The 144,179-nt window shown below is 41.2% G+C and overlaps 2 protein-coding genes across 4 annotated transcripts; one reads left to right on the top strand and one right to left on the bottom strand.

Moving 5' to 3' along the window:
- Positions 1–51,281: 51,281 nt before the first annotated feature.
- On the bottom strand, positions 51,282–62,532 carry Triml1 (tripartite motif family like 1). Of its 3 annotated transcripts, XM_085680576.2 has the most exons (7): positions 62,146–62,532; positions 60,657–60,749; positions 59,045–59,140; positions 57,174–57,407; positions 55,538–55,560; positions 55,262–55,359; positions 51,282–52,157 (listed from the first exon to the last, which is right to left on the bottom strand). In XM_085680576.2, exons 3-7 carry the CDS (start codon positions 59,054–59,056, stop codon positions 51,619–51,621), a joined length of 906 nt encoding a protein of 301 aa, XP_085536702.1. In that variant the 5' UTR covers positions 59,057–59,140; positions 60,657–60,749; positions 62,146–62,532; the 3' UTR covers positions 51,282–51,618. The 3 variants fall into 3 exon arrangements, with proteins under 3 accessions (XP_085536702.1, XP_048297634.2, XP_048297635.2); XM_048441677.3 differs by lacking the exons at positions 60,657–60,749; positions 62,146–62,532 and adding an exon at positions 59,456–59,984; XM_048441678.3 differs by lacking the exons at positions 60,657–60,749; positions 62,146–62,532 and adding an exon at positions 59,456–59,984 and having other exon boundaries at positions 57,174–57,404.
- A 31,238-nt stretch (positions 62,533–93,770) lies between these two features.
- Positions 93,771–103,758, top strand: Triml2 (tripartite motif family like 2). The gene is made up of 7 exons (XM_087901005.1): positions 93,771–94,007; positions 94,469–94,564; positions 95,131–95,325; positions 97,063–97,203; positions 100,312–100,334; positions 100,492–100,592; positions 103,098–103,758. Exons 1-7 carry the CDS (start codon positions 93,828–93,830, stop codon positions 103,643–103,645), a joined length of 1,284 nt encoding a protein of 427 aa, XP_087757131.1. The 5' UTR covers positions 93,771–93,827; the 3' UTR covers positions 103,646–103,758.
- Positions 103,759–144,179: the final 40,421 nt, after the last annotated feature.

The raw sequence follows: 144,179 nt of genomic DNA, 5'->3' as shown, positions 1-144,179 counted from the left end.
AAGCATTTTATCCCACTTTATTTGTAGAAAAGGAGATTTAAAATTAGGTGCGATAACTTGCTATAGAAAGTTCTGGTAAAGCTCTAAGACGATTAGAAGAGGTATAGCTAGCTATATTGTGTCTCTAGAAATGAGGGTAGACTTCCAGGCTTGGTTCAGTATACCGTCTAACCAGGAAAGGTCTATAAAAAGGGTACACAATATGCATGCATAGGTTCTTTGTGCCCTGATGTGAGGTGTATGCGCCTGTATTTGGTTTGGATCAGGAGACACAGTATAAGCAGAGATATTTGGTTTTTGGATGTGGTGTCAGTGAGCCTGACTCAAAGGATGGAAGAACCGGATACCTGGGAAGAAAACATCAATCTGAGATTAAATCTTTCTTGATGCTGCCCTGAGTAACCTTTTCTGTCCTCTGAAGAGTCAGATGATTTGGAGCAAACTGGCAGGTACCTGAGTTCTTAAAAAAATCTGCTCCTGTGGCTCAAATTTATGCATTTCCAAGTATTCTTTCTGACGTTTGGGAACACAAACCCATGGCTGATGATGACTCTGCAGCATCATTTCCCCAGAAATGTGTGTCTGGGCACTTAATCGTTCCTTTGTATTTCTATATGGCATTCAAAATTATTTATTCTTATAACCTTCCAATATTACAGGTGTGAGGGGGCAAATGATGAAACAGTGAAGTCACAAGCCAGTGTCAAATATTGGACCAAATGAATGGCTTATGATTAACAAGCAAGGAGGATCGTGAAAGTTGTTTTCTAAACGGGTAACCCTTTAAATCAAAGAATTAGTGTCTTAAGATTTCTCTGGCTATGATGAAACATCATGACCAAAAAGCAAGTGGGGGAGACAAGGGTTTATTGGCTTACACTTCCATATCACTATTCATTACCAAAGGAAGTCAGCACAGGAACTCAAGTATAGCTGGAACCTGGAGGCCAGAGCTGATGCAGAGGCCTTAGAGGGAAGCTTATTGATTTACATGCAAATATGCGCGGGCATAAATTCTTCAAGACTTTCATATGCACAACAATGTATTTTAATTTATATTTAACTCTTCCCAGATCTACCCCTCCCCACTTCATGTCCTCTCTTCCTTTTAAGTCCCAGAACTCAGTAGGCAGAGGCAGTTGGATCTCTGAGTTTGAGGCCAGCCTGGTCTACAGAGAGAGCTCCAGGACAGCCAAGGAAACATGTAGAGACCCTATTTCAAACAACAACAAAAGAAATCACTTAATCCAAATTGTGCTATATACTCATTAATGTTGGGCAATCCCTGGGAGCATACTTAACCTACCAAGGGCTACACTTAAAGATAGCTAACTCAGAAACCATTACCTGTCGGTAGCCTCCCAGGCAGAGCTGAGGACCCATGGTCCCCTGGCCTCCATGCTAGAATGATAACTATGATCATTGACCAAAGCAGTTGTGAGTTTATGAGCACAATAGTCATGCTGTGTCCAAAAGACATTCTTTCACTCTGGTCTGTCCCAACCATTACTCTTACAACCATTCCATCCTCATCCCTGAGTCTTGGTGCGATGGACGCGATATAGATATTCCATTGATGATCGAACACTCCACAGACATTTTATTTTCCTCTCCAGTTTAATAAGCTGTTTCTCTTTTAACCACCATCCTTTCAAGGCAGAAATTGCTAAATTTAACCTTTCCTTTCATCATCCGACTTCTTGCTTTAGCAAAATGAGTGTGTTCTGGATGCCAATTTGGAGCTAGGAGTCTAACTCAATGCCAGACTGCTTGTTTGGCATGCCTGAGGTCCTGGGTTTCATCTCCAGCATCCAAAATATTTTTAAGATCCATTTTCTATAAAATAAACATCTTTGTTCATTTATTCACTGCCTCTCAACAGATTCAAAAGAGCAAAGTCATTTTTAAAAGATTTATTTGATGAAATGAATGAATAATGAATCAATAAATACAGACCAGAAAATATGTCAAGTAAAGAAGGTGAAGGTAGTACAAGCTTGCTAAGAGGTCACATAGGCAAGTCTTCCAAATTGTAAGACAGAAGTGAGAGTTTCTGGATGCTGCTAATGTCAATTATTTTTTAAATTCCTGAGTAAAAATGTGTCAAAGCAAGTTGCTATAAAGATGAAAAATATATACATGCACACATTTTCACATGCAGATATATAGAATATTCATATATATCAACATTGTGTTATGCTACACATGAATACACATGCTTATAGATTATGTATACACCTTCTTATTAAGAGATATCATAGTTTTATTCTTTAGTATACTTTTATGACTTTAACCACTCTCACAACATGGAGAATTGAAGAATTACCTCAATTACATTGTGAAAATCAAGAAACAAGACTCTAAAAAGAAAACTGAGAAAAAAGGGAAAATAAACAAAATAAAACAAATTTAACTAAACAAGTAAATGGATAAACTCACGTTTTTTAAAAGCACAGGAAAGATTGGTTCACATTACTTATTTCAAAAAACTGTAGCTAAAGTATTTCGTCTAAGAAAATTGACTAAGCAGAATCATATATAAAAGAATACAGTAACATATCCAGACAATTAAGCATAAAATAAGTAGTAATTCAGACAGATATTAATATCAGACTACATTAGATAAAAAGCAAAATAAAGGAGAAGATAAGCAGTTTATAATTCTAAAGATATTAATTCACAGTAGAGAATATAAGTCTAATGAATCTTTATATTTTAATCTCAGGCACTCAGCAAAAACTGCAGGAATCAATGGAAATAAAATTGTAATAAAAGATATTAACACACTCCTCCAGCCAATAATAGATCAAAAAGACCAGAAATAATGGATACAACTGATTGAGTATCATTATGAAAACAATTTTGTTTATGGGTGTCAAGTTTTAGGGTGAGAAGAAATATTTAAAACATATTTCATACTAAAAAAAAGAAAAGAAAGAAACATGGCTTCAGTAATTCCCCCAAATGAAAGGATACTACATACTTCTTTCAAATTAAAAAAACAAATTAGAAGTATTATTCTCATGAACTGAAACACAAATATCTTTAAAATCCACTCTTAAAAATGCTCTCAATCAAAGAGGAAATCAAAACTAAATTTGAAAAATGACTATAAAGTAGCAATGACAAAACCTGCTAAAACTGGTGAGTTTTACATATAGAGGCAAATGATTTTTTCAAAACTATAATTAATAGACTAGGAAAAGTGAGTAAAAATAATTTTGTGTTCAAAAGAACAGTGTTAATTGGGTGTGGTGGCTCATGCCTTTAATCCCAGGACTTGGGAGTCTTTTATCCCAGTGCTCAGGGAGGCAGAGGTAATTAGATCTCTGTGAGTTTCACAGCAGTCTAGTCTACATAGAAAGTTTCAGGGCTACACAGGGAGAACAAGTCTCAAAAAAACTTTAAGAGAAACAAAATGAAAAGAACCCTACAAAAAGTAAAAATTTATAAAAGGTAAAAATTGGCAAATATGTAAAAGTAATAGTTAGTATATTAATAACCCTTAAATTGTATCTGTGTTTCAGTCCTTCCTTTAGTCAGTAAAATGAGTTAAATAGCGAAGCTACTCAGTAACTAATTATTTTTTGAATTCTCCCTTTTCTAGTTAAATGGTTTCTTTTTTTATTCTATATGACTTCTGTATTTGAATCATTTTTACCCCACCTCTCTCCCTTCCAAACCTTCCCATGTACCTTACACTTCCAGTAAAATTCATTATCTCTTCGCCTTTAATTGTCTCTTTGTATGCACACACACACACACAAACACACACACACACACACACACACACACACACAAATATCCTACTGAGTCCATTTAATGTACAGTTTCAGACTGAACACTTAGACTAAACAACTTATCAGGAGGCTCATTCATGGGGATCAATGATTCCCCCTCTCTCAGCAGCCATTGGGGTAATGCACTTAATGAAACCCTTCCCTGTTAGCTGGTATGCTCGTTATGCTGGTCCTGATTAGGCAATCATATTTTTTGAGCTTTCGTGGCCACAGCACCACTGTCAAGTTCAGGAAAAAGATACCATCTCACAATGGACATCGTGGTCTTCAGACTTTTACAGTCCTCCTACCTCCTTTTCTGTGATTTTCCTGAGCCTCAGGTGTAGGAGTTTCATTGTAGGTGTATGAAATGGTGTTGAATAGCCATGGTCGCTTATTCTTTCATTGTGACCAGTTATTGATACCTGAAATAGTCCCCTGGGCTTCAGTAAGAAACTTTTTTGATAAGAAGAGAGAACTTAATCAATAAGTTTGGATAAGGATACGTATTTAGAACTGAGTTAGAAAATCTACTGCTTTCAGAAAATGGCAATTACTCAGTTCTCCTCTAGGGTCGACAACTTCTGCCATCATGTGCAATTACGTAGAATTATAGCACCAGTCATGAATTTTCTCTCATTGAGCAGGCCTTTAGTCCAATTAGACAGCTATTGTTTCACCCCCAAGTTAAAAGTGGCAATATTGAACAACTAGGGAGATATACAGCCAGGTTGGTCTTTGTTGTTGTTCATAGGCCTTACCTTTGGGTAAGAAGATTGATCACTTTTCTTTCTTGGTGTCTTGTAGAGCACCTTATGATACTAAGGGAGCTAATCTTTAGGGAAAATGCTTTCAGAACAGTTGCACCCTAATTGCCCCAACTCCTGTTATATGAAGTATACTATTTCCTTTGTTACTAAGCATGCTTGGTTCTTGAAAGATGCTGAATGCTACAGAGAGGCTGTTCATTCTCACTTGGAATATCTTCTCAATATCATACATAGAAATGTACACCACATGAATCTACTTTTTCTTTTTTAATATTTATTTATTTATTGTGCATATACTGTCCTGCCTGCATGTATGCCTGCAGGCCAAAAGAAGGGCACAAGATCGCATTACAGATGGCTGCGAACCACCTTGTGGTCGCTGGGAATTGAACTCAGAACCTCTAGAAGAGCTGCCAGTGCTCTTAATTGCTGAACCCTTTCTCCAGCTACGAATCTTGTTTTTCTTAATGTAACTGAAATTCCATGAGATAAAGAAGGGGACAAGGAGCAGAAGGATGAAGACAAGGATGGGAAGGAGGAAAAGGAGCAAAGAAGAGGAGGAGAAGCAGGAAAACAAGGAAGAGGAGAAAGAAGAGCAATAGGGAGGAAGAGGAAAAGGAGAAAGGAGGGAAGAATACACTGAAAGCATGTCTGTAACTCCTTGGCTCAAAGTAAAGTCTTACAAAGCAGAATTTTTCAAGAGAAGATGAGAAGCAAGAAGCCTGTTAGGACTGAACTGCAAAAATTAGCTCATCACCTTATTAGGTTATATGATCTAAAATGGATTCTCTACAAGTATTCATTTTGATTTCTTTGCTTTATGTGTCATTCTGCAGAGGACAAAGTAAACTGGGTAATTTTTGTTTTGTTTTTGTTTTGTTTTGATTTGCTTGAGATAAGGTTCTGTTATACAGCTCAGGCAGGCCTTGAATTCATGGCCATTCTCTAACTTCAGCCTCCTGAATGCTGGAATTGCCAGCAGTCCAAGAAATGACCAAGAGAATTTTAATACAATTCCTTAATTCAAGTAGGGTAGAATAACCATCTTTTAGTACTGCTGGAATTAATATGATGGTAGAAGAAACGATACCCCATATTAGCCTGGTGATTATTATAGGTACATACATGCAAGGGTCCCTCCTCTCAGAGTCAAAATTCTGCTCTGATAAGGATACCATCTGGTCTTCTTCCCTCTTCTTTCTCTTGTCTCCCTTCCCTCCTTCCCCTTCCTTCAATTCCTATCATTGAAGTGCATTTTATACATATATTAATACATAATAATAAAGCCTATTACTTTGTATAAATAACATATGGCAGCTAAACAATTAGCATGGGAATAGAGATATGGCTCACCCATTAAGAGCAATTATTGCTCATACAGAGGACCGGATTTCAGTTCCCCCATCAAAATGGCTGCCAGTAGGAAAGCAAACAACAAAATGTTGGTGGAGACATGTTAAAAACAAAGTCTTACACTATTGGCAGTAATGCAAATTGGTGACATCACTACAGAAATCAGGATGGAGATTCTTCAAAATGCTTAAAATTGAGCTACCATATGACCCAGCTACACCACTCCCAAATGCATCCCCAAAAGGATCAGAGATAACGACATGGCTCTATTCATCAAGGTGTTCTTCACAATAGTCAAATAATGGATTCAACCTAGGGGTTGATGAATAGACTAAATGGTGTAAGGGCACATTGGAATTGTTAGTTTGCCACAACAAGCAAAATCATGCATCTGATGAACAAATAGATTTAAATGACTAGCACAAAAAAAAGGAAAGGAAAAGATGTGTCCACAAGATGGTGTAGCAGGAAAGGGTGCTTGCTGCCAAGATAGGGGACCTGAGTTTGATTCATGGAACCCAATGGCAGAAGAAGAGAACTGTCTCTTGAAATTCATTCTCTGACTTCCACATGCCTGATGCTTGGCAAACACACACATACTAAAATAAATAAAGTGCAATTTTAAAAATCTACTAAAAGGAAAGAAGACAAAATATAACTTCTTGCTGAGTCATGTTAACCTGTGACTATAATCTCAGCACTCCTGAGGCTGAGGCAGGAGGATCTCAAGATCAAGGCCAACCTGAGCTACATAGTGAAAGCAAACCTCAAAAGAAAGAAAGAAGAAATGGAGGGAGGAAGTGGATGTGATTAAGGAGGGAGAAACAAAGGAAAAAACAAGAGATGAAGGAAGGGAAAGAAGGTAGAAGTTAGGAGGGGAAGAAGGAAGGAAAGAATAAAAAAGAACATGGAGTGCAAAATTTGTAAACTTCATGAATGTTAAGATCATTTTAGTTGACGGCAGCAAACTTTGTTGTGAAGAAAGTGAGACTGTTTTTCAAGCCGAGATTAACTAGTAGAAGAATCCCAGGAGCATGTTGGTGATGGTGTGGAGGGAAATTGGCATGTACTTGGCTGGAGGCAGTGAGCCTTCCCAGGAACCAAGCTTCATATACAAATACATATTAAAGGGGTTGTTTTGAAATTTTCCATGTCAAGGAGAGTAAACCAGGCCACCTGAAGAATTCCAGACAAAACACAGTACAAAACAAACACAGATTACAACTCTAACTTTGATTCGATCCAAGAGGTAGAAAAAAATTCTGAATCTGAACTCACACAAGTTCACGAGACACTGGAACACTGTGTTGGGGGAGATAAGTAGAGCATCTGGGGATGAGAAGACTGAGGGAACAGAGAAGGGCGCGGATCCTGACAGGTGACCATTAAGAGTAGGAATAGTCTCCATGGAAGCAGACAGAAGCCCAGTTGTTCAAGCTGATGCGATGGTTCGGGTATAAAACGTCCCCAAAGGCTGAGTCAAGACCTAGGGGTGCTAGTGAGAAGATACTGAGTCACAAGGTTGCTAATGTCACCCATGAATTCCACTGCTGTTTCCTAGCTGAACAGACTCTTAAGAAGCTTGACTTCAGGCTGGACAGATGACTCCAGGAGTCAAGAGCACTTCCTGCTCCTGCAGAGGACCTGGGCTTGGTTCCCAGCATCAGCATGGTGAGTCACAAGCATCTGATATGCCAGCTCTAGGAGATCTAATGCTTTCTTCTGACGTCTGTGGACATAAGACACACATTGCTGCATATACAGGCATGTAGACACTCATATACACAACATAAAACAATTGTTAGCGAGGTAGGGCTTAGGAGGAGGAAGTGGATCACTAGAGGAATTCTTTGGAAGTTATGTCTTGTAACAAGACCCATATTCCCTGCTTTTCAATGCTGAGCAGTTTCTTATGTTCCACATTCCAATCAAACAGAGTGATCTCTATTGCCCAAAGCAATGGGGCCGATTGACTGCGGACTGTGGTGTCTAGAACTGTGAGCCAAATCCCCCCTTTCCTACTTTACGTTGTGTTCACGGGTGTTTTAGCAAAATGCTGCCTCACAAGTTGTCCAGCCCTAGCATATTTCTAAAGGGTACGCAGTGACTCGGTGTCCTTTACCACGGTCACAGGCTTTGCTCTATCACATTCCCTCATCGTTCTGCTTTTGAACCACTGTAAGAGAAAACCATAGGCAGGAGGAAAAAGAAGGTAATATTCACAAGCAAGCACAACTTGAAAGTGTCCATGACAGTATCAGTAAGAAGTGAATCCCAGATCAGCCTTTGCCAGAGAGCTTCCCTGCAGATGAGGTGCCCAGAAAGTCTCCTAATTCACTCTCCTCAGGTTTTCCAGAGCCTCAGATTTCCTCTGCATTAAGCCAGAACTCCAGCATCATCTGAAAGAGTAATTAAGGCAGGGATCTTCTCTTTTGACTTAGGGCAGTTATCTTCTCTCGGCTTCCAGTTTTTATCTGTAAAACAGATTTGTGTGAAAGTACCCAGATCCAAAGCAGCCAGTGCAGGTGAAACAAGGCATGCATTCAGAAAATGGTGCCTGTAATTATTGCTTCTGAATAATGTGCTGGCCTCTACTGCATGGAAAGTCTTCAGAAACCATACTCTTCACTTCTAGCTGAAAGAACGGGTCTAATTTTAGACGAGGTGTCTTGTGGTCTTGATTTAATTTTCCTGGTAACAAGCCAATCCCCTTTTCTTTGCCTGCTGTCTGCCTTTAAAAATTCGGTCCAAAGGTTTTTGGACTCAAACATAGGAAATTATAATTCTTAATTCCAGGGAAGAACCACACAGTACTACATTTAATTTTTTAAGAATTATAGGAAAGCCTGGTCCAGAGCCAGAGTTAGAGACCACTGCAAATGACTGACTGGTCTAGAATCCTGAATCTTCTTCAGTGCAATCATGAAGCGAAAACAATATCTGCAGGATGTAGAATAGACAGTAACTCCAATATTTTAGTACTAAATAAGGAGAGGTTTTCCAACGATCTCTAAAATATTTGATGGTTAGCAATCGTTAGTACCCGTGTGGAGTCCAGAGAGCAGGCCTGTTCTGTGCCTTAGCTACAGATCATTTCACACAGTAAAAGGCCTGTACCCTTAGAAGCAATTCTACTGTCATATTCACACCCCAGCAACTCTACTGCTATTTCTTTGCTTTTCTTTCCCAAAATTAAAAAAAAAACCAAAACATTCCTTTTAAAACAGACAATGGATGAACACAGAATTCAAAGATTCCAAAATGCATGCAAATTGAGTTTCTCCTTTCTGCATCTCAACATTCCAATTCCCCCATGTAGAGGCAGATCCTCTTAGGGTTTTAAAAGATATGTTTTCCACTATTTGTAATAGCTAGAACCTGGAAACAACCTAGGTGCCCCTCAATAGAAGGATGGTTAAAGAAGGTGTGGAACATATATACATTAGAGTTTTACTCAGCGGTAAAAAAACAATGACATCTTGAATTTTGCATGCAAATGGATGGAAATAGAAAACGCTTTACTGAGTGAGGTAACTCAGACCCAAAAAGAGGAATATGGTATGTACTCACTCATAAGTGGATTCTAGCCATAATTAAAGGTCTTTGAGCCTAATTCGTGATCCTAGAGAAGCTAAATTAGAAGGTGAACCTGAAGAAAATCATATAGTTATCCTCCTGGATATTGGAAGTAGACAAGATTGCCAGGCAAACTTGGGTGCACAGGGTGGGGGGTGGAAGTAAGGGGAGATGGTTAGAGAGAAGGGAGAAGGGAAGGATTGGGGATAGCTTGGGGGAATGAGTTGGGGGGGAGGGAGGAAGGACGGATATGGGAGCAGGGAAGTATATATCTCAACTAAGGGAGCCATTTTAGGGTTTGCAAGAGACTTGATTCTAGAGGGGTTTCCAGGTCCAAGGAGAGGTCCTCAGATTGTTCCCTGGGCAGCAGAGGAGAGGGTGCCTGAACTGGCCTTGGCCCATAACCATACTGATGAATATTTTGCATATCACCATAGAACCTTCATCTGGCGATGGATGGAGATAGAGACAGAGACCCACATTGGAGCACTTAACTGAGCCCCCAAGGTTCAAATGAGGAGCAGAAGGAAGGAGAACATGAACAAGGAAGTCAGGACCGCGAGGGGTGCGTTCACCCACTGATACAAGGGGACTGATCTAATGAGAGCTCACCAAGGCCAGCTAGACTGGGACTGAACAAGCATGTGATCAAACCGGATTCTCTGAATGTGGCTGACATGGGGGCTGACTGAGAAGCCATTGATAATGGCACTGGGACTTGCTTCGTCTGCATGTACTGGCTTTTTGGGATCCTGGTCTGTTTAGATGTTCACCTTCCTAAACCTGGAGGGAGGTGAACTTCCCACAGGGCAGGAAATATTGACTGCCCTTAGGACTGGAAAGGGAGGAGGAGAGGGAGTGGGGGGAGTGGGAGGGTATTGGGAGGAGGGGAGGAAGTGGGAATTTTTTTAAAAAAATAAATAAGTAAATTTTAAAAAAAAGATATGCTTTCACAAATACCCAGATATATGTGAACATATTTCCTTAGTTTTGAGTATGTATATCTCTTCATATGATGATGTATGTTGAAGACTTTTCCGTTCCCTTGTATATAAGTATGCTTTGTTCTTTATGATGGCTACATATGCTCTACTGTTTGGAACAACATTTTATATAGTCATTTTCCTTGTTCAAAAAAAATCATTTTTAAGTGAGATGTAATAACCTATGTCTACTTGAAGTGATGAAGCAGGAAGATTGTCATAAGCGCAAAGCCGTCTTAAGCTGCATTGTTAGAGATACAGCCTGGGATACATAGAGTTCAAAGCTGAATAAAAAATAAGTATAACCAGTGCTGGCACAATGGCTCAACAGCTAAGAGTGCATTCTCTTATTATAGAGGATCCGGATTTAGTTCCCAGCAACCATACCAGGCAGCTCCCAACCACCTGTAACTTCAGTTCCAGGAGATCTTATGCTCATTTCTGGTCACAAGAGGCACTGCACATACATGGTGCACATACAGACAAGTTGGCATGCACACATGCACACACACACACACACACACACACACACACACACAATTTTGAAAATCTTGGATTAACATCTAAAATCAACCACATTGTATATTGAAGAATATAATATAATTCCCCTAGATGGTGTTATGTATATACTGAAGGAATTCAAATAGCTACCTAAACTCTAGTCCTTCCCATTATGAAAGACTTTTTATTTTTATGTCCTCAGCTTATAAAATTTATTTTATATGAAACATTTTGAGTCTGTCCATATTGATCCTTCAGCATCTGGCTCTTAAATTTTGAGCTATATAAACTGAAGACAAATGATGAGACCCAGATACTTTACTCCTTAACAGCACAAGGAGAAAGGGATGGTTCTTGTGATTAGAATCTGAAACATCCTACAGAATCATATGTTCCACAATTGATTCCTAACTGTCTGAGTCAGGTTTTCAATGACCGTGAGAACTTTTATAAAGGAAAACATCTCATTGGGGCAGGCCTACAGTTTCAAAGGTTTAGTCCATTGTCATCGTGGCATGAAGCATAGCAGTGTGCAGGCAAACATGGGGCTGGAAAGGTAGTTGAGAGGTCTACATCTTGATCCACAGGCAACAGGAAGTGAACTGTGTCCCACATGGGATGGTGTGAGCATATGAGTCCTCAAAGACTGCCTTCACAGTGATACACTTCCTCCAACAAAGCCACACCTCTTAATAGTGCCATTCCCTACAGGCCAAGCATTCAGACACATGAATCTATGGGACCAAACCTTTTCAAACCACCACACCAATTGATGCTGCTCTCTGAAGAGGCTGTAGAAATTTTAGATTGGGACTAGCTGGTAGAAGTGGGTCACTGGGGATGTGTTTTTAAAGGTTGTTTCTTGTCCTTCCATGTTTCTAATGTCTACTGCTGCCTGACCCCTGTGAGGTAAAAAGAAATAAAAATTCACTTCTTCGTCATAATGATACACTTCTGTCATCCTTATGTCCTACTTAAGTGTGTGAGACATGAACCCTCTGAAGTTATGAGTTCCCCCCAAAAAAATCCTCCTCTCTTACTTTGTTTATATCAGGCATCATGCAATAGTGATATATAACAGCAAAGCAGAAAGACCGTGAATGAAACAGAAGAAGGCACGTGAAATGTCAGAACTGAAGTCTAAATCCTCTGTTTAAAGAACTATTAAGGACCCATGAAATGCTTTTTTGTTTCCTTGTTTTAAGGAGTGGTAATGGTGGTCCATTCTGTAGTCCCAGGATTCATGAAACTGAGAGAAATTGCTGGGAATTCGAGGTCATTCTGAGCTACAAAGCAAGTACAAGAAAGAGAAACAAATGGGGAGAAAAGGACAGGTGGGAAGTGGGAAAGAAAGAGAGAAGGGAGTGCAAAAGGATGGGGAAGAGGATGGATGGATAGATAGATAGATAGATAGATAGATAGATAGATAGATAGATAGATAGATAGATAGATGGTAGAAAAATGAAAACAAAAGACACAATTAAAACACTAAAAATGCAATAATCTGCATACGCTATGGTGAGAGTATATAAATACAGGAATGAAATAGAAACAAATACAATGGGACAACAATTTCTGCTGAGAAATCTGAGATGCAAGTTTAGAAATGACAGTTCACTGACTCTATGACACAGAAAACCTCGTCTAAGGAATATACATTTTCTCCATTTCAGTCCCTCTACTATTGTGCAAGAAATAAAATGTTTTTTCTTTATTTTTTCTTTTTATCTTTTTTAATTAATTAATTAATTTGTTTGTCTGTTTATAAAAATTTCCACTTCCTCCCCTCCTCCCCATACCCTCCCATTCCCCCCACTCCCTCTCCTCCTCCCCCCTACTCCCTCTCCTCCTCCCTCTCCAGTCCAAAGAGCAGTCAGGGTTTCCTGCCCTGTGGGAAGTTCAAGTTCCTCCCCCCTCCCTCCAGGTCTAGGAAGGTGAGCATCCAAACAGACTAGGATCCCAAACAGCCAGTACATGCAGACGAAACAAGACCTAGTGTCATTGTAAATGGCTTCTCAGTCAGCCCCCATGTCAGCCACATTCAGAGAATCCGGTTTGATCACATGCTTGTTCAGTCCCAGTCTAGTTGGCCTTGGTGAGCTCTCATTAGATCAGTCCCCTTGTATCAGTGGGTGAACTCACCCCTCGTGGTCCTGATTTCCTTTTTCATATTCTCCCTCCTTCTGCTCCTCATTTGGACCTTGGGGGGCTCAGTCCAGTGTTCCAATCTTGATATTTATTGAGCTCTATATTTTTCTGTGCTCCCCTCCCTGCCTCTCCCCTCCCCTCTTTAATCCTCCCCCAAGGTCCCCATGCTCCCAATTTACTCAGATCTTGTCTTTTTCTACTTTCCATGTAGATTAGATCTATGTAAGTCTCTCTTAGTGTCCTCATTGTTGTCTAAGTTCTCTGGGATTGTGGTTTGTAGACTGGTTTTCTTTATTTATGTTTTAAAACCACCTATGACTGAGTACATGTAATAATTGTCTTTCTGTGTCTGGGTTACCTCACTCAAAATAATGTTTTCTAGCTCTATCCATTTTCCTGCAGAATTCAATCTGTCATTCTTTTCTACTGTGTAGTACTCCATTGTGTAAATGTACCACATTTTCCTTATTCACTCTTTGGTCGAGGGGATAAAATGGGGTTTTATTCACAATGCAAAAAGTATTTTTTAAAAGAGAAAATCCCCTAAGAACAAAGCACCAAAATTCTGAAAGCAGAAAGGGAAGTGCTATGTAATTGCGCAAACCACCAAAAAAGACTAATGTAGAGGTGGAGGAAGGCAAAAAGAAATCAGTTTGCAATGCAGAAATGCAGAATCTTGATCTGTCAGTGCAACTCAGTCAGCAGAATTAAGCATGTGTGGAGCTGCCCCCTTGAAGCCTCAGAAAACACTGAGGAAGAGAGAGCAGAAAGAGTGTAAGAGCCAGAAGGTGTGGAGGAGTGGTGTGAAATGCTGGCCTCTGGACAGAACACAGCTATTGCAAACATGAATTCATAGTAGCTGTGGTTACCTGAAATAAATCAAACCAATAAAAAAATTCAGCTATGGGTGGAGGATCCATCCAAACATAAGACCCCACCCTTTACCTGAAGAGTTATTGTCAGTTGATGGATGCCTACCAATAACCAAAAAAAGTGATTATCCCTTCCTCAGCAACCATCAACTGTCATTAGGTCCTCAGCTAGGAGTGAAGTATCCAGAGCATCCTTCTCCATACTAGAATTTTTCAATGTCTTGGTCTTGTGTAGGCAGTCACAGCTAGTATGGGGTCATCCACTGGGACATGGACAACTCCCAATACCAACTGCCTCCCTCAGCTGCCATGAACTGCTAATAGCCCTTCAGTTAAGATTGGAGCATCAGGACCACATCTAACTACAATGCTGAGAAAAGAGATGTGTTGGACAGAACCTGGAGAAAATTGGAGAGAGAAAGTGGAGCGTGAATATGGCCAAGATATTTTGCATTAAATTTTCAAAGGATAAAATATAATGATATTTCTTTTCTTAAAAAAAATCAAGATTTGTTTCTAAGAAGCTCAAGCTGTCTAAGCAATAACTTCACCTTCATTAGAAGTTTAGAATTATTTGCTGTAGAAAGTAAAATAGAAGATCACTAACAGTTACTGGGATGCTGCACTGATAAAACAGATCATGTTAAAAAAACCTGCATCAAGAGTCTCACATGACAAATCTTCTTCCAGCAATCTTATATCCGAAGCTTTGTCTTCCAAGCAGATCAAGTCCATTTTTCTGAGAAACTGGACTCATCCAAGAAAGAAAACTTTGGACTTACTTAATTGATACTCTGTTAAATCAGTCCAACGAAATCACTGTGGTTAAGACTATCATTAAACCAGGTCAATCAGCTCTCCACATCCCAAGCTTAAATACAAATAAGCAACCAATCATATCCAGATTAGGGGAGAGCCACTGATCTAAAGAATGAAACAAAATTCAATAAGTAACAAGGATAAGTTTGAGATTTTGCAAAGCGATAAAACTCTTTAAAACTATCAATAACCACTGAGAAATAAGTGTATATGCTATATCAATGACAAAGGGATAAAAAGGAAAGTGACCCAAAGAAGAGGGAAAAGGAGGGAAAGGAGTGTTTGGTTGCTATTTTTAAAGCAATCCCATTTATAGTTGCTAAAAAATGAAATATAAATGGAGCAAGATGTGTAGCATACTTAGATGACGAATGTTAGAGAATGCCAATATAGGTATATGGAGAAGTATGCAATTTCATGGATTATAAAACTCAACACATCATTCAAAGTTGATGTCTATATTTTACAAAGCTAGTATTAAAACACAGGAAGGATTATCAATTTTATAAATATAGGCAAGATTATGTATTGAATTGCACAGAAATACAAAGGTTCTGTAGTATCTATAACAATTTATGGGAAGAAAAAAAGGAAGACTAAATATTTGTATTAAATTTTGTGATATTATTAAGTGGTCAGTTACATTGATCGATAGAACAGAATAGAAAAGCTTAACATTGACCTACATGTAAATATTTCCAGCTGATTTGGGGGGGAATGAAAAGTCATTCAAGTGGAGGGGGCAATTATTTCAGCAGAAAATCCAGACTTTTCAACAAGTGGCAATGAAGCAATGTGGGCATCCATGGACAGAAATAATTAACTAAATAAATAAATCTAAGCTCTCATATAATATCTTGTGTAATATTAGCCCAAAACTGATTAGAGATATACACAATAATATCAAATTATTTTCAGAAAAATAAGAGCAAGTTTTTAGTGTTTAGCAATAAGCAAGAAATTCTTTTTTAAGAAAGGATTATTTTTAACAGAAAAATGGAAACAATTGGGAATTTCAAGGGAAGACTAATGGAAAATTACATTTAGATTTTCCAAAAAGTTGTACAATAATATAAATGCATTATAGAAGATAGTTTTAAAAGTTGGAAACTCAATTGATAAAGAATTGGAGTCCAAAAATAAAATGGAGGGATAGACATAATTTTAAAAACCCCTCAAGAAGAGCTGATTGGATGGCTCAGGATAATCACCTGAGCAGTGAAACCAGCTGTTTCCATTGGTGGGTCAGTTTTGTTGTCCCCATCAATGCTGCCGCGTCTAACTATACTCCTGTGCTGGGTTATCACACAGCTCACATAGCACACGAGTTTACTGAGCCTAAAGTCAAGATTGATTCCCATTCTTGTAAAAAGTTGGAAGATGGTCCTAAATTCTTGACGTCTGGTGATACAGCCATTGCAGACATGTTCCCTGGCAAGCCCAAGTGTGTTGAAAGCTTCTCTAACTGTCCTCCACTGCGTTGTTTTGCTTTTTGTGACATGAGGCAGATGTTTGCCATGAACGTCATCAAAGCTGTGGACAAGGAGACTGCTGGAGCTGGTAAAGTCACCAAGTCTCAGAAAGCTAAATGAATATTGTGCCAAACGCTTCCCACCCCAATCTTGGGTAGAAGAACGGACTCAGAACTGTTTCTCTCCATGGATTATTTAAGTTTAATAAGAAAAGATTGGCTAAAGATGGAAGCATCATAAAATCTTCAGAAGAAAAGAGGAAGGTTTGTGAACCATTTTTGTGTATGACAGTTTTAAGTTAGTAGTTTTCAAAATCAGAATGTTTTAAAGGAAATAACTTGATGAAAGATTGGTCATAGAATTTTGAGATCCATTAAAACAAATGTAATGAGCAAAAACAGAAAAAGAAAAAGAAAAAACATATAATTGAAGGTTGTGAGTTCTAGATCAAACTGTACATGATAGCTAAAAGGAAGACTCAGTGGTTAAGAACACTTCCTGTTCTTGCAGAGGACCCAGGTTCCAAGAACTCCAAAACCCTCTACTGACCTCTGTGTGTAGTAGGTACACATGTGGTGTACATACATACATACAGACTAATGTCCATAGCATACGATAATAATAATAAGTATCTTGAAAAGCACACACTGGTGCCCAATCCAGTGAAAAATACAGAATCACGATCAAAAAAAACATTTAATTTCTGTGAACTAAAAGCAAATTCTAAATATTTATCGAGAGAAACATCATGTAAATTTTATATTATGTGAATGACAAATTAATCATTTATTTAAATGCTACATAGCAAAGAAGTATGATTTCTGTATGTTCCCTGCTGTCTTTTATCTTTTGTACTCCCAGGTTCTATCTAAACAATCCAAACACAGGAAAACAAAGAATTCTGCTTTTAGAAATAAAACAAAGCAAGGTCTTGGTCGTCGTAGCAACTACATTTCAATTTAGAGTTAATTACCAAAATAAATAAGAATATAATTCTCTTGTCAATGTTTTCTGTATAGAAATTTGAATATTATCGGTTAAAGTTATTCCAGTATGAAGCTGGAGAGGTGGCTCAGCATTTCAGAGTATTTACTGCTCTCGCAGAAGACTCAAGTTTGGCTCTCAGCACCCACATTAAGCAGTTCCCAACCGTCTGTAATTCCAATTCCTGGAGATCTGTCACCTTTTTCTTGCCTCTTGTGACACTGCATGCAAAGGTTGTATATACAAATATTCAGGGACGCCTATATACACAAAAATAAATTTAAATATTTTAAAAGATAGCCCAATGCATATCCAAAATATATGTATGTGTTGTTAAATATAAAATTTGAGCATTTGAAAACATACCTTAGAATATCATAAGTTCAAAAGCTGTTTATCTGAGGAACTAGTCTACATAGTAAGTGAGGACCACAAACTTAGAACTATTTCCAAATATACTTACCAAATAACTTATATCCAGAATATGAAAACAACTACAAGTATTTAAAAAAACAGAATAATATAAACAGACTATTTAGATTTCACAAAGAAAATATGGGCGGTCAGCACATACATGATAAGCTTTGAAATCATCAGGCACTAGAAAAACAAAAATTAACATAGTAATGAAATGCCACTACAAAGCCACAGGAGTACTGAAATTAAATATACTGGCAATACCAAGTATTGATCAAGATGTAAAAGAAGTGTCAAAAGAAATTTTTAAAAAAGATAGAAGGTTTAGCAGCTTTGTGAGATTGGATTCTGAATAATGTTCTGTGAATACATTTCACACACAACAATATTCACAGACCATTGTTCACAATCTAATTTTCTTTTGATGGCTCTTTATACGCATCCATGGGGTTCTTAGCAGCTTTTACTAGATTTACCTCCTGACTGGGTGGGAGTGGTTATAATCATATGTATATGTGCTGCTGTAACAAATTTATGTTTTTCTGGTTGTATTCTCCAAAATCTTCCTTGCTAATGCACAGAAAGGCAGATTTGTATACACATATTCAGAATCTGTCTTCAATGAATCCTTCCAATAACTCTGGCACGTATTTTCATGTGTGTATTTGGGGAGGGTAGAGATTTCTACATGGGCAATTGCACTTTGTATGGATACTTTTACTTCTTTCTCTAAAATCTTGATTCTGGAAGGTTTGAACTGCTGTTATAATGGAAATTAGAAGCCATGGTAACAGAAAATCTTGTCTTGCTGGGACATCAAACAGAATAATTCCATACCATCTCCACATTCAAGGAAATGTTGGCCTTAAGTTTTATATATGTGGGTTTTAGCAACTTAGAGAACCTCTCTCCTTCTTCTGACACATGAAACATTTTAACAAGAATAATGATGAATTTTCTTTAATGCTTTTACAGTTTCTATTGTGATGCTCATAGGTTTTTCTTCTTTAAACTTTTAACCTGATAAATGCATTAATGAATTTTATAATATTAAAACACTGTATTATTAAAATAAAGCCAAAATGGTCATGATAGATTAATTGTTATATTCTGTGGAGCTTATATGCTAATATTGTGAAAAAATATTTCCACTTAGGCTCATGAACCAAATTGGTTTTCTTAGACTTTTTTATTGTGATTTGTTCTGGTCAAGTGTGACTGTACATTCCTTTAGTCCCGAAATTTGGGAGGCAGAGGCAGGTGAGTATCTATCAGCTCAAGGTCAATATGGTCCATATACAGCAAGTTCCAGGCCAGCCAGGACTACACAGTAAAACAAGTTTTCTCTAGAGCATTCGTTCTACTCTGTGCATAATTTCACATAAGACAAACATTTTTTCTTATAGTCTCTGTCTAGTAACATGTTCATCTATTGATCTAAGGATTATAAGTCAATGAAGTTGTTTGTTCTTGTCATTCTAAAAGTTATATGGATATATTTTAATCAGTCTGTTTCTTTTTTAATTTGTTAACCTAAAGTTATCATTTTCTTTTTTGGAAACAGTGTTCAATCAAGACTTCTGGGTAAGACAGTGGAGGAGATGCTGCCTCCACATGACACAGCTAAGAAGAAAATTTAGAATAAGAAAGAATAACTTGGAGGGAAAGAAAAAAGAGGAAAGAATAACCTAAACTGGGTGTGATGGCACAAGTTTATAATCCCAGCACTTTGGAAGCTGAGACAGGAGGAATGTCACAAGTTCAAAACTAGCCTTGTCTAAAGAGTGTACTCCTGTCTGTAAAAGGGGGGGCTGCTTGTTTGTTGGGGTTTTCTGTCCTCCCCAGCCCCCCAGCTATTTAGTCCCAAAGAAAATAACACAGGAGATCTCTATAAGTTATAATGCTGATTGGCCCATTAACTCTAGTTTCTTATTAGCTAACTCTCACATCTTGATTAACCCATTTTTCTGATCTATTTTAGCCATGTGGCTCAGTACCTTTTTCAGTGGGGCAGCTCACATCCTGCTGCTTCGGTGATCTGGGCAGGAGTGGGAGGAATCAACTTCCTCCTCTCCAGAATTCTCCTGCTCTCCTTGCATCATTTCCACTTCCTGTCTGACTTTCCTGCCTACACCTCCTGCCTGGCCAATCAGCGTTTATTTAAAACATGATTGACAGAATACAGACAATTCTCCCCCACCACCTGCCTATCTAGTGCTACTCTGCTTCAGAGGAGCGAGATGATGATATTGGTAGTGGTAGTGGTGAGGACGGTGACGAATCAATGAGTTAATTAACTATTCTCAAGAGAGAAAGGAGAAAAAGTTTGGAAATTCAGAAAGGACTAGGACAGTGGCAAAGTATGAGAGGAGAGGTAGTACACAGAGAGACAGCTGAGCGGAGCACAGCTCCTGTACTGTTGGGTTCCCACAGGGTGGAAGGAAGGAGATGCTTCCTCTCAAACGTAAGCCAGTTGGTCCCATCTTCAACACTATTAGCAGATATATAACTCATTTTATTAATTGTTTCCTGTATCTAGCCTACTGTTTCAACCTTTCTGTCCCTTCTACTCTATGATTTGTATTTCTACTACTAGGGATATTAGGTATGGAGGGACACAGCTCAGTGGTTAGGAACACTGGCTGCTCTTTCCAGAGGTCACTGGCTAGATTCCCAGCAACTTTATGAAGGCTCACAATTGTCAGCAATTCCAGTTCCAGAGGATCTGATGCTCCCTTCTGGTTTCTCTGGGCAATGAGCAGAGACATGATACACAAATATACATGCAGATAAAAGACTCATAAACATAAAAAATTAATTTATTTTTATGAGCATGCATTGCTCTTAAAAAGTACCTTAGTTTAGTCTCCAGCAATCACATGGAGTGGCCCTTACAGTTCTAGTATTTTCTTCAAGCCTGTTTTGCTAACTGCTACCTCCTTATTCAAAGATTTCATGTCTTCTTTTAGTCATTTAAGGATATTAAACATGCCCATTTTAATAAAGTCTGTATTAGCAATTCTTACATCTAGTTTAGGAAAAGTTTGTTTCTGTTGGCAATTGCCCATGACAACTTATATATTTATGACCTATTTTTATTAGTTCATAGTTGCTGCTGCACTCTTTGTGAGGCGACTCTTAAGCCTTGTTTGAGCATTTAGTTTTCCAAGAAGCACTGCCATTTGTTTCTCTTAGATACCAGAGGGCACTATAGACACCACACATTAAATTTAAATTCTCTGCTTTCAGGCTTCCAAGCATAAAAACAATAGAAATTCACACTCCAATCCAGGTGGGAGCTGGCAAGAGGATGCTGGTTAAACTCCACTGAAGCCAGCATTGAAGGAAAGAGTGTTCCTTTCTGCTTTCCTCAGGCTGTAGCAAAATGATTTTCGTCCAACATCCCTGCCAGAAGGAGCAGAGCCTTCCCACTCAGCCTCTGCAAGGCAAACATGAGTCCCATGATGTCAGGTGCCTTTGGGTTCTGCCCTGGACTCTCTCTGCTTTGTACCTGGTTCATCTGATTTCTCTGCTTTGCGGCTGAGGGTTTTAACATCATTGGCTCATCACAGTGGCAAAAAAGGGAACCTGGAATATTTAGCTCTCAGTGTATGCTCTTGTAAGGAAATATTGAATCCGAGCCATCTGAGCTGTTTTCCTGAATTGCATACTGCAGATAAAAACATTTAAATGGAATTTAAATACCTGTTCTGGAGGGCCTGGTGATTTTAGATTTAGTGCTGGTGGTTATGAGGTTGATTTAACAATATTGCTTTAGCTTGATCTCATGAGTTCAATGAAAATCACTTTCACCCTAAAAACAAAGAGAAAAAAAGAAAACAGAAAAGTTAGTAATTCAGTTTATCCAAACAGAATGATTCCTGTGTTTTGCATTTTTAAAAGAAATTGAAGTAAGGTTTCATACTGTATTATGCCGTATTGAATAAACAGAACCTACAGTTTATCAATGTTGATGAAGATTTCTAGAGAATAAGTTAAATCAGTTGTAATCTCTACTAGAGATGATGATAGAGTGTTTAACATCATTGATTTTATATATATAATATATTAAAATATACTTTAAAATACATATAAATATATTTACATAATCAATTTTAAATAGATAGATAGATATAGCCTCCCTGTAATACAAATTTTCCTCCAAAACTATGACAGATGGGGATGTGTTGTGGGAACTCCTTCAGCCAATAGCCTTTAAGATACCAGCCCACTTGGGTGTGGTCTCTTGTACTTTAAATGAAAACATAAAGCTTGCACAGCCTCTCTCGCTCAGCTGTTGGATTCAGTTCCTATTCCCTGCTCATGCAGACGACTGTTGATCTGTGGGTCTACCCCTACATAAAAAAACCTTTATTATACTCAATTCTGAGCTAGTGTGGGACTACTTTATTGTGTCTATCTACACGGATGTTGTCAATTCTTTATGGATCTTGGCCGTGCGTGTTCCATGCAACTCTCCTCCCTCAACATCTGCCTGTCATACCTCTCCCTTTGGAGCAATCTCTAGTCTTCGTATGTTTTAGGATTTATGTCTGTGTTGCTCCAAGCTTGCTATTTTCTCTCTTCATTGTTGTTTTGTTGTTGTTTGTTGGTTGGTTTGTTTGTTTGAGACAGGATTTCTCTGTAGCTCTGGAGCCTGTCCTGGAATTCACTCTGTAAACCAGGCTGGCCTCGACTCAGAAAGATCTGCCTGTCTCTACTTGTGAGTGCTGGGACTAACGGAGTGTGCCACCACTGCCACTCAGTCAAACTGCTATTTTCACGACTATATCATCAGTATTTCTATGGGACTTTGTCTTTCCTTCCAATGTACTCCGTGACTCTGGAAACGGTGTTACAATTCCTACCTTTTGTCATTTGAACTCTCTAGTCTCCGGGGGCAGTGGCGGCTCTCTTCTCTGTTGTGTTATCTGTTATTGTAGCAAGCACTGGCCATTAATATCTCTTGTCTGTTGTGTTACTTGTTATTGGCACTACTTATACATCACCCCACCACTAGGATATATCTCAAAAACTTCTCTCAATCTAGTTTGGGGTGGCCAAGTTAGGTTACAAAAATACTTAGTATGTTAAGGCATGTTAGATAACTCACTGCGTTACTAACACACTATTAACACACTCATAGTTCTCAAGACACCACTTCTGTGTTTCACAGTTCTCCATCCCAAGCATCACAGTGTACTGGTGAGCACTAAGGGACAGCAGGCTAAAGCCCAGAACATGGCCAGAACTCGAAGTCTCGGTTTTGACTGCCATTATCTATTTCTTTGTGTTGATATTTACTTTCGCTTGATTTGTTTTTAAATGTAGGGAATGTCCCTTCCTGTTCCTGTGGTCACACAGTCCTCATTCCCATTTCTAACCAATAGTGCTTTCATTTATCTAGCATGAGCCCTGGCTTCTTTCTAAAGTTATAACCTGAGCTCTGCTCTGCTCTGCCTGCCACACACACACACACACACACACACACACACACACACACACAATTAAGGAATTTTAACAGAATTTTTAAAAAAAGAGTGTTTTAATCTTTATTTCTTTTTATGATGTTTTGCCTGTATATATGTCCGTGTGAGGGTGTCTCTGTAATTTACAGAGAGTTGTGAGCTGCCCTGTGAATGATGGGAATTGAACCAGGGTCCTCCAGAGGAGCAGCGAGTGCTCTTAACCACTCAGCCATCTCTTCATCCCTTATGTATCACTTTATTCATTTATCTATAATTTTGTTCTTCCCTCCCCCATTGTATATGTGTTGGGGGGCGGGTGTGATCACTGTGCCCTGATGAAGACCAAAGGAGAGCATACAGCTCCCTGCCCTTTCTCTCTTTGTCATATCCTCTTAAAATGGTGTTTCTCATTACACCTGGAGCTACACTGGCAGCCAGCAGGTACCAGCAATCCTCCTGTCTGTATACCTCCAGCGATAATGTCTGGCTTTTTGTCTGCAGATATTGAGGACTTGAACTCAGATCCTCATGTTTGCACAGCAAGTGTTCTTAACCCGTGCACTGTCTCTAGCTTCATTATTTAGGTGCTGTTTGAAACAAGACCTTATATGTTGCTCAGACTGGCTGGAAACTCAGCTTGTAGAACGTTCCACTCTAAACCCTCTTACTGCAGACTCCTGGGCTCTAGAATCATAACTGTGTGCCACCACACCTAACTGAAGTCTCCTCACTTTCTTACAACACACGCACACTCTCACACAAACACATACACACAGCTTTAAGAAGCCCTTCTAGCACCTTCCTGATACTCACTGGTATTCTTCAAGATATGTCTCCTTTGCTGTGGATGACTAGATCTTATTCTATTGTGGGCTGTTCTTAGGGGCCTCTTAAAGTATTGCTCTCATTCAGTCGCTCCATTATGAATATGGTAGAGGATTCCCATAACTCACCAAAGAAGCAAAGATGCCTTTAAAATTTATTGTTTCCTTTGAGGCAGTTTTCTCATCTCAAAAGAGCATCATTTGGTTGAGACTTGGAGCCTGCTTTATTGAGAATTATGCTAAACAGTATTGGAGTAGCAAGAGTTAAGTCTTCTCTCACTCACCCCTTCTAGAGCTACTGTAACATTGACGGACTATTATAGAAAGTCAAGTACATTATCAATATTCATTTCTGCTAATTCCACTCAGACTTTCCTCTGCATACCCCTCAGCTCTGCCAGAGGTAAAAGGTTATATTCCAATACATCTCCCCACGTGGTGAAGCTGGATGCATGAGAATTTCTCGTGGAACGAGATCATTTTCAATGTTGAATATTAGCCAAAATCTCATTACAACTTTCACCAATTCATGGAGTAACCTTCATCCTAACGCTGTTTTCATACTTGTCATTCGGAGCCAGTCCCCCTCACGGCAATGTTAATATTGTTTGAAAAGCACAAATGAAGATTTCCTAGCTGCAGAATTCCCTTCCCACTAGACTACTGCTGGAGAGAGAAAGAAATGATCATTTACCGAGTTTTCTCCAAACGTGCGCATAAAGATTCACTCATTTAATCCCCACAGCAAGCCAGAAGATGGGGACTGTTCAAGGTTCCACACACAACTCGTCTAAGGGTGCCATTTTTTCTGGGCATACGAGACTGTTTTTATCTGTTACGCCTTCAGTGTAGGTCAATAGTAGACCCACTGTGAGACTCCAGAAAAGGTCAGTTGAATAAATGAGGCTTGAAAAGGTTAAGAAAACTGCTTGAGGTAAAAAATTTCCCAAGAAGCAAAGTAAAGATCGAAACCCCATTCTGAGTCTAATTCTTAATGTTTATTAAAAATACTAAGTTTTACCTCTTGTCAAAAAAGCCACTGTGGAAATCAGGACAGGGATTTCTCAAACACTAAAAATAGACCTACCATACAAAGATAAATAATGCTGCTGGGTATATAGACGAAGGGTGTGGCCAACATATCACAGAAATGCTGTAATAAATTTGCGTGTGCAAATTCTCAATAGCTAAGATTTGAAAATGGCCTGTATTTATAAACAGTAGAATGAATCAAGAAAGCATGGGATGAATACAGAATGGGATTTTTATCTATAAATAAAGGTAAAATCATGAAATGTCAGGAAAGATGTGTGAAATTGGAAATAATGTTAAGTGAAATAAGTTATATACAAAAGACAAATTACATTATTTACTCACACATAGAGAGCATACATCTACATTTCTCTCTCTCTCTCTCTCTCTCTCTCTCTGTGTGTGTGTGTGTGTGTGTGTGTTTGTGTGTGTAGCATTTGTATAGAAAGTGGATCACGAAAAATGATGAGGATACATTTAGGAATAGAAATAGAACCAGCAAGAAGAGGGGCAGAAATGAGGGAGGGCAATAAATTAAAACAAAGTATAATGGCACACATATATGAAAATAAAATAAATGGCTTAGCACATACTAACTTTAAAAGAAATAGATTAAATAATATACACAAACACAACACTTGATAGAGATTGTGCAGTTTAATAGCTAAGATTGCATAATGGTATACTTACAAATTTGGTAAAGAAGAGAAATTTACAACTGCTATCTCACTTTTAAAGGGTTCAACTTTCTTTGTTCTATCCTTTCTTTTATACCTACTTATTCTCTTAATCCTTACTAGTATTCTGTTGTTTATTACAGAAAGTCAGATGACTTAAAACACTGTATTCATTAGAGTTCCTGTTGCTGTTATAAAACACCATAGCCAAAAGCAACTTGAAGAGGAGAGGGTTTATTTCTGCTTATCGCTTGTCTATCATCCAGGGAAATAAGAGCAGGAACCCAAAAACAGGAACTAATGCAGAGGCCATAGAGGAGTATGGCTTTCTGGCTTGCTTTCCAGGGCTTACTCAGCTTGCTTTCAAGTAGCACTCAGGATCACAAGCCCAGGAGTGGTACTGCTCACAGCATGTTGGACCCTCCCACCTCAATCCTTAAACAGGAAAATGTGACACAGGCTTTCACACGGGCTGAGCTGGTAGATGTGTTTTCCCAAGGGAGGTTCCCCTTCTCAAATGACTCCAGATTGTGTGAAGTTGACATCAAACTAGCCAGCACAGGCACCAAGTTCTTATCTAGAAGTCTAAAATCATGTTTACTCCAGTAAACTCAAACTGTAGGAAAGCCTTCATTCCCTATGACTGAGCTAAGTATTGTAGACATTTGTATTAGACCATTGGTTACTGTAACGAAAGAGCTGAAGCCGGGTGTGTTATAAGAAAGATATTCAACACACACTTCTGGAGCTGTTGGTGCTGCTCCTTGCTGCTGCTCGGCTCTGCTAAGGGTCTCCTGATATTTGGTGTCACAATGGCATGGCAGTGCTGGGAATGCAGGCAGAAAAGACAGCATGGCGAGACGGAAAGCCACAGACAAAATGAGGGTCATCTTACTATTTTTATAAGCGACTTTCTGGGAATGCAGCTTGATGTTTGAAACCATGGATCACGCAAGAGACTGGGAGTTTGATTTTTAGCACAGCTAAGAAAGAAAAGCACTCATCACTTTTCATTTAATCCTTACCACTCTACCAGAAACTCAGACCAATCATGGGTAATGAACCACATCTGTACCATGGAAGTTTCCAGCACTTTAGCCCATACCTAGAAAACCATAGGCATGCAGTAACATTAGCTCATTAATTCATCAATATTAATATGCTCTTTTCTCAGTCAAAGAGAATTTTGGTCATTTATTTTTCTATTCCCATCAAAACAAAGACGTTTTTCACTCCAATGCTGTCTTCGTTCTTCTCTTCTTCCCTTGGTTCTGTATCAAGATGCTCTGAAATTATGTTTGGAAAACTAAAATGGCCTGGTGATGGTGGGTGGTGATAATATGTTATGAAAGGCAAAGCAAAGCAACAAAAAAATTATTTTATGTTTAGAATATGCCAGACCTTGGTCAGGCAGATAGAAGGTGAAATGTTTGTACTGCAGCCAACTGCACCCAACTTCTCCAAGCGGAGATCAGGCGGGCCTTGAACTCACAGAAATCCACTTGCCAACTGGCTCCTAATCCTGGCATCTAAGGTGTTGTTCCGTAATGTACTAGCACGGAAATCTTCCAGCAATGCTCCATATGCCTAACACAATGCCCTGCTCCAGAATCAGAAGGATGCTACCCAAACCAGAGTGCATAAAATTGATCCCAATCCTAATGAGTCCTTAGGAGTTTATTGAAAATCTTTTATGCTCTCAACTTTGCTTGTAAACAACTCCATTTGCTCTGCAGACTACAAGTGACTGTGCCAGGAGGTAACGCACTATGTCATCAGTACTTAGCGGGTTCGCCTGGAGGAACTGTGGCTCTTCAGATTGGTCTCGGTGCTGGGAGATGCTTTTGCCCTGGTCCTGAACAACGTCATCCACAACCACTGGAACTAAACTGGTAATCAGTGTACAAATGTGATTGATTCTAGTTTCAAATAATTCAGTCTTCTTCATACTATTTTCTTCTGCTCAGTTACTATAGTTCATATTTATGTTCTTTCGTTATAAAAATGACTATACAATACGAATTTGCTGTTTTGGAGGTGAGAAGTCTAAAATCACATTTGGAGGCCAAACTCAAGTGCAAATGGGCCTGCCTGTAACATGAGGGTCCGGCTTTTTGGGGCTTCTGTCCTGCCCAGTACCCCACAGCCGGCAAGCCCCAAAGAAAATCACACACAGGACTCCATAAGATTATAAACTGATTGGCCCATTAGCTCAGGCTTCTTGTTAACTCTTATAGTTTATATTAACCCATTATTCTGATCTATGTTAGCCATATGGCTTTGTACCTATTTCAGTTGTCAGCTCACAAGTTGCTTCTTTGGTGGTCTGGGTAGGAATGGTGGAGGGAGCTTCCTGCTTCCCAGAATTCTCCTATTCTCATTGCATCACCTCTACTTCCTGTCTGGTTTTCCTGCCTATACTTCCTGCCTGGTCAATCAGCATTTATTTAAAATATGATTGACAGATTACAGACAATTCTCTTGCACTACCTGCCTTTTATTAAGGAAGAATCAGCACGCTTGGCTTTACCAAACTCTAGCGGGCACCCGCGTTCCCTCACTAGGGACCTGATGGTGAGTCAAGGAGAATCACATTTTCTTTTCCTCTCTATCTCTCACTCAAGCCTACTGATCATCTCTGTTTTTCCTCATGCCTCGTGGCAACTTTCTGAATGGTCATTTCAAGCTGTGTGACAAACATACATAGTTCCGTGCTCTGAGTGTGTATATTCAGCAGGGCTGGTGGCACTTTTTTTTTCAGACACAAGGTTTACCACTCCAGTGTGTGGCAAGAGATGGTATAGGCACACTACCTGTCTCAGTGGCCCTATATCCCTCTTATTAGGAGGGAGAACAAAGGAAACTCCACCTTCTCCTGCAGAGGAGCCATAAAGGGGATCCTGCTGTGATGCTATTTCCAAAGAAAGTGTCTAAGAAAAAAATGTATACAAAAAAATTAACAAATCTACATGTAGGGGCTCATGCCTGTAAAAAATCCCATATAATCCCAAGGGCTGAGAGGTTGGGGCAAGGGAATTGAAATGAGTTTCAGGCCATTCCGAACTAGAGTGAGACTCTATCTCAACTAAAACAAATAAATAAATAAACATGATGATATCAAATAAATTTAAGAATTTATTTGTACATTAAAGGATTTGTGGAGTGGGACGGGCAGGGAGCAGTCAGTTGCAGATGTTCAGAAACTTGAACTTCAGCATCATCTGAAGAGGGCTTCTGGAGGTTAAGTATGACAACAGAGACAGGAATGTACCTGACTCTGTACTGCTAAGTACTTACCTCTTTTGCTTTGCTTTGGTTATGTAGCTAATGACTAGCTTGGCTTATTGTGACCTGTAGCAGCACCCTAATAAAGTTGACTATAATTGGCTGGTTTGGTTTAGTGTTCTCTGACACCCCTCCCCTCCTTTAAATCATTAATTTGTAAGGAATACTTCAGAATCCTTTCAACTTGCTTGTGTATAGATTTCAGGAAGAGAAACAACCCCAAGCTAATGGCTTCTGTTATCATTTGTAAAACGGGGAGACACGAGGCCTCGGTTGGTCCCCTTGCAGGTGGGAGACCACAACGGGTGAGAGACAGACAAATAAGCCATGCAGAGAGAGCTTGGGTATTGAATTTATTTAATGGGTATTGAGAATGATAATAGAATAAGAGGTTATGGAGGACAGGGGAAAAGGGGAGAGAGAGAAGAGAAGGAAAGAGGAAAAAGAGAGGGGAGAGAGAAGAAAGAAGGGGAAGGGGAAATGGTAGAGAGGCAGTAGTTACTTTTAGAAGAGGGCAGGAAAGAGAGAGAGTGGGCTAGGGAGGAGGCAGGAGATTAGGGTGGGAAGGGGGAGGTAGGGAGTGGGCGGTCCAGGGGACCCAGTGACAGGCCAGACCAGAAGAATTCAACAGCTTCCTGTTTGTTTTGTTTCAAGTTTTCTTTTTTTAAAAAAAAATTTATTTGTTTTTATATATGTATTGTCTGCTTGTGTGTCTGTGTGAAGGTGACCTCAGGTCCTCTGGAGCTGGAGTTACAGACAGTTGTGAGCTGCCATGTGGGTGCTAGGAATTGGACCTGGGTCCTATTGTAGAATAGTCAGTGCTCTTAACCCCTGAGCCATCTCTCCAGTACCTGTTTCAAGTTTTCTGTTTCCAAATAAACATTCATTTTGTTTTTGCCTTTGGGTCTTTTGAGACAGGGCCTGGCAATGTTACCCAGTGGGACCCCAAGGTCACAACTCCTAAAATTACAATCATGAGTCAAACAGGCAACAGCAGTGCATATACCCTATAAGCAGCACTCAGGAGGCAGAGGCAGGTGGATCTCTGAGTTCAGGGCCAACCCGGTCTACAGAGCAAGTTCCAGGACAGCCAAGGTGACACAAAAATCCTGTCTCGAGAAACAAACAAACAAAACATAATTTGTCGTATCCACACACTGCTAAATATTCATCTTCTTCTGTGTCAACCTTGGTTGGCCTAAAACAAGCTTTAGAAAGGATTAAGCAACCTAAGGAAAAGTGAGGAAGCTGGCTCACTAATGACCTTGGACCTCAGTGCCACTGTAGAAGTGAGGAGCTAATTCTCTCACACGGGCAGTTTTCTTTAGACTGTTCCTTTGTGTTTCTAAAAAATATCTGTAATGCGGAAATCAGTGCAATAAATACTGCACTATTTAATTCTTCTCTGAGCGTGGCTAGAAACCTGGCTGATCTTTTTAAAAAGAAGAATGTAACCAATACACTAAGGCAGTTTTACACTTTTGGTGTGTAGCAGTGACTTTAGAATTGAAACAGTCCATGCTGGAGGGAAGCTGTAATGATTAGGAAAGTTTTAAAAGTAAGACTCAAGAAATAAACAACTCAGAAGTCTGAGGATTTCCCTGAAGCATACCAAATTCACATGTTCCTTCCTCCCTGAGGTTATTCAAAGCAGTAAAGACAGTCAAGGAGTCTCTCTGACCAGGAGTTCCTGGTAAGTTGTGATGCCTTTCTATTGTCCACGTTCCTGAGTAAGTCTTCACTGCAGTCATGTAAGTAATCCCAAGAAACTCATTGGTTCACCAAATTGGACATTTTTACTTGGGCCTGTAGTCGGTTCCTACCTGAGTTGAATAGATTTGTCTTCACATCAATGGTGTCACACAGCAATATTTTAAAATGCTAAAAATGCAGGTGTACTAAAATAATTATAACACTTCTTCTCAGAAAAGATCTGGGTTTTTTTGTAGATGGGACTGTAGAAAGGACTGCAGCTTGTGACTCGAGTAAAGCAATGACAGGAGAGGAAGGGAAGAAAAGATGTCAGACAGATGCTTTTAATGCTCAAAGTGAGCATGTGTGGTGCTTAGTACATGCAGAGAACAGCCAGCAAGGGTGTGTGTTTGTGTGTGTGTGTGTGTGTGTGTGTGTGTGTTGCATTCTAGGGTGATTGGATTCATCTATGTTCTGTTTTCTCTTCAAACATACTGTTTCTCATGGATGAAACCATGCATAAACAAACATGAAATTCACATTATATTTGAATTATTCTCTGATACATCAGTTGTATTGAAACAAATTTGCATTTTCAAAACAAGCATACTGGAAGAACAGAATATGTTTTCATCTGAGTGATGTGATCAGATCTCCCTCGGGGAGATCTGTCATCAGATCACAGGCTGCTGAGTTATTAGAAGGTGTTTGCTGGTGTCAGGCATCTTTGAGTATTATGTACCACTAATAAGAACTGGGAATTACTGATGTACCATTAGATGCAAAATGGAGAAGGGTACAGATGTCTTACAAATAAGCCAAGGAAAATGCAGTTAGGAAGCAGTCTACGCTAGTTCAATGGAAAAGTCTACTAAATTCTTGATTGCAAGAATTGGAGATACATGTTGAATGATTCCAACAACAGAACATTCTAACAAAGTCAAAATCACAGAGCATGTAAAAGAATCAAAGTGTATTGGTGTTTACTGGGGAGAGAATGGTGAATGAACAAAGAACAGAGACTTAAGGCAACAGAATTTTATTCTTTGTGATATCCATGTAGACACATGTCATTAAACATTAGTTAAAACTTGAATGTGTGCTAAGAATGAGCTTTAATGTAAGCCATGGGCTTTAAATTATAATGATATGTCAGTATAGCTTCATTGTTTCTAAGAAGCATGGTGGAAAACCGTGAAGTTGGAGAGATTTGTGCCCCATGTTGGTAAGATTTATGAGGATATCTCTGCACGTTCATCTCGATTTGTTTCCCACCTGAAACTATCTGCAAACTCTTCAAGTCTTTCTCAACTGACGTTACTCCTTAGATGGAAATTGTCTAACCTCAACTCCATTGTGGTGTCCTGAAGTGAGGCTGAAGAAAGTTAGAGCATGGGTAGCAAATTCCCACTGCAACACTGATCAAATCTTTTCTGAAACAGTTTGATTTTAATGTTTGTCTTTGTTGAAGAAGAAAAGGGGACATTCCTACTTCCTGCGTAACATGTACTGCAGATAGGCAAATGAATTCCCATGTAAGAATTCGGGGGTAATTATTCATGTGCCCTATTGAAACTATGTGCATCTCTGAGTTTCTCATCAAAAAAAAGGGGGGGGAAGAAAGCTCAGGGCTGTACTCAGAGACCAATGCCTAGTTGCATTCTAACCAAATGAGGGAAGATCCTACAGCCATGCTGAGGGAGAGCTGGACAAAAATGTGGTGTGGGAGAATTGCCTGTATTCTGTCAATCATGTTTTAAATAAATGCTGATTGGCCAGGCAGGAAATATAGGCAGGAAAACCAGACAGGAAGTAGGGAAGTAGAAATGATGCAATGAGAACAGGAGAATTCTAGGAAGGAGGAAGCTGATTCCTCCCACTCTTGCCCAGACCACCAAAGCAGGAGGATGTGATCTGCCCCACTGAAAAAGGTACTGAGCCACATGGATAAAATAGATCAGAATAATGGGTTAATATAAGTTACAAGAGCTAATGTGTAGTCTGAGAATGGACCTATCAGTTTTATAACTTATAGAGATCTCTGTGTGATTTTCTTTGGGGCTTGCCAGCTTGATGGGGAACTGGGCAGGACAAAAACCCCAACAAGTCAGACCCCCTCATGTTACAAAAATGAAAGAGCTAAAGGTTTTTTGAGTAGATTTTTTTTCATACTGTCTCCTATTATATTCATGTGACTTCATCTAATGTCTTTTCATTATTATTGCAACTAGACAGTGCCAATAAATTGTTAGTCAAATTTCTATTACTATAGCAAAGAACCTGAGGTCAACTTATGAAGAAGAAAGGATTCTTCTGATTCACAGTCTTTGAGTTTCTAGTTCATGATAGACTGGCACCGTCACTTTGTGGTGAGGCAACACATTGTAGCAGGAGTGTGAGGTGAAGGACAACCTCTCAGTCTGTACAGGGGGTGCTAAAGAGAGAAAGAAGAGGAGGCAGGGTTGCCCTACTACCTTCAGGGCATGCTCTCAATGACCTTGAGACATTCCTGTAGGCTTTACCTCTTAAAGGGTCACTTTTCAATACCACTGGGGACCAAGCATATAGCACACAGGTCTTTGAGGAGGTATTTAAAACCAAAGCCATAGCATTGGAATTTTAACAGGGTGAGCTTTAGAAATTTTACCCAGAGGACAAAGAGGCTTTCCTCCTTCCTGCTCTATTGGGCTGTTACCAGCATCCCTAACATTGGTGCTGCTGAATGTTACCTTACTGTGCTCACTTATTCTAGACTTCCAAGCCAGTCTCTCTTTCTCTCTCTCTCTCTCTCTCTCTCTCTCTCTCTCTCTCTCTCTCTCCCTCTCTCTCTCTCTCTCTCTCTCTCTCTCTCTCTCTCTCTCTCTCTCACACACACACACACACACACACATTCATGTATACATAATTTTAAAAGATATACTGTAAATATAATAACAACTTTCTGGCCTCACATCTTTACAATTGCATTAACTTCCAATTGCACAAACATCATAAAACTTCATGACCTACCTGTGATTAATGAACAAACTTTAAAGTGTTTGCCTCCGTCTTTTGCAAGCTTATTTGGATGTCAAGTCTGCCCTGAACTGACAGAAGCGCTTCATGTGTTAGTGTGAATAGTCTTCCATTTCACCGCAGAAATGCCCATGGATTTGCTTACAAAGTGCCACTCCAGACCCAACCAGAAAGTCACAATGAATACCTTTGTTTAAGCAAAAATGTGCTTACTCATAAACCATGTTTGACCTGTGGATATTAAGGAGCTGAAAACCCATATGATCTTCACCCTGTCCCTTTCAGCCTAGCAGCACACCAGGTTCCAGCAGAGTTGCCAATGGGACTGCTAACTGTCCCTGCATGCATTTTCTTTGGAGCCCTTGACTGCAAATAATTCCTCACACTCCTCGGGGGTCTATGCAAGCAGATCACCAGTGAAGATGTGATGAGTGCTTCTGTGTCAAAAGTTTAAATGTAAAGTTTTTGGTCTGGGCTTATAGAGTATAAGGACTCTCCCTTGTCCCCCTCATTCTAATTAGTTGGCAAATGGTCCCTAATGAAGTCTTAACACTGGAAAAGTCAGAGACAAGTTAAATCAGCAAAATATATTTGAGATAAGTTTTCTAGGACTCAGTTGCATTTCAGAGCAAAGGTTCGTCAGGAAGCCCCCCTACACACACACACACACACACACACACATACACACACTCATCACTGGATCTAGTTGCCACATAGCCTGAGAAAAGAAATAATATGCTCCAACAGCCTGGTTGGCCAGCTTTGGTGTTTGTTCTCCATGAGCAGGGTGTGCTGGTCCATCTTCCTTATGCAGACACAGTTTGAACAGTTGGCATCCCATGACTGGATAATACTCATGTATTATCCATGTATGTTGTAGTTCACTGACATTTCGTTTTCTTGACTACAACAGTGTACTGGGTTGGGTTACACTGATTCTGTCGTCTGATTACAAGTGTGTCCTTGGTTAGGTCACACTGATTCTGTTGCTTGATTACAGGTGTGTACTGGCTTAGTTCACACAGATTCTGTTGCTTGATGACAAGTGTGTACTGGGTTAGGTTACACTGATTCTGTCGTCTGATTACAAGTGTGTAGTGGGTTAGTGTGTACAAGTGTGCACTGCATTTGTTCACTTGATACAGAAGCCACTTCCGTCCATGTTTTAACTCACAAGTTTGAAGAGAGGATTGTTGGGTCCAGGAAGTCACACAAAGATGGGGACAAACCACCAAAGTCTAATAAACCAGAAGCAAACATTAATCCAGAAATCAGAATCCAGGAAAAAATTAAAATAAAAAGTCTCCATGGGGGGCACATAAAGCTTATCAGCTAGCTGATACCACAGTCAGAGATGGGTTTTTTTTGTAAGGCTGTGGCAGAGGCTGGTTTCTGAACTCACCTTTTTATAGTAGGGACACCAAGTGTTAGGTCTGAAAAACGGAATTTTTACAATCTCAAGGTAAAACTCAGATACAAATGGCCTTACTTTACAATCTCCATTCACAGAGTTTCTCAGTTAAACCAGTGTCTGTTCTTAATCTATTGTCTCTTTTGGTACTTTCAGGTAACGTTTTCTGAAGCCCTGTGATTTTCTCTTTGATGCTGCCAGTTTCACATAGCAGGGATAATGCATAACCCAGAGTTCATATACTATTTCCTAAAAGTTGACTCAGCTCATATCTGTAGGCTAGCTCTCAGTTTGCAGAGAGATGCTTTGGCCTTGTAAATAGAGCTATGGGTTGTAAAGCAGAGTAACCCACTGTTAATAGTTAATCCTCAAGCTGCTGATGGCCTGTTCTCATTCCTTAGGCATACAACTTTTTTTTTTTTATTTTTACGTTCCTATTTTTGGAATCTGTATTTTTATATTCTTATTCTTGGACCCTTCAAGGATTATCTTGATTTAACTCAGTTTCCCAAAACTGTATTCTGGGCTGACAGGCATAATACTCCTCCAGCCTCGGTCCCTTTGTGACTGTGTGGAGCAAAGATCACTTGTTCACCATTGCTTGTTATCTCAGAAAGAGACAGTTGTCTGCTAGTCCAGGCCTGGCGTCTGGCTTACCCTACTACCATAGCTGCATGTGGCTGTGAGGTGGCTAGCTCGCAGTGGGAGTGGTGATGCCTACGGGTTCGCTGTTCCTATTACAAAGAAAAATATTGTTCTCAAACTCTTGAGTAGGCTTCTTAGATTAAAGGAGCTACCCTTTTAGCTTTATTGACTTTTTCCTCCTCATTGAGTCTCAATTAGCATGCAAAGCAATTTGCTGGTCAGCATTGGCCTAAATTGACTAAATTATTTTCTTTTTCTTTGCTTCATGTTACTTAACTACAAACTTTGCAAATAACAGACTTTTCTTGAGGGAGATGTTGTCATCATAATACCCTAAAGGTTGCCTTTGGGGAGATTTCAGTACAAAGCAAAAAATAATGTTGATGCTATTTGGTTTTCTTTCTTTCTTTCTTTCTTTCTTTTCTTTCTTTCTTTCTTTCTTTCTTTCTTTCTTTCTTTCTTTCTTTCTTTCTTTCTTAATCTTCCTTTTGTTTTTACAACTCCAGACATGTAGACAATATATTTTCATCATATCCACCTCTATCTCCACTCTTCCACAACCCCACATGTACCCCCTTCCCACCTTCATGACCCTCCCCCACCTTTTTTTCTCCTTTATTGTAACAGACTGAGACCTGTTAGTGCGGCCAGCTGGAATACTGACTGGTCTGTTTTCCTGATCATGTTCGGGTCTCATGCTGTTAACTGTACCTGTGGTGGGTTCATGAAAACACTGGCCAGGCAGTGTCCAGAAACAGCATTTCTCAGCCCTTCTCCCCATCTTCCTGCTCTTACGTTCTTTTCATCCTCTTCCACGATGTTCCCCAAATGTTGGGAGGAGGTTTTCTGGTTGCTTTGAGTTGTTTAACTTTTTCAAAAAAGGGTCTTACACTATCTAACATCTGGGCTGCCCTGAAGTGTAGCCTAGAGTAGCTTAAAGTTCATGGTAGTCTGCCAGCTTTGGCCTCCAAAGTGCTGAGATTCTGTTCATGAGCCAACATGCCCAGCAGTCTTGAGTTTTTCTTAAAACCTACATTATTAAAGTGCTAAAATGGTAAACACATCTAGAATATATATGTAGGAGCTATAGGAATTCTCTAACAATTTACTTTATTCCATCCCAAGGTCTGATAAGTTTGTACCTGATCTATCATCCTGTTCTAAATTGATTCTTTTATGTTTTGAGATTCTAATATAATTACTTCATTTTCTTTCCTTTCTTCCCTGTAAGCCTTCTCATATATCTCTCTTGCTCTATTTCAAATTCATGATCTCTTTATGCATTAATTGTTGTTATATGCCTCTATAATATAAATGATAGATAGATGATAGATAGATAGATAGATAGATAGATAGATAGATAGATAGATAGATAATTACTTAATGTATAAATGCAACCTTGTCAGTCTGCATAATGACATTGTTTTCAGGGCTGACAGTTTGGTATTCGGTAATCACTTGGTGTGCTCTTTTCTGGGGAAGATGTTTTCCCCACTCTCGGCATTCCTCGTTGCCTGTAGCTCTTCATGGAGAGTTGAGGCTTTGCTGTCTTTCCCCATCTGTGTTAGCATGCCCACTGCTATTGTCCTTGTTCAACTCATGTTTAGGCAATAATGTCGGTGAGAATCTGTGGGTGTAGGTAGCCTCTGCAGCAGGTTTTGCTGTGGTTGTCCTTTTATTTGTTGGATTTTCTGCAGCCTAGTTTTATGTCACCTTGCTACAACCTGGAGTTATTTGAGAAGAGGGAACTTCAGTTGAATAAATGCTCCCACCAGACTGACTTGTGGGCAAGCTTGCAGTTCATTTTCTTAAGAGATGATTGATGTGGGTCATGCCACCGCTGGGTTGGTGGTCCTGGGTACTATGAGAAAACAGGCTGAGAAAGCCATTAGAAGCAAACAAGTAAGCAGCACCCATCCATGGCCACTGTGTCAGCCCCTGACACGACTTCTCTTGATGACAGACTACCAGGCTTAAGGAGAAATAAACCTTTTCCTCTCCAAGTTGCTTTTGGTCATGGTGTTTTAACACAGAAATAGAAATCCTTCCTAAGATGGCTGTGCAAAAAAAATACTTTTTCATATTATAGATTTGACTATATTCTTTCTCTCTCAACTTCTCCCAGATGTTCCCCACTTCCTACCAAATCTAGCCCCGTGTTCTCTCTCTCTCTCCAAATAGCAAAAACAACCGCAGAAAAAAAATACCAAACAAAAACAGATTTAAATAAAAAAGCAAACACAAAAATCACAGCATCTGTTTTGGGTTGGCTAACTACTCTGGAGCACGGAGCATGTCCTACACTGTGAGCGACACACTCAGTGTCACTCCGTGGGAGAAAACTGACTCTCCCCTCACAGCAGGCACCCTTTGCAAATAGTTACAAATGTTCAAAACAGGTTCAAAAACTCAAGTACTCGCTCTGTACAAGGTGCTCAAAGTCTGTTTACACCAGGTTGCCAGGAACATTCTGATGGACATCTCAGCCTGGCAATCATAAAATCTGTAGACATATTGAGAAAGCTGCAAGTACTCCTGACCCAGAGAGCTACTATTTATTCTGAAGTACCAAGAGCACCCTCTGGTTACTTAACTAAGAATGTGAGACTTCATCTCTATTGATCCTCTGTTTTAAAAATGAACTCGACTGGAATTTTAGGGTCCAACCCTTTTTTTTTGACAGAAAAAGTAGAAAAGGTAAATGGAGCTTTTGATTTTCTTATTTTTACTCTTTAAGGATGAATCTGAGGGTTGAGGATATAGATCAGTTTGGTAGAGTGCTTCTTGGGAATGCATGAGACCGTAGATTGAATCTCAGGCATACTGACAAATTCTGTAATCTCAGACCTCTGAAAAGTAGAAGCAGTAGGAACAGAATCGCAGCCATCTTTGGCTGTCCAGTGAATTCAAGGCCAACCTCTGCTATACAAGGTTTTGCCTCAAAAAAAAAAAAAGGACTTGATATCACTAACATACCATAGTTCCCCCTTAGTCACACACACACACACACACACACACACACACACACACACACACTACTTTTCACACACATACCACTGAAGAAGTGAAACTGTAAGTTAGGCACAGCCCAAGATTAACAACAATAGCTAATAATAAAATGAAATTTATAACAATATACTGAAATGGAGGTTTCATGAACGCAGGCCCTCTCTGTCAGAGAACCTTATTCAGGATTTGTATTTGTACTTAAGAGACAAATATTATGGCTTTTCTTCATAATGTCTGAAACAATAGCAATACTACCCTTGTACTTTAAGGCTGTTATTTAGTAAAATAAGGTTTACTTGCTTACAAGCACTGGAATGTTGCAACAGTTGGTGTAACAAAATAGGCTTACTGACTGAGAACAGATGGGGACTAGGTGAGTACACTGTGCAAGAGAATTCACACTACAGGACATGAAAGCAATGCTTTTCTCACTGGACTGAAGATACACAGTTTCCATTTAGAGAACTGTGCATTTCCCAAATTTCTCAATGAGTATCTTCTCTTTTAAAATGTTATTATTGTGTGTGTGTGTGTGTGTGTGTGTGTGTGTGTGCATGCATGCGTGTGTGTGTGTGTGTGTGTGTGTGTGTGTGTGTGTGTGTGTGGTATTTGGGTACTTTGATGCCACAATATAAAGGCACCACAGGGAACATCAAGTGTGTTAATCAGAGAACAACTTGTTGGAGTTGGCTCTTTCCTTCCACCCTGTGGAGTCAGGAGATCAAACAGGTCGGACTCGAGGCAAACAGGTTACTTACTGAGCTGTCTCACCGACACTCCTGCTATTGGCTGTATGTAACTAAATCCATGGGTAATGGAAGGAAGACTAAGACAAGAGGGCTGTGTTCTTCCAGGGGCTACCACTTTGATCTGTGTCCACAAGCAGCCTTCAGCTCTCTTGGCCCGCAGTCTTGTCCTTCCTCCAAACATCACAAAAGTGAAGATTTCTCCTAAAAATATGCCCATCTTCCCTAAAATAAAATGACGCCACCACTCAATTTCAGCTACTACCGATATACTGTTTGTTTGAAATTGTTTCTTCATCTCCAATCTGTCAGTCAAGTAGATTCCCTGTTCCCAAAAGCCCAGGGATTAACTGTTCTCTCCTTGTCTGTGCACCATAACCTCCCTCAAATTTAAATGTTTAATCAAACTGACTCCTTTAACTAATTCTTACTGAAGAATAATGTGACCCAGGACCTCTACATGGTGGTACGTACCTGGAATCCTAGTGCTCAGTGGATAAAGGCACGAATACCTGAATTCAGCACCAGCTTGAGGTACGTAGGGAGTTTTAGGTCATTCTCAGCTACATAGTAAGACACTGTCTCAAAGAAAATAATGATATGCCTCAAATAAAGAAAAATACTAGCAACACAGCCCGGTGACAAAAAGGAGGCTCCAGAGTTAGTCAGTCGAGATAGCTACACAGTTCTTCCACTTGGTGAAAGGCAGCTTTCCTAATAATAATAAATATTATACACAGTACCTAGCCTGTGATAATGGTTAGTATATATTGGGAAGTATTGTTTATCTGGGATATATTACTAAAAGATTATAATCCTACTAAAGAAAAATTGCATGCAGGGAAATTTTTGTTTCCGGGGTATTCTTGCTGCTTTGATATCATAAACACTAAGGTACCAAGACCGTAGCTCAGAGAACTCGGCAGCTGTCAAACACCTTTCTTTATTCCCAGAACTTGGGAGGCAGAGGTGAGAAGATTTCCATGAATTCGGGGCCAGCCTGGTCTACACCGTGAGTTCCAGCCAGCCAGAAAAATGAGACCTTATCTCAAAAACAAAGAAGGAGGAGCAGAAGTTAGAGGAAGAAGGAAGAAGGAGGATGAGAAGAAAAGGGAGGACTGCCACTCAGCATAACTCACTGGGCTATGAAACTTAGCATTGGGCTGTAGCAATAAGCCAGCTGGGTGGCAAAGTCCTGGGCTTTCAGAGAAGAACACAAACCTGAATTCCAACACAGAGTCAAGATATTGTCCATGAACTGAAAACAAGAAGTTGTAAAGATGAATAGAGACAATGTGTAGCAGACAAATACATTATTAAATAGATCATGCATCGATCATCAACTCCTTTCCAAGGTTACTCCCAATCTTTTCTTTACAGCAGGTAAAAAGAAGCAGCTCTCGCTGTGGATTCAGTTCTTGGGCTAATAATGACGGTTTTCTGCATTTAATATGTAATGAATATTTTATTCTGCAACCACAATGGTTTAAAAGGCTTAGAGCCAGACCCAGCTGCATTCAAATGCTGCCTGTCCTGGTTCTTAGTTCTGTGAATATGGGCAGATCCTACAGCCTCTCTGTGCCTCCTTTCCTCAGTCAGAAACCCTAGATAATAGTGATCTCTTAGGTTGTTGTGCAGATGAAATGAGTTAATGCGCCCCAGCATTTAGAACATTTAGGTCCGAGCAAGGAATAAATAGCATTTGCATAGCATTTGCTCTCATTATTATTACTATTACCACTGCATTTCCAACCCATTCCTTTTCTCAGAGGGATTGTCCTGCGAATGACAGCAGAAAGCAATTTAAATGGCAGTAATAGAGTCAGCAACAATGCCTTGCTTGATGCGAGTCTTTGTCTCAGAAGCCTGGAACTTGGACTGTGTCTGCATCAGCTGTGCAGACACATGTTTGAGGATGGAATCTCAAAGGGAGGAAAGATTAAACTCGTCAAGGTGGTGTCTGTAACCAAATTCCACCTCATATATTTTCTCTACAAATTGATGGGGAACTTCAGCCAATCACATTCTGCTTAGGGTGTATCCTCCCGGGGCCACACAAAACAAATAAAAGATCCAGATGCACTTGCCTCTTCCTCTTTGCCCCCTGCATTCCTGGATCGCTGGAACCCTGGTTTTGTAAGTTTTCCTTTCTTCTGTTTATTAAGGCTAAACCTTTTATATTAAGCTAGTCTGGTTAATTTTTAACTACCGATCGACCACGCCCATCAACAAATTAGTGTATGAATTATATCATGCAAAAAAACCTTTAAGCTGCATTAATTAATAGCCTTCAGTACCTGTTGCAAAGTCCTCCCCCTATTGACAGAGGACAGTCTGCCGCAACAAGGTAAGGTGGGGATCCTAATAATTAAACATGGTTCTACTCTTGCACAGGGGAAAAATTTGTATTGGCCTGGGTGAGTTTCATTTCTGCAGTCATCCCCATGGCGCAAGTAATGCATGTCCTGTGCAACAGGGAGAGGCAGCCAGTGCGATCAAGGTTGCCAGCTGGCCTTAAGTAGAGCCCAACCCGATGCTGCGAAACTGTGCTATGACCAGCAGGGAGAAATGTGTGGGAGTGGGAAGGGGGTGTCTGTAGTATTCTAATGGAAGATCAATTTAAATGCATAATTAGACATTTCAAACATGATTAGGTTATCTTCTTAAATGTCACGGAAAGGATAATGTAGGCCCCTTTCATTATTTTTTTTTTTTTTTGAGAAGTAGAGGAAACTTTATTTTCAGGGTTCCCTGCAGAGTAACTTGCAAATCTGAAGCATGCTCCCCAAGAAATGAAGGCAATAAGGGAAATGGAGAAACAGAACACACTCCAGAATGCTTTCTTGTTAGTTCTGAGACGGGGGTAGGGGGTGGGGGTGACCTGGAGTATCCTCCTGTGGGATAACGCTCTTTGTAAAGGCTAGTTAATAATAAACATGAACTAATAGGCCAGTTTATAATTAACATAACCCTCTATGTGTTTCTTTGGGACTGAATGACTGCAGGACTGGGTGGGAAAGAAACTTATTTACACAAATGGTGCCCAAACGTTTGACAAGAATTTCCACATCAAGCCTGAAAAGGGTTATAAAAAGGATTCTAGACAGACAAGAACAGCGTCAATGGCAGCTTCTTGGTGATCATCTTTATTCTGGTAGGCTCTGCTTACTAGCAGGGAGCAGTGACATGAGGTTTCCTGACTCAGAGATGGTGGTAAAAACCTTGCAGCTCCTTTAAGAAACTCTACCACCAAACATTTAAACCATGTTTATGAGCAGCCAGCATCAGGCTTCTTGGTGGTGGCACAGACCTAGAAACTCCACAGAGCTGTGGCAATAAATGTGGCTTCTGCTAGTACCTCCACCATGATGAAACTAGACTTTGAAAAAGCTAAGGAATAGGGTTGAAATTGAAGAAGATGCCAGAAAATAGAAAGATCTCCCATGCTCTTGGGTAGGAAGAATTAGCATAGCAAAAATGGCAATCTTACCAAAAGCAATCTACCAATTCAATGCAATGCCTGTCAAAATCCCAACAAAATTCTTTACAGAACTCGAAAGAACAATACTCAACTCCATATGGAAAAGTGAACAACTCAGGATAGCCAAAACAATCCTGCACAATAAAGAAACTTCAGGAGGCATCACAATCCCTGACTTCAAACTCTACTTCAGAGCTACAGTAGCGAAAAGAGCCTGTTATTGCTATAAAAACAGGTAGGAGGACCAATGGAACTGAATCGAAGATATGAATATCAATCCACACACCCATGAACATCTGATTTTTGATAAAGAAGCAAAAAATATAAAATAGAAAAATGAAGTTATATACAACAATTGGTGCTGGCTTAGCTGGGTATCATCATGTAGAAGAATGAAAATAGATCCATATCTATTGCTATGCACAAAACTCAAGACCAAATGGATCAAAGACCTCAATATAAAACCAACCACACTGAACCTCACAGAAGAGAAAGTAGGAAGTACACTTGAGCACAGTGGCACAGAAGACCACTTCTAAATATAACCCTAGCAGCACAGACACTGAGAGAAACAGTTAATAAATGGGACCTCCTGAAACAAAGAAGCTTCTGTAAAACAAATGACTCAGTAAACACAACAAAATGGCAGCATACAGAATGGGAAAAGATCTTCACCAATTCCACATCAGACAATCACCAAAATATACAAAGAACTCAAGAAATTGGTCATCATAAAAAAAAAAAACAAATAATCCAATTTTTAAAAAATGGAGTATAGACCTAAACAGAGAACTCTCAACAGAGGAATCTAAAATGGCCAAAAAACACTTAAGGAAATCTTCCACATTCTTAGCCATCAGAGAAATGCAAATCAAAACAACTCTGAGATTCCATCTTACACCTGTAAGAATGGCCAAGATCAAAAACCCTGCTGACAGCTTATGATGGAGAGGATGTGGGGTAAAGGGAACACTCCTCCATTGCTGGTGGGAGTAAAAACTGGTACAGCTGCTTTGGATATCAGTATGGCGATTTCTCAGAAAATTAGGAAACAACCTTCCTCAAGATCCAGGAATCCCACCTTTGGGTATATACCCAAAGAATGCTCAATCATACTACAAGGACATGTGCTCAACTATGTTCATAGCAGCATTGTTTATCATAGCCAGAACCTGGGCACAACCTAAATGCTCCTCAACTGAAGAATGGATATGCTTTGGCAACTGGCTCCACCCCATTCCTTAGCTTAGGCAAAAAAAAAAAAAAAAAAAAAAAATCACAGCTAGTTCAAGGCCATCCTGGTCTACCTGATCATACCTTGACTCAAAAAAAAAGCCAAAGTAGTGAGGCAAATGCCGAGAAAATCAGACAGAGGCAAACGTCGAGGGTAGATGAGATGACTCCCTCAGTAAAGCACTTGTAAGCTTAATTACCTGAGTTCCTTAAAGACCACACCAAAATGCTGGGCATGGTAGCCTACACCTGTAATTCCTGTGCTGAGGAGGTGGAAACAGAAGGATTCCTGGGGTGCACTGGCTACCTACACTAGCGTAAATGATTAGCATGAGAGACCCTGCTTCGAAGGCAGCCAGAAGTATCCCTAAACAATCGCAAGGTTGTTCTACGGCCTGTACCTGATTACCCATATGCTGACACCCCTCTACTCCCTCCCACACATTTATAAATAAATAAAAGCGCATGGTAAAATTAAATGTACATAAATGTAATTTGAAGAGACGACCCCTAGCTTACATTTCTGTGGGCAGAACTAGGTGATTCAAATTGTTTTAAAACAGTGCTGGTTTACCTGTAATCCCAGCATGTGGGAAGGCAAGGCAAGAGGATTGCCAGAAGTTTGAGGCCAGCCTAGTCTATGTAGTGAATGCCAGAGGAGTTAAGGTGTTCTGTGAACTCGTACTGAGGAAACATGAACAGGTGTCTTCTCACCAGTAGAGGCACACACACACACACACACAAAAAAAATTCCACCTGAGTTTGATGGCCCAGTGAGTTTTATTGTGGTTACTTATGAGCAGCTACACCCCTGAAGGAAGTGCCTCAGCAGCTAATACCTGACTCGTAAGTCCTTGAGGAGCAGTGGAGCCTCAGGAGCCTCCATTTGCCTCCAAGATGGTGAGTTAATAAATAGGCCCACTTGTGCGAGTTGCCTGCAGGTAAGCACAGCTGCTAACAGTTCAAAAGGACAACGGCCGTGTCATCGCCAGAGTACAGCATTCTACAACAGAGGGACCCAAAGCCAGATTATGCCTCACAAACAAAACAAACAAAACAGAAACCCGGTAAGCGCAAGTTGAACACCGACTGGTTGGCTTAAAGAACTAACCTACATGGTTCCTGAAATAAATTACTAAAAAGGCCAGTGGAGTAGAGATTTAGCTCAGCTGGTAGGCAAAAAAAATCACAGCTAGTCCAAGACCAGCCTGGTCTACCTGTTCATACCTTGTCTCAAAAAAAAAGCCAAAGTAGTGAGGCAAATGCCGAGAAAATCAGACAGAGGCAAACGTTGAGGGTAGATGAGATGGTCGATGAGGATGGCTGCTAGCGTGCACGAAGCCCGGAGTTAGATGTCCAGTGTTGCCTAAAACCATCATGGAGGAGCAAGTCTATGATCCTAGGATGTGACAGATGGATATATGGGGATCAGAAACTCAAGTGCCTGGACTATATAGCAAGGCTGAGACCAAGCTAGATTCTATGAAACTCTGACTAAAACGAAACAAAACAACAACAAAGCCAGAAAGGTCAACAGATTTTAGACTTCAGACTTCTTTCTTTAAGTCTTCCATGGCTGCGGTGTAGGCCAGGATGCCTCTCCCACATTTCCTATCAGCGAGACCTGGTTGTGCCCTTTTCTGAACATGTCCTGTGTATATAGACATGGCCACAGTGTCAGGTGTGGCACTTAAAAGATTGAGCCAACTCCTTCCAGCTTCAGAGGACCTTAGTTTAACGTTGGTTCTCAACCTGTGGGTTGAAACCCCTCTGGGGGTCAAATGACCTTTCCACGGGGGTCACCGAAGACCTTCAGAAAATACGGATATCTACAGTATGGTTCATAGCAGTAGCAAAGCGACAGCTATAAAGTAGCAATGGAGACAGTTTTACAGTTGAGGATCCCCACAACACGAGGAAGGATGGCAGCATTAGGAAGGCTGAGAACCCCTAGGAAGGAACATTTTAGCTCCTGGGTGACCCCTGTGTGTGGTCCAGGCAGCCTATCTCTAGACCTCCTCTTTCCACTTACTCTCTCCAAACAGACCTGTTTTCCTCCCGGATTTCAAAGACTGTGGTCTTTGGGTCCCTCTTTTTTAAAAAATTTTAAAAAAAAAAAGAAAAAGAAATTAAATAACCTGTCTTCTACACTCCCTCTCGGTATGTTGCACAGGGACTCAAACTATGCTGGAAGACAGCCATGGGTTTTGGTTTTGGGGTTTCAGGTTCTTGTTTTTGTCTTTTTAATTTTTACCAAGGCACAATTTCCATACAGAAACTGAGCATTTGGATTTCCAGCCCATTGGCTTTTTCCAGCCTGAACAACAGACGCAAGCCGTGCCAGATAAAAACAGCATTCCCAACACCTCTGAGGAGACAGCACATTTAACAATTACTCTCTAAAATACCTCATAAAATTTTAACTGAGTCCAGCAGTTCTTCAGATCTATTGAAAAGAAAGACAGACTCTTACATCGCTAGCTCCAGAGTCTTGAGCTCAAGGAAATAAAGCAATTTCAATCTTTAGGACACAGTGTGTGGCATGGCTCTCGGTGTTTACATTACTTAACTGGTTTTTGATGATGTTCATTAATTTGCAAGAACGCATTATAAAAATAACTGCATGGATGTAAGAGTAGCATGAATCCCTCTAGATTAGCCAGGAGGATCTCCTGGTTTCTCCAGGAGGAAAATAGACTTGTGTTGGGATAATATCTCAAAGCATCAGGCTGAGGGCTCCCTGTGAGCTTCCTGAAGCTCTTCTCTGAGAGTTTACTTCAAGGACATTGGTGTCCTGGAGTGACAGAAACTAAGAACCCTGAAAAACCAAATAAGACTCTCTTCTGTAAACAGGACTTGAAAAACGAGCAACTAAATCCAGGAAGACAGCGAGGGTTGGGACAAGAAGAAGGAAAATTTGAAGGAGAGGGACACAAATGGAAGGGAAAAGGAGGGGAGCCAAGAACTCCTATAAAGATTCTCTCCCTACAACAGGCCCCTCACCACACATGTATGCATACCCCTAACACACACACACACACACAGAGAGAGAGAGAGAGAGAGAGAGAGAGAGCACACTACCCTGGCACTACTCAGACTCTTGTCTCTGCAGAGCACACTATGATTGACTTTCCATACTGATGGAGGACAGGGAAATGAGAGCCATTGCAAAGAGCTATCCTGAAAGCAAACACAGAACTCTTTAGTGAGAGGAAGGAGACAAGGGAAGAGTGGTCAGAGGAAAATAAGGTCTGACGTGAGCAAAGCCTAATTGTCCACACGAGTAAACATGTCATAATGAAACCGGCTGGTTTGTATACTAATCAAAAACTTAATATATTTTTAAAGGTGCATTTATTTAATGTGCTTTGCTTGTGTGTATATATGTGAACTACCTGTGTTCTCGATGCCCAGGGAAATCAGAAGAGGGTACTGGATCTCCTGGAACTGGAGTTACAGGTGGTTGTGAGCCACCGTGTGGCTGCTGGAAACTGAACGCTGGTCCTCTGCAAGAGCAGCAAGTACTCTTAACCTCTGAGCCGTTACTCTAACCCTGAATATAATTTTGAGAGAAAGAGAAGGGTGGCGCTCCTCACCAAAACAAAGTACGGTAGAGCAGAATTTCCATTTAAACTAAGACTTGTGAGTACTTCGTGTCTGTTGAAAACACAGTAAAGCCAGGGAATAGCAGCAATCACGCTATTTGAACTGGAAGGAAAAGAATGAAGGGACAACATAAAAAGGAACAGCTAAAATGTCTAAGAATTTTCCAGAAATTTTCCTAATGTACAAGAAGGAAGAATTACAATCAGGCCTGGTGTGGCAACTCATATGTGTAGCCTCTGCACTGGAAAGCTGAGGAAGAGGACTGTCGAAACTAGAGGTCAGCCTGGGTTCTAGAAAATGAGTCTGCCTCAGAATAAGAAAATAATTTCAACATTAGAATCACGAACTCAAAACAAGTTCTCAAATGTCATGGTCTAGGTCTGTTGTCTAGGAGGGTTTCGGGGACTGGCAGCCTGAGGACTGTGGGGGAAGGGGAAAGAGTCAAGGCAGGCGATCAAGGAGCCTGGGATGCCTGTGTCAGCACTGTGAGGTACAGGCAGCCGCCTGGCTGCTGGGGATGACAAAGCAAAGTAGGGAAGGATGAATGATTGACAGTTCCTGAGTTAAGGAGGTGATGCTCTCCGCACAAGAGCAGTTGTTTGATGGTTGCCTTTGAGGCAGACATTTCAAGCTCATTTTTACTGAGGAGACTGAGGCACAGGGAGATAGAGAAATCAGCCTGGGGTGGTAGAGGAAGTGGGCAGAGAGCTGCAGCTGGAGCTAGGGTGGCTTGCTGCCGGGCCTCTCTACCTCGTTTTTGTACCTGGCTAACCAGAAAAGGATGTACACAAAGGGAATGAAGTCTAAGCGTCAGGCCACTCATTTGCTAGAGATTCTGACCCTGTTTTATTAGTAGTAATTTTTTTATTCTTAATCTTGTAAATAACTTCATTTGCATGAGCTTCGGGCCTCGTAAAACCTTGCTTCATACTGGAAGCCAATTAAAATCTATTATAGGGCATCCTAGACATCCTAGACGGGGGGCGGGGGGGTGAGAATCGTCCTCCCCCCGCCCCCCATTCCTCACCTCCTTCCTTCACAACTTCTAAGTGCTGAGATTGCAGTTGTGTGCCAGTATGCCTGCTTGGTCAAAAGGACTTCTGTAAAATATGAGAAACTAACTCACAAGGTTTTTTTTTTTTCTCTCTTTTTCTGACTTTTACAGGTTTCCTTCTTGTATATATGCTAAATGATTTGATGCCATTTTTCATATTTCATGAATATCCTGTGCTTTTCCTGAGCCCTTTCTGAAAACAGTTTTTGAAGTAATCACTTGCAGGGCCGAGGAGAACCAACAACGTAGGTACTTCTCACCTTTCAGAGGAGCAAATCACTCTGTGAGAGTCAAAATGCTTTGTGATGAATCATACTCCAAGTTTTTTCACTAAACCTTCTGATTTTGTCTTGTCTTGTCTTGGGTTATACATATGCTTTCCCAGACATGCTTTCTCTATGTAGCCCCGGCTGTCCTAAAACTCTCTGTAGACCAGGCTGGCCTTGAACTCACAGAAATCCACCTGCCTCTGCCTCCTGAGTGCTGGGATAAAGGCATGCATCACCACGTCAGGCAGTACTTCCTGGAAGACGGAACAGAGAGCATACTCTCACCCTTGCATAAGATCTGTGTTTTCTGCTCCGTTAACACACCGATGAGTAAAATCCTTGGGACTACCTAAGCCTGTGTGGAGCATCTATACAGGGCCATGGGGTCTGCCAGGCATTGTTCAGCTTGCAGGAAACACACCTGGGGATCATTAGACACACTCAAATGCTTGTATACAGTCGGGACAGCTACAAATAGAGCAATTCTAAATATTCACATAAGGAAGTGACCATAGAAGTTGGAGCACCATCTCTGGGGTGTAATCAGTTAGTGCATTGGGCTGTTAACCTAAAGGTTGGTGGTTTGAGTCCACCCAGGGATGACCTGAGATTTGAGGGTAACAATCTGGGGCTGGAGAAATGACTGTCTTCCTGTGGTCCTGAGTTCAATTCCCAGCAACCATATGGTGGCTCACAAGCATCTATAATGAGATCTGGTGCCCGCTTCTGGTGTGCATGCGTACATGCAGGCAGAATACTGTATACAGAAATTGGAAAGTGGCCAGACATGGGCCTGCTCACCTTTTATCCCAGCAGAGGCAGAGAGGCAGAGAGGCAGAAGCAGGCAGCAGAAGGATCTCTGAATTCAAGAACAGTCTGGTCTACAGAGCAAGTTCCAGGATAGCCAGGGGTACACGAAGAAACCCTGTCTCAAAAAAAATAAAAAGAACTATTTATTTTGATAGTAAATGAGAAAGAAATTACTGTCACTAAATGATGGTGCAAACCCATTCATCGATTGGAACTATGTATCGTGACAGAATGAAAATGCAAATATGAACACAGAGAAGAGAGTGTTTTCTGGCATCTAAAGCTGGTTCTCCATATCTGTTCCCTCCCTTTCTGGGGCACAAAGTTGAAATGAATCACAGTAAAAGAAAAAGTAGATTTAGGTCAAGGAAGGGGATGCTCGTGACCCATAACACAAACCCGTTACTGACTTCACGTCGGTCTTGCATGCTGAATAAATAGAGTTTGTTTTGTTGATGTCGTTGTTGGAAAAAAGGCCCCATGAAGCCTAGGCTGGCCTCAGACTCACTGTGTAATCAAAACTGATTTTGAATTCCTGATCCTGCTGCTGCCTCCATTCACACTGTGATTACAGTGATTACAGGTATGCACCACCATGCCTGGCTCAAGATTAACTCTCTCTCTCTCTCTCTCTCTCACCTAGTTTCTATTTTAGACAAAACCTATGACATTTTCCCCCTGAAAACCTTTAATTAGGCAGCTGTGTGGTAGTCAAGACCTATCAGTTGGCTTGTCTTTTCTGTGACATTATGATTGGTGACATTCTTCAATGTAAGGTAGATTTCTATTTTTAAAAAGAGGGACAGAAAAATGCCAAAGGTAGAGACCACAAAAGTGGGATGCATTTCCAGCAGGCGGTATGACCACTCAAAGGAGTCCCACCTGAACTCGCTGCCATCCCCCCAGGCCCTGGCATTCTGAGATGGCAAAGGCTAACATCCATCTTCCAGGGACTAAAAGACTTCTGCTCTCAGAAAGTTATCAAGTGTAGCCAACGTCCGCAGCTAAAACCCCAAGCCATTCGGCATCCGTTGCCTTAATAGGTTTATTGACCAGACCTTTATCAGCAATAAACTATAGAAAATTCTAGGCTCTTAAGATAATAGTAACACTAATCGTCTGATGATGACCATAGCGAATCTAAACAGCATCTAAACTTGTAAGCCTTCCTGGGGATGAGCAGTCCAAGCCTCGTGGGGAAAAGTAGTTTTCTAGAGGAGGTTGAATCCTAAGTCTCCACCACCCACTCTAGATGGAGGAACTCACTCTTGAGGTGACCGTGCAGCCAAGCATGTTATTTATATGTGTCTGATAAAAGCACAAGACGCACAATGCTAGAAAAGCAAATGAAAAAAAAATGATGTGTATTTGTAAACCTGGTCTATGACAGACCAACAGGTCAAAGAGGACAGTATGTATGTTGAGTGGCCAGCACACACAGGGTAGCTCAGTTAACAGACTGGGTTAAGGCAGGGTATCGGCTTTTAGTTCTTGGTGTTGAATAGATTTTTAATTGACTCTTCATCGCAGTACTGGGTTTGTGGGAAGTCTTTGGGGAGGAAGGATTTCTTTTTCTTCTTTTCTTTTCCTTTTCAGATTATCTGAGGTGTGAAGGTTTTGAATGCACTAACCATCTCAAGGATTCGGCTGGTCCTTGCTCTGTCTTCAAAGGTTCAGGACACATCCCTCAGATATGACAGATGATAAGAGGGTCTGTATTTGTCCCTTCATTTGGAAGACAAGGGGAGAAGATGGGTCTGAGAGCTTCATGGAAAGAGGTTGATGGGAAGCTGTAAATGAGGGACTCATCCGTCACGTTGTAGAATGCTATATGTCCGGACTCATAGTCCAAGAACACCCCGACCTTATGCACAGGCTCTCGGACGTGCTGACCTTTCAAAGGCGATGAAACCCAGAGACTGTAATCATCACCGATCTTTAAGCCTATGAGTGAGAAGAGGTCCCCAGGGGGTTTGGGGAGATTCCCCTTTCTGATCACAGAGTCCTTGCAGATGCCCACTTCCCACTCAGTCTTCTTTCCCACTTCCACCTCCCAGTAGTGCCTCCCACAGGTGAAGACCTGAGCTCCCAGCACAGTTGCAGACTGATCGAATCTTTCTGGGTTGTCAGGCAATTGCTGTCTGGTTCCTCCATATTTCACACTTTTCAGATCATCCGACAAAACTAGGTAGGCATTGGCTGTGGCTGGGTCTAGAGTTACATCTGCTGCAAGAAGAGAAAAGAATGAATTGTTGGACATCCTTGGAACCCTCTCATATATGTTAATATTAAACTAAATCATTAATAGCTTGTCCTATTATTATCTATTTGTTTTTGAGATAGGACATAATTAAGCAACCCAGGCTGGGTTCTCTTCTGTGTTAGCATCTTCGCTGCTGGGACTTAGGCATAACTACCAAGTCCAGCAAAATCTATTCTTTAAATATAATCTGGGTTTTAGCCAGGCAAGCAATTCTAGCACTTATAAACTTAAAACAAGAGTGTATGAGTTCAAATCCAGCCTGGACTACAAGGTAGATTAAAGGATATCCTGGGCTACACAGCAATATCTGGTTTCAGAACCAAGATTGAAGCCAAACTGCTCTATGTAATGAGTTCAAGAGCAGCCTGGTTTATAGTGTAAGACACTATTTCAAAATAAACAAAAAGGTTTTTAAATGTAATTTCAGTGGATCTGTTTAGATGGCCTTCTTTAGAAAACAGTCTACCCTAGTGGTAGTGGCACATGCCTTTAATCCCAGCATTTGGGAGGCACGGGCAAGACCTCTGTGAGTTCCAAAACACCCTGGTCTACAAAGTAAGTTCCAGGACAGTCAGGGTTGCACAAAGAAAAAGAAAGGAAGAAAGAACAGAAAAAAAAAAGTTCATCTCTAGTTAGACTTGTGTCTTATGTCAGTAATCCCAATATTTAGGAAGTTTAGTCAGGAGGACTGTCATGGTATGTAATGAGACCATGTCTGTCCCCAGGAACAGAGAGTGAAGCTATCAGAAGAGATAGAATAATCACATGCTGAGACTCTGCACACTCGCCAGGGTGAGAGGAACCTGGAAGTGTAAGGCAAGTGGTTTCCTAGAGAGGAATTTAGGTTATCTGTCCATACAAAGATGTGCTTGCTTGTTAGCCATAGCAGTTTCTGCAGTTTGGAAAGGAGAGAGACATTAACATTTGCTAATTAACTTTTTAAATTTGTTCATTAACATTTATTGAACTCTTTCTAAATTCAAATCCTGCATTTCTATGTATTATTGCATTTCATCATTGTGGCAATCATAATTTTTCATATATATGAAATATATAATATATATGAATATATATACTGGCTAGGTGTGGTGGCCTGTATGGTATATACCTATATTCTGTGCACTCAGGAGATGGAGGCAAGAGAAGCAGAAGTTTAAGGTCATCTTCAGTTACATAGTGAATTGGAGGCCATCGTGGGCTCTATGAGACCTTGTCTCAATTATTACAATTAGTAATTATTTAATTTCTAAAGAAATAACTATAGAGATATAATTCAGGGACAGAGTACTTGCCTAGCATCCACAATGCCCTGGGTACAATCCCCAATGCTATGATAATAGTTGTGATGATAATAAAAATTTAAGTTAACCCAGACAAAATGGCACAGGCCTGTGATCCCAATACTCAAAAGGCTGCAACAGAAAGATTGCGTAACTTTGAGAACAGTCTGGGCTACATAGCAAGACTCTGTCATATAATAAATAAATAAATAACAAGGGCTAGCGAGATGGCTCTATGGTTAAAAGTACATGACGCTCTTCCAGAGGTCCTGAATTATATCCCCAGCACTCCTGTCTGGTGGCTCACAGCTTCCTGAAAAGCCATCTCTAGGGGCCCTAACAGCTCTGTCCTCCTCAGGTACCTGAATTCATGTGCACCCCCCACACAGGCCCACATAAATACTAATAGCTAATAACAAATATTTAAAAGGAAAAAAAGAAAATCAATTTGAAAGGAGGCCTTGGGGCATTGCATTGTTAGTGGAATGCCTGCCTAATGTGCACGAAACCCTGACTTCAAACCCCAGCACTGCACAACACCCGGTGTGATTAAACAAACCTGTGGTCACCACACTCGGGAAGTAGAATCAGGAAGACCAGAAATTCAAGGTCACACTTGACTCCACAGAGTGTTCTAGGCCAGCCTGGGATGTATGAGACCTTGTCTAATAAATGCATAACAATTACATAAAAATAAATTTAAAAGAAAAATAGAATCCTTAGAGATTAACTTTACTAAGATTACAAAATCACTGCTTATTATAGCAGCAAATTTCTAATTCCTATTTTTCAGCACACCATGGTCAAATGCAGCTTTGTGTGAGTTAGTACCATGGAGACAATGTCATAACGCATATGTGAGCTACTGGGAGCACTTCACCTCCACCCACCTGTGAGGAAGTCCACGAGAGGCCTCAAAATTTCACTAACTCCAGATGGGATCATTTGCCCTCATTGAAGCAGGCACACAGGCAGGCAGGTTTGGGACCCCATTTGGTTTTGAGTTGTTCCCATATAGACCCTCCTGTAATAATGTACTTGATATTCTAGTTCCTTCATGCGTGCACTGTGTACACACACCCCTCTCCAATCAATGCACCTAGCAATCTCAGGACCCCTCCCATCCCAATATGAATCAGGTTAAACATACCTCCATCATTGAACAATAGTATTAGTTTCCCATAACAGATAACAATCCAACTTAGACAACTTCTAGTCAAATATATTCCCAGAGCATCTGGGAGTGACAAATAGAAGGACCTGCCTCAAACAAAGAGTCAGAGACTTACCCCAAGGTTGTCCTGTGACCTCTATATCCATTGAATAGCACATAAACCCGTGCAAACACACACACACACACACACACACACACACACACACACACAATCACTCCCTGCCTGCACACAAAGATTAAAACAAAAACATTTAAACCAGCTTTTATCCTAACAGGAAGAGAGCTCACAAAGGAAGATCCTCTCCGTGAGGATTATTGTGTGTGGTGTGTGTGGGGTGTGCATATCACAGAACAAGGTGACAAAAGCAGGACCGAAGACCTAGTGACAGCAAGCAGAGCCTCACAGAACAGCAAACAAGCTCTCTGCCTCTTGGCTCAAGCACAGGCAGTATTTGTAACTTGGTGCTCAGCACTAGTTCAGGGATACTGGACCTGGGAGCCTCGTATCAGAATATTTTATGCCAGAAGAAGCTACCCAGGAGCTCAGTGGTGCCCAAAACATGTGCTGAACTTAACTATGGAAATCTCTGGACATGTGACGAGGTGAACTTACTGCTGAATTTCCTCAGCATCTCCCTCATTCCAGTGATACGGCACAGGCTCAGCTCCGTGATGGTGGTCTCTGGACACTGAAGCAACAGTGACTCACACCTTCCAAGAGAAAAGAGAGCCTCATTCTCTCCTTGATGCATGCTACATGACCTGGTCCAACCTCGTGCTCCTTATCATCTCTCCCCAACAACATCCACATCCTCATCCCCACATCAACACTCTCTCATCAGTACCAGATTCCTATGTGCCACACGCTGGAGACGTGATGGAAACCTACCGTTCCATGGCTCCTCTGACTTCCTAAGGATAGAAAGGAAAAAAGGTTACTAGCCATTCATGTCAATCACTAGCAAGCACCAAATCCATTTTCTTCACGGTCTTTTGGTAGTTTCTCAGAATTTGCTTCCCTGGTCCTACCTAGCACAGCACACCGTGAGAGGGTGTGACAGACAGGACAGAAGAGTATAAAGCCATGGCTTCTCCCAAGGATGGGTTTTGATGAACATGAGGTATTTCTCACACTGACCAGAAAATCGTCTGTTCTTTTTTCACATCCATGCTTTTGATTTACAAAAAAAAAAAAAAAAATAGCATCTTATTTGTATATAGGGAAGGTTCTTTGCCACAGCACAAATATGGAGGTGAGAAGACAGCTAATGGAGTCTGTCCTTGTACCACACGGATCCCAGCCATGGACAGAATTCAGGTGGTCAGCCTTGGCAGCAGTCACTTTACCCACTAAGCAATCTCTTGTCTCTTAAAAAGTCTTTGTTAAAATGTGTTTTAACATTATTCACGTAAATTCCTTATGCATAATAATGGATTGCATTCTGACACGTTCACACATGGACATAATATATTTTGATGTATACATATGTGTAAATGAGGGATTTTTATCTGTCCTCTTATTTATCCCCTTCCCAGTGTGTGGGTAATTCTACTCACATTACTTGTTTGTTTGTTTATGACCCAATGAGTTTAGTTAGGGATATTTATGGGGGCATGGGTTAGAGATTATGTACAAAACATGGGCATCTTACTAGTGACTACATCACTGAAAACATGCCTCTCCCACCCCTATGCAACCATAACAGCCAATATATTCTCAAAGAAAGCTGGAACTCCTAAGCCCCCTTCCCTCATTCATTATGAAGCCAACTAATAACGTCATGTCCCAGAACCGGAGATGATTCAGTGAGACTCCGATGACTCAGAAAAATGACTCAGTGAGAGCTGAGACCAAGTCCATGCTCTGGTTTTTGATGTTGTTTAGTCATTCAGAAGACACAAAATTAGACAGCGCTCTGTAGACTCTGAGCATCAGTGAAAGTGAAGCTGAGGTGGGTCTCATGGCTTATGGCTGGGATGATGCTAATGAGTGCCATACCTTAGGGAGGCAATAAGCAAAGATGGAACAGTGGGCTTGGCACAAGGAACACATGGGCTCTGTCCCCTCTTAGCTGTAGGACCAACAGATATCCTTAACTGCCATGAGTCTTAGTAGTAAATATTTGCTACCCCAGGTCCTTGTTGTAGATGACAATCACCTCTAGGCTATATGACACTATTGCTCACCCTCCCCAGATCATTGAAGAGACTAAATTGACCATACACACTAGCTTACAAACAAATAATGAATTTCTAGACAAAGCTGAGTTTGCACAGACAGCTCCAGAAGAAACTACAATCATCTCTGGGCTTGGCTTTTTCCCCCCTTGTTTGAGTTCTCCTCCTTTTGAAGAATATTTCATACCCAGAAAAATCAGTTCCTTAGGAAAACTACTTTTCAGGCAGAACTTAATTTTTCAGATGAATACTGGAAAATATAATTCCTATGGATTGAAGTGCTGCGGGTCACTATGCTTTTTTTTTTCCATCCATTTTCCCTGACATCCTCCTGAATTTTGCCTCACCTCAAAAGACTCTAAGGTCAAATTGTGACAGGTGGACTCCATCCGTCCAATCATCTTGCTGAGGCGTCTGACTTGCTGGGTCAGGTGGATCTCATTGTCCCTCAGTTTCTTCACGTTCTCCTTCTCTTCCTTGTCGAGAAGCTGCAGCTGCAGCTGCTCCTCCTCCTTCAGGAACTGGTGCATCTTCATATATTCCGACACGACGACCTGCTTACACGTCTTCGTCTCCTCCTGCTATCGCATGTGCACATCAATGCTCCAGCACGCTCGTGCGCGCGTGCCCAAGCATGCGTGCACACATGCACACACAATGTTAGCAATGGAAACACTCCTAGAACGTCTACCTTTTATTGACTCGATGGATGAAGAGTAGAGTTTTGAAAGATGTGTACGTCCATAGTAATCAACACTATCAGATTTTCTAATCTAAGAACTGTCTTTTCTACTGTAAGACACGAAAAAAAAAAGAGAATCCAAAAGTATAACATGTAGTAATCAGCACTGTTCAAAAATAAAATGAAAAAGTTTTGTCTTTTGTTTTTTGTTTGTTTTTAGAATCATGGCCTGACTATGTAACTCATAGTTACATAGTCCTGAAACTCACTACGCAGACCAGGCTAGCCTTGAACTCTCAAAGGTCCACTTGCCTCTGCCCCCAGAGTGTTAGGATTAAAGGTGAGTGCCACTATACCCGGAAAAAATAAAATGAAATTCAAAAGAGGAAAAAAATTGAGAAAAAAATTAAAATTAAAAGGAGAAACATATTAAAATAAATAAAACTTAAAAAGAAAAAATTATGAAAGATGTATGTGTACGTTACTAGACATTTATTGATTTTAAAAACAAACTTGGCATCAGATAACAAGCAAGAAATACATCACAAAAAGTTGCCATTAAGTTCTAGATCTATGATGACATGGTGGCACATGAATGTAAAACCAACACTCAGAAGGCAGAGGCAGGAGGATAGAAGCAAAATTTAAGATCAGCCTGTTCATCTACACAGTGAGTTCCTGGCCAGCCAGGATCATGCAGCAAGACTGTGTCTTCCAAAACAAGATAAAAGAACTCAGAGTATGCCATGAATTGTGGTACAGCACACCTGAAATCCCAGTGCTTAGAGGGCTAAGACAAAGATAAATCAGGAGTTCGAATCTAGCCTGGGCTACTCGGGGAGAGGATGCCTCAAATCAACAAACTTCCTCAGAGTCTTTGGGAAATTCAAATATTCACTTCAAATGCACAAGGAAGTGTGTGCGTGTGTGTGTGTGTGTGTGTCTATGTGTATGTGCTCACGGCATGTGCGTGCCTCCCACAGAGATTACAAATACTTGTCCTTCTGGCTTTTATGTGGGTTCTGTATATCCAAACTCAGGTCATGAGACTTGCATGGCAAGGGCTTTTTTTTAACCCACTGAACCACCTCCCCAGCCCTAATATCTACACTGTGCCATATTAAACATTTAATTCTTCGCTTTAACAGCTAGGCAATTGAAATCCAAATCTGTGACTAACCTTAGGCATTTGTTCCAGTATGATTCAATCTGCTATTATGCCATTATTGTCCCTTCCGCTTTACTTGCTTTTAATTTGCATACAATTTTTCCCTAAGCATTTGAGAGACTCGTTTTTAAAACCAGCTTCCATCCTGTCTTGCAAATCTGTTGTTTGTATTTTAAATAATATTAATCAGATTCATCACAGCAGCTAGCCAAGGAAGATAAAGAAGAGAGAAGTTGAGCAGAACTGTGATGTCCCCAGGCGAACACAGGAAGCCAGGCAGCCCCAAAGCAGGACTCACAGTGGTCCTCTCTCCCTGGTGTTTCACCAGGCATCTCACACACAAGCCCAAACATCAGACAGACACTGACCTTACACAGCATCACTCGCTCCTTTTCGTGGTTCAGTATGGACTGAGCTTCCTTCTTCTTTTTCCGTAAAAGGTTAATGATGTCCTGGAGTTTTTCCTGCAATAGAAACAAACCTCTTGGCAGAGTACCCGAGGGTGAAAAGATCAGGAAAACTCGTCAATAGATGCTGTGCTCTTGTACACTGTAAAGATTTGTCACTTGTATTCGTTTAACATGTTGATTGGCCAGTAGCCAACAACTAGAAGATGACTGATATTCTCAAAGAAACGGTGGAAGAAGGATCCAAGCCAGTGTGTGGTGTACTACCCTGAAGATATATGCCCATGGCTATCACCAACAAAGACCATTATGAGAATTAAGGGTTAGGACCAGTTCTGCGCTCTGAGGTTGACACTGAGCAACCCAGCTTACTTTGTGTTGTTCCTCGGTCTCGTTGGAGAAATATGCTCTGTTCATGCCATGACTTGGTGTTGAGAAATTAACTACACTCTGTTCATCATCAGAGAACACCCTGCTGGCTCCTGGTGTTCTCCCACAACTGCTTTGCTCATCCTCGCTCTGCAGGACCTGGGATCTCAACTGCCTGCCAATGCTAGCCAGTCTCCCCAGGCGCTCGTTGGCTTGAAAATGAGGGGCTCCCAAAGTCCTCCAGCACTCAGGACAAGATAAAGGTGTGCTATGCTCCTCCCAGCTCTTGAGGAGACACATCAGGCAAAAGCTGTGCCCACACTCGGTGGTCACTGGACTGTTAAAATAGTCCAAACAGATGAAACAGGTGAGCTCTTCCCGAAGGCTCTCCATCAAATCTGCTGTGGATATCTTCTCTTGGATGGACATCATGACAAGTCAACACTTCTAGTCTGGGATCACAGAAGTCCTCTTCGGTCACAACTGGGTGATCGGGTGCTGTGTTGTTGTTACGAGAAACTCTAGCTCTCCACTGGGCCTGATTACACCAAATGATAGGCGTTCTCCAGCACAAAGCCAATTGTGACTTAATGTGGAACCCCTGTGCACCGACTCATCACCAGCCCCAAACTTAGATTGAATCACTTCTGTGTACGCCACACGCTGGATGCTGGGCATCCAATAAGTTGGGATTTTGTAGTTACTTCCTGTATATAAGCACTATGAAGCAATTCAAACGTATAGCTTTGGGGCACAGAGGATTAACTAGTTAGTGTAAACCAGAACAAAGACTGTGGCAGCCTCTGCTTCCTGAATAGAAAGTCTGCTTTAAAACCTTCAGGAGACCACACTCAAGAAAATGAATAGGAAAGAAGACATTGCAATATATATTCCTTTTTATCAGTAAACACTTTTCTCTCCTTGAAAAAAAAGCTTAAGTTTTCGGCACTCAGTACATTTGTTTGACTATATTCATCCTAACAAAGGAAGAACTATACCACTGATCTGTTCCTTGGTCTTCGGCGAACAATGAATTAACTGTTAGACTTACCTCTCAGCCCTGAAAGCCTACATGCTCACTTATCCCTCTGCCATCCAATAGTAGTTCAATTGATATTCTTAAACGTTACCTCAAGAGACCTTTGCACTATGGGATGGATAGAAATAACTATATCTTGGCATAATTTTGTTTACTTGTTTTTACCTTCCAGTGATGTTCAAACTAGTCACAAGCCACCTTATTCTCTTTCATTTCTTACTTGGCAGGAATCATGTGGGCAGACGCTTTTCTTTCAGTCTATGAAAAAGTAAATGCAAAATTCAAGATGTCATTGTTTTTTACCGCTGAGTAAAACTCTAGTGTATATATGTTCCACACCTTCTTTAACCATTCTTCTATTGAGGGACACCTAGGTTGTTTCCAGGATCTGGCTATTACAAATAGTGCTGCTATGAACATAGTTGAACAAATGCTTTTGTGGTATGATAGGGCATCTCTTGGGTATATTCCCAAGAGTGGAATTGCTGGGTCTTGAGGGAGGTTGACTCCCAGTTTCCTGAGAAACCGCCACACTGATTTCCACAGTGGCTGCACAAGTTTGCATTCCCACCAACAATGGATGAGAGTTCCCCTCTCTCCACATCCTCTCCAGCATAGGCTATCATTGGTGTTTTTGACTTTAGCTAATCTGACCGGTGTAAAATGGTATCTCATAGTTGTTTTGATTTGCATTTCCCTGATCGCTAAGGATGTTGAGCATGACCTTAAGTGTCTTTTGGCCATTCGAAGTTCATCTGTTGAGAATTCTCTGTTCAGATCAGCACCCCATTTTTTAATTGGGTTAATTAGAGTTTTATTGTCTAGTTTCTTGAGTTCTTTGTATATTTTGGAGATCAGGCCTTTATCTGATGAGGGATTGGTGAAGATCTCCCAGTCAGAAGGTAGCCTTTTTCAGCGAGGGGTGCGATCACCCACTGATACAAGGGGACTGATCTAATGAGAGTTCACCAAGGCCAGTTGGACTGGGACTGAACGAGCACGTGATCCAACCAGATTTTCTGAATGTGGCCGGATTCTCTGAATGGCCCAGAGCCTTTCTGAAAAGCCATTGACAATGACACTGGGACTTGTTTCCTCTGCATATGCTGGATTTTTGGGATCCAGTCTGTTTGGATACTCACCTTCCTGGACCTGGAGGGAAGGGGGAGGAACTTGAACTTCCCACAGGGCTGGAAGCCCTGACAGCTCTTAGGGATGGAGAGGGAGGAGGAGGGGGAGGGGGGAGTGAGAGGGTGTTGGGAGGAGGGGTGGAAATGGAAACTTTCATAATTTAATAAACTTTGAAAAAAAAGAAAAAGTAAATGTATAGCATTCTGTACAGTGACCTCTATGATTAGTGCCAAGTGCTGTATAAACTCACAGTGTCCTATGCTCATGAGTCCTTTTTGTCCTGCCCTTCTTTCACATGCTATTTGCCAGAAAGTGTTTCATAAGCTCCACTAGGTTCACCAGACTCTGTTTATATTCTTGACCCATTGCTCTCTGGCTTGGCAACCTTCTGCAGGTCTATATTATCAAAGTTATCCCATTAACCTCGTGCTCTGACTTTTAAGAATTGATCCTCTTTTCCCATTCACTTCCAACAGGATTTTAGGTGTTGTCTTATTTTCAACTGTGACTAACCAAAACTCACCTGTCCAAAGTCATTGGTTCATTACTTCTTGGCCTGGTGGTGGAGATCTAGGGTGAAGACATTGATTCAAATGTTTTAAACATATGTCATTTAGACACCGTTTTCAAAAATTAGGTTTTAACCAAACCATCACAGAGTTGTGTTATCATCCCCAGCATTTGAGGTGTCATCAGTGAGGCACTATAAAAGCATTATGGCTGAGGTGATTTTCAAGCTGCTACATGAACCCAGCTTTCACACTGTTAGGAATTACTCACAAGCCAGAGTCTTCCAAAAATAAATAAGCAATAACTCTAAATTAAATACCATTCTAGAAAAAAGGATTTAAGAAATGCTGCCAGCATTCAATGTATTCACACCCCACCCTAGGAGGATTCATTAGGACTAGTCTCACAAGTGAGTTGGAGTGCATCATAGAGCCCACATTCCAATTTGGAATTAGAAGACTGGCATGATCTACCTTCAATTCACACTACTATTCCATTGCACAGCATAAACACCTGTCTTTTATGAGCTTCATAAGATAATACCTGTGCCTTCTTCATTTATGACCAGGAGAATTTTTTCCCATATGTTCAGAAATCAACATAAGGAAGTTTTTCAATGAAGCATGATGAACAATGCCTATAATTCTAGCACTCAGGGGACTGAACAATGATGATTGCTTTTTCTAGGCCAGCCTGGACTACAGGGCAAGGTCCAGGTCAGACGAGCCTGAAGTACAGCGAGACTCTCTCTCTGAAAACATTAAAAGAATGTTTGAAATGAACAACTAGGAGGAGTCACATCACTACACGGTCGCAGTCTTCTACTCTACTGAAAGTAGAACAACCTTACACCCAATAACTTTCCATAGGTGAAGGTACAAACCAATGCTCAAATGAGTCAAGCCTGACCTGTATGCTTACTTAGGTTAGATCAAAATAAGAAACATGAATCTACTCCTCCTACCAAAGAGGTCCTTCTCTTTGGTCAGCACACTATACTACGTCTTGCTGTTGACTTTAACACAAAAAAATTCCAATGATCTCAAATAAATGAATTATCTCTGATGGAATCAGAAGTAAATTGGACAACTGTCAATGAGGCATGAGGGGTACACCCACTGGTGATGTGGGATTTCCTCTGTATGTTATGAATAACATTGGTTAATAAAGGAACTGCTCTGTTCCCCTGAACAGAGCTAGGTGGGGAAAACTAAACTGAATGCTGGGAGAAAGGAGGTGGAGTCAGAGAGAGAAGCCATGGAGTCGCTGCCAGAGACAGGCATGCTGAAAATTTGCTGGTAGGCCACAACCTTGTAGTGATGCACAGATTAATGGAGATGGGTTAAATTAAAATGTAAGAGTTAGCCAATAAAAAGCTAGAGTTAATTGGCCAAGCAGTGATTTAAATAATACAGTTTCTGCGTGATCATTTCAGGGCTAACTGGCCAGGAATTAACTAGCGGCCTCCTCCAACGCACTGGTACAACTCTACCTTGTAAATTGCAGACTTTATTACTTCTCTAAACATACTGGGTAGGTAGGCTATGTTCAGAAATGTGCCAAATTCAGAGTGGTTCAGCTCTCCTAAAATGTCCTCCACAAACCCTCAAGGCACTGTGTCATGACTCCTGAGACCAGCACCTCAAGCATCATCTTTGCAGTCTCATGTCTGTGATGAGGTAATGCTGGAGATATCCCATGGTGACAACTGCCACCCAGATTTGACTAAGGTTGGAAGTGTAGGGGAAAATAAATAGAACTTCAAAAATATAATAAGTCCTTGCATACTGGGGGGCATAGTGGGTTAGATTGAGCTTATTTGGAAAATACCTTGTATGAAAGCCTAGTTTTAAAAATATAACTGTCATTTCACATCAGTGTGGAAAAGATAGATTATTCAGCAGATGATTTAGGACAAGTGAGTATAGCCATCTGGAAAAGTAAAGTTGAATCTCTATAGCAACTTCCCCAATATGTATTTCACATGAAACCCTGTGTGAGTGTGTGTGTGCACACGCGCATGCACGCACACTCCTCCAAATTATGAATTTCAGCTCACTTTGCTTTGCATTGCTTTGTCACCGTGTTGACTTATCTTTCTATTTTATTTTATATGTGTCTATATTATCTACCAGGGCTGCTTTTTTCTACTTTGCCACACTGTTTCACCCTAGAAATTTGTAGGACCCTGGGAAAATAGATTTATAAAATAAGTATGCAAATTCAAATATTTAGTAATGATAAATCATAACAAAAAGTGTTTAAGCAACTCTTTACCATACATACAATTATGCCATTTATGAAAGATGAAAACAAATTTTCATATTAATTAAATGGATGTGCTTGTTTATTTTTACATAAGGAATAAATCTTAAGTAGATAGTTGGTAATGCAGGGTTAGAGTATGTTCGATGTTTTTCAGAGTTTAACCATTTATGTATTTATTTATTCTGGTTTTTGCTTTGTTTCTGTTTTATTTTGTTTTGTGTTTTAGAAGCTCATATGGTCCAAGATGTCTTCTAACTTGCTATGTAGCTTAGGCTCGCCTTGAACTCCTGACCCTCCTGCCTCACCACTCAAGTTCTAGGATTATAAATGTGCATATCTATTCCAAGTCTGATCAATATTTTGATTTTATAATCATCAATTTTGAGAATTCCACTTTGCACAAATATTACAAAATTTGTATTATAGAATTGCTTAGGGACATTTCGGAAACTGTTGAAAATTCTGCCCTAATCCCACTTAACCACTAAGAAATGGATGCCCCTGAGGAGCTGTGACACCAGGACCATAAGCCACGTTACTGTGACTTGGAAACTCAAAGAAGTTAAAAGAAGGATGCAACATGTTTGTGGAAGTGCAACCAGAAGACTGTAATCCTTATCCAGGTACTGTGGCACACTCATGTAACTCCAACATCAGAAGGCAGAGGTAGGGTGATCACTCCAAGTTACAGTCTAAGCCGGGCTATGTGATGAGTTCCAAAGAACCTTGTCTTCAAAAAAAAAAAAAAACAAAAAACAAAAAAAAAACAAAACAAAACAAAAAAAAACTTATTGAGATTTAAAGCATGTTTCGTGTTCACAGTCTGGATGTAAAGTTCATGCTAACTATAGCTTCCCATTGTAGACTACATGCCTGCATGTTACATCTGGACACACCATCATTCTCCCTTCAGTGTTAACTCTCACAGTGCAGTAACTTCCCATCTTAACTCCAACTATGAGTCCCATTGGAAGGGAAAGGAGCAGAGGGAGAGAGAACTCCTATACTTTGTTTTTCACTCTTTATTCTTTCATCTTTAGGGGCTGAGATGGGTACACCACCACCAAGCTCCCAAATAAATTAGATATGGAGTCTTAATTCTTATAAATACCCAGCCTTAGCTTGGCTTTTTTTAAAAGCCAGCTTTTGTTTAATTTTCCCACTGCCTTTTGCCTCTGGGCTTTCTCCTTTTCTTGCTTCTGTATATCTTCCTTTCACTCTTACTCTGGGACTGGCTGGGTGACTGGCCCCTTCTTTTCTCACTTCTTGATCTCTCTCCTCCCAGATTTTTTCTCATCCTTTTTCTCTCTGCCTAACAGCCCCACCTATCCTTTCTCCTGCCTTGCCTTTGGCCATTCAGCTCAGGTGTCTTAGACAGACAAAGTATCACAGTTACATAGAGTCAAGCAAATGTAACATAAAAGAACACAGCACATATTTGCATCATGAAAAGAGATGTTCCACAGCATAAATAAATGTAACACATCTTGAAATAATATTTTACAGCAGAGAACAGAATTGGTGTGGAGGGCTCAGTTAGTGGTGCTCAATGTGGTCTGAAGTTCACTGGAAACAAACACTTAGACCAACTCTCAACCTAAGTGAATCACTAAGTTTGCAATAGGGACCCATCACTCTAGCTTTAACCGGACCTCTGCTGATTCTGGTGGACCGTAAAGTTTGGAAGCTGAAAATTTAGGTAACACAATTGATAAAAATCACTCTCTGGGTGATTCTAACACTCGAAGAAATCTTTGGATCAAGTCTGCAACTCTTAAAATGACTGATCGATCACTGAAGGCTGGGTTGTTAGGTATGTGGAGGATAGCCTTCTGCCTAACCTTCTTGCTTCTCTCTTATTACAGAGTTCTCAGCATGCAAGGCCTAAAATAGAGGGTTTAATACCTCAGACAACTTCTCTATAAGATATGTACCTGAAGATGAAACATGTACTATCTCAAGAGCTGGCAAATGTCTGATGTTAAAAGACAGGTGCAGGTCGGGCACTGTGGTAACCCTGTACTTGGAAAGCTAAGGCAGAAGATGTGTAACAGTAAAAACTCAGAAGACAGCATCATTTTAATTTAATAATCATTTTGTCATTTTATTTAAATTGTTTCCATACACTATATTGACTATATTCTCCTTTTCCCCAACACCTCCTAAATCCTCCCTACTTCCTACCCATCCAACTTCATGCTCTCTCTCTCTCTCTCTCTCTCTCTCTCAAAAAAATCACTTTTTCAATCCTAATCAGCTCTGAAGAAAGGACGGCAGCAAAGCCACAATTGTGGTTCACAAAACTACAAGTGAAAGTGATTTAGCATCCTTGTATGAACTTGACCTTTGATCATCCTGCTTCTCCCCTCAAATTCTGCTATTAAAGATGTGTACTACCACGTCCACTTTGATGAATTTTTTTGATTTACAATTGTCATTTCCTAGAATGCCACTTTGTATTATTTGATTTTGTTATTGTAATGAGAAACCTAAGGCAGATTGTTAGGAAGAGAGGTGGAGGTATAAGGAAAGAGGGCAGAGGAGAAGGAGGGGGAGGAAGAGAGACCCCAAAATTAAAAGGATGAGGAGCTAGCAGTATAGTGCAGCTTGCTAAGCATGTTCAATTTCCTATGTTCAAGTTCAATCTCCAGCACTGCCAAGGAGGAGGAGGAAGAGAAGAAGGATAAAGCAAGGAAGACGAGGGAGAGAGCAATGTTGGGAGAAGGACAGGGTGGGTGACAGGAGGGGGAGAGGAAGGGGAAAAGAGGTAGGGGGTGAAGAGTGAAAAGAAGAAAAGTAATCTCCTAAATTCCTGCTTTTAGAGGCTGAAAACAGGATTGATGAGCTCGTTGGTTGAGCCTTTGGGTGAAAGCCTGGGAGCAGAAAGCATGGTGCCTATTGCTGGCACTTGGTTCTTGATTATCTTCCCAAAGGTTCATGTTGAAAAGCTCATTCCCCAACTTTAGGATGTAGAGAGCTGGCAAATTCTTCTTTACGAAGTGTGGCCTATGGGCTAGGGAGACAGCAGATAGAGTAAGAGTACTGTGCTGGCGGACCTGAATTCAAATCCTCAACAGCCACACGCCAAGCCAGACATGGCAATGGACACCTGTAAACCTGGAACTGTGGGATTAGGTGGAAACAGGAAACTCACTGGATGTTGATGACTGTCATCCTAGATTTGGTAGCACACCTGATTGGAGGAAAAAGGAGGGAAATGATAAAGCTGGGCACCAGGTGTCTTCTTTTGGCTTCCACATGCCATACGTCTCTCACATGTGCACACACATCACACTCACACCTACACAGACAGTTTTATAAAAGAAATGGGGTTGGAAAATTGACTCTGGAGTTAAGAGTGCTGGCTGCTCTTGCAGAGGACCAGAGTTTGATTCCCAGCATCCACAGTCATTTGTAATTCCAGCTTCAGGGGCTCTGACAACCTCTTCTGGATTCCATCAGGCACTCACACTCATGGGCTTACACATGATGTTGTGAGGGTGGCGGGGGGAGATGCACACCTTTAATCCCAGCACTTGGGAGGCAGAGGCAGGTGATCTCTGAGTTTGAGGCCAGCTTCGTCTACACAGTAAGTGTCAGGACATCCAGGACTACATGGAGAAACCCTGTCTTGAAAAACAAGACCAGAAACCATAAAATTAAAAGTATATGTCTATTTTTTAAAAAATAGAAGTGCAACCTTCTGGGGTGGCATCTGAGGTTTGGGGAGTGTGCCTGTGAGGCCAATTGTGAGGTCTTGGTTCTTTCCATTTTTGCTTCCCAGCCATGAGGTGAATTGGTTTAATTCTGCACTTGCTTCCACCATGCACTACCTTGCCCCAGACTCAAAAGCAAGGCCAACTGATGGCAGACCGGAATAGACAAACCTAAATAACCATCTGAGTTGTCTCTCGTATTTGCTAAAGGTGTTGGATGGGAAGCTAACTGATGTCTGCTGTGTGTGTAGTGGCAAAACATGGTATGGTCAGCCAGAAATGCAGATAGTGGTATGGTGTCAGACTCCAGTTAGGACAGCCCTCCTTGTGAGAACTGGAGAAGACATCTCTGGAGAAAGGCTTGATTTCCCCTTGAGGACAGCATGCACAGACAGAAGGACTTCCCACAGGGCCCCACCTCCTAAAGGTCCAACCACCTTTCATTCTAAGAACAAACTTCCAACACTTGAGCTCTTGGGGAGCAAACTGCATCCAAACCATCACATTCTATTAAGACAACTTATGTGGTCTGGGTGGGAAAAGAGGCATGGCTTTGCAAATATGACAGAATTTTATTTCATTCTCGAGTAAGTTCATTTTCGCAGACTGGTATGATCAGAGGTTAATGACTGTGAGGATTGGGTTCAAAATAATTAAAACTGTCACACAACTTGACAGTTGGTTGCAGTTCTCAGTTAAAAGCTAAAGTGGGGAGAGAGGAGTGGGAACAGAAAGGAATGAACTTCCCTAATGAAATTTAAAGTAGACTAGAAGTGCTAGCCCTTGGTTACCTAGAGAATTGTCAAGGGGATAGTCACTTACGGTCAACAGCAAGATTCTTGCTTAACTGCAAGGATGTTTTTGGTTGGCATAGACAGAAGATAGCATATTTTTATATTCATAGACATAAAATATGGGCACAGAGGCTTTGCGATATATGCATATATCCGAATAGAGATTTCTAGTCAGTATATATATATTTTAAGTCTAATGATCAGCTGAAATATCTAATTTTTTAAAAAGATTTATCTATTTACTATGTGTACAATATTCTGCATGCATGTATGCCTGCAGGCCAGAAGACGGCACCAGATCTCATTACAAATGGTTGTCAGGCACCATGTGGTTGCTGGGAATTGAACTCAGGACTTTTGGAAGAGCAGTCAGTGCTCTTAATTGCTGAGCCATCTTTCCAGTCCTGAAATATCTAAAATTTATATAAAGGCTTTGTATCAAGAAGGCAACTGAGGAGCCAGCAAGATGGCTCAGCAGGTAAGGGCACTTGCCACCAAGTCTGGACAACCTGAGTTTTTAATCCCCAAGCTCACAAAGTGAATGAAAGAATCCAATCCCCACAGTTGTTCTTTTACCTAAACAAGTACAACATGGTAAGGCAAGCATACAGTGCACACACACACACACACACACACACATACATACATACATGCATACATGAATGTTCAAAAAGAAGGCAATTGAGACCCTTTTCCTCTTACTGGTTTGCCTTGTCTGGTCTTGATATGAGGGTCTGTTCCTAGTCCTATTGCATCTTTTTATGTCATGCTTGATTGGTAGCCCTGGGAGGTCTGCTCTCTTTCAAAGGGAAATCAAAGAGGGAGTGGAGGTTGTAGTCAGGATGTCTTGAATGGTAGAAGAATTTAAAAAAAGAAAAGAAAAGAAAAAAAAGCAATTGAAAACCACAGACTAGATAACTATCCCTAGAAATCATGTAGAATGTATTGTTCTTTTTAAAAATAATATGATGTTGGGATGCCCTGGGTGGCTTGTGAACCAGCTTCTAGTCTCCAGGGTGGCAGCGCCATATGGCCGGGGGAGTCAGGTGGGCGGTTACGGCGGATAAAAGGCTCACAGGACATAGTATTATTTAAAAAAAAAAAAAGGGGAGACATTTATTGCTTAAAGAAGAGGAAAACAGAGAGACATAGGAAAAACGTAGAGAGAACAAAGACACACGTACACACCACACAACACAAGACAAACACATCAGAGAGAGAGAGAGAGAAGATGGCGACGAGGGGGAGGTCAAAAGTGTTTGGGGTAGGCGTGGTTAGTTCTTAAAGTGTCCCAAAGTAATAACAGAATGAAAGGTCCAGGATAGAATTTGTTGTTGTTGCTATTGTTGGTATTTTGTTTTGTTTTTCAAGTTTTTGTAGCTTTGGAACCTGTCCTGGAACTCGCGCTCAAGACCAGGCTGGCCTCGAACTCATGAAGATCCACCTGCTGCTACCTCTAGAGTGCTGGGATTAAAGGCACATGCCACCACCACCTGGGAGCTTTTGTTGTTTGAAATAGAGCCTTGGGTAGAGCTTGAAGCCATTAAATAATCAAAGATGACCTTGAACTCCTTATGTTCCAGTATCTACTGGAGAGGTGAATTATAGATATATGACATCATCATAGCTTTAAATTTTTATTTATTTTTGCAGTGCTAGGGATCAAACCCAAGACCTACTACACGGAAAGCAAACATCCCACCAACTGAGCTACCTCTAAAGCAAGCACTGTGCCAGCCAAGCTACAGGCCCAGTCTGAAGAGTCCATCAGAGAAGGCAGGTGAAATTCAAAGTTCAGTGACCTAGAGAACACACTTGAGGGGACAGCCCCCCTGGAGTGAGAAGTCAACTGACAGGCTGGAACAGCACACAGCACACAAAATACAGGGTGTTTCACCTGAAAATCCTATTGGTTTAAACCAGATCTCCCCACCCCCACCCGCTTGCTCGCTGGAATTTGTTTCCAAGTAAAGTCAGGTAAGCAATGCACCTGCATCAGCCAAACACTCAGTGCACCGATGAGGGGATCTGTTTCCACACTGATCAGCAGTCCCCAAATATTCTGTTTAAGAAAGGATTCGGGGTGATGGGGAGAGCAGAAGGCCTCACTATGTAACCCACGTTGACTTTGAACTCACTATGCAATCCAGGCTGCCTTGGACTCGCTTTGTGACCCAAACTAGCCTCAAATTTACAATGACCCTCTCACCTCAGCCTCTCCAATGTTAGAATAAGAGGTGTGTACAAGAGGTTTATTTTGCCATTCCCAAAGTATATTTCTGCCCTTGCCACACAACCCCAGCATCTCCTCATTTCCCCAAACTGCCTGTCAAGTAAAGGTCACTTCTTGAAAACATTGCCTCAGTACTTACTATGTATCTGATTGTTGCTAGAAACTTCTGTCTTTGGCACCGGGCTGGGGGTGGGGGCGTTATTAACATTTTTTTAAGCATCTGTATTGAGTTGACTAGTGACTGAATTTTCTGCTCTAACACATCGAAACACTTATTTTTAGCACTTGATTTGACAGGATGTGAGGAGTCTTGTTTGTTTTCAGGAAAACACGTTGCACAGTGCAGAGATGCCTATGTGGCGGGGAAAATATCATTTTATCAGGATCAAACTCTAGGTGTAAATGAGAAAAATTACTCAAGTGTATTAATAGCCAAAGAAAAAAGTCTATCTAATGGCATGGGCATGCACTGCCATTCTTGTGCATGTGTGCCCTGTGATGTTGGGAGGGAGGGGTGTTCCACTATTAATAGAAACTACAAAGGTCATGGGGTCATTAATATACGATTAAAAACTCTAGTCATTTGCATTTAAAGAGGATGGCTCAGCAGTTAAGAGCATGCGCAACTCTGCAAGAGACACAGTTCATTCCCTACCACCAAGGCCAGGTGGTTTCCGACCACCTGAACTGCAGCCCCAGGGAGCTCTTGACCTGTCTGACCTGCTTAGGCACCTGATCAGACCTGCACAAACTCATACAGACATACATATCCTGACAGTTAAAAATAATTAAAATAAACCTTAAAAAGAAAATAATTAGGGTTGAAGAGATGGCTCAGTAATTAAGAACACTTATTGCTCTTCGAGAAGACCAAAATTAGTATCCTAGCCCCCAAGACACGGTTACCAACCCACTGAAATGGCAGATCCTAGGGATTATGCACCCAAGCACATGTGACACCCAAACACGCTCATATCCATGCAAATCAAGATAGATCCTTAACCAGAGAAGAAGAATCCAGTGTGTCATACTTGGAGTCTCTGACAAAGGTCCAATCAGTGATCTGGCAGATAACTGCACATTATGGAACTGTAAGGGGGCTGCAGAAAAACTGAACTACAAGAAATGCTGTCTCAAGGAAAAAACAAACAAATAACATATACACAGGCAGACAGACAGACACACACACACATACACACACGCACACACACACACATACACACACGTGCGTGCGCACACACAAACATGTTGGATTTTTAAGATGGATTTCCTCTGTGTGACAATCCTGGTTGCTCTGCAACTACCTTTGTAGACGAGGCTAGTCCCGAACTTATAGAGGTCCAGCCTACCTTTGAGTCCTGAGTGCTGGGATCACAGGTGTGCACCACCACTGCCCACTAACAATACTAATAGTAGGAATTTTAAGAAGGCAGCTGGGTAGGGTGGTATATGCTTACGATCCTAGCCCACAAGATGCAGATGCAGAAAGACCATCATAAGTCTGAGGCCAGCTTGTCTGTTTGTCTTTCTTTCTTTCTCTCTCTCTTTCTTTCTTTCTTCTTCTTTTTTTTTTTTTTGTTATTTATTGAGCTCTACATTTTTCTCTGCTCTCCTACCTGGTCTCCGCTTCCACCTTCAATCTTCCTCCAAGGTCCCCATGCTCCCAGTTTACTCAGGAGATCTTGTCTTTTTCTACTTCCCATGTACATTATATCTATGTAAGTCTACTTAGTGTCCGCATTGTTGTCTAAGATCTCTGGGATTATGGTTTGTAGGATGGCTTTCTTTCCTTTATGTTTAAAAACTACCTATGTGTGAGCACATGTGATAATTGTCTTTCTATGTCTGGGTTACCTCACTCCAAATAATGTTTTATAGCTCCATCCATTTTCCTGCAAAATTCAAGACATCATTTTTTTATGCTGTGTAGTACTTCATTGTGTAAATGTAACACATTTTTCTTAGCCATTCTTTGAGGAGCATTTAGGTTGTTTCCAGGTTCTGGCTATGACAAACAAAGCTGCTATGAACATAGTTGAGCTCATGTCCTTGTGGCACGATTGAGCATCCTTTGGATATATACCCAAAAGTGGTATTACTGGGTCTTGAGGAAGGTTGTTCCCTAATTTTCTGAGAAATCACCACACTGACATCCAAAGGGGTTGTACCAGCTTGCATTCCCACCAGCAATGCAGAAGTGTTTCCTTTTCCCCACAACCTCATTTTCTTTTTTTTTAAGTAATTTTATTAAATTATAAAAGTTTCCATTTCCACCCCTCCTCCCAACACCCTCCCACTCCCCCCCACTCCCTCTCCTCCTCCCTCTCCATCCCTAAGAGCAGTCAGGGTTTCCCGCCCAGTGGGAAGTTCAAGTTCCTCCCCCCTCCCTCCAGGTCCAGGAAGGTGAGTGTCCAGACGGACTGGATCCGCAAAATCCAGTATATGCAGAGGAAACAAGTCCCAGTGCCATTGTCAATGGCTTTTCAGAAAGACTCCGGGCCATCCACATTCAGAGAATCCGGCCACATTCAGAGAATCTGGTTGGATCGCGTCCTCGTTCAGTCCCAGTCCAACTGGCCTTGGTAAACTCTCATTAGATCCGTCCCCTTGTATCAGCAGGTGATCACATCCCTCACAGTCCTTATTTCCTTTTTCATTTTCTTCCACCTTCTGCTCCTCATTTGGACCTCGGGGGGCTCAGTCCGGTGCTCCAATGTGGGTCTCCGTCTGTATCGCCATCCATCGTCAGATGAAGGTTCCCTCTGATCTTGCCTTCTTTGCTTACGTTCTCTTTCCTTCTGCTTCTCGTTTGGACCTAGGGAGTTAAGTCCAGTGTTCCGATGTGGGTCTCTGTTTCTATCTCCATCCATCGCCAGATGAAGGTTCTATGGTGATAAGCAAAATACTCATCAGTATGGTTATGGGCCTAGGCCGTTTCACGCACCCTCTCTTCTGTCCAGAGAACAATCTGGGGATCTCTCCTTGGACCTGGGATCCCATTTACAATCAAGTCTCCTGTAAACCCTAAAATGACTCCCTTAGCACAACCTCATTTTCTATATGTCTGTGTGACTGTGTCTACTGTGAGATTGCCATATGAGTCTTAGAAGGTCTGAAAGACCCATCTTCAGTGTCAAAGGGCATCTGACAATTAGAGGTTGGGGACAGAGAACAATGATAGAAGGAAAAATGCTGTCTCTCTGAGAATCAAGATGGTTTAGATGCCAGAACCACAGATTGACTGGCCTGGTACCCAAGGACACCTTATAGCAGCGGTACCACTGAGTTCTCAGAAATTTGGCCTAGCCACGTGTAATGGCGCATGCCTTTAATCCCAGCAATTGGAAGTCAGAGAAAGGTGGATCTCTGGTCTACAAAATGAGTTCCAGGACAGTCAGGACTGTTACACAGAGAAACCTTACCTTGAAAGAAGGAGGAGGGAGAGAAGAAGAAGAAATTTGACCTTTAGTGGAGAATTCTATCATTGATTTTCCTCATTCAGTGGTCTTCCCATTTAAAGAGGTGATGTGGAAGGTGATGTATGCTGTGAATATGTTTTGTTGACATTGGCTAATAAAGAAGCTGCCTTTGGCAATGACTTAACCACATTAATACAGAAATCTGTATTAATTGCAGGGGTCACCTGCCTCCAGCAGGGCTACATGGCTTCTCCCTGACTTCACCGCTGGAGGTAAGCGCCCCCTGCCGAAACCCAATGACACTTTGCCAGTAGGCCACGACCTCCTGGAAATGCACAGATTAATAGGAATGTGTTAATTTAATATATAAGAATTATCCAGAAATACGCTTAAGCTGTTGGCCAAACAATATTGCAATTAATACAGATTTCTGTGTGGTTATTTTGAATCAGGGTCGTCAGGGAACGAACAAGCAGCAAGACAAAGACACACCATCAGTATACCAGGATCTTCAATTTGTAGGTAGTCATTCTTGGGGTGTAGCATAATCACACGTGCCAATTCTCCAATAAATCCCCTCTCATCTGCCAACATACTACATGTACATGATTCAATCTCTCAAGGGAATCCTCACTAACCCAATGAAATTACAGTTAGTCACTAGGCATCAAATGGGAATCCATTCAGGAACAAATAAAAAGATTCCAAAATGCAGAGTCAGAATCCAGGTTCAGTCATACCATCCAATAGAGGACTCTGCATGGTAATCTATTCTAAGAGAGGAAATAAAAACTGATCCCATTCGGAATTTGTGCTCATTTAGCAAAATGTGTGAAGACGTTCACATCACTGTCCGTATGAACAGGTACAGTGGTAAACAGGATGGTTCTTTGCAAAATAAATGCCTTGCATCTCTAACAAACTTTTGACTCAGGAAGGAGATTGGTCCCTTCAAGAAAGAAGATAGATTTTACCCTTTCATTACGAAAAAAAAATCAAATATCACATTTTAGGTTGATTTTCATCCGTATCTATCCTCGGCTTATTAGAAACTACCATTCTAGTTGAATAAAACAATTCTGTGGCTGAGAACAGAGCTCTTGATCTGTTCTCCGGATCTGTTTTCTGTTTTATCCGACTTAAAATGATGGTGCTGCCTAAACAATCCATCTCTAACTCTATTTCTTTTTCCCCTCAGGCACCAAGAAGCACTTGGCTGAAGTAAGTGCCTGTATGCAATTTCTTCTGAATGACAACAGATTACTAGAAACTTAGCATTACAACCCAGTGTGCACTCGCTTATGAGCTCACCGCTCTATGGATCTGCTGTGCAGCCTGGGGTGACCGGATCCTCTGCTCAGGTCTCAGGAGGTCAAATTAAGATAGTGTCCAGGACCTTGTGTCATCTGAAATCTGAGATCTTCTCTTCGGTTCCTTTATATTCATTGAGATTACTCAGTTCCGTGGTCTATAGAACTGGCCAACCCCCCCACCCCATTTTTAAATTTAAATTTAATTATGCATATGTGTGTGGGTTTGTGCTCCTGTGTGCACATGCCCCCAGAGGCCACAGGCATTGGATGCCCCCATGCACGGCAGACACAAGTGGTGATAGCTTCCCAACGTGGGTTCTGCAAATTGAGTTTGGTTTCTTTGCAAGAACAGTATGTGCTCTTAGTGCCTAAACCATCTATCTCTCCAGCTTCCCAAAGACACTATTGTCTTGACGGCAGATGGCAGATGATGGCAGTGGTTGATAGCTCCTTCTAATTACTCAGGAAATACATACCATCCTGGCATGGTGGCTCACACTACGAATCCCAGTACTCAGGAGTCTAAAGCACACAAACAATGAAAAGGACACAAGGCATGTGTCGCCCTTCATCTCTCAATACAAGAAGGCTAGCCTTGAGGAGGTCAGACCTATCTAGTCTCCATAAAGTCCCAGCATTCCCATCCCTTCTTCCTGTTCTGCCAAGATGCAAAAAGGTGGGGAGGGATCCCAATTCTACATTCCTGCTGTGTGGATCTGGGTGCTACCATGCTTTTCTTGCATGCTGTGAGGGACTCTGTGGTTTTGTGGGAGGTTATTCATTTGTTTGTTTGTTTGTTTGTTTTACAAAACAGGGTTTCTCAACATAGCTCTGACTGTCTTGGAATCCATCCTACAGAACAGACTGGCCTTGAATTTAGAGATATGCCTGACTCAGCCTTCTGAGTGCTGCAATCAAAGGCGTGCCCCAACATGCCTGGCTGGCTACAAACTGTTGACCTCTCAAGCCCTGAGTAAAAGGAAATCCTTCCTCTCTTAAAAATAAATAATTAGGGTAGGTAAGGTGGCTTGGGAGGAAAGGCACTGCTCCTGTGAATGATGACCTATTCTATTCCTACGACTCACTTGGTGGCAGGAGAGGACTGAGTTCTGAATCTTGTCTTCTGACCTACACATGTGCCCCTTGGTATGGGAGAATCACACACACACATATGTACACACAGAGTGTAAGATTTTAGACAATTCTGAAGCCGTTTCTGACAATTCCATACCCTCTCAGCCTCTGTGCCTCAGTGCTTTCCCTCCTCCCCTGGGAACCAAGGACCTAATAGCTACACATGCACATACTCAGTTCCTGAACAATTACCCACACACGTATGTTTTGACTCAGTCCCCTGGGAAATGGGGTCAAAATGACCTCTTACCTCATCTGATCTGACAATAGTTCTCCAGTCAATCATTGGTATTAGCCCTTTTCGAACAAGCCAATCATAATGGTCAAGGAACAACCCCTCTTGTTTCTATGGGGTCTTCTCCTTTAAAAGTAGACTGTACCAACTATTCGAGGTCTCTCGACTTCCTGAATGCTGAAGGACCCTGTCATGACAGAATTAATAAAATCCTCATGCTTTTGCATCGGCTGTGGTGTATGAGGTGGTCTCTGGGGGCGACTCCTTCTCGGGTTGGACACTAGAGTCCAACAAGAGAACAATAAACAAACACAAGTTTTAAAAGATTTAAAGAGAAATAAATGAACCATGCATTTTTAAAAAAATTTTTGAGGCTGTTTTATTATACTTTCATGTGTATGGGTATTTTGCTTGTAGGTTATGCCTATATACCCACATGTGTGTAGTAGCCCTCAGAGGCCAGAAGAGGAAGGAAGTTCCTCCAGGACTGTAATAATCTCAGTTGTTCTTACAACCTCAGACAGTTGTTAACCTCAATATGGATGCTAGTGAACCACAGTCCTCTAGAACAGTAGCCAGTACTCCAAACTTTTGTAGTGATATTTCTTTTGATATATTTTCTTAAAAAATAAAACTTGCCTGAAGATAAGAGAGTAAAACAGTCGCACTGTGAAGACCTTTACAGACCAGGCAGTGGTGACACACACCTTTTTTTTTCCTTTGGTCTGAAGCTTTGGAGCCTGTCCTGGAACTAGCTCTTGAAGACCAGGCTGGCCTCGAACTCACAGAGATCCGCCTGACTCTGCCTCCCAAGTGCTGGGAATAAAGATTAAAGGCATGTGCCACCACTGCCCAGCTGATACACACCTTTAATCCCAGTAGCCACACTAGTTTGCCATAGAAACTGGGCGGTAGTGGTGCATGCCTTTTATCCCAGCCATAGAGAGAAATAAAGACAGGAGGAAACAGCTCTCTCACACAGTCTCATTCTAGGATTCCTGAAAGCAGGATCGCCATTTCAGACTAAGGTAGAGGTAAAAGCCAGTGGCTAGCTGTTTTGCTTTTCTGACCTTCAGGTTGAACCCCAATTTCTGTCTCTGGGTTTTTATTAAGTCGTGCTACACCCTGTAAACACCATCTTGAGGTCATTCGGTTTGGGTCATTATTTGCATTCTTAAATCTCTTCTATCAACAACCTGGTCCATGTGTCTTTGGAAAAAGCAGGAAGAAGTACATGCGTATGAGAAGGTGAGAATCTTGTGTGTTGTCTCTGAACTCCACCTAAACAGTGTCCATTCCCGGTCTTCCTGTAGTTAATGTCAGGCTTCTGTATTAACGGTATCCAAAACGGGAAGGGAGAAAACAGGTTGTTCTCTGTTAGGAATTCTCTAAACCTGACAAGTATGGTAGTGCACACCTTTAATTCCAGCATCTGGGAGACAGAGGAAGGTAGATCTCTGAGTTCAAGGCCAGCCTGGTTTACAGAGTGTATTCCAGGACAGCCAGGGCTACACAGAGAAACCCTGTCTCAAAACAACAGCCACCAAGAATTATCTTAACTGGAAATAACTCTATACATAGGCGCTTCCAGGATTATTGACTTACCCAGGGTGCTTTTAGGATCTGATCATATAATAAGGATAATATGAATGAACCCAGGTTTCTCAGGTAAAGCTAAGCGACATTTTTCTTCCCGATGGATAGATCCGTGTAGGGGAAACCAGTCTTCTCTCATCGTGATTTGGAGAGCAGAGCTAACAGTGTCGAGTGGGACGTGGGAGATCATCTTGACAGATTTGTGAACGAGTGAATGAGTGGATATCTATAATCCTATGACTCGGGAGGTGGAGACGGGAGGATCTGGAGGTCAAGTGTATTCTTGCCTACATAGCCAGTTTGAAGGCAGCCTCCAAAATAAGGATATATGGAAAAATAAAGAAAACCACACTGGCAGACTTTTTTTTTTCTTTTCCAAAGACAGGATCTAAAGTAGTCCAGCCTGCCCTATGTGCCGTAAGATGACTTTGAACTTCTGATCCTTCTGCTTCCACCTTCCAGAAGCTGGGATTCTACCTAGTTGCTCCCACATCTTGCTCATGTGGTAATGGGACTCAGGCTTGGGGATTCTTTAACACTAGCCATTGGGGTTGAAGAGATGGCTCAGAGGTTAAGAGCACGGGCTTCTGGCTGCTCTTCAAGAAGTCCCTGGTTCAATTCCCAGCAACCACATGGTGACTCACAACCATCTGTAATGAGGTCTGGTGCCCTCTTCTGGTGAGTAGGCATATATGCAGACATAATACTATAATAAATAAACCTTAAAAGTTGTCTAATAAACTATGAATTTATTTAAAAAAAAACACTAACCATGTACTATACTGCCTGAGCCACATCCTCTGCCCCACAATAAGGCACAGGATCCCATCGTGGCGGGATCTTGGAAGGTCACCTCTGCACCGCATTGCTTATTGTTCTAATTGAGAAGAATTAATTAGAAACAAGTGTCTGGGGGTTGGAGAGGTGGCTCAGAGGTTAAGAGCACTCATTGCTCTTCCAAAGGAGCCGGGTTCAATTCCCAGCACCCACATGGTGGCTCACAACTATCCATGACTCCAGTTCCAGGGGCTCTGACACCTTCTTCTGACCCCCATGGGCACCAAGAATACATATGCTGCACATACATACATGTAAGCAAAACACTCAAATAAAAAATCTAAATGTTTCATTTTTGAAAAAAATAAGAAAGAAACAAGTGTCTGTAAGGTATCTTCTGGGAGAAAAATATTTCTTTCTCCAGTTGAGATTTAGAGTTTGTTCAAGCATTTGGCACACAAAGCTTGTTACAAGCAGGATATGCCACTTGACATTCAGACGCTATTTTACTTTACAATAGTGTCAGGGACGGCTTTGCTAGTTCGCGTGCCAATTTTGAAATTAAGACACCGCATCTCATTACCTGGGAACCCACAAAACACTCCAGTTGCGGAAGCAGGAAGGCTAACCTCAGAACACTGGCTGAATATAGCCTTTTGTTCTGCCTGCCCTGTAGGAAGAGCTGATAAACTGAGTCACGTTTGCATCCTGCCACAGTCAGGATGTGTAGAAACAACTGTGCATCCTCACATTGGATATTAGAATAAAGAACGAGAGGGTACTCAGAATAATGCTGTAGATTTCCCTGTCTCCTGTCTGCCCCACTCCATCTTACAGATCACCCACATTTGCATAGAGCTTCTGCATGCTTGTGTCTCAGTCCTTAACAAAACCAGTTCTCTCCCTCTCCTTCTGTAAAAAAGAAACCCATTACAATGGAAAAAAGAAAAAGGAAGGAAGGAAGGAAGGAAGGAAGGAAGGAAGGAAGATAAAGAAAATATTCAAAGGTAAATTTTTATGGGAGCGTAATAGGAACAGAATCATTTTTAGATTTTAGGATCTGGAGAATCTAGTCTGAGGCTGACAACCTTGTACACTGCAAAGTCTTAGAATGAAGACGTCTGTGTTGGTTAGCTGAGAGCAGCAGATAAAAGTGGGCTTTTGTTTTGTTTTGTTTTGTTTTGTTTTGAGACAGGCTCACTCTGTAGCCTGTTGGCCTCAAACTCTTGGCTATCCTCCTGTCTCCCAGCCTCCAAAAGTGTTGAGATTATAGGTGTGGCCCACCACTCCTACCCTCTTGTCCTCTTTCATGATTCCAGACGTTCCGTTACTAATAAATAATCGGAAGTTTTCATCTAGTGAACACCTGATTAAACCCAAGGAATAGTTGGCAAAAATTTAGTATGTATCACTCTTCTCATTTCAGGTGATCTTTTTACGCTGATAAACCTTGGCCTTTATCAGACAGCTAACTATCACACATGGAATCATTCTCACTGTACCCCAATTTCTAAGACCTTATACCTTGTCATTTTAACAAGAACTCAAATTTAAAAAAAAAAAGAAAAAGAAAAAAAAGAAAAGAAAAGAGAGAAAAATATTTTTCACTATGGAGTGCCACTGTCACACTGGCAGACAGATTCTCACGAAACCGAATTGTTTACTGACGATTTAAATTTGGTCACAGAATTAAGCATGCTAAAGGGAAAACCTTTGTTCACACTATTTGGGAGCAATATCGCAGGCTGATCTGAGGTTAGATTTACCTGGTCGGACTTTGAGAGGAAGGTGTCAGCATCTGATTTTGTTGTTGTTTGCCTCCTGGCCACCTTTGCTTGTTTTTCTTTCAGCGACAACAGTGAACGTCCAATACAGTATTTTCCATTTTCAGTTGCCCTAAACTTCATAAATCACCCCAGTTACACTCTGTTCTGTGAGACTAACACAGGTTTTATTTTAAAAAAGGAAAGAAGGAAGGAAAGAAGGAAGGAAGGAAGGAAGGAAGGAAAAGAAAATTTTAATTTTTCAAGAAAAAGAAATTTTATTCAAGTTGATGTTGCTGATATAACACCAGCTAGTTGAGCAGATTCATAAAACTGAACTCCCTCTCAAACCTGGTAGTTTGGGCAATTCCTTCCAGCAATGCTGCTGGTTGTCTTTCAACATGTGTGCTTCAGGGTCCTGAGGCATGCTGCCCTAGTCAGCTGACTGTAGGCATTACTGCAGCACTTGGGAGATGCAAACAAGAGGACCAGGAGTTCCACAGCAGCCTCAGCAGGATAGCAAATTCAAGGCCAGTCTGGGCTACTGGGAGTTGGGTTGGAGAGATGGCTCAATGGTTAAGAGCGTTGCTTGCTCTCCCAAAGGTTCTGAGTTCAATTTCCAGTAGCTATATGGGGGCTCACAACCATCTGTATATGATATCTGGTGCCCTCTTGAGAAAGAGACCTGGTCTGTTGTCCTTAGAGCATGAAAGCCCCACTCAAATTTTTTATTTCAAAATAAATGTGCCAATTGTAGATGAGCACTCACTGACTGACTTATAAAAGCAACTATCATGGCTATTCTTGGTTTTCAACTTGACGACATCTGGAATTAACTAGAACTCAAAAATGGAGGGGAACATCTGGGGGGGTTGCTTATTTTTGAAGTGGGAAGAGCCACTTCTCTTTTGTTTGCTTGTTTTTAAGACAGGGTTTCTCTGTAGCTTTGGAGCATGCCATAGAACTAGTTCTTGTAGACCAGGCTGGCCTCAAACTCACAAAGATATGCCTGTCTATGCCTCCTGAGTGCTGGGATTAAAGGCATGTGCCACCACCACCTGCCTGGAAGAGCAACTTTTTATCCAGATTTTTGAGATGGAAAGACACACCTTTTTAAAAAAAAATTATTTATTTAGTATGTATACAGTATTCTGCCTGCATGTACTCCTGAAGGCCAGAAGAGGGCACCAGATCTCATTTCAGATGTTTTTGAGCCACCATGTGGTTGCTGGGAATTGAACTCTGGAAGAACAGCCAGTGCTTTTAGCCTCTGAGTCATCTCTCCAGCCCAGAAAGGCAAATCTTTAATCCAGATCTTTTGAGCTGGGAAAACCAACTCTATTTTTGGCCACACCTTCTTCTGGAAGTCTGTATAAGGACATGGAAGAAGGAAGTTTTTTCTTCACTGACAGTAGAGCCTACTTCTTCAGAATTCTGGCATATACTGAGGACCAGCTGAAACATTCAGCCTCGTAGACTGAACGGGATCCTTGGACCTTCCATTCGTAGACAGCCATTGTTTAATTAGCTGGACCATAGCCTATAAGTCACCCTAATATATCCTCGTTCTATATATAAAGAGATTCATTCTATATGTTCTGTTACTCTAAAGCAACAGTTTTCAATCTGTGAATTGTGGCCCCTTTGGGGGTCAAACCACCCTCTCACAGGGGTTGCCTGAGACCATCGGAAAACATGGACATTTACACTATGATTCCTAACAGTGGCAAAATTATAGTTGTGAAGTAGCAATGAAAATAATTTTATGCCTGGGTCACCACAACATGAGAAGCTGTATTAGAGTCACAGCATTAGGAAGGTTGAGAACCAGTGTTCTAGAGAACCCTGACTAATAGAGTGACTGACATACCTCTCTGCTCAGCCATATGTTTTATTCTTTTAAAAATTAATTTATTAGCCTGGCAGTAGTGGCGTATGCCTTTAGTCCCAGCACTCGGGAGGCAAAGGCAGGCAGACCTTTGTGAGTTTGAGGCCAGCCTGGTCTACAGAGCGAGTTTCAGGACAGGCTCCAAAGCTACACAGAGAAACCCTGTCTTGAAGAACCAAAAAGAAATTAATTTATTATTATTGTGTGAGCATAGAAAGTATACATGGGTGTGCACATTTGAGGTCAGAAACTCTATGGAGCTGGCTCTTTCTTTGAAGCTTATTCTGGGGAACAAACTCTGAGCTGCTAGAGCCTTTGCCAGCTGAGCCATCCTACCAGCCCAAACGCTCCATTCTTCAATGCCAACCTTTTTAAAATGGCAAAGTTGGATGTGCTATCTGGGTCCCTTAGAGATAGGAAACAACAAACAGATATGAAGGAAGCTAATGAAACCTAAACACCTGTTTCTTTTTCTTGGTTAATTTGTTAATTAATATTTTATTTGGTTGTGGTGGTGAATGCTTTTAAATAAAGCACTTGGAGACAGAGGAAAGTGGATCTCTAAGTTCGAGACCAGACTTGTTTACACAGCAAGTTCCAGACCAGCCACGGCTATTCAGTGAAAACTCGTTTCAGAAGACAATAGCAGAGCTTTGTGCACGTAAGACAAAGGCAGAGTTGTGTGCACATAAGCGCAGGTATCCTGGAGGCCACTAGAGGGCATCAGTTCCCTTGGTCTGGAGTTAAAGGCAATTAGAAGCAGTCTTACATGAATTACTGTGCACTGAACTCTGGGACTTGCCAGAGCTATAAGTACTGTTAGTGCTGAGCAATTGTTCCTATTCTGAATTCCTGCTTCAAACGCACAGGAACATCTTAGGGAAAATGAGCCATATGGAAGCCAGCTCTTCCTTTCCTGGCATGGTGCTGCACAGCTATAGATTCCAGCACTAGGGAAGCTGAGGCAGGAGGATTGCCAGAAGTTTGAGGTGAACTTTCGATAAACAGCAAAAGGCTGTCTTGAAAAAAAGAAAAAGGAGCCAGGTAGTGGTGGCTCACACCTTCAATTCCAGCACTGGGAAGGCACAGGCAGGCAGCACTCTGTGAGTTCTAGGCTAGCCTCATCTACAGAGCCAGCAAGTTCTAGGACAGGCTCCAAAGCTACACAGAGAAACCCTGTCTCGAGAAATCAAACAGATAAAAAAAAAAAAAAAGGAAAGAATGTATAAGCAGCACACAAGCATGCGCCGTTTCCAGAACTGGGTCACAACTTTTAGTTTTCAATCATTAGCACTTTTAAGGCTACGTTTAGCTGTGATTGTGGTCAGACCCTGAGCACTGTGCTTGGCAAGTATTTACTCTCTGAGTTGGTCATAAAGCAGGGCTTCCTGTGAACAAGGAAGAAGCTACTGTGCTATGTAGAATAAGGAGACAGGGAGGATTTGAATGATGCTGTAACCTCACCTGAGCACTTTGGGGTAGTGGGCGGGGTGCTGTGCTAGAAAGTGAGACTCAATCCAAAAAAATAAAAAATATGCCAAGGCTTAGAAGGGATGGGGTCTACTCAAAATAAACAAATAAATAGATAAATAAATAACTAAGGAATGCGAAGGTGGTTTATCTGAGAAAGGCTGGGGAATTCAGTTTGGGAAGAGAGTGTGGGTGTGGAGAATCTTGAGATAAAAGAAGGGCTGGGCTAGATACTTATGATTAAACCTTGTCTGTACCTGGGCGGTGGTGGTGCAGGCTTTTAATCCCAGAATTGGCAGGCGGAGGCTGGAGGATCTCTGTGAGTTAGAGGACAGTCTGGTCTAAAAGAGTTAGTTCCAGGACAGGCTCCAAAGTTACAGAGAAACCCTGTCTTTAAAAAACTTACTGGAAGATCAGAAAGCCAGGTAGAAGGATGTGCTGGTTGTCATGTCAACGGCTTTAAAATAATAAAGTAGATAAAATTAAACACCTCTCTCCTTGGCTTAGCAAGGATTGGTGTACACTATAATTCCCTCCGAAAGATAGAACTGTAAGATTAGGAAACCAGACAGATCTTTCTCTTCATTGGGCCCCGATGCAGACTAGCTGGGAATGTCCCCACACCTCCTATTTGGGATAAAGTCCTGAGACAGACAGTTATCTGACACAAAAGGCCGTGGCCCTTCCTTACAGCAAGCATTCTGGAGACCTGCTACAGAGTGAGTCATTATTCTCGTAAAATGTACATAGCAGTTAAGATAAGAGGCTAAGGGGATCGTGAGCATAGTTTAATGGTTGTGTTCCTGTAAACTGTCGCTACATACAGGAGACTGTCTTAAAAATACTTCTTTGTTTTGTCTTACAGGTTTTTTTATTTAGTCACTAATGAGTCCAGGTTGTCTTACAGTTTTTAAACTGAATTTAATTACCTTACAAAGTTGCTGGTTTTCTTATGATACTAAAAATAAATATTTAGCTTTAGTTGACCTCCCCACCCCCAGTCTCTTCCTCTCCATCTCCCTGAGGGACCCACCCATTAAACCCTTCCACCTTGGTATTCCCATTTTCGCTTTCACATTCCATAGCTGTATCCCACGCTAAAGCCTCTGTTTGCCTCTGCTTTCCTGGTCCCAGACACAATTGCCCCAGCATAAATAAATATAAGTCACAATTAGAAGCTATCGTCTGTCCCTGAGAGAGATCATTGAGCACTTCTGACCCTGTGTCACCTCAGTATAATTCTTCCCACTTCTCTCCATTCTCCCGTAAATTTTGCAATGTCTTTTTTGTTGTTTTGCTTTGTACTGAAACAGGGTCTCTAGGTAGCTCTGGCTTTTCTCGACCTTGTAAACACACACAGTAAGAAACTTATTGAACACAACCAATCTCTGTGGAAGGAACGGACAAAGGGTTTTTGTTGTTGTTGTTTGCTTGTTTCACTCCTGGTTTTTAGAGACATTATTTCTCTGTGAAACAGTCCTGGCTGTCCCCGAACTCGCTTTGTAGACCAGGCTGGCCTTGAACTCACAGAGCCTCTGCCTCCCCAAGTGCTGGGATTAAACGCACACACGCACCACCACTGCTTGGCTGGAAGGAAGGGGTTTTGATGAAAAATGAAAGGCGTGTTAGATTATTAGCGGACAGTGCCGGCTGCAAAAACTTATTGGTTTTTTTATAGGGTTATATGAGTGAGCAGCCCAGCCACTGAAACCGCGACTCTGTCTGACATAGGATAGGCTGCAGGTTGTGGCCAGACCCATTAGGAGGTGGCAGAAGTGATCAGAAGCGGTCCTCTAACTGTGAAGGGCCTCTCAGAAACTTTGGATTTGTTTCCTGGCAAAACCAAGCTCAGGAGGGACCAAAACCACATCCTAAAATACTGTCTTCAGTCTGCTGCTTGGGAGCCTGATTTAAGGACTGGACAGAACTCATTATGTAGCCAAGGCTGTTCTCGAATTCACGGAGATTGTCCTGTCTCTACCTCCTGAGTGCTGGGATTAAAGGCGTGAACCACCACCACTCTTTCCTTTTTATTTTATTTTATTTTTTTTGAAACAGTGTCTCTCTCTGTAGCTTTGGAGCCTGTCCCGGAACTCACTCTGTAGACCAGGCTGACTTCGAACTCACACCACCGCTCCGCCTTTTTTTTTTTTTTAATTGCTTAATAAAATTCCCAGAATCTCTCTCTGTGATCCAAGCTGACCTGGAACTCACTTCGTAGCTTTGGCTCCCTTCAAATTTGCAGCAATCCTCCTGCCTCAGCCTCTCCAGCGTTATCCCCTTTGGTCAGTGGTGGCTGGAATTTTCTAGGAACTCTTTAGAAATGTAAATTGACTTCCCCTACCAGGGTTCCAGAGTCCTGGAGGTGGGGCCAGGAAATTAGTTTAAGGGCTTCTGTGTCTCCTTCAGCACCAGTCCACGAGGTTAACAATGAAGGTCTGATTCCAAAATGGCAGCGCAACCTGAGACTCTAGAGCGACTGAGTTCAAAGCCGACAGAAATCTCTGGTCTCCGTTGCCTGTGTTTAAGATTTCAGCAGAGAGGGGTGAGTCTTCTATGATGTGTCACTTCCTTGAACTATTTTCAACTCCTACAATGTTATTTTGTGTGAGCATGTGTGAGCTTGGGGGCTCGGTGGAAATCGGGCAAGCACTCTTGGAGTTAGGTTTGCAGGCGTCGTCGTCGGTTCTCTCCTTCCAATCCATGGGTCTTGTGGATCGAATTCAGTCATCCTCAGACTTGGCAAAAACTGCTTTCACACACTGAGCCATCACACCGGTGCAGCTTATTATTTCTTAGTTATTTCATGTGGATGGGGGCTTCATCTGCATGAATATCTGGACAGCGCGTGCATGCCTTGTGTTAGTCAAGGCCAAGGCAAGAAAGAGGGTGTTGGATCCCCCTAGAACTGGGTGGCTGAGCCAACTTGTGGGTACTGGGACTCGAACCTCCATAGGAAGCCCAGTTTTGACTTCAACCCCAGGCCCCAGGTTATTTTTGGGCCACCATGACTAGCCTTTTTTTTTTTTTTAATGAGACGTGGTCTTGCTTTGGACTGGGGCCCCTATTGAACTCACAGAAATACCCCCTGCTTTAGTCTCCCAAGAGATGGAATTACAAGTCCTGCCTAGTCAAATCCCTTAATTTTAGTGTACTTGGAAGCTTGGTAGATGGGTGATTGATTGATAGATGGTAGTGATGATAGATAGACAGACAGACAGATGCAATAAAAAGGAAATATGTGAGAGGAAGGTAGAAGAAAGGAAAACAAAGCATCGGGGGAGACAACGCATGAATGTCTTGGTTTTGTTTTTAAAAGTTAATATTTTTTCCTGGCCTTCGATTTTGCTTTTAACATTTTGCTGATTGGTAGAAGATTTTTATCGTGCCTCCTTCCTCTGCACCCCAAAGTACTGTTTTTAAGAATGGATTTAGTAGCACACTTAATCCCAGCACTTGGGAAACAAAGAAAGATCTAGCAGTTCCACACCAGCCTGGTCTTCAGAGCACATCCCAGGAAAGCCAAGGCTACACAGAGAGACAGACCCAGAGCCAGTCAGGTCTGAGTGCCACCAGCTAACAGGATCTTTAAAGCTGGGAGGAAGGACAGAGTCCCCACATCTCATGAAGAAACCAGGAAATGTGAGTGTCTTAAATCTCTGCAGTAGGCTGGTAAACTCAGAGAAACTCTGATTTTTGATCTTTGAGGCCTGAGCATATTATGAGTAGAGAAGACACATTTGCAATTCATGTTACTACATTTTTTTTCCAAACTGGGTCTCTCTGCATAATCAAGCTGACTGGTCTCAGACTGGTGGCAATCCTTCCACCTCCACCCACCTCTCAAGTACTGAGATTACAAGCATGACCTACTTCTCCAGGCTACTGTGAAGTAAATAAATAAGCATCTTTTTAAAACTGATTCAAAATCTGATAGAAAGTGAATCAGAGAACTGAATGGGCCCTTTATCATTTGAAGATAAAATAAAAATAAAAAGTATGTAGTGATAATATCTCTCACCTAGCCAAAAGTTTGACACCGTCCCCTGCATTGCTTGGAATGCATGTTTGTATAGCCCTTGTGGCTAGGAGTCTGACAAAGTTACTGAAATCATAAATGTATTGTCAGCAATCCCTTTTAAGGGAATATACTCTTGGAGCCCAAAATTCCCAATGATTAATGACAGAATTTTTTTAAGACTTATTTATTACGTATACCACGTGCCTCCTACATATACACCTCCATGCCTGAAGAGGCCATCATATCTCATAGATGATTGTGAGTCATCATGTGATTACTGGGAATTGAACTCAGGACTTCTGGAAAAGCTGCCAGTGCTCTTAACCTCTGAGCCATTTCTCCAGCCCCATAATGACAGAATTTTATGTTAGCACAGGCTGTCTTAAATTCCTGGTCCTCCTGCCCCAGCTTACTGAATGCTGGAGCTACCAGCCTTAGTCACTTTGTTTTTGATTTTTTTCTTTTTGGTTTGGTTTTAGTTTTTTGTTTGTTTGTTTGCTTGTTTGTTTTTTAAGACAGGGTTGCTCTGTAGCTTTAGGGCCTGTCCTGGAGCTCATTCTTTGGACTAGGCTGACCTTGAACTCACAGACATCCACCTGCCTCTGCTTCCCAAGTGCTGGGTTTAAAGGTGCGCACCACCACCTCCCAGTCACTTTGTTTTTGTTTTGAGAATAGTGTAGGGTTTTTCTGTTTTGCAAGGCTATTGCACTTGTGGCTTATTAGAAAAGTTGTTTCCTGGTGTCTGCCAGGCATCCAATCATTAACAATGGATGGGTTTGGTTTTGAGTTTCAAATCTGACCTCACACAGGTTTGCAGCTGGAAAAAGGGAAGAATATTAAAAGACAATTTCCAAGTCACTGCTTCCTTTCCTGGAATCTTATCGGATGTTTTTTTTTTTTTTTGCATTCTTGCGTTAAATTTTAATCATTTACTTATCTATATAGGGTTTAAATCCAGAGCCTCACACATGCAAGGTAAATGTCCTACCACCGAGACACAGTCCCCAGCCCTGTTTTTTGTCTGTTTGTGTCATTTTGATAGAAAATCCCACACAGGTTGATTTTGGATCTGTGACTGAAGTAAGCCTCATTTTGTGATCCTGGCCTGGCCTCCCAAATGGCTTAAGTCCTGTGTTTCTCGCCCAGTTGTTTTATCATTTGAATTCTTTTCTCCATGCATAATTGTGAAACAGCTTACATTAGTCATGTGTAAATAGCCTCTCGGTTTGCAGTCCTTCCAAAGGATATTTCAAATTCCTGCTTCTAACATTTCAACTTCCTGCCTCTGCATGCCACGTTTGTGAGGGTGCGCCACCAATCCACTTTCAATTCTTTAAAAGTTAAAGAAGACAGAAGTTAGCCTGGTTGTTGTGGATACTTGGACACTCCATGAAGGTGTATTGCTGTGACTGATGTAATAAAAATGTGAATATCAAATAGCTAAGCAGGAGGTTAGGTGCGACTTCCAGGCAGAGAGAAAAAGGAGTAGGGATTTAGGCAAGATGGGCTAGGAATTATCAATAAGAACAAGCTATAAACAAGTCTAAGCTAAGGCCAAGCTTTCAAAATTAATCAGTCTCTGTGTTGTTATTTGTGAACTAGTGGCCAAAGGAAAAAAATCCAACTCCACCCGGTGTGATGGCTTCCGGAAGCAGGAAATGGACTGCCGAGTGTGAGCCCAGACACAGCCAGTGTCAGAAAAGCCTGGGCTGCAGACTGAGAGCTTGACTCAAAGCAAAATAAATAAACAGAAAAGTAAGGATGTTATTAAGAAATCTAGACCAAAAAAAAAAAAATCAAGGAAAATAATGTTTGGGATGCTGCTCCATACCTGAAATTCCAACACCCAGAAGATGAGGGCACAGTGATGAAGAAGGATCACGGTTTTTCTCCTCTGTATGGAGAATCTATACTATACCAGCTTAAACTACTTGAGACTATGTTAAAAACTAAACAAAACTACATGGTATCTGATACAACTTTCACCTCAAGCATATTACAGAAATATATTTTCTTTAAGCAGCCACTGTGTTTCCATATAAGATATTAATATTTATATATGAAGTTTCCATTTGTCACCAAGAATATTCTACTGTAAACTTAGAGGCTTGGCTTAGTCTGGTTTTTGTTTTTTGGTGGTGTTGTTTCTAAAGACAGGATTTCTCTGCGTATTCCTAGTTGTCCTGGAATTATTTATCATGCTGGTGTCAGGCCTGTTTCTGCCTCCCAAGTATTGGGATTAAAGGAGTGTGCCCCCACCGCCCCGCTATGTTTAGAGATTTAATAGTTTATTTTTATTATTATTTAAAGATTGATTTACTGGCTGTTATACTCTGATTTTATTATTTTTGAGACGAGATCTCACTCTATAGCCCAAACTGGTTTCAAATTCAAGGCAATCCTCCTAGGTCAAGGTTCCTGAGTGTCAAATGCTATTATTATCAAAATCTCAATCTTCCGCTTTTACCAATAAAGACTTGGGAGCTAGATGCCGAGGTAAAAGCCTGCTAGCTCAGAGGCAGGGAAAGTATGCAGCTTAGCTTCCCCCTCTACCTACATCCCAGAAGCCTCCTCAAACAAAATGTACGTCCCTTCTACTTCCTCTGTGTGTCTGTCTGTCTCCCTCTCCTCCTGACTCCTTCTTACACTGGTTTTCCTTAATAATCCTATGTTCACTTCCTGTCAGCTGCTTGTTTGCTCTGCCTCTTGCCGTATAGTTGACTTTATTGAATCCTGTTTCCAATATTGAAGTAGAAAGTTCTTGGATAGAAGGTGTGTGCTAGGGCTGAGCCACACCACGGTTAGAAATATGTTTTTCCAGTAAATAGCACAATCCAGTAAATAAGAAATATTTGCTGTGACCAAATAATCCTGCAACAGTTCAGATTATGGATGATGGGCTTGGTCTCATCAGTGTAAGAATTTACTCTTTAAGAAAACAGAAGGCTATCCTCTCCCTGAGGTGATAAAATTGAACCCAGGGCATACACACTAAGCAAGCACTTGTGACTGGACTACATTCCCACCCCTTGTGTATTTTATTTTATTTTATTTTTCCGAGACAGGGTTTCTCTGTAGCTTTGGAGTCTGTCCTGGAACTAGCTCTTGTAGATCAGGCTAGCCTTGAACTCAAAGAGATTCACCTGCCTCTGCCTCCCGAGGGCTGGGATTAAAGGTGTGCGCCACCACCGCCTGGCTCCCTTGTGTATTGTTAAGTAAAATAAATTTTTCTGAAGCTAGGACTATACAATATGTGCAGTAACAACTACTGGGACTGCTTGCTACTGGTAATGCTTGCTGCTGCTTAATGAGTCATAGCCCTTTTAATAGCCATCAAAAAAAGGTAAGTTTTATTTGTTTGTTTGGTTGGTTTGGTTTGGTTTTGGTGTTTCGAGACAGTTTTTCTGTGACTTTGGAGCCTGTCCTGGAACTAGTTCTTGTAGACCAGGCTGGCCTCGAACTTACAAAGATCCACCTGTCTCTGCTTCCCAAGGGCTCCACCACCTCCCAGCCTAGGTTTTTTTTTGTTTGTTTGTTTGTTTGTTTGTTTAAGACACTTTGTGCCACCAGGAGGTGGTGGTGCACGCCTTTAATCCCAGCCCTCGGGAGGCAGAGGCAGGTGAATCTCTTTGAGTTCAAGGCTAGCCTGATCTACAAGAGCTAGTTCAAGGACAGGATCCAAAGCTACAGAGAAACCCTGTCTCGAAAAACAAAAACAAAAACAAAAGACACTATGTGAACAGAGTTTGTCTGTGAACTCAGCACTCCCACCCCAGCCTCCAGGAGGTGGAGTTTACAGAATGAGCCATCATGCCTGAGACCCTTTAGACAACCTCTACTTTAAGATATAGATGACTGGGCATGGTGGTGCATGCCTTTCTCCAAGAAAAAAAAAGAAAAAAAAACACAGCTAAGCACAATATTTAAGAAATTTAAGCATGTTTAAGTATGTGTTTGTTAGTTGTTTGAGACAGGGTTTCACTATGTAGCACTGTCTATTCTGGAACCTACTATGTAGACCAGGATGCCCTCAAACTCCTGGATATCTGCCTGTTTCTGCTGCGCTGGGCTCCAAATTGTGCACCATTTCACCTGCAAGATTCATTACTCTTGATTGTGTGTGTGTGGGGGGGGGGGGGATACAGGTACCTGTACATAACTGTAGAAGTTCTAGCACAGTCAGGGCTAAACAGAGAAACGCTGTCTCAAAAAACAAAACAACAACAATAAATACATATATACAAAATATATACCTAATGTGTAGTATACTTAACATTATAAAATAGTATGCTTAAACATAAAAATATTGCATCTTAAACATTAATTCAAGAAGAAAAAGATACCTTGGCGTGGTTGTTCCTACCTATGACCTCATCTCGCTGGGGACCAAAGGATAGAGGTTAGTACCCTGTGGGTTCTAGATTGTGACAAGTATCTGTCACTGTCATATTTTGTTTGCACTTGCTTGTGTATGTGTGTGTGGTTTCGCTTTTATGAGTCCTAGGGTCAGGTGAGCTGGGACAACGTTGTTGCAGAGTCTTCAGAGAAGCAACTCTCAGGCTAAGTGCGCCTGTATGGCTCCTGACACTTGGAACCTAGGTGCCTCTCCTTTTCGAGTCACTCAGCGCCCAGGGAGTCTGTCGCTCTCTCGGTGCTGGGTAGTGAGTACTGCGGTGTCCGGGTGTATAATCTGCACTAGTATGTGACTTTGCTTCAGTTGAGATCTTACGTCCCTCACCATTGTATTCGCCATTGCCTTCTGTTGACTTGTAGAGAAATGGGCTCTGTTGTTGCTTCCAGTTAGCCTGCAAACCCACTGCTGAATTGTCGCAAGACCTGAGCCTATCTGACCAGGAATACTGCCATAACTCTGTCTCCTTCCTCCCTCAGCAAGTGGCGACTGAAAAACTAGTCTGATTCTGCTCCAGTGTCGTGCCCGAGGTTACCAAGTGGGCCTGCTTCGGCTTGACACATCAACTTGTCTCCTCTTGTTCATCAGCAGGGAAGAGGTCCTCATCGGGAACAAGCAGGCCGGTATTCATCTAGCGGCACTGAACAGGAGTCCCAGATGCCCAAACCGTGGTTACTACCCAGCATTGCAGAGGAGGCCCTCTGTGGAACACACCTTCAGCCGCTGCGGCTCTTCTGTGACGATGACCAAATCACAGTTTGCAGCAAATGTGTCCAGTGTCTAGAGCACAAGCAGCATGTGATATATGGGCTACAAGAGGCTGCTGAGTATTACAGGGTAAGGGAAATCTAAAGGAGTCTGACTGCCTCCTGAATAACTGAATGAATGAATGACTTGGTGACTGATTGGTTGGTTGATTGATTGACTGATTGATTGAACAGATATACTGGCATTCCAGAAACAATCCCTGGGAGTTATTAAGAAATATCACAATAAACTACGCTTTCTACATTAAGTTCAAAGAAAATCCATGGTTGATGCTACTAATATTGTTTTAGTGTCCTCCGTCTCCACGACCCCCCCATAAGAATCCTCAGATCAGCAGGGGGGTGGTGGTGCACGCCTTTAACCTCAGCATTAGGGGACAGAGACAGCAGATCTCGGATCTCTGTGAGTTCCAGGACAGCCAGGGCTACACAGAGAAACCCTCTTTGGGGGAGGGTAGGGGGTAAAAGGGAATCCCTCCCTGTTCTCACACAAGAAACTTACCTGCAATTCTGTGATCTATTTCTCTGTAGGAGTTATTCCGGGAAACACTGGTTACGCTGCGGGCGAAGCTGGAAGTACTTAAATGCTACCTGACTGATGAACAAGAGCGAGTGATGATGCTTCAGGTGAGGTTTATCTTGATGTTGGGGAGAGGGAACCTATCAATAATGGTGGAAATGAGGTAATACAATATCAACAAACTAAAAAAAGATGGCAGAGCTGGGAGGTGGTGGCATACACCTTTAATCCCAGCACACAGGAAGCAGAGGCAATCTGGTCTGCAAGAGCTAGTTCCAGGACAGGCTCCTAAGCTACAGAGAAACCCTGTCTTGGAAAGAAAAAGAAAAAGGTGACAGAGCAAAGTATTTGGAATCTATAAAGAAAAGAAGGCTAATTTCTTTAAGATTTATTTTTAACCTTATCATATTTAAGTATTTTAAGGTTTGTATTCATTTACAAATACATTTGAGCAAGTAAGTTTGGTGCCAGAGGAGGTCAGAAGTGGACACCGGATTCCCTAGAACGAGAGTCAGACACAGTTGTTGATAAGGGTGTTGAGTTTATGATTTTGTTTATATACTGGTGAATCTAAATGGGATCTCCTTTGTGGTTGTGTCCTGGCAAAAGAAGGGGATTCACAAATAGTTTATCCTGTTTAACCTGAAATCTGCAACATCTGCATTTGAGAAAGGAAGAAGAGCAGAGGTTTAAAGAGATAATCAAGGCTGAGTATAAGATGAGATTCCTGTTACTAGCTGAAAAGATGGAGCGGCGCTTTCTGAACCGGTCAGACTGCACCTTTGACCTGGATGTGAAAGGAGCTCATCAGAACCTACTGAGGGTGCTAAGTGAGGCGTTCAGTCTCAAGTCCCAGAAAATGCTACAGGTAAGAGAATACTCTCGAAGTAATACCGAAGCAGTGTATCCGTTCCCAAATAAACAATCCAGTGACAGCCACATGCGGGCAGAGTGTATGTGTGTACATACTTGCAATTCTTTTATATGCCTCTGTCCAAACACACACACACACACACACACACACACACACACATAGACAAGCAAGGAAGCTAAAATAGACCTGTGCGTTATTGTATGTCATCATTATCTCATATTACACTGCTAACATACTTGCGTCCATGGTCCATGGCCAAGACAGTGCTAATATTGTTTCTGCCCAGAGCCACACTGAGGGTTAACCTCAGAAGCCAGGTTCCTGGGGCTCTTATTTGAGTTCTAGTAGTTACCAGCTATTAGGTAGCCTTGGGCCTGTGCAGCGCGATGTCTAACCCAATGTCTTTTGGCCGTGAGACGGAAATGGCAATGGCCTCTAATTCATAACACTGCTGTGAGTTTTGACTGAGATAATCTACAGAGAGCCCTTAGATGGGGCCCTGGATGTTTTAAAGCCATCCGTAAATACCATTGTGCTCCTTAATGGCAACAGGACATTACATGTAACCTACAGCCTTCTCCAGGAGCCTTGCATCATGAGCCAGGAGGCAGCTGTACTAGAGAATGCCGTTCAAGGAGAGCGTGACTCTGTGTGTCAGTGAAGAATTCTCCAAGACAGAAACAAGTTGCCCGATGAGAAATAAAAATCTAATGTTGGTTTTTTTCCTAATTAATACAACCATGTGCTGATGAGATTAGGGGGGACCCGATACATTTTCAGGGATTAAAAAAAAAAAAACAGGTCAAGTGGTGGTGTCGCCCTCCTTTAATCCCAGCATTTGGGAGGCAGAGACAGAAAGAGCTCTGAGGTCGAGGCCAGCCTGCTCTACAAAGCAAGTTCCAGGACAGGCTCAAAAAGCTACAGAGAAACCGTGTCTTGAAAAACCAAAAGTAAAAGAAAACCAGTTATCAGGAGCCTAATTGTGTAAGCATCCTCACTCATTATTGATGAAAGTATAAATTTAAAAATTTGCTTTTGAGTAGCCAGGCATGGTGGCACACTTGGGAGGCAGAGGCAGGCAGGTCTCTGCGAGTTCGAGGTCAACCTGGTCTACAGAGTGAGTTACAGGGCAGCCAGGGCTATGCAATGAGATCCTCTCTTTAAAAACAAAACCAAAAGAATATTTGTGAGACAGTGTCTCACTCTGTAGCCCTAGCTGGCCGGGAACTTACTTTGTAGACAGGCTGGCCTTGAACTGACAGAATCACCTACCTGCCTCTGTCCCTGAGTGCTGGAATTAAAGGGATACTGTGCCCTAACTTATCATTTGAACTTCTGAACAAAATGTCACACCAGAAAGAAAATGGGTCTGTTTGGGGTGCCATGTTTGTTAATCTGAGTAAACAGATTACATGGACAAATGCTTACTTTAAGTTTATCATATTAAACAATGGATCACATTTCAAGTCTCACTTTGTAGTCCTGACTGGCCTGAACTCATGATCTTCCTGCCTCTTGTGCCCACCTCCCAAATACTGGAATCGCAGTGTGCTGCCAGCACTTCCTGCCTCATGGCGGTTCTATTAAAAGGGCACCCTGTTTCATACAGAAACATGGCCTTAGCTGACTGTGTCTACTCCTGGAAGGAAAGCAGATTTATAGGATAAGGTTGAATTAGTAAATGAGAAAAGGTACAACTTGCTGAATGGTAATGAGGAGATGCATCTACAGAAACTTGGGCACCTGGGGAGACAGAAGGTGAGCAAACTGAAGGCGAACGCAGTCTGGGTTCGGAAGCACCTCTACATCCTCCAGAAGACCGTTACAAAACTGGAGAAGAAGTGTGGGGAACCTGCCGCAGCATTGCTCCAGGTAAGCCTGGAGGAAACCCTTTCTTAAGGCACTTTGAGAGCTGAAGAGGGGACAAAATTCACTGGGGTCACTTCCAGAATGCCGGGCCCAGTGCTCTTCGACCCAATGTGAAGACTAGGCAGCCACTGTCCACCTGCAGAAAGCATCACAAATACAGTTGATGGGAAAGTAAATCAGTACAGCCATATGGAGAACAGTACTGAGCTTCCTCAATCCCACTTCAGGCATATGAAGGGAATGAAATTAGTGTGCCAAAAAAACTTACAGTGCTAGGAATGGGTAAAGAAAGGCGGTGCAAATACCTCATGTGTGGAATACCGTTCAGTCATAAAAATGATAAACTTGGATTCGTTACGTTAAGTGTAAGTCAAGCATACAAAAGAAAGTACCATAAGATTCCCATTCATATGTAGAACTCGAATTGATGTCATAGAAGTTGGCAGAGGGTGATTAGCAAAGATTGGAGGAAAGCTGGGAAGGAAGATGGCCAGAGAGATTGACTGATGGGTATTGAGCTCCGGGTCAAAACATAGATGATTGACAGAGATAGAAGTAAGCCGTAGTGTTTTACTGTACAAGGATGTGACAAAAGATAACGATGATATAGTGCATTTCTTTTTATTAAAAATGATTCCTTTGAAGCGAGTGGTTCTCGGAGTTCAGGCCAGTCTGATCTACATAGCCAGCTCCAGGACAGCAAAGACTACGTAGTGAGACCTTATCTCCAAAATATATATATAGCGAGTTCAATATAATGTGCTTGATCATATTCGTGGTCACCACACTCTTTCCAGATCCTCTCCTTCCCAGCCATCTTTCTCCTCTTTTAAAATCCTTCAAGATCAGTTTTGACTGCCCAAATATTCTTGGGTGTGTTCTTCCATTGGAGAGCAGCTGCCTTACCAGTGGCTACAGTCTTAAAGAAAACTCTCTCTCCCAGCAGCTAGCATTTTCTAATAATTTCATGATCAGGGGTGAGAGCCTGTGCCCAGCTCACCTCTCCATGTGTGGGCTTGCCCAGGCTTTGTAGATGCTGTGAGCTCTTATGTGACTGGCCTGCTGGGTCCAGGAAATGTTTTCTTGTAGTTATTCATTGCTTCTGGGGTACTTACACATTCCCTCCTTTCAAAGCATCCCTGAACCTCTGTGTCTGTCTGCCTCTCTGTCTCTCTCTCTCTGTCTCTTTCACTCTCTCTCTCTCTCTCTCTCTCTCTCTCTCTCTCTCTCTCTCTCTCGTGTGTGTGTGTGTGTGTGTGTGTGTGTGAGAGAGAGAGAGAGATAAATTCTCCCTCTGGGTATGTTTCAAAATGTTAAAAGAGTGAACTTAGACCAATTCTATCATCAGACAGATGTTTGAGGGGCCAGACTTACTCTCTCAAGCATCCCACACCAGACATGCACAAGTCATGGTTCCCACAATGTATCCTGGTGTGATGGACAACTATTTGTAGTTCGTAAAGTGCTTTACCACCTTAAGAATTTATCAGAGTAAGTTTGAAAGCTGGGCATGGTGACTCATGCCTGCCATGCCAATGCTTGGAAGGATGAGGCAGAGGGATTGCTGTGAGTTGCAGGCTAGCCATGGCTACCCTGTAAGATCTTACTTCTAAAACAATGAAATGAAACAGTAAGTATGAGCTGAGATGTACTCTCTTTCTCCAATAGAATACTCTATGGAAAAAGTATATACAATTGAATATACAATGTATCTTCAGGCATTGTCTTTAAAATAGCTTATCAAATGGCCAAGGGGTAATGTATAATGGCTTTTCCTTTGGGTTTTAGAAAATAATTAACATGTATATTAGCATTCACAAACATTGTCAAAAGACAAAAACTCTCTATATAGTAAAAACACATAACCTGGGAATGGGGGGCTGTATAGTCTCTGCTGTGGTGTGTGCGTGTGTGCGCTGAGTACATCAAAATCCTCATGTGCAGGGGCAAAGGTATTAGAGATGGAATCCTCAGGTGACTGGCGTGTAGGGTGGTACTCTCCTAAATGGATTAGAGACTTTATTAGGAGGTCTAACATAGCCCCCCTTGTTGGTTTCACCATGTGAGGTGAAAGCTACCTCACTAGGACCAAATCTGTGAATTAGCAGTCTCGAGAGTATGTGATAAAAATTCCCATTGAAGCCGGGAGGTAATGGCACATGCCTTTAATCCCAGCACTTGGGAAGCAGAGGCAGGCAGACCTCTGTGAGTTCAAGGTCTACAGAACAAGTTCCAGGACAGACTCCAAAGCTACAAAGAAACCTTGTCTTGAAAAATCAGAAAGGAAAAAAAAATCCTATTGTAACAAGTTATTCCACCTAGGGTATTTTAGTACAGCCTGAATGGACTAAGTATTTAAAATGTTATACAGCCACGTGCATTATCTTTTTAAGAAGCTAGCTACTAAAAAACAATAGTCAGTTAATGCCTTTTAAATTCTATTCATATTCCCCTGTCCTTCAGGCATGTATCTGAAAAGCTTGTGCATTCATTCACAGTATATATATATATATATATTAGTGATAGTAGTGGGAATTGAGCTACTAGACAAACACTACTTAGTGTAGACCTAACCCCAATTCATAATATTTAAAACATTAAAAGCACTTTAAAATAAATAATAAAACAACCCACTGAAGAGCCTCCGTAGATAACCCCTAAAGATAGAGTTCAATTACAGAGCCGAGCCTATTTCCGGACAACATGAGCAGGTGTGACCCAGTTAAGTTCAGCTCCTGGCCTGGATTCAACTGTCCTCTTGGCCTTGGTGACCGTCCATCTGCTCTGCCCAAGTCTTATGCTCCCAGCAACAGAAAACAAATACATGGGTACCATTTAACAGAAGAGTGTTCTGAATAAGGGGCCAGGGTGAGGTACAGGTGATATTTCTCTTGGGAATACAGCAAAATTACTTTTTTCTGGCATGTGTCTGTGTGTGTGGAGAGAGAGAAAGTGAGAAGAGCCTCCTGCTTTACTAAACTCACACTTGTGTCCGTGTGCACATACCCACAGACACACACATGGTGCTTCACTTTTAAGCATCCCGGGCATGACTTACAAACACTTTGACTCAAATGTCCAATAGTAACCTTGTCTTTTGTTCCCCCATAGGATGCAAAGCGCTGGTTAGAAAGGTAAGTTTCTGGAATCAATTGGGTAAGAAACAGGTCTGATGTCTTGGACACACCAGGGATGGGAATTCTGGGCAGAAATGAGGTCGTATCTATGAATAAAAGTTAATGGGGTCCATCCTTTGAGAGCGGCCAGGACCGACCTTGTCTTTTTCCTTAGGAGTGAGTCTCTGTCGCTTCGGAACCTAAAGCCAGCTCGAATCACAGACCTGAGCTCATCCCTGGTGATAAGAATGAACAAAGCACTGCTAAGGCTACAAAGTAAGTGGGCTCTATCCATGAACACTGTATAATCTGTTTATGTTTGCAACTAGGTTTTCTAGGTGCTGTGGACATTCTTAAGGTATGGTGCTGGGGGTTGAACTCCAGCCTGCGGACTAGCCCCTACTTCACCACTGAGCGAGACAGCTCCTGCTGCCTATTGTATGGATGTGTGTTTACAGCTTACCTTTCCTCAGACATATAAAGTTATTTTAGGCTCTGCATCTGGTAATTCCTTCATCTAATGCCTTCCCACTATATTGGAGTTTGTTTCAAATGATGTTCAGTTAATTAAAAGGGGGTGTTTCTTGAATGTTCTTGGCAGGTTTGTTTTGTTGTTGTTGTTGTTGTTGTTTGTTTGTTTGTTTGTTTGGTTTTTTGAGGGGGGTCACCTTCTGCACCAGTTTTATATTTTGTAAATGTGTTATTTACTGTTTTGGTTTTTCAAGACAGGGTTTTCTGTAGCTTTGGAGCCTGTCCTGGAACTAGCTCTTGTAGACCAGGCTGGCTTCAAACTCACAGAGATCTATCTGCCTGCCTCTGCCTCCCGAGTGCTGGGATTAAAGGTGTGTGTCACCACCACCCAGCTATTTACTGGCTTTTAACAGTGGGACTTTTTGTTGTTGTTGTTCTTGAGATTTTACCTCTTGAGGCCAGGAATAAAGGTATTTTTTTCTAGAGGAAACTTACTTTCATTGTTTTTGCTAGTCTTCTGGAGGTATTACAAACCCGTGAAAGCCTGCAACTTAAGCTGGGCAATGTGGCTGCTCTAATGTTGTGAAGTGGGCTGTTTTGCTTACTGAAGTTGAGAGAATGTGCTTGCTGGGCAGTGACGGTGCACAACTTGAATCCCAGCACTTGGGAGGCAGCGACAGATAGATGGATCTCTGTGAGTTCAAGGCCAGCCTGGTCTGGATGAGTTCCAGGACAGGCTCCAAAGCTACAGAGAAACCCTGTCTCAAAACAAAACAAAAAGGAAGGAAGGAACTTAAGAAGCCTTGTGCCAGTTAAGCTTTCTGTTGACCATGGCAATTTATAGAAGAAAGAATTTATTTATTTGAGGCTTATGGTTTCAGGGGATTCGAATTCATGGCAGAGCAGAGGCAGCACAGTGTGAATGGCGCAATTCTTTTGACACTTCAAAACCCACCATCAGTCACACATCTCCTCAGGCAGAGCAGCACCTCCTAATCCTTCCCCAAAAGGTCCACCAAGGACCAAATGTTCAAACATAGAAGCCTCTGGGGACCACACCATAGATGTACCGCCAAGTTCAACGTTAGAAATAAGAAACACTGAAGTAGTCTAACGAAAAGGATGTGGATAATAGGTACTACCAAGAGATTCACCTTGGAGAGGGATCAAGTTGAAGTCTCATTTCAAATTTCTATTCCCCCCCATCCCTGTTTTTCCCTATCAAAACAGGGTTTCTCTGTGTAGCTTTGCCTATTTTGAAACTTGATCTGTTGACCAGACCGACCTCAAACTCACAGAGATCTGCCTGCCTCTGCCTCCCCAGAGCTGGGATTAAAGGCATGCACCACCACTGCCCGGCGCCATACTATTTCTTACTACTGTTGACATTTTATTTAAGAAGTGGATCTTGATGATTCACCAGGTATTTAAATCCAAGGCTAGGCAGTATCTTGCGTGGGAGGAAATACAAGTAGGTAAAAGGAGGCCATTCAGGGTGCCTTGAAACATCACAGTATGTGGTGGAAAAGCAGTGTGAGACACAAGAAGGCGAGTATCACCCTCCTTCAGATATAACAAATAACCCTGCCCTTCATGGTCTTACTTCATTTTCAGAAGTCCCCTAGGTGTTCGAGCCTCATCTAGTATGTTCTCCTTTGGTCTACTCAATGGCAAGGGGCCTCCCTCAGAGGTCTCGGGAATGTGTGTCACACTCAGCCATAATTTAAGTTAACTAAGATGGAAAAGCTCTCCATCCTGTGCTATGAGCAGATACTGGTGCTTCCGCAAGCATCATGTTTAGAAAAGTTCTCTAGGGGATGCCACTTGACTCGAAAGTGATACCTAGCTGTGTATGGTTTTCAGCACAATTTTACAGGCTTTGGGTTGAAGATATCACCGTTTATTTGCTGTTTTCTTACTCGGCAGAAAACAGCCCTTTTAATTATTATATCACCGTGCCGGGTGGTGGTGGTGGCGCACGCCTTTAATTCCAGCACTTGGGAGGTAGAGGCAAGCTGATCTTTGTGAGTTCGAGGCCAGCCTAGTCTACAAGAGCTAGTTCCAGGACAGGTTCCAAAGCTACAGAGAAACCCTGTCTCGAACAACAAAAACAACAAAAGAAATTCTATCACCATAATCCTCCCCCGTATCGCCCATCTTTTGGGGTACAGCTTCACGTCTCTATTTCAGGGTCTCCTAAATTGCCTCTGTCACGTGTCACTTGTCCGGAAGCTGCTACATGTTAGAAACAGTGACGTAGATTTGCCGAGCTCTCAGACCAGTTGAATAATTGAAGTTCTTTTCCTGCAGGACATGTCACTTTGGACCCAGACAGTGCTCATCCTTCCCTGGTCTTGTCTGAGGACTTCAGACGGGTGACATTTGGATATATACCACCGTGGTTGGCTGGCTCTCCAGAGAGACTGGATTTCAGTGCGTCCGTGTTGGGTGCAGGGAGTTTCAGCTCAGGGAGGCATTATTGGGAGGTATCTGTGGAACAGGCAACACAGTGGCAGTTGGGCATATGTGACTGTACAGAGACAAAGAACAATGGACCCCAGGCTTCTGGAGATAAGTACCTGCTCATGGGGTCCATGATGGGGACAGAGTACACCTTCTGGGTCTTTCCCCCTTTAAGAAAGGTCTCTCAGAGAAAGCAAACGCACAAAGTTGGAGTCTTCGTGGACTGTGGCTGTGGCCAAGTATCATTCTACAATGTGGCAGAACAATCCGTCATTTATAGTTTCCTTGACCTTACCTTCCAAGGAACAGTTAAACCTATATTTTCTCTTTGTTTTCCAGTTGGAGATGAGAGTACAAATTCTCTTACTGTCTGTCTCCCTCAAATGCATTCCTGAAATGCTGCTGTTAGCTTTCATCTTCCTGGTTGTGAAACCCAAGGTCACCGGAGACCAGAAAATAAGATTAAAACTTTACCAAACATTTATGTAATTAATTCAATAAAGCCTCCAGACTTGCGGTAATGTGGCTTTCAACATCGTTCAATGGAAGAAGTTGTGTTTAAGTTGAATAATGATGGGGTCGTCTGGCGACTCGGGGGAATCAAGGCACTTGAGGCCAAGCTTGACAACCTGAGTTCAATTTCTGGACCCTACAGAGTGGAAAGAGAGATTGACAAAAGAAATGATGAAGGAAATTAGAGGATGAATGTAGTCTTGTTTCCTCAGAACTAGGAACAGGACTGCAGACTTTTTTTTTTTTTTTTTTTGCTTTGTTTTGTTTTGTTTTGTTTTCGGTTTTTCAAGACAGGGTTTCTCTGTCTTTGGAGTCTGTCCTGGAACTAGCTCTTGTAGACCAGGCTGGTCTCGAACTCACGGAGATCTGCCTGCCTTTGCCTCCCGAGTGCTGGGATTAAAGGTGGATGCCACCATTGTCCAGTTTGCAGATGCATTTTAAAGAAGACTTGTGAATGAAGTCTATCAGGAATAGGAACAGGATGACATGTCTCCCAGTGCATTTTCATGGATCTTGTTGTGGATCCTGCTGCTAAGGTGGAGGGCGTCCAGTTACTGAGCATGGGCATCAGGACTTAGAACAGCTATTCCACAGAGACAGGGTCTTGTGATTTCCCTGGATGTTTTACCTGCATTAAGGCAGTGTCAGAAAAATGTGATTATATAACTATGTTTTATTTGTGTGTGTGTGTGATTGCCAATCCCTGTGGATATCAGAGGCATCTCACCCCCTTCAACCTGGAGTTACAGATGATAGTCACAATGGGGATACTGGGAATCAATCTCGGGTCCTCTGGAAGAGTAGCAAATACTCTTAGCCTTGGAACCATCTCTCTAGCCCCTAAAGTAATTGATTTCTTGTTCTTCCTTCCTTTCCTAAGTTTTATTTTGTGTGGGTGTGCCCACTAGGACGCATGAGTCGTGGCACTCTTAACTTGGAGGTCAAAGGACAAATTTTGGGAGTCCTTTCTTTCCCTCTACCATGTCAGTCACATGGGCAATGAAACTGTCAGACCTGGGGCTAGCAGTTTTATCCAGCAAACCATCTTGAGGGCCCGCCAGTGAAATTTCTTTCTAAAGGGCTGGAGAGAGAGGTGACTCAGCAATTAAGAGCACTGGCGTCTCTTCCAGAGGACCTGGGTTCAAATCCCCAGCATCCACCTGGCATCTCACAACTGTAACTCCAAGATCTGACACCCTCACACAGACATACATGTAGACACAATACCAGCTTGCATAAAATAAGAATAAATTGTCATAGCCAGAACCTGGAAACAGCCTAAATGCCCCTAACCCAAAAAATGGATAAGGAAAATGTGGTACATTTACACAATGGAGTACTACACAGCAGAAAAAAATGACATCTTGAATTTTGCAGGAAAATGGATAGAGCTAGAAAACATTTTGAGTGAGGTAACGCAGACATAAGACAATTATCACATGTACTCGCTCATAGGTGGTTTTTAAGTATAAAGCAAAGAACGTCAGCCTACAAACCACAATCCCTGAGAATTTAGACAGTAATGAGGACACGGAGAGAGACTTACATAGATTTAATCTACATGGGAAGTAGAAAGTATAAAAAGACAAGATCTAAGTAAATTGGGAGCTTGGGGAAGGATTTAATTGGGGAGTGGAGAAAAATGTGGAGCTCAATAAATATCAATAAAAATTGTTAAAAATAAATTATTTAAAATACTTTTTTAATTTTAAAAGTATATATATATATATATATATATATATATATGGGTGTTTTGCCTCCATGTATGTCTCTATGCCACTTGTGTCCTTGGTGCCTATGGAGGCCAGAAGAGGGCCTCCAGATTCCCCGGAACTAGAGTTGCAGACGGTTATGAGTCACCATGTGGGTGCCAGACATCAAACTTGAGTTTTCTGGAAAAGAAGCCAGTGCTCTTAACTGCTGAGCCATCCCTTCAGCGCCACCAAAATTCTCTTCAACCTAGGAGGTGACTGAGTGTGCAAAGTGTTCTGGTATAAGGACCAGCACCCATATGGATGCCCAGCAGCCCACATGTCTAATCCTAGTCCTAGGAGCGAGGAGACAGGCAGATCCTGAGAGCTAGTTAGCCTGCTGGTGCAGGTAAGAGAGCAAGAGGTCCTGTCTCGAGTTCATTGAAGATCAACAGCAGAGAACTAAAGCCAATCTCTACCGCACACACACGTAAGCACGCACCATGCACACACATCCATTAGTGGACCCAAAGCATTCAGTGCTCTGAAATGCCTTCATTTCTCACAGTGTGTATCCACTTACTACCTTGGGCGGTAGTCCACAGGAAAATGCTTCAGCCAATAAGAAAGTTCTTTGCATTTGCATAAGGACTTCTGTGTGAAAGACAGGTTACCATACTTTACCCCTTTTGTCGCTTTCATTGCCTTAAGAAAAGGTCTCATGTAGTCCCAGGCTAGCCTCACATGTGTTAATAGCCAAGGATGACCTAAGCCTATCAGATTTAATAAAGACACATAGAGACTTTGTTATAGGCTGTGGTGGTTTGAATGTAATTAGCCCACATAAACTCAAAGAGTGCCACTTTTAGGAGGTGTGGCTTTGCTGGACAAGGTATGGCCGTGGTGAAGGAAGAGTGTCACTGTGGGGGTGGGCTTTTAGGTCTCCTCTGCTTAGGACATTGCTCACAGTCCACTTCCTGATTCTTCTGATCAAGATGATCTGCCTGCATACTGCCATGCTCCCTGCCGTGATAATGGACTGAATCTCTGAGCTGTAAGCTGCTACTTCAATTAAATGTTTTTTGTTTTTTGGGTTTTTTTTTTTTATAAGAGTTGCTGTGGTCATAGTATCTCTTCACAGCAAAAGAAATGCTAAGACATGTTGCATGTTACTCTGTACTTTTTTGGCAATTGATTTCTAATATCAAACAAAACATAAGCCTTCACATTATAGACAGTTTATATCCTGCAGGGCACTCAGTAAAACCTACACACACACAGGCTGTAATCCCTATAAATATTACCCTGATTTCTTCATTTTAGATACAATGAAACTGTCAAGACTCCTGTTTTCCCTAACACACAAGAAATTGCATTTTTAAGCTTTGCTCCATCAGCAGGGTAAATACCAGTCATCTGCAGAGTGATTGTTAACATTGCTTTATCTTTGAGCAACAAGGTACTCAACAAATTTACCTTCATCTAGACCAGGGGTTCTCAACCTGTGATTCTCAACCCTTTCGCAGGGGTGACCAAAGTCCATTGGAAGACACAAATATTTCCATTACAGTTCATAACAGCAAAATCATATTTATGAGGTATCAAAGAAATTTTATGATTGGGGGTCACCATAACATGAACTGCATTAAAGGGTCACAGTACTAGGAATGTTGAGAACCACTGATCTACATGGATTATTTTTCTGTTATAATAAGCCGGGTTTTGTTTGTTTTGTTTTAATTACCTCTGAAGGTTCTTTAGACCTTTATGGAATCCTAACCTAGAGACTGGGGGTTGGCAGACTTATTTTTTAAAAATCTGGTAATTACTCTTTCTATGCTCAACATCTCTCTTGGCAGCAACTCTACAGCTGTGGAACGAAGAAAGCCATGGGCTCTTCTGAACGAAATATATGTGCATTTTCTCAAATAAAATTTGATTTACATAAGAGAGGCCAAAGTTTGTTGGTCCCTGCTGCAATTTATTTTTTTCTTTTCAATATTCTAACTATCTATCCCTCAGACAAGACCTAACAAAATTGACTTGAAAAAGGTTAATGCATTTTTCTTTAACAGACTTTCAAATCTACATCTCCCTCTACTCTCTCTCTCTCTCTCTCTCTCTCTCTCTCTCACACACACACACACACACACACACACGGACCAGAATATGCTCTGGGATTTGTTGGTTTATGCCATACTTTCCTAAATTCAGTCCAAATCTGTATGTCTCTATTTTTGTGCCTATTGGTCTCAGTGATAGCTTTCATATTTCTAAAGCCTGGGATTTCAATTTTCACATTATTTGAACTTGGCAATAGTCAAGTAGTCAATACTATTAATCTTTTGCTCTTTAGGAAATTCTCATTTTCCTCCCACTATTGTGGCTGCCGCTTCCTTTTCTTCCAGACTATCAGGCAACCAGTAATTACTTGATGCTCCATCCAATGACCTCACTTACCATGCAATTACCGCATTACTGGGGATTGAACTCGGGGCCTCAAACATGTTAGAGAAGCTCTGCCACAGAGTTAAACTCTATTGATACAGGTTTTCCTTGGTAGCCCAGGCAGTCCTTGAACCTTTAAGTTTCTTTCCTCAACCTCTAGAGTGCTGAGATTATAGGCATGTGCCGCCATACCTACCCTTCCATTGGCTTCTTTTTTATGCCTGGTTCAATGCTAGAGGTTGAATTTAGGAACTTGAGAATTAGAGATGCTCTATCTCTGTGCTATAATCGCAGTTTCTGTGGCTTCTTGATGACACTAGAATAAAAGCAAAACCCATCTCTCAAGCTCTATCTCCTCTGACCCCTCATCTCTGTCCTGCCTACTGTCAAATTTCTCCCAACCTTTAAGTTTTAGGAACTTTACTCTCAAATTTAGAAACCAAAGGCAACTACAGCAAATCTTTCAGCCAGGAATAGTTTAATTATGTAGGCAAATGTACTTGTTAGCTGATGTTTGATCTTAAGTTGCTTGTTAATTTATAGAATTGTTGGTAGGACAGAGGACTGCAGTTCAGTTGCTGTGTGTTGTGCTTGTGAGTTTTGTGTCTAACCAAAGAACTAATTCCCTAAGTAACCATGCTGAATAAAATCTTTGATGCATGTGCATCTATAATTTTTAAGTTCATGATCTCTGGTATTTGTTTGCAGTGTTGGGGGTCAGAACCTAGGATTTTGCACTTGAAACAAAAGGGATCAACCACTGAGCCACATCGCCACCCCCTAGCTTGTGTTTTTAAACACTCGAGAATAATACTGTGCTCAAGTCCACTTACTTTCTGAAGTGGAGTCTTGTGATTACTCCCAGCTACAAAGGATTTGCCCAGTAATTTCCCTGCCCCTCTGCCAATTCTTGCCCATTGTTTCCTTCAAGGACCCCTTCCTTTGTGTCTTTAAAAAGAGCTCAGAGTACCCTGTGGTGGTGGCTTTAATACCAGCACCCAGTAGGCCAAGACAGCAAACTCTGTGAGGTCAAGAGTTTGACCTGGTCTACAAAGCAAGTTCCAGGACAGCCAGGGCTATAGGAGTTCAAGGCCATGCCTTAGCTACTTAGTGAGCACAAGGTCTGCCTACATTACAGGAAATGCATAGCACAGAGAAAGGCTAATCTTGAAAACCCCTCACACCATTTACAACGTGTGCACACAACACAGTCTGAATATTATTCCACTTCGGTGACGCCCCTGCTCACAAGATTAAATTCCATGAAAATGATATTGTTTGGGTTTTCACATTCCAATGAAAACAGTCCCAAGTCCTAAACAATAATATATATTAAAATAAAGTAAGAAGAAAAGCATTGAGGGAAGGGTGTGGATTATTGAGAAGCGGGGAGAGTGATGGTGGGATGTGAAAATCCATCTCTAAAGGAGGATGTAACAAGGTAAAACCAAGAGCAAAGACGATGCAAGTATTGCCAGTTATGGAGTTTCTCCATAGAACACGATTGTAACATGTGGATTTGGTACATAACACCACAACAGTGGAAGAGAAAAAAATAGAAAAGAGTATTCAAATAGTATCCAGGTGGTATAGTATATAGCATTCAGTTGCCAGGACGACCAAAACAATTCCCCCAGCTTCTGTGACACCATGTCCAGTTTCATGCAGCCCTGGGATACCCGCCCCTGGAACAACATCTCTATTGAAAACACTGGGTGTGTGAGAAACGTATATTGGCTTAACATTTATTGAGTCGAAAATCTAGCTTTGTGCTATATCTTGGGAAAGGGGCTCTATTGATGTTATTGAAAAGCCAAGCTTTGGAATTCTTCACAGGTGAACTGACATATCTGGGTTAAGAATTAAAGACTAGAACAATAGATCAGTGCTTAAAAACATGGACTGCACTTGCAGAGGACCCGAGTTCGGTTTGCAGCACCCGCATGGTACCTCACAACCATCTATAACTGCAAGTCTGGGGCATTCAATGCCCTTCATCTGATCTCTGAGAGCACCAGGTACACACAGGGGCACATAGGTGCACACAGGCAAAGAATTCACCCCTATAAAATAAAATGTAAATAAACCTTTAAAAAAATGAATTGAGACTGGAGACTTGCACAAATCTAGACCAGCTCTTTTCATCCTCAGATGACAGACAGGGCAGGCAGGCTGACATAGACTTATCTAGACCTCAACAAAGCAAAGGTAAAGGACCTCATTGCACTGAAATTTTTTTTTAATCTGGTGTAAATAAAGAAAGGCGATTATCAGGTAAAGGAAACACAATATATCCACAGGAAATAGGGAAAAGAATTTGAAACTTGGATTATCTGATAAAAAGGTGATGAACCTATCAAAGAGATGCTGAAGTTTAAAAAGCACCCAGGTGAGGAGTGAGAAATTCGGGGGAAAGGTGCCATTGTAGCTGTGTCTTGACAAATTGGACAGTACATAAGAGAATGGGATTTTTACCTTGGAGAGCATCAAATATGAGACTGAAAATTTACTGTCGCATGGGAAGAAGCAATTCTCTGCAGCAACAGATCAGAGTGGCAGAAAAAAGGAAAGACTGTGGGATTTAAATATTATGTCTTTTTAAAATAATAGCTTATATTTCCTATCAGCCAGGTGAGATCCCAAATGCTTTCTCTGTTACTTCGGGCAATCCTCTTAACTGCAGGAGGGAGATGTTTTGCTTTATTTTATGGAGACAGAAATAGAGCCAAAGGGCTCAGAACCAACAGCAAGAGTTCAAACATTTAAGAACAGCCTATTTATTTTTTTTCCAGCAACGGAGATCTTATCTCCTCAAAGGTATTTACAGTCACGTGACCAAGACTAGCTGGAGGAGACAGTAAGGGAGGCTGAGGGCTGCAAAGATATGAAAGTTAAATTCATATTTCTGAAGAGAAGCAATTGATGGGAATTGAATTTAAAATTATTTCCCAAAAAAGTCAGTACGGGGGGGGGGGGGGGTGAGGGAGGAGAACAGATGGAGGGACTGGGAAGAAGGGAGGGAGTGGGACCTGGGATTGGTATGAAAAAAAAGATTGTTTTCTTCTTTTAAAAAGATTTTTTTTTTTTTGAGGCAGGGTTTTCTCAGTAACTATGGAGCCAGACTTGGAACTCTGTAAACCTGATTGGCCTCAAACTCACAGAGATCCACCTGCCTCTGCCTCCTACATGCTGGGAATAAAGACACGTGCTACCACCGCCCGGTAAGATTATTTTCATTTAAAAAAAAATTAAAAAGCTATTTCATATAAATTTATTTATGTATTTGGGTAGTAGCATTTTTAATTAGAAATAATAGATTAAAACCTTAGGTGAATAAGCTTTTCCCCCTGAAATAAGTGTTTTAATGAGTGTTGGGTTCCTTCTAAGGAGCTTTCTAGCCAGCTAAAGATTACCCTGCATTGTTTCTTGTTTCAGGTAAGAGAGCTATGTGGCCACGCCAGATACCAGTCATTCTAGTGGGTTCCTGTTTGTAAAGGAGGTTGGGTTGAGGAAGGGAAGGGCCACTGTCAAAGTCTCCTTCACTCTAATTGCTAATCTTTGGCGAATGGGATTTCTTCTACCCTTTTTTCCTTTCTTTTTGCTCCAGCGGTGAGAAGTGACCCCAGGTGTGTCGGGCAGGCACTTTGCTACTGTCCAGTGGGTGAGGCCAGGCTTTAGGACTTCTGAAGCCAAAAGCTACATCTGATGTGGAGGCTGAGAACGGTAGTGAGTTTCAGCCCTCAAAGGACCCATGTGCATGTCTTCTGAAGTCACTGCCTCCATGTCTTCGTGGAGGAGTTGGCTGCTTACTGTGGAGAGGAAAACAGAGAGAGAAAGCAGTAGCTTTGTTGAGTGAACTTTGGGGAAGAAGAGGGAGCAAAACCTCTCCCTAGATATGATGAGGAGGGTGGGTTATTTCTGCCAGGACCTTCTTTTTATAGACTTCTTTTTGTTTGTTTTAGATTGATTTTTGAGACAGGGCTTCTCTGTGTATTGCTGGCTATCCTGGAACGTCCTTCTGTAGACAGTGTTGGCCTCAGATCTACCTTACTCTGCTGGAATTAAAGACGGACACCACCAAACCCAGCTAATTTTTTGTGGATTTACTTTTTGTAGATGTATTAACATGGAATCTTGATCAGGAATTAATAGTTTGATAACAATAGAAACCTATGCCATTTAGGCCTTTTTATGCATTTTAAGTACTACAGAATCCTTCCTTTGTGACTGCAAGGAATTTGATCTATGAAAAACAAGCTGTAATGGTCTGTCCTGCCCCATTAAGAGACAAGCCCCATCCACACCACTACCACCAGCCCACGTTCACTGGGGCTTCCAGCCTTAGTTCCTTCCTTTTCTGTCTCTTGGGAGGCAGAGGTAGGCGGATCTCTGTAAATTCTAGGCCAGCCTGGTTTGCAGTGAGTGACAGGCTCCAAAGCTACCCAGAGAAGCCCAGCCTCAATGAACTAAAAACAAAACAAAAATCAGTGAAAGTGAATGTCCCCAGGGTGATGCAGTGGAGAAACCAAGTTAGAATCACATACAGAAGTGTCATAGAAGGGTGCCCTCAAAGAAAAAGAACAGAAAACCGAAACTTGACTATGTACATCAAGAAAAGCCCTGCCAGGCAGTGGTGCCACACACCTTTAATCCCAGCACTCAGGAGGCAGAGGCAAGCAGATCTCTGTGTGTTCGAGGCCAGCCTGGTGTACAGAGCTAGTTCCAAGACAGGTTTCAAAGCTACAGAGAAACCCTGTCTCAGAAAAAAAAAAAAAAAAAAAAAAGCAAAGAAAGAAAGAAAAACCCCACAGGAGAGTTCAGAAGTAAATATTGTTTGGTTTATTAAATAAAAATGAAACAAAACACAGGAAAACGAGACAATTGCAAACTCTCCAAGTAACTACAATAATGGTGACTACCGATGGGCATATTTATTTGCTCAGCTAAGAACCATTGCCTGAGCTGGGCGGTGATGGCGCATGCCTTTCATCCCAGCACTCGGGAGACAGAGGCAGGCAAATCTCTGTGTGTTCGATGATAGCCTGGCCTACAGAGAGAGTTCCTGGATTGATAGGCCTACACAGAGAAACCTCTGTCTGGGGGTGGGGGGAGAGAAGGGAGAAGGGAAATCTTCCGATGGAAGACTATGATAAGTTCCCGGATAGCTAGAGCGGTGACACACAGAAACCCTGTACTGAAAAACCAAAACAAACAAACAAAAAAGATAAGGTTCAAATAGGATCTAGTTTTCCATTGTTTTGTAGGGTTTTCTCTAAGATAAAGCCAAGGGATTCTGTGTGTGTGTGTGTGTGTGTGTGTGTGTGTGTGTGTGAGCGCACATGCGTGTATGTGCACATGTGCATGTTTGTGTGCTCACATGTGCACATGCGCATGTTTGTGTGCACTGACTGGCCAGCAAGCCCCTGAGAAGCTTCTTCCTGTTCTTCCTGACTAGTGGTGGGACTACAGAGGCACACAGCCATGCCTGGCTTTGTGTGTGGATGCTGGAAACCCACACCCAGGTCTCCGTGCTTACTCAGCAAGCCCCTTCCTCCCTGAGTCATCTCTCCATTCTTGATGAGTGCTTCTGAGTGACATTGTAAGTGTTTTCTTTTTTATTGTCATAAATTTCTAGAACGAATGTCAGTTACATGAAAACCTAATGAACATTAGTAAACTTTTCTAAGTCTTATTTCCAAGCACTGGATCCCTGCAAAAGTTGGGTTCGACACAGAGAATCTATTCACAACAGCTTTGGTGTCTGTGATACACCAATATTCCAATTCCTGTCACCTCCATAGCTCTAAGAACTACCCTGGAGCTCTCTGGTTACTCAGCATCATCCCTTGCCAGCCAACTTTCCTGGTAACCCTTTATTTTTTTTATTTTTTTAAAATATTTTTTATGGTTTATTTAACTTTATTTAATGTGCATTGATGTGAAGGTGTCAGATCCCCTGCAACTGGATCTTCAGACAGTTGTGAGCTGCCATGTGGGTGCTGGGAATTGAACCCGGGTCTTCTGGAAGAGCAGTCAGTGCTCTTAACCACTGAGCCATCTCTCCAGTCCCCCTGGTTACCCTTTATACACCTTACTCGGATTTTAGTTTAATTTATAAACCACACTAATCTTCAGATTGTTTGGTGGAAATGTATTTCTCATCTGACTTAGTACACTGAATGTAATCCTATAATTTTAAACACAAAAGAGGAATCACGTATGTAAGGGATTTCGGGAAGGCCAGGATCTGGTGAGGTGTGAAACTGAAGAACAAAGCTCATGTCCTAAGTCTTTTAAATCATGCCAGAGCCTGGGGTAGCTTGAAGCTCTTTCCCACTCTAGAAACTCGATTTAACACGACACTAGAACGAGAACAGTCCCAGCTTATCTTCGCAGCACACCAATTTATATCATAACACGTTTATAGAACTCACATTCGGGTTTCTCTTTGGGGTTTGACTGTGCGGCCCTGGCTGTCTTGGAACTTACCGTGTAGACCGGGCTGGCCTCAAACTCACAGAGATCCGCCTGCCTTTGTCTCCCGAGTGCTGGGATTAAAAGCAAGCACCACCACCGCCCGGCCGGTTAAACGATATCTTACAAAGGGCTAGAACAATCACTCAGTGAATGAGAGTACATGGAGCTCTTGCAGAGGAATTTGGGTAATACCATGCAGCTCAAAACTTCTTGGAATTGCAACTGTGGGACTCTGGTGGCCTCTTCTGATCTCGGTGGCACCTGCAATCATATGCAGTGCCTACATACACACACACACACACACACACACACAACCAAGAGTGAAAAATAAATCCTTAAAATTTTTCTCTTGATAAAGCTTTGTATTATCACACTTCTTGTGGTACTCTCTGCTCCCATACTGGTTTTGCTGCCAGCACTTCTACAGTCTTCAGGTTTGACACCAGTCACCATCGTCCTAGCCGGTTGGTTAAGTGTCATTTGATGGTATAATGCACCTTATTACATTGATGATATCAGCCTATGGGTAAGATAAGGTGTGGAGGGAAAGAAATGGTTTCCCTTTATCCTATCTTTGAGATACTAATGTGACAAAGCCAGGTTAGCAAGACAAACACACGCATCTATTTAAGGCAAGTTTTCTGCAATACAGGAAGTCTTTAAGAAAGAAAGACTCAAAGAAACTAGGAACCTGTGTACATCCTGTTAGGCATGATGAAAAAGTAGGTTGCTATCGGTAATGTGTCTGGATAAACGTGACAATAAACCAGATAAACCACAGGGGGCGGCTCCTCAATAGGGCTGTTGGCTCTGATTCTTTGCCTCCTTGCGTCTTCAGAGATAAGGCTATTCTTTTCTTCCTGCTATGAGGGTCTTATGGCTTGATGATGGAGGGTGGTGGTGGTGCTGTATGAGAGAGGGAATAAAGTTAGAGACCTTTCTTTTCTCAAAGGCAGATGCTACATTTCAGGCTAGCCTGACCTGGTCTCCATCAGGTGTCACCTGCTCACTTTGTCCAGTCTTCTCTTCTACCCACCACCTCAGACCTAAGCCAGGGTAGATTCTGTTCCAGGGGATTTGGGAAGTTCCTTGTTAAGTAAACAGGTGGACTCCATCTAAAACAAAACACTGACACAATTCAATAGCAAAACAGGAAAAGAAATGCTACAAAATACTAATTGACGGGCACTGATAAACCACACATTTAAGTCAAACAATTTATGATGTTTCAGCATAGCAGAACAAGAACTACTAAAATTGATGCAAAAATGCATATTTTTATAATGAAACATAAATCCCTACAGAATACATCCATTTGCATTTTGTTGCTACCAGCCTAAAGCTGAAGATTCTTATGATATCATAAGAATATGTGTCTCCCTAGGGTCCTCAGTATGTAAGAACTATCCTGAATTCCTTAAAAATGGGGACACGCTACTCTTTTCAGATAATCCCCACTGTTCTGTTTTTCAGAGTGCTCAAACATCCCCTTGCAGCTGGGCAGTGGTGGTACGCACCCTGAATCCCAGCACTCAGGAGGCAGAGGCTAGCAGAGCTCTGCAAGTTCAAGGCCAGCCCAGTCTACATTCCAGGACAGGCTCCGAATCTACAGAGAAACCCTGTATCAGAAAAAAAAAAAAAATGCCCTTACATCATAAATGAACTAGAAAGAACCAGGTGTATTGTATTAGGTTGAGCTCTCTAGAGAAACAGAACCAATGTGTGTGTGTGTGTGTGTGTGTGTGTGTGTGTGTGTGTGTGTGTGTGTTGGCTTTAAAATAGTAACAGCTAAAAACCTGTAGTTACTCAGTCCTTGAGGCTGGATGCCACAACAATCAATCCCATAACAGCTATCTTGGGAAGGGGGTTGGGCAGCCGACAGTTGATTGGTCCACAAGGAGGGTGCTTCAGTAGTTCTGATCTGGCACCAGAAGTCTGGAAGGTTCCTGGAGAGTCACTACTCCCTAGTGCCCAAAGAAACCTGGAAGAGTAATACTCTTATCAGAAGAGGAACATGAAGCCCAGGGCAACAAGGCAAATCCACTCTGCTGCAGAAGGGAAGGCCAGTCAAGTGAACGGTAAGACGATTGTCCTTCCGTCATGCCTTTTTTTATGTGTGCTGCTACCAGAAAGTGCCACCCACAATCGGAGTGGGTCTTCCTGTATCAGTCGAGGTAACTGGGACACTTCTTCAGGTGAGGGTCCCTACTCAGGTGACTCTAATTTGTAGCAAATTGACAAGAAAACCAGTTGTAATACCAGATTAACACACAGGCAACCATTGAGGGGCAAAGAATATCACCAACTGGCTCATGTCGTAAGATGCACAGAGACAAGTAAGTATCAAGACTCTCTGCTTTCCTGCCCCCAAATACTGTCCTGATCCCACTATTTACTGCCTTCAAGTCTTTGAGGGGTTAATTAGGTACATTTCACTATCTAGACAATGAACACCCTTACAACATCTATCTCATCGCGTTAACAGGAAGATGCAGTGAGTCATTCCATCACCTTAAAATGGTGATTTTGAGAAGAAAGCTATGAAATACTTAAATCAGAATTTAATCTTCCAATGAGACCATTCCTAGCCATCATCTTTTTTTAAGTTTTTCTAAGATTCTAATCAAATATTTTACATATCTTTAATGCACAGGGATTAGCTTTTGATCCTAAAAATATAAAGTTTTAAATATTACTCCCAGAGATAAAAGAGGTAGAAAATTAGAAATCAAGGTACAGATCGGCTAGCTCCTTTGTGATCTGTGGCTTAGTAAAATGCAAGCTTCCAGGTAAGTATACTCTTTGAAAAGTGAGTTGGGGGCTGGAGAAATGGTTCAGCAATTAGCACCAACTGCTCTTCCTCCAGAGGACCCAAGTACAATTCCCAGCACCCACATGTCAGGAACTCCAGTTTCAGGGAACCTGGAACCCTTTTACAGACCTATGTGCAGGTAAAACACCAATGCATCTAAAGTCTAAAAAAAAAAAATCAAACAAACAAACAAAACTGAGTAGCTAAGTGTGATACTGACTGCAGACTGTAACCTCAGCCCTTGGGAATGGAGGAGGAAAGAGACCCAAAGGCTCAAAATCAGCCTCCTGGGTTCTGTAGCCAGTAGGAGACCAGTCAAAGGTCAGTTCCAGCTGTCTCAAAAACCTAAGACGAGTCAAGGGATAAGAGCACCTTGGATGCTCTTCCAGAGGACCAAGATTCATATTCCCAGGTCCCACCCAGTGCTTCACAACCATCTGTAACTCCAGTTCTGGACTCAATACCCTCTTCTGGCCTCCAAGAGCAAAGCACACACATGACATGTAGACTTACATGCATGCAAAACACCTTACATATAACATAATAATTAAAAACTAAAAAGAAAGAAAGAGAAAATAACATTCTCTGTCAAAATCTAGTCACTGGCTTGTTGTTTACACAGTGCAAATGTTGCTGTCATCTACCTGTCTAGCAAAAGTAACACCGCTGAGAAATATGTTTATCAAAATGCTTATTATGGGCTGGACATACAGTTCAGTTGGTAATGTGTTTACCTTATGTACATGAGGTTCTGGGTTTGATCTCCAGCAACACACACACACACACACACACACACACACACACACACACACACACACACAATGTTGATTATAAATCTAATCCCAAAGAAACAATTTGATAAATGCAGATTTAAAAGTGTTCTACAAGGCACTGATTTCAATTCTTTTCAAATTGCCAATATCATGGGAGAGGGAAAAAAAAGAATGATAGTAATGTAAATTTTTCCTGTCCACAAAATGCAAATTTTGTCCCTTGGAATGTTATTGATGTTTTTCCACACCGAGCTAGTCTGCCAGATTTTGCATCCCCGCATCTGATTGCAATTCCATCCCAGCATTCCTCATTCCTTCTGTGACGTGTATGTGTGGTGTCTGGTGCTGTTGGCAGTCCCTTAGGATTTATGCTTCTTCACACATTAATAAATTAAATAAAATCTTCCCCCCATGCTTATTTAGTATTTGTATTGGAATTGGGATCAGATTTTCTTTAAGATTTATCTCTTGACATATTTCTTAAAATGATCATTAGTTGTTTTATAAAAATAACATCACATTAAATTAAAAATAGAATGTTGCCCCAAAACTTGAGAGACTTGAAATGTGCTTATACATTTCCTCTTTTCCAAAATATATTCAGTACAAATGCACTCATATATGATTAAGACAGGAAAGAAAGCTGAAAAAATACCTCAGATAGAAAATTATTTAGAATAAAGGTATATGATACAAAAAATAAACCAGAACTTCCGAGCTGGCTATGACTCAGTCTTCTGACACATACCTAGCTTTGGGTTCATTCCCAACACTAACCATTGCAGACACACAGACAGGCACATCAGAAAACTAATTGAAACAAAGCAACAACCCCACCCTACTCCCCACCACCACCACCACCAAATCAGGTTTAAAATACCTGTCTAGGGTGGTCATAACAAAGCCCAAGGCCAGATTTTCTCAGAGGAAATTTTCCTAATCGGTAGATAATGAAAAGGAGTGGCTATCAGTGGCTGTCATTTAAGGCCAAAACAAAACAAAAACCAAAGATAAATTATCTCAGGGTTCCTCTAAACTGTGCTATGAAGAATGCATTCCTTATCTAATGTTGTCAGAGAAATTGCACCAAAATTATTGGCCTAAAATAATATCAATATTTTTAGTGTGACACAGTTTCTGTTGGCCAGGAATTCAGAAAGGACATAATAATGGGGAGAGTTCATCTGACCCAGTGAGTCCTCTGCAAAACTCAAGACAGTGAGGTTCAACTCATAGGAAGATGTAACTGGGAGCAGAGGGTCTGCTTCTGAGCTACCTCACTCAGTGGCTTCAGCCTGCTACTGGAAAGTCAATTTCTTGGCCACATAGGATGCACTCTACAGGGCTGACTGCTTGTTCCTATGACAAGGTCACCGATTCCCTGAGAAACGTCCAAGAGTTTAACAGTTGCTCTCCTTTCTAGGGCGTGTCCGTGAGTCACGTTCTCTCTCCCTTACCTTCTTTATATTCACTAGATGTGGGTCAGAGGGGTCAAAATAGGGGTCAGTTCTATTGCTAAAGTGAGAGGTGTCAATGAATTTGAGGGTGCCTTTGGAAATTGCTACAAGGAAACTGAAGGACTTGTTAAGTCTACCAACAAACTGAACTCAGAGTCCACACTAGTAAAGGGAAATCCAGGTTTCTCTTCCATAAATAAATGAAGGAATAAATAAGTAATTTTGGAAAAAAGCAAATGAGTCTGTAATTTATTTTGTTGGTTTTTTTTTTTTTTTTTTTTTTTTTTTTTTTTGCCAATTCAGTCTTTTCCTTCTTCAATCATTGAAACTGTCACTAACAATTAGAAGGGAGACCGGGGAAGCAGGATTTGAAAAAAAAAAATCAATTTGACCAAAATAAATTGGAAAGATGGATATGGGCTTGCATGGTTCTAATCCCAGCACTTAAGAGGCTGAGGCCGGAGGATTGAGAGTTTGAAGCCAGTCTGGAAAGCACAGTGAGACCTTATCACAAACACTTAAGGGCAAGTGGCACAGCTCAGCAGGTAAAGGTGACAGCTACCAAGCCTGGCAACTTGAGCCAGATCCCCAGATCCTTGTGGTAAAGGGGGAGTAAAGTGACTTTACAGGTTACCTTCTTATCTCTGCAGGGGTGATACCCTCACAAAATAACTAAATATACATAGTTGTTTAAAAATCAACAGAAGGTAGGGAAAAAGGAAAGGAAATTTCAAATAAAATATTTAGATAAAATTTAATATCTGAACCATAGATTAAAAACTACATATATGTAACCTGGCAGAGGTTTTTATTTTGTATTTAAGACAGTAACTAATGAGGCAGGCAGTGGTGGTGCGTGCCTTTAATCCCAGCACTCGGGAGGCAGAGGCAGGAGGATCTCTTGTGAGTTCAAGGCCAACCTGGTCTACAAGAGTTAGTTCCAGGACAGGCTCTAAAGCTACAGAGAAACCCTATCTTGAAAAACCGGAAAAAAAAAAAAGATTGAAAAGGTTGGAAGGTTAAAATTTTGTGATATTCAGTTAGAATTTATCAGGAAAAATTTCTAAAATACTAATACTAGTAGAAATAAATTGTTTTTAAAGTTTCGATATATTGAAATGCATTTGGAAATAGGTTGACTATATATGTAGATAGATATAGATACAACATGTTGTCTGTGGGTTATTATGTATTTAACCTTATTGGTAATTAAATCAAGGCCTTGCATATTATAGGCAAAGCCTTTTACCATTTAGATAGGTTTTCATCCCAATTTTTGGTCTCAAAATAATAACAATTGGTTTATATGAGCTTCATGTGTCTATAGGTAATTTCGGCCTCCACACCACTAGAGTTGGTTAATTCATCAGACCTCTCTAGCAGGTGGGCCTGTTTGAGGTTTATGATGAATAATATAAAAAGAAATTTATTATAGAAATTAGCTCATAAGATAATGAAGGCCAAAAGGTTCCAGGACATGCCTTTGGCAACCATCAGTGCCATGACAATCAGTGAAATAATTCAGTCTGAGGCCAGAGGCCTGAGGCCAGAACGGCCAAACTTGTGAACTCTCAGGCTAAGGCAGAATCCTGAAAACTGCAGAGAAGTAGGGAATTTGGGAATCGTGGATACTGACGGCTAGAGAATCTGAAGAACCCGCACCAGAGGACAGATGATGGACGGGACCGAGGGCTACAGAATCTGCAGTACCCGCACCAGAGGACATATGCAGATGGATGGCCTGGCCCTTCTGTCCCATCTGTCCTCAGTGGATCGATGATACCCACCCACATGGAGACGACCTTCGTGCAGACCAGAGATTCAAATACTAACCTCTTGTGAAATCCCTTCACAGACACCTGCAGAAATAGCTTTGCCCAGCAGCCTGGGCATTCCCTCCCCTGCCAAGCTGACACAAGTTACCTTCACAGTGAGAAGGCATGTAGGCAGGAGGGTAACAAGCATTGTGTTTGTAGCCTCCTTTTCTGCCCTTCGGTGATTTCAACTGGCAACATTCTCAATCCCAGGAAACAAAACCTCACTTTTAATTATGAAATTTTTTTTTTGAAATTAACTTAAGTTGATTTGTTCCCCAGGTATGCGGCAAATACCTTAAAGATGACTATTCCTGAAGGTACAAGATGGAAGAGAGGCATGAGGCAAAATGTAGATTAATATAAATGGATTGATTTAAGTTATACGAGTTAGTGAAGAAATAAGAAAAAAAAACCTGAAAAAAAGAATTAGTGGGACAAGCCTTAGCTATAGGCCAAGCTTTCATGTTTAATTATAAGTCTCTGTCATTTTTCATGAGCTGGTGGCTCAAAGAAAAATCCATCTACATTTGAAAGGATCTTGTCCTTAAGAAAAGAAAATTTCCCAAATAAATCCGATGACAATCTTTAGCAAGTAGCTTCCATTCAGAAATTACCATTCAGAGAAATAGCTCAGGTTTAACAGGATGCACAATCTGCACTTTGAAATAAAGTTTGAGGTAATTCTCCATAAAGACCAAAGGCATCTAGGTAAGCATGGTTTATCGCTATTATGTATGTGGGAGCGTGTGCTTGTGGGGGGGTGTACATGTGAGGGTGTGTGTGTGCGTGTGGAGGTGTGCGATACACCCCAGGATCTAGGGGTTACCAGGCTGGCCTCAAACTCATGGGGATTCACCTGCCTCTGTCTCCCGAGTGCTGGGATTAAAGGCATGCGCCACCACAGTCCGGCCCCTATTTATGTTTCTCAGGACTCAACAATTTCTCCCCGGATTTCCTTTTCATTGAACTGGTTCAGTCCGTGCATTTCCATCCCAATGTGTTTTCACTGAGAGACTGTACTAAGAATATCAGTGAGAGACAGATATGCACTTTAATGTAGGTTTGTATACATCCCTTCTGAGACAGCTTGCAAGACCCTCAGGATCTTCTTCTGTTTTCAGGCATTGCTGAGTGAACACCAACAGATTACCTACATCCATGACCCTTCAATGTTTTCATTTATGAAATAAAATGATTTGACTGCATTGATCCTAAAATCAATTCTTTCTGAAATTCTACAAAGTCAAAGAAACTTTTAATTTATAAAGAGTTAAATTCCTTCAAGCTTCTCACATTTGCTCATTAATCAACAATCAGGAGACATACTCTTGAGAGATCAGGTAGATTCTGTACTGCCATCCTAAGAATCTCGCCATAGAAATATATTTGTCACAGAGTCAGCCGTTCTTTGGAAAGAGAGGTGAAGATTTACACATGAATATATTTTTTAAAGGTCTTAGGAAAGTTTAGGTAAATATAATGACACAGAGTAATTTGGAAACTCTTCCAATTCATAACATCACTTGTTAGTGTAAAAGCTAATGGAAATTGCCAAACTCTATGATTGTATAATTCAGGAAGACTGAGCAGAAGCTAACTTATTCATCAAAGACCACCATGACTGCAGCAATGTTTTAGGTAGTTTTGGTCTCGAGAATATAAAAAATATAGTCTTAAAAGTTTTATTTAGTTGGGAGAGAACTGTGCATGCCAGGTAATATCGTCAAGTTACCTTTTACATTAAGCTAATATTCAGTTTTCAAGGCAGAAAGATTTTAGATTTTAGCAGTTATTTTTACCATTAGTTTTTTGATTTTTAAACCTTGGCTGTATTATTTGGTATGAGTCAAATGTTAGGTGGTATCAATTTTGGAATTCTACCAGGCATAGCAGACCATTCTAAATTCTGGCTTAAATACCATGGTCACTGATTATTCCAACTTACCAGGCTCAAACTTGTCATTTTTGGCAGGAGAGGCAGATTTTCACCCACACACAGGGTCTTAGCTGGATTTGCTTTCCTCAAACATTGCCAACTGTTAATTAATTTTTGAATGGGTACAACAACATGCACACAATACAAAATTTGGAAGGCAGAATCATGTACAATGAAAAGTAAATTTCATTCTGACCCCAATCTACTAGCTTCTCAGTCTGCAATCAGTTCATATAATGTGGGTACACTGAGATCATTTTATGACCATTTTTAAACTGGGATAATTAATTAATTAATGGGGCTGGAGAGATGGCTCAGGGGGTCTGATGCTGTCTTTTAGCCTCTGTAGGTACCTGTATTCATGTGCACATAACACACACACAGCAAACACACACAATTTTAAATTTTAATCAAATTTTGGGCCTAGTAGTACATGGTCTGAATCCCAATCAATACTCAAGAGGGAAAGAGGCAGACAATCTCTATGTCCTAGCCCAACCAGAGATACATACTTGCATCTGGTCATGTCAGAGGAGCAGCAGGTGGTACCTGAAGTTCCTGGAGTCAGCCCACCAGGAGGTGAATCTCTGATGGGTGAATCTCAGATAGGCCAGGCCCCGAGACCACAGACTCCAGAATGCCTTTTGTTTCTGCTGTGCCATTACATGTTTGTTGCTGCTGTCTTTCTCTGCTATCTGGCAAGGTGTGAAAGGGTATGAGGGAGATTCCCATTGCCTATAATATAGTGTGTTTTTCTTTCTTTCTTTCTTTCTTTCTTTCTTTCTTTCTTTCTTTCTTTCTTTCTTTCTTTCTTCCTTTTTTTCTTTCTCTCTCTCTCTCTCTCTCTCTCTCTCTCTCTCTCTCTTTCTTTCTTTCTCTTTGTTTTGTTTAGAGACAGGGTTTCTCTGTGTTGCTTTGGACAGAGCTTGCCTCGAACTCACAGAGATCCGCCTGCCTCTGTCTTCCGAGTGCTGGGATTAAAGGCGTGCACCATCACCACCCAGCTGAAATACCCCTTTCTACTGGGCATTTTTACCTGTGGGCTATTATTTAGATGATTTCCTCCTAAGCTGTACTGTTTAACTGAAGCAATGATTTTATGCAATCATAGTGTTAGTTTAAAAAGGATTTTAATGATGGAGGATTTTTGGTAAATAGAGTAAGGAATTATGACAGAGGTTAGTTTAGTGGAAACAGTGACATAAGTAAAGGAAGGATAAAATATTGTCCCTGGCTCTGATAAAGCAGAGGCTGCAGAGGATGAAAAACTAAAGCAAGGAAGTGCCACACAGCTAGAACATATGTGTTTCTATTGAGGAAACTTGTAGACTGTGTCTTAGGTTAATAATTAAGAAAAACAATTGAGTCCTAGTAGACCAGCTAGTTTAAATTCTTTTAATCTTAATGTTGGGCGGTGTGGTCACAGGTTTCAGAGTGCATCATAGCAGAAACAAAGCTTTGAAGATAAGTTAAAGTTAGAGTAAAAACTGTTTTTCTTAAAGAGCTTTGAGGTAAAAAACCCAAAAAGACCATCTAAGTTTTAGAAAGGTGCAGAGTTGAGTGTGGGGTCTTTGAATTCAGGTCAGGAACAAGGGCAAAGCAGCCCAGTTATTCCTAGCTGATGTACTCTCCTTGGGAGGACTGGTCAATAATCAAAAATGATTATTAATTCCTTATACCCACTTCTGTGCTCAATCTCTTGATATAAGAAACTATTGATGGGAATTGGAAAGATGGCTCAGAGGTTAAGAGCTAGCTGCTCTTCCAGATGTCCTGAGTTCAATTCCCAGCAACCACATGGTAGCTTGCAACCATCCATGAGATCTGGTGCCCTCTTCTGGAATGCAGGCAGAACACTGTCCATAATAAATAAATCTTAAAAAAAAAAAAACCACCCAACTATTGATGAGTGGGTGTGTACCCTAAAGATTTAAGGTAGAGCTGACTGCTTGTATTTCTTTTTTTTTAATTTAATGTACATTGGTGTTTTGCCGGTATATATTCTTTGTGAGGGTGTTGGATCCCCCAGAACCAGAGTTACAGACAGTTGTGAGCTGCCATATGGGTCCTAGGAATTGAACCTGGGTCCTCTGAAGGAGCAGTCAGAGCTCGTACCCGCTGAGCCATCTCTCCAGCCTGACTGATTGATTGTTTTTCATACATGAAAGTTTAAGTTTGTGATGCCTTTAAGATTCCTTATAAGATTACCTTTCAAGTAATAAAGAAAAAGAAAGTGATTGATTCTTTCTTTGTAACCACAATATGCAGTCTGCCAGTAAAAGAACTGACTTGAGAAACATACCTCGCGTGTTTACACTCTGTTAATCTATAACAAGCTGCTTGGGTCTGAATGTACGTGGGTTCTTGGGGATAATTTCTTTTTTACCTGTAATAGGTAAAATATTTAAGCATGTAAGGGTTATGGAAAAACATGCTGTTTTTTACTTGTTTTCATTGTAATCATTCACTTGAAAAACAGAATGAACCATATTGTAATTTTTATACTGCTTAAAAAATTTTGCTGGGATATATACACTGTAAGGAAAAAAATAAATATAGAGTTAGGAGAAAAACATCAAGAATGAGACAATAAGGAAGAATAAAGAGAATTAGAAGGAAACTATCAAGAATGAGAGAAGGAAATCAGAAAAATAAAGGGAGAATACAGAAAGAAACCATCAAGGGAGTATGTGAGAATCCTTTCCCTCACCCCCTCAGATAAAAAGACCACCATACTTTTGCCCCTGACTCCTGGATTTCCCTTTAAGTCCTGAGTTGCTGGAGGCTGGCCTTCCTGGCAATGGAATACAGTGAAACCATGTTTTAAAAAAAAAATCATTTAGCTAATTAATTTGGTGTGTGTGTGTGTGTGTGTGTGAGAGAGAGAGAGAGAGAGAGAGAGAGAGAGAGAGAGAGAGAGAGAGAGAGAGCCAGAGCTCCTATGTGTGAGCACATTGTGTATGGGGCATACATAGGCAGTGCACATTGGAGGTCAGAGGGCTTCTCTGTGCAGTCAGTTCTCCGAGCTTTTATGTGGGTTCCTCAGGTTGGCAAGCTTTCATGGCAGATCCTCTGCTTGCTGAGCCATCTTGAAAGCCCTGTAATTCTTCATTGTTTCAATCTCTTAAAAAGTCATTAAAAAAGAGGAAGATATGGGCATGTTTTCAACCTTAGCCTGTGCTCCTTTAAAGATCATATTCTCCATTGCCCGGACTTCTATTTAATTTTTTAAGTGACAGTCGAGGGAGTGTCTGCCATTTTGAGATTATTTCCTGTCACTTCTTTAGAAAGTGTACAGTTTCCGAGAAGTGAAATATGCACTTTTTCATTTGTGGGCTGAGATAGTTTTTAATTGTCCTAGTCACGGATGTCTTAGTGACAGCTTGGCCAATGACTGAGCATCTGCGTAGCAGTGGTCCCGTGTGATGACCAAAGACATCAAAGCTACTTCAGTTTCGTGTTCTTAAGTCAAAAGTCACCTGAGGATGCACTTCTCAGTGTGTCCTGTTATTAAGTGAACCATGGGTCAAACTTTAGGTTTAGATTTGGATCTACAGCAAATTTGGAAAGATAATAAGGGAGATCCCATGTATTGATCACTCACTATGCCTACTGTTAACGTGTCGAATCATGATGGGACATTGTTAGAGCTACAACCTAGCATTGATACACTGCTGACAGCCAAACTCCGCACTGAATTCTGACTTACTAGTTTTTCTACATTTTCCATTCTCTCTTCCAAGATCCTAAAGATCCAATGTTATGCTCATTTTGCATAAATGCCTTTCTTGATTTATTTGTTTGTGACATATTGCCATATGACTCCTTTTATTTCTGGTGACTGGCAGTTTCGGAGTTATTTCTATGTCCTATTTTCTCCTGAACATACTACAGTTACCTATTTAAGGCAGAAACACCACTAAGATGAAATACCATGCTTATATCAAAAGTATGTGTGATCAACAAGGATTACTGATGAGGTTGGCCTTGGTGTTTCCCTGAGGAAAAGTTTGCAAGTTCATTGTTTCTTTGCTTTTTCTTCTTTTAAAACTTTCAATTGTTTATTTTTTATTTTATGTGTATGTGCATTGGTATTCTGCCTACATATAGGCAGAATCTCACATAGACCATGCTGGCCTTCAAATTACTCTGTAATCATGGCAATGCAACTCTTGAATCAGCCTCAGTCTCCGTGCCTCTCAGCTGGCAAGCTAGTTCACTACAAAGCTCCCGCACATAGCCCCTCCCTTCCCTGTAGTCTTCAGGAAGCTGCTGAGTTCAATCGCTGTGTGTGTGTTTCTAAGACCATACAGATGTGTAAATTAAGAAGACACTGCCCCCGTTTAAACATTTGTATCTAATTATTATATCAGTTAATTAATTTGTGAGCAAGGTAGAGCACATGCCACAGCTGAAGTCAGAGGATAATGTTCAGCAGTCAGTCTTTCCTTCTACCAGGTGGGGTTCCCAGGATCAAACTCAAGCTGTGAGACTTGGGGCCAAGCATCTTTACCCACAGAACTGTCTCACTCACCTCTATTTTACATTTTGTTGTTGTTGTTTTGTTTCTGTTCTTGTCTTTGTTTTTTCCCAGACAGGGTTGCTCTGGGTCAAGCTCACTGTCCTAGAACTCGCTCTGTAGACCAGGCTGGCCTGAAACTCAGAGCTCTGCGTACCTCAGTCTCTGGAGTTCTGGGATTAAAGGCATGCACCACCACAGCCCCGCATCCATTGCATTTTTAAAGGAAAGTAAACATGGACAATTTGCACTGGGAATCTTTATGTGAGTTCCTGTGTTGGGCACTTGATAAACACAACCTGACAGAGGGAATGCTCTCAACGGACTTTATGTTCTAATGAGCAATCACAGTGTGGCAAGATTGCTGGCTGAAAGAAAGTCTGTATACACCGAGGAGCTCACAGGGTTTTCAGATGAGAGTGGTAGCTTAGCTGAGCAAACATCTCAGAAGGGAGACACGGCAAGCAATGTGAATGCCGCTTGGAGAGCTGTTCCCTGATGCTGCACAGATATAAAGTGTTTATGTAGACGCACATTTAAATGGTGAAGGAGAGGAGAAAGAGAGGAGGCTCTTCCTGCGGCTCCGTGTTTTGGTGACATGATTTCTAAAATACAACCTTTGGAGACTGACGTACATGTTTGCACACCAATGACATCACCAGTTGCTGATAGATGGAAGTCCTTAATGCCTGGATTTTGCCTTCCTTACTTTCTAAGGGGTTTTGTGAGTATTCACGATGGTGTCATATTTTCCCATTCCTCGTGTGTGGCCCTTCGTAATATGATGTTTTTAAATCTTCTTGCATCCCAAAGGAGATGCGTTTTCTACCCCTAAAACTGCATTTGTGGCATATGATTTGGCTTTTATTTATTTATTTTTAGTTTTTATTTATTTATTTATCTGTTTGTTTGTTTTTATTGATTTGAGACAGGGTTTCTTTATGTAACAGCCCTATCTGTCCTGGAACTCACTCTGTAGACCAGGCTGGCCTCAAACTCACAAAACTCACAGAGATCCCTGTCTCCCAAGTGCTGGGATTAAAGGTGTACGTCACCACTGCCCGGCATGATTTGGCTTTTAGAAATGGACAATTAACAGACATGATAAACAGCCTTCAAAAAAGAACAAACAATAACAAAACCTATGGCTTTTTGTCATGTCTAATTCTGCGATTCTGGTGTCATGTGAAAAGATTCTATTATCTTGCTGGAAAATGAATCTGGAGAGAGCAGGATTATATACAGGCTAGCCAAGTGTATGGATGCCTTTAATCCCAGCCCTCAGGAAGCAGAGGCAGGCAGGTCTCTGTGAGTTCAAGGCCAGCCTGGTCTACAGAATGAGTTCCAGGACTGGCTCCATGGCTGCTGGGAAACCCTGTCTCCAAAAACAAAAAAGAAGAAAAGAAAAGAAAGAAAAAAGATAATAATGAAAGAAAGAAAGAAAGAAAGAAAGAAGGAAGGAAGGAAGGAAGGAAAGAAGAAAGGAAAGAAAGAAAGAAAGAAAGAAAGAAAGAAAGAAAGAAAGAAAGAAAGAAAAAAGAAGCCACAGGCTATGCTTGTGCACGAGGGCACCTACTTAGGATCACCGACTGACCTTGGAATTGGCAACTGACAGTAAGTATAAGAGATAATGTCACCAAAAATAGTAGAAAAAAATCATCCTGAGTGGCTTGACCTAAAACTGGCATATACGTAATTATGTGCTCCATGAATGATTCTCATGCTCAGTCATAAAGTCTGGGGAGAGTTTATTAAGTAATTAGACAGCAGTTGAGACCAAATGAATCAAAGGCCCAAGTGCTTTTGATAGTGATGCTTCAGAAGCCTGTAGGTTCAGTTTTCCCCTCCTGTGATTTGGGTTTGTTTTGCCTGAGTTTGTACACAAAATTAGATTTCTTTGAACAGAAAGGAAAATACCTCTTACTCCCATAATATTTCCGTAAAATTGATATTTATTATATTTAATCTATGCCTTTAGAATTAAAGGGAATGACAAATTGAGGGCATAATCTGGTCTGGAAGCAGATGATTTAGAGTAAAATGGGTAGGGATACACCTACAGATGAATGTTAGCCACTTGATATGGGTGCTAGGAATTGTATTTGGGTCTGCTGCCAAAGAAATATGCACACTTAACCAAAGGTCCATTGCTGCAGCCCCACAAAGGTGTACGTGATAAAAAGACCTGAAAATTAATCTACCTTGACTGTGACAAAGCCAATGAATTATACAGCACTGTTGAATGCTTTTACATTAATGATGGTGGGGGCAAAGATGATGACTTTGTACATTAGCAATTCTTCTGAGAAACACAGTTGACTGACTTTGCTTTTCGTTAAATAAACGGTAGTGGTTACATATGGGAGAAATCCCAGTACTGAGGAGGTTGAACCAGGAGCATCAGGAGTTCAAGATTAGCCTTTTTCCATTGAGCCATCTCTCCACAGAGGTGGGTAGTGAGATGACTCAATGGGCAAAGACTCTTGCTACCAAACCTGATCTCTGGACTTAGATTCCTGGGAGCCACATAGTAGGAGAGAACTAATTCCCACAAGTTGTCCTCAGATCTCCACACTTGAATCACACACACACACACACACACACGCACACACACGCACACACACACACACAAATAAATGAATAAAATAAAAAATTAAATATACAAACATCTAAAATACTTCTTAGATTATGATTTGTGAGTTTAGCATTTTAAAAAGATACCCCCAAAAATAATGATTGAAATACTAGCTATGCAAATTTCGTGCCCACCATCAGAGACTTTTCAAGCACATGTGGACTATTATTATTATTATTATTATTTTAAATATGGAGCCAAATATAGCCTCAGATACTCTGGAGGGCGAAGCAGGAAGGCAGTGCGTGTCCATAATTTGGGGGCCAACCTGGGTAACATAGTAGATAAGTAAATAAAACAACGTATGTTGCTAGGTGTGATGTGGTATACCTTTGATTCCCAGAACTCAAAATGCAGGTTCAGATAGAACGTTATGAGTTCAAGGCCAGTCCGGCATAGTGAGATCTAATCTCTATGGCATGTTGATGATACAATAATTTCAAGTCATTAATGAATGCCTGATTAATGAGGCTTTCAGAGAAATCGACACTGCATTGTTAAAGAGTTCTAAAGTCGAATAAAGCTAACTCAGCCATTAGGAGAGCTTGTTGCTCTTGCAGAGGACCTGAGTTCAGCCCCCAGCACCCACACTGGGTGACTCACAACCAGTCATATTTCCAGCTGCAGTGGATCCTGTGCTCCTGGCCTCCATGGACACCAGTACTCATATGTGTATACCCACACATGTAAACATTACTAAAAATAGTAAAATAAGAAGTATCTTGAAATTTTAGAATTAAAGAACAAGAAATAACACTCTTTCATTAAGGAAGACTGACAGAGAGTATTTGACTCCGAATTAATTCCTGTTAATTTACACAGCTAATTTATTTAGGTCAGGGGTTCTCAATCTTCCTAATGCTGTGACCCTTTAATACAGTTCCTCATGTTGTGATGACCCCCAACCATATATGTTTCTTGCTGCTTCTTTTTTTTAAGATTTATTTATTTATTATATAGCATGTGTACCTGAAGACCAGAAGAAGGCACCAGACCTCATTACAGATGGTTGTGAGTCACCGTGTGGTTGCTGGGAATTGAACTCAGGACGTCTGGAAGAGCAGCCAGTGCTCTTAACTGCTGAGCCATCTCTCCAGTCCCCCTTGCTGCTTCTTCATAAGTGTAATTTTGCTATTTTTGTGAATCGTAATGTAAATATTGAATATTCAGAGTATCTGATACTCAGGCCCCAAGAAGGTTGAAACCCATGAGTTTAGAACCACTGATCTAGGTATTCTCAGTTACAGTTCATCTAAAAGTGATGGGGCGCTTTCTCTTCCTCTATTTACTAGAATTTTGAGTGTAATGACGGCAAATTCCAACAATTCTGTCTCCAGAGAAAGTATGTGTGGGTTTCCACTTCATCTATGCTTTTATTTCTAGAGCATTTTAACAAATGCAGAGTTTTACATTAATTTATCTTATTTTATGTAGAAAAGTGTTTGTCTGCATGTACATGTACCTGTGTGTTTGGTGCCCACAGGAGTGAGAGCATCAGTCCTCCGGAACTGGAGTAATGGATGGTTGTGCGTCGTCTTCTGACACAGCAAGTGAGTCAACAACAAATGCAGTTTAATTTCATAATTAAAAAAGTACTTAAGAAAAAAACAAAACAAAACCACAAACACCAACCAAGCAATTAAGATACATTTGTAGCCAGGCATGGTGGTACACACCCACTATCCCAGCACCGAGAAGGCAGAGGCCAGAAGAGTCCAAGAGTCAGGACACTCTGGTCTATACCATAGTGAGCTCCTGGCTATCCAGGACTACAGAGGAGACCAATTCTTTAAAATTTTGTAACTGGCTTTTGAAATCTGAAACTGGTGGTTTCCAGAGATCTTCAGTGAGAATCTTAACACTGAAATTAAGACCTCTGTTCCATTTTCAAAAAGATGGTGTGTCTCTTGCCCTGGGGCATGAGTTGAGTGCTGTGAAGACTGAATTTTATGTCCTAAATAGCCAGTCCCTTTCCCTCAAAACCTGCTTTTTCTCAAGTGGCTTCTCATCCTCACAGAGACATCGCTGACAGCAGTCAGGGTCAGACATCCTGCTAGATCAGTGAAAAGGTATCAGGACTGAAAACCATCAGGAGGAATTAGTAATGAAGGATAAAGACAGGTATTATAGTCATTTAACTTATGGCACGATTGTAACAGGAAGAAAAACCATCAAGAAACTACTTAACTACCTACTAGGTGACAGCTGTGTAGTGTGGAGCTGAGATATAAAACATACGTACACACACACACACACACACACACACACATATATATATATATTAATGGATGTCATGTTTCACTGACTATATGACTATATATATATTCCATATATATAGTTATACAATAATATAGTCATATAGTATGTCTCTATATGTGGAACTATATGTATATATTCCATATATATAGTTATACAATAATATAGTCATACAGTATGTCTCTATATGTGGAACTATATATATAGTCATATAGTCAGTGAAACATGACATCTATTAGATTAATGAAGAAATTGTGACTTTTGGGAAACAGTAGGAGAGCTTCTTATTTTGAATTTCAAAACTACTTTAGCCTTGGGAATGTTTTCGTATCTATGTGTACAGAGTGTTGCATTTTCTTTTCCCTTCTCAGTTTGACATAGAGATTAACTGTGCAGCCTAGTGTCTGTTGTTGAGACTTAAAAAAAAAAGATGAAGAAAGATTCGTTAACAACTTTCACAGATTGTCCAAGGCATTGAACCAAAAAGACATGGTGAAATAGTCTGATGTTTAAAATAATTCGAGCTCAGAGAAGTATGGAAATCAAGCCTTCTTCCCTCTGTCGTCTTTTTACTTTGGGGATGTTTTCCCAGCAAACACCCTTTATTATATACTACCCTGTGTCCCTCTGGAATGTGTATGCTGCAATTCCAAACTGCAGGAGCTGTGTTAGGAGACTGGGTATTCAATGTAGTGGCTAATTTTAATAAAACATCCAGTTTGACTACTGCCTTAGGGAAAGAAGGTGTATGCAGAGAAACAGAGGACAGTTGTACATGGGGAGGATCACATGCACAGGCAGCAAGAGTTAAGACAGGTCTTAGGAGAAAAAGCCCTGGCCACACCTTCACCTGTGATTGGCTGACTGCAGAACTGTGAGAGAACACACCTCACAGGCAAAGCCCTACAGCTCCATCACATCCACAGCTTTTGCCCCTAGTTTCACAATCATTAACATTCTGACACAGTGGGCCAATCTCTGTCTCTGTTCCTGTCTCTGCCTGTCTCTTCTCTCTCTTTATCTCTTTGTGTCTCTGTCTGTCTGTTTCTATATATGTGTCACTCTCGGTCCTGTTTCATCTGCCTACTCCCCCTCCAGTGTCTGTGGACAGAAGCACATATGCTGAAATATAAGGAAGGTGTGTTTGATGAACTGGAGAGACAGTTTAGGCTTTAAGGTGCTTGCCTCAAAAGGATGAGTGCAAAAAAAAAAAATCAAGTTAAAGAAGCAGAAAGACTAGATCTCAACATGCTAAGACTGTTTTATTGAACAACAGGGACTCCAACCTTTCTGTGGGATGAAGGCTGGGTAAATTTATCAAGGCTGAAAGGTGTGTGTGTGTGTGTGTGTGTGTGTGTGTGTGTGTGTGTGTCAGGGACCAGCCTCGACAAAATTACCTCTTGCCAGGGTAGGGGTGTTGGGTTTAGAAATACAGTAAAGAATTCAAAGATATGCTTAAAAATAATACAACAGAAAAATATAGAATAGTATTGGGAGGGAGTTCCAGTGAATACTGAAATCACCTGTGTTTAATTTCCTATTGCTTAAAATAACCCTGACTCCAAAAATGTAGGAGTGAGACAAAAAATTGCATTAACATGATACAAGGAAATGAACAAACCAGTTGAAGGTCGCAGGCTACACCCACAGTTAAACATTCTGTTGCTAGAACAAAGCAAGTCACCTCACACCCTAGACCAAAACATTCTGTAGACAAACCACTCCCTGGGTGGAATCCAAAGACATCTCCTTAAAGGAACTGGAACTTAGTTGGGTCCCTAGACTTTTGTTTGAGGTAGAAACACATCTACTTCTCTATTCCTGAAATACAAGGTCTGGCTATTAGCCACACCTGTTGACAATAACCTTGCAAGAGCAGAACTTTGATTTAAATCTAGGTGGGAACTTTGTTTGAGGTAGAAACACTGTAACCTTGAAGGACTAGAAGTTCCAATTCTCTGATTTTTGGTCTGTGTGAAAACAGGCTCACATTTTTGGGCATCTGTGTGTGTGTGTGCGCGTGCGTGCGTGCATGCGTAGCTACCAAGAAGTTACATCTATTTATCTGTGGTTTGATTCTGGATCAAGGTGGATTGTGTTTGATACCTAAGTATGTTGTTTATGGAGCAGAACAAGTAGTCTGGCACCAATCAATTCATTGTGGCTAGGGGTCATTGCCCAGTACAGCCTTGCTGTAGGAATTCATAAACCCTACCCACTACTGAGGGACTCTGTAACTGTTACAGACATTGCTCTTAGGACTTAACCTTCATTTTAGTTTTTACGGAATCCCATAGAGACACCATTGCCCCATGACAGCTGGAAGTAATTCTAGAAAATGATGCCTCCCCACCCCCGTCCCAACAGATTTTGTCTTCTCAGCGTTATGGATAACTGTCATCTGTAAGGGGTTGGTTGGGGCAGAATATGAAGTTTAGGCTAAGGAATCTCTTTTTGGAAAAGAAAAAAGGGGGAGTGAATGGGATGAGATGGGATAATAGGTAGATTAGTGAACCTACTTATGAACTATTAGTTATAGACAATTACATTTGTGTAGATTCTTGTATATTGATACATATGTAAAATTATCTTTGTATTTCTATTTAAGATAATTTATATATTGATATAAATCCAAATTATGTTTGTTAAATTGGTTATGTTCCTATTTCTGTTTATAATAGTTGTATACAAATTTTGTTATACTGTATGTATGTATGTATGTTTCTACCTCTGCTTAAGATAGTTTATATATTGATATAATTTTCGAATATTTTTATCATAAATGCACTATACATTTCTACCTCTAATCAAGATATTTTTATATTGAGACAATTTCAAGGTCATTGTGTTCATGCTGGGTGGTAGTAGCACATGCCTTTAATCCCAACACTCAAAAGGTAGAGACAGGCAGATCTCTGTGAGCTCAAGGCCAGCCTGGTCTAGAGAGAGAGTTCTAGGACAGGCTCCAAAGCTACAGAGAAACCCTGTCTTAAAAAAAAAAAAAGAGAAAAGAAAATAAAAGAAAATCAAAACCAATACAAGAATTACAGGTTAGTAGTTACTCATGTTTGTCATACTTCTAGTCATGTTAGTCAGGTTCTCTAGATGCATAGTGATGTACTCTGTATAGAAAGGTAATCTGCAAACCTTAACGACCTGGAAAATATGGCATTTGAATAATTCAGGATGCTGTTGACATGAGATGCAATTGCTCCTGGCAGCACTGTCCTATTTTCAAGAGAATGTTGAGCTTCAAAAACACCCAACTTCGAGCTTGTTTTCTTCTTGGCAAAACTGGCCTTTGGGCAAAGAACTGTACTTGCTTCAATTGCTGACAGTATACATGCTGTCCAAACTGGACAAGCAGGATAAAACAAAAGTGACTGCTAAACCTTGCCAAGACAGGGTAGGACAGTCTTTCAAATCTTCCTGCTTCTAAAAATGGGATGTCAGATATTCTAGGTCTGAGCCAAAGTTGTTTGCCCAATGTTGCAAATGAGATTTTGGGTGACTGTCGAAGTAGGCAGCTATTTCTGTTATTTCTTGAAAGTCTCCTGCTTACTCAGGTAACATTGTTTTCCTCTCAAGTCTTTGATGGAGTTGAAGACTAGACAGTCATGCCTAATACCCTCTAATAACGTAGCTAAGACATTTTAGGTTCAAGACTTTGACTCCTCAGAATAGGTACTCACCATCAGGCTCGGCAACCTGAGTTTGATCCTTAGAATGGAAGGCAAGAACTGACTCCTGCAAGTTGTCATCCAGCCTCTGCATGTGTACCAAGATATGTACATACTTTCAAATATAAATAAATACATAAAGAGAAAAATGTTTAAGGCAACAGTTCTGCCTTCTTCCTAATGGTTCTGTTCTTCTTAATGCTGCAGCCCTTTGATACAGTTCCTCATGTTGTGATGACCCCAACCGTAAAATTATTTTTGTTGCTACTTCATAACTGTAATTTTCTACTGTTATGAATCATAACATAAATATCTAACATGCAGGATATCTGATATGTGACCCTGTGAAAGAGTTGTTCAACCTCCCCCAAGAGAATGGCGACCCACAGGTTGAGGGAGAAACTCTATGTGGCACGGAGTAGTTGAAAGCACTTCCTGTTTCTCCAGAGAACTTAGGTTCACTTCTCAACACTCACAGTCTGCTTACAACTGCCTACAACTCAAGTTCCAGGGGAATCTGATGTCCTCTTCCGGTCAAGGTGGATACTAGGTGGGTACTAGGCACACAGGCAGTACATAGGTATACATGCAGGCAATGTCCATATACTTAAAAAAATAATTAAAAATTAAAGGCATTTGTGTGAGTATTCTGCCCTCAGCAACCTGTCAGTCAAAATTTTAAATATCTAGATGGTTCTTCTCAGAATCAGCAATTGTGATAATAAGTACATAGTAATTTTAACTAATTAGTGAATTCATTTATATGCTTTTGTTTTGCTTTGAAATAAGGTCTCACTCTGTCACCCAGTCTGGCCTGATTCTCAGTAAGTAGCGCAGGTTAATCTCAAACTCCGGGCAGTCCTCTTGCCTCAAACTTCCAAATGCTGGATTATAGGCAAGAGCTACCATGCGTGGCTTAGCAATTTTCATTTCAAAAAATGGGGCTGGAGGGATGGCTTAACCATTAAGAACAAACACATGGCAGTCTGTAGCCAACTATAATTCTAGTTCCAGGGGATCTGGTGTTCTCTTCTGGCCTTCACAGGCACTTTCCAGACATGGTATACAGATATATATATGCAGGCAAAATCTCATATACAGTTAATACAGATAAATAAAACTTTGCTGGGAGTGATGGCACACACCCTTAATCCCAGCACTCAGGAGGCAGAGGAAGGTGAATGTCTGTGAGTTAGAGGCCAGTGTAGTCTACAGAATGAGTTTCAGGACACCCAGGGATGTACAGAGAAACCCTATCTTAAAAGGCAAAAAGTAAAATAAATAAATGAAGAAAGGAATAAACAGGTCCAGTGAGATGTCTCAGCAAATAAAAACACATACTATCATGCCACATGATCTAAGCTCCATCTCTGGAACTCACATGGGTAGGAGAACGAACTTGCAGAAGCTGTCCTCTGACTTTCACATATGCCTCACAGAACATGTGAACACATACATGCATGCACACATGCACACAATAAATAGATAAAAAGGTAACTAAAAATCACTTGGGTTTTTGTCCAAAAACGAATTTCCCTTCCTTCACCCCCCCCTGTTTTATTTATTTACATTTTCTTGCAGTTCAGACTCATGGATTTACTGTCATAGAGCTTTTCTGATAATTTCACTACATGTTTGGATGCTCAAAGTGTCTCAGATTTCAGATGCAGGCTGGCTTTTAAGTGAACATCTACACCCTTGGGATCTGTCACTAGAAGTTAGGAGCACATCTTTACTTTCTGACATCTCTATTCAAATCAATCCACGGTAAACAGCTGTTCACTATGTTGTGTCTCTTAGACATATTTTAATTTAGAAAGGCAGCCTCTTTTATGTTAAAATCATAACGACAGGTTGGAGAGCCAGGTCCAATTTCTGTCATATCCTGCCTTCTAGCATTAGCCAATTGGGTCCTTAGGATGTCATGATCTGTATTTCCTATGGCACAAAAGTGAGACTTCAAAGTTTCGTTAGCTATTGGGTTTTTTTTGGCAGAAACACTTCCTCAAATGTGCTATGTTTTATATCATACCTTAGACATGCTTTTATATTTATTTATTCATTCATTTACTTATTTAGTTATTGGGGAGATGTGGATGCATGCGCCACAGCAAGCACATGGCAGTCAGATCACAACTTGCAGGAGTCGGCTCTTTCTTTCATCCTGAGATCCTGGGGTGAGTGAGAAACGAGGCAAGTGCCTTTCCTCTGAGCCATCTCACTGGCCCAATGTTATATCTTATTAAAATGTAATATTTAGCTGCTTTACTATCAAATACAATGATTTCCCTACTGTGAAGATATAATTTTATTATATTTACATAAAATAAAATGTACTTACCCTATTTGTGCAACCCTGGTAAATTTATTAAAATTAGATATTGTTACTTAAGGATTTCAATTATTTTAATGATTCCAGTAAATATATTTAATGCCTTCTGGAAATATGCCTCTTAACATAAAAACTGTACATAAAAATAAAGTACCAACAGATTTTCAAAATTAGATTAATAAATATTAGTGTTTTCCTTCTGCAGCAACAATTCTACATCTAAAAATATTCTATGCTTGTCAAGTTCATAATTGTAAAGTTGAAGCCATTCTGCCAGCAATGTTAATACAATTTACACTTCGTGCCTAGTTATGCGTTGATTGAGTCAACTGGGAACTGAAAATGTGTGTATTCTAAGTGTTGCATTTGTGTAGCTAGGCCTAAGAAGCCTGCCACTGAATAAAAAATGGCCAGATTAGTTTTTTTCTTTTTCAATCATTATTCCTTAAAAGAGACAATATGACAAATATTTATACATTTACTTTTTTAATGATTTGTTTATTTATTTTCATTATGAGGGGGCTAACATGAATGCAGGGCATGTAAATGTCAGAAGGAGGTGTTGGATTCCCTGCAGCTGCCATTATAGGCAGTTGTGAATGTCTGATGATATACTGGCACTAGGGTACTTTGGTCCATTCCAAGAGCATCAAGTGCTTTTAACCCCTAAGCCACTGCTCTAGCTCTCAGGATTTACACTTTATTGGTCCGTGATCAGTAATCTAGAGATAGTTTAAAGTGTAGTTGTAGAGAGCCGCGTGATGCCACGCCTTACAGGTGCCACTTTTTCCCACCTTCCACCTTTCCAACGGTGAGTGCTCTCAGGTGCTTAAACTCCATATATGGCTAATGCTAAGAATCTGGCTTGATTCCGCGTTTCTGGACCTATCTGTGTTTCCCACGTGGCTTGCTGGGGTTTGCTACCCAGAGGTTATTTAAGCTGTAGACTGGCTTTTCTCCCGGGGTGAGAGGTTGCGAGAGGTAGCGAAAGGATGAGAAGATTATTTTAAGGGCCTGAATAAACCGCAGTTAAGAAGAGTCCGGTGTTGCGTCTTCATTGCTGATAAGGCGGATGCGACATGTAGTAAAGATAGTTTTTATGATAATCTAAAGATAGTTTAGAAGGGAATGTCTCTGTAGGTTAATGAGCAAATATTTCACCATTTTACACTAAGGACTTAGTTAATTTTGGGTATCATCTAGGGAACCTGAAAGATCTTCTTCATTCCTCACAGATGCTGATGGACAATTGTGGTCACAAAGATGCTTCTCCAGAGAGGACTAAGTCAAGGGTTCCTCAAGAGGGTATTAGATAGAGCACACCTGGAACATCTGTCAGATAACTACTGAGCAGTCACTGGAGGCGAGGATGCAAGATACTGGGTAATTTTTGTATGTGTGGGAAAGTTTTGGAACCCCATATGCATATATAGAATAGCTGACTACAGAAGAAAACATATAAGAAACTCAGAAAATGTTAGAGAATGGGTTGGACAGTTACTAACCTTCCTTTTAAAGTATGTATTTTTTGGCTTGTTTGCGAATTTTTTATCATTATTATTGTTGTTTTGTGACAGAGTCTCATTTTGTAACTCTGGCTGTCCTGGAACTCGCTCTGTACACCAGGCTGGCCTCAAACTCACAGTGATCTGCCTGTCTCGCCTCCTGAGTGTTGGGGTTAAAGGTGTGTGCCACACCCAGTTTATTATTATTGATTTAGTTTCATATGTCACTTTCATCTGACACTCTCCCCACTTCAGCTCCTCCTGTGTCCCCCACCCCCTCTCAGCTTCTTGATCTTTTATTCATTAGTTATTATATTTCCTCTCTTTTCCTCACATACACACATTTTATACACACACACACACACACACACACAATTTATGTATGTAAATACAATGTGGCGAGTCTGTTAATGTTGTTCATATGTGTATATGTTTAGAACTGACTGTTGGGTCATGGTAACCTACCAGGGAGTTCATCTCTGAAGAAGACTAATTCTTCTTTTAGCAGCCATTAATTGACTATACCTCTTCTTTTAGGGGTGGGGTCCTGGGAGATTTTCCCTCATCCTCACTGGATGTCAACTGGCAGTGCCATTGTACAAGGTTTATTTATAGATGACTATATTGGGATTTCATGCATGCCACTTCATTCATATATGTATACACACACACACACACATCACACATATATATGAATTAAAAAAAACCCACTATCTCATCGAAGATGTTCTATCCCTCAAGATCTTACAATCTTTGTATTTTCACTTTCACAATGTTCCCTGAAGCTTTGGTAAAGGCCTTGGGTTGTTGTTGTTGATACCCAGTATATGGGTATCAAGTGGGGATAGACATTCCAACAGTTAGTTGTTCTCTGTCTTTGAACCAGTCATGATTTTCTGCAATGGTCTCCATCTGCTGTAAGGAAAAACTTCTCTGATGAGCAGTGAAAAGTGGACTTATTTGTGAGTATAAGGACAAATATTTATGATGCAGTTGAAAATTCTAGTTGCTTAGAAAAATGGAGGTAGTGAGTTCTCTGGGGCACATGCCCTCACCAGTCACAGGTAGTTGGATAGATTCACAGTACCAGGCAAAAATTCCTTCCTATTGACCACTCCAGTTAGGTTACTATGGTTACCTATGAGATGCAAGTGCCACTATTGCATCCTTGGGTATTGCTTGCCTTCTGTCCATTGCTTTGATTAATAGGCCTTACAGATAAGCAGGACTTTTAATTACTTTTATCCCTTGGCAGCTTGCATAAAACCTTTGGATGCTGTGAGAGCTAACCCTCAGAGAGGAAGATTCTAGGTCAGTTCCAGAATGGCTCCTTAAAGTCCTGTGTCTGAAGTGTCTGATGTCTTCAGTAAAAGAATCCTTCCTTCAAATTCTGGGAGGCAACCAAGGGCAACAGCAATATTCTACCTTGTCAGAAGAGTCTCTTGGACTCCTCTGACCAACAACTATAAAAAAGGTTTTCCATGTCTGGGACTGGGGATTTTGTTAGCTAATTTGTGACTCTTGGGAAGAAAATAATCACCCCAAGTGGCATAACTTCATTTAAGTTGCGCATGCACGTGCACACGCGCGCGCGCGCACACACACACACACACACACATATATATATATATACTGAAGGAATATATATATATTCCTTCAGTGTCCCCACCCCTTTTTTTTCTCATTTCCTTTTTTTGTAACATCCATGTCTTCCTGTCCCCGTCTCTAGTACTTCTGTTCCTTCCACTTTGTTCTCTTTCTGCTTTCCTGGTTTCTGCAGTTATTCCTGGTTGTATGTTCACATCTAAAGATTTGAAGCTAAGATTCACAAATAGGAGAAAACATGTGGCCTTTTTCTGGGTCTAGTAACTCACTCAGCTTAATATGTTCTAGTTCCAGCTCTTTACCTGAAAGTTTTAGGATTTCATTCTTATTTACAGCTGAATAGAATTCCATTGTGCATACATAACACATTTTCATATTCATGTATCAGTTGAAGGACATTTAGGTTGTTTCTATTTCCCATTTGTTGCAGTGTGACAGGGAACACGGCTGAGCAAATATTTATGGACAAGAAGTTGAATCTTTTGGATACATGCCAGGAGTGTACAGCTGGATCATATGGTAGACATAATTTTAGCTTCTGGAGGGTTCTCTGCACTGATTTGCATAGTGACTACATTAGTTTACAATTCCAACAGCAAATGGTAGATCCTTTTTACTTGCATCAGCAGCAGCATTGGTTGGTGTGGGAGGTCCTTCTGCATATGTGCTACTTTTATTGGTTAGTGAATAAAGAAGCTGTTTTGGGCCTATGCAGGGTAAAATAGGTGGGGAAAACTAAACTGAAAGCTGGGGGAAAGAAGCCAGAGTCAGGAGATACCATGTAGCCACCAGAGGGGAAAGACACAAGCTGCCAGCTGGAATCTTGCCGGTAGGCCATGTGCCTTGTGGTAAAATATGAAATGATGGAAATGGGTTAATTCTAGATGTAAGAGCTAGCTATCAATACACTTAACGTATTGGTCAAGAAGTGATTTAATTAATACAGTTTCTGAATGGTTATTTCGAGTCTGGGTAGCTGGGAATATACAAGTGGCATCCTTACAACAATTTGCTGTCAGGTGCTTCCTTGATTTTAGCCATTCTGACTAGGTAAGATGAAATCTCACATTAGTTTTAATTTGAAGTCCCTTAATTTCTAAGTTGGGTACTTTAAAAGATATTTTATCCATTTTTTCTTCCTTTGAGAACTCTGTTCAGATCCATAGTCCATTTTCTTAGTCAATTTGTTCACTTTCTGGGTATTGCCATACAAGTAATAGGTGTAGGAAGGGATTTTTCTGAATAGGAATCCAGGACTTAAGGCCAACAATTGAGAAATGAGACTCATCAAACTAAAAATTTCTGATAAGCAAAGGAAACAATCAAGTGAGTGAAAAGGAAATCCACAGAGAAAGAGTCTCTGCCTGCTATATAATACTATATAGTGTTAGTGTTCAGAATATACAAAGAACTCAAAAAACAAAAAGGGAAGTATCTTAGTTAGGGAGTCTATTGCTGTGAAGAGACACCATGACCATGGTAACTCTTACAAAGAAAACCATTTGATTGGGGTGACTAGCTTACAGTTCAGAGGTTCAGTCCATTATCATGATGGTGGGACACAGTGGTATGCAGAAAGACATGGTGCTGGAGAGGAAGCTGAGAGATACATCTTGAGCCACAGGCACAGGAAGTGGTCTAAGACAGTGAGCAGAACTTGAGCATAGGAGACCTGAAAGGCCACCTTCACAGTGACACACTTCCTCCAACAAAGCAGCACCTCCTAATAGTGCCCCTGCCTTTGGGGGCCATTTTATTTCAAACAACCACCGGAAGCTGCATTTTGAATAAAGATTCATTTAGGCAAAGATCTGCTTCTAACCCTGTGTTTAATTACAGCACATTTCAAGTATAGATTGCATGATATTTCCATCTCCAACACTCTTCACAGTTTTTAGCTATGCCTTTGTAGATTCAATAACTGATTCACATACAAAACATTCACATACTAAACAAGTAAGGTATTCTAAGTTGCTTAATTTTTTAAGGACAGTTTTATGACTGAACTAGACTCATCTGTAACCATGACTGGCCTTGAGCTTAGTTGAGTGCTGGGGTCGTAGGAATGCACTGCTATATCCATCTAAGTTTACTTCTGAGCAGGTCACCTTTCCAGCTTCCTCTGGTCAATCTATTGCACCATAAACATGACTTACAATGGAAGTCTGACCCAGGAAAGTAAATCTTGTACTAAAAATATTGAAATCTAGAAATCACAAAACTTCACAGATTAAGAAGCTTTGGTAGCCCAAGACAAAAATCACCATAAGGACAGGAACAAATAGAATGAAGGAAAAAAAGAGAAATAGTCCAATAGTTACAAAAAAAGAAGCCCCTTGCAAGTATGATTTCTGTTAAGTGACCACCATTTTATCAAAACAATAAATTACCACATACTACTAACTAAAGTTTCTTTTTTTATATTTTTTGCTGGTTTATTTATTTATTTTTGGTTTTTCAAGACAAGCTTTCT

The sequence above is a fragment of the Myodes glareolus genome, chromosome 23, assembly GCF_982192425.1.
Source record: "Myodes glareolus chromosome 23, mMyoGla1.1, whole genome shotgun sequence".
In the NCBI taxonomy this organism is placed as follows: domain Eukaryota; kingdom Metazoa; phylum Chordata; class Mammalia; order Rodentia; family Cricetidae; genus Myodes; species Myodes glareolus.
This window is presented reverse-complemented; position numbering and strand designations above follow the sequence as displayed.

Bases quoted from the DNA above. Each gene is read 5' to 3' on its own strand.
- Triml1 (XM_048441677.3), bottom strand. From the start codon at position 59,884: ATGATGTCCATCCAAGAGAAGATATCCACAGCAGATTTGATGGAGAGC. The intron at 59,141-59,455 runs GTAAGCTGGGTT...TTTCTATTGCAG, and splicing joins AGACCGAGGAACAACACAAA to GAAAAACTCCAGGACATCAT. The intron at 55,360-55,537 runs GTAGGTTTCCAT...TTCTCTTGGAAG, and splicing joins GTCAGAGGAGCCATGGAACG to GTGTGAGTCACTGTTGCTTC.
- Triml2 (XM_087901005.1), top strand. From the start codon at position 93,828: ATGCCCAAACCGTGGTTACTACCCAGCATTGCAGAGGAGGCCCTCTGT. The intron at 94,008-94,468 runs GTAAGGGAAATC...ATTTCTCTGTAG, and splicing joins AGGCTGCTGAGTATTACAGG to GAGTTATTCCGGGAAACACT. The intron at 95,326-97,062 runs GTAAGAGAATAC...ATGCATCTACAG, and splicing joins AGTCCCAGAAAATGCTACAG to AAACTTGGGCACCTGGGGAG.